This window comes from Oryza glaberrima, chromosome 2, assembly GCF_000147395.1.
Source record: "Oryza glaberrima chromosome 2, OglaRS2, whole genome shotgun sequence".
NCBI lineage: Eukaryota > Viridiplantae > Streptophyta > Magnoliopsida > Poales > Poaceae > Oryza > Oryza glaberrima.
In genome coordinates, this window is record NC_068327.1 from 2,166,201 (window position 1) to 2,307,744 (window position 141,544).

The 141,544-nt window shown below is 42.6% G+C and overlaps 14 protein-coding genes and 1 pseudogene across 15 annotated transcripts in view; 9 read left to right on the forward strand and 6 right to left on the reverse strand.

Moving 5' to 3' along the window:
• Window positions 1–7,624: 7,624 nt before the first annotated feature.
• On the reverse strand, window positions 7,625–16,408 carry LOC127763746 (L-arabinokinase-like). The gene is made up of 28 exons (XM_052288539.1): window positions 15,857–16,408; window positions 15,494–15,670; window positions 15,274–15,357; window positions 15,071–15,147; window positions 14,520–14,586; window positions 14,247–14,304; window positions 14,093–14,160; window positions 13,941–14,003; window positions 13,625–13,678; window positions 13,421–13,523; window positions 13,221–13,330; window positions 12,993–13,112; window positions 12,661–12,717; window positions 12,088–12,251; window positions 11,822–11,981; window positions 11,639–11,722; window positions 11,097–11,219; window positions 10,794–10,924; window positions 10,638–10,719; window positions 10,296–10,383; window positions 10,101–10,144; window positions 9,920–10,015; window positions 9,737–9,813; window positions 9,433–9,648; window positions 9,182–9,347; window positions 8,833–8,904; window positions 8,534–8,737; window positions 7,625–8,380 (listed from the first exon to the last, which is right to left on the reverse strand). Exons 1-28 carry the CDS (start codon window positions 15,992–15,994, stop codon window positions 8,270–8,272), a joined length of 2,994 nt encoding a protein of 997 aa, XP_052144499.1. The 5' UTR covers window positions 15,995–16,408; the 3' UTR covers window positions 7,625–8,269.
• Window positions 16,409–17,841: 1,433 nt separating this feature from the next.
• Window positions 17,842–19,813, reverse strand: LOC127761149 (uncharacterized). The gene has a single exon (XM_052285388.1). The coding sequence runs from the start codon at window positions 19,394–19,396 to the stop codon at window positions 18,104–18,106; it is 1,293 nt and encodes a 430-aa protein (XP_052141348.1). The 5' UTR covers window positions 19,397–19,813; the 3' UTR covers window positions 17,842–18,103.
• A 103-nt stretch (window positions 19,814–19,916) lies between these two features.
• Window positions 19,917–23,190, reverse strand: LOC127761150 (uncharacterized). Its single transcript, XM_052285389.1, has 3 exons — window positions 22,845–23,190; window positions 21,189–21,453; window positions 19,917–20,581 (listed from the first exon to the last, which is right to left on the reverse strand). The coding sequence occupies exons 1-3, from the start codon at window positions 22,944–22,946 to the stop codon at window positions 20,268–20,270; spliced, it is 681 nt and encodes a 226-aa protein (XP_052141349.1). The 5' UTR covers window positions 22,947–23,190; the 3' UTR covers window positions 19,917–20,267.
• A 2,749-nt stretch (window positions 23,191–25,939) lies between these two features.
• On the forward strand, window positions 25,940–39,857 carry LOC127762056 (nuclear pore complex protein NUP160-like). Its single transcript, XM_052286407.1, has 27 exons — window positions 25,940–26,257; window positions 27,109–27,241; window positions 27,327–27,591; window positions 27,676–27,736; window positions 28,161–28,318; window positions 29,284–29,366; window positions 30,640–30,744; window positions 30,935–31,032; window positions 31,433–31,553; window positions 32,002–32,184; window positions 32,291–32,483; window positions 32,581–33,149; window positions 33,554–33,716; window positions 34,385–34,647; window positions 34,761–34,948; window positions 36,079–36,149; window positions 36,225–36,568; window positions 37,197–37,265; window positions 37,344–37,653; window positions 37,736–37,867; window positions 37,964–38,069; window positions 38,164–38,229; window positions 38,390–38,507; window positions 38,671–38,778; window positions 38,859–39,008; window positions 39,095–39,268; window positions 39,364–39,857. Exons 1-27 carry the CDS (start codon window positions 26,046–26,048, stop codon window positions 39,430–39,432), a joined length of 4,512 nt encoding a protein of 1,503 aa, XP_052142367.1. The 5' UTR covers window positions 25,940–26,045; the 3' UTR covers window positions 39,433–39,857.
• A 6,503-nt stretch (window positions 39,858–46,360) lies between these two features.
• Window positions 46,361–48,202, forward strand: LOC127762059 (uncharacterized). Its single transcript, XM_052286409.1, has one exon. It carries the CDS (start codon window positions 46,886–46,888, stop codon window positions 47,927–47,929), a length of 1,044 nt encoding a protein of 347 aa, XP_052142369.1. The 5' UTR covers window positions 46,361–46,885; the 3' UTR covers window positions 47,930–48,202.
• A 4,297-nt stretch (window positions 48,203–52,499) lies between these two features.
• On the forward strand, window positions 52,500–56,673 carry LOC127761534 (uncharacterized). Its single transcript, XM_052285842.1, has 8 exons — window positions 52,500–52,840; window positions 53,942–54,910; window positions 55,006–55,133; window positions 55,229–55,384; window positions 55,475–55,636; window positions 55,754–55,815; window positions 55,944–56,018; window positions 56,189–56,673. Exons 1-8 carry the CDS (start codon window positions 52,500–52,502, stop codon window positions 56,387–56,389), a joined length of 2,094 nt encoding a protein of 697 aa, XP_052141802.1. The 3' UTR covers window positions 56,390–56,673.
• A 5,684-nt stretch (window positions 56,674–62,357) lies between these two features.
• Window positions 62,358–76,574, forward strand: LOC127762057 (nuclear pore complex protein NUP160-like). Its single transcript, XM_052286408.1, is given in 29 exon segments — window positions 62,358–62,675; window positions 63,535–63,667; window positions 63,753–64,017; window positions 64,102–64,162; window positions 64,584–64,741; window positions 65,950–66,032; window positions 67,317–67,333; window positions 67,335–67,419; window positions 67,621–67,712; window positions 68,091–68,211; window positions 68,654–68,836; window positions 68,943–69,135; window positions 69,227–69,258; window positions 69,260–69,796; window positions 70,201–70,363; window positions 71,030–71,292; window positions 71,406–71,593; window positions 72,731–72,801; window positions 72,877–73,220; window positions 73,826–73,894; window positions 73,973–74,282; window positions 74,365–74,496; window positions 74,593–74,698; window positions 74,794–74,859; window positions 75,015–75,132; window positions 75,297–75,404; window positions 75,485–75,634; window positions 75,721–75,894; window positions 75,993–76,574. Coding segments are annotated over 29 exon segments (4,506 nt in total). The 5' UTR covers window positions 62,358–62,463; the 3' UTR covers window positions 76,065–76,574.
• A 731-nt stretch (window positions 76,575–77,305) lies between these two features.
• LOC127763520 (sucrose-phosphatase 2) lies at window positions 77,306–83,250 on the forward strand. Its single transcript, XM_052288251.1, has 9 exons — window positions 77,306–77,437; window positions 79,159–79,227; window positions 79,323–79,622; window positions 79,736–79,837; window positions 79,992–80,186; window positions 80,284–80,571; window positions 80,849–81,035; window positions 82,684–82,730; window positions 82,888–83,250. Exons 2-9 carry the CDS (start codon window positions 79,168–79,170, stop codon window positions 82,978–82,980), a joined length of 1,272 nt encoding a protein of 423 aa, XP_052144211.1. The 5' UTR covers window positions 77,306–77,437; window positions 79,159–79,167; the 3' UTR covers window positions 82,981–83,250.
• A 3,088-nt stretch (window positions 83,251–86,338) lies between these two features.
• LOC127761197 (protein SEMI-ROLLED LEAF 2-like) lies at window positions 86,339–93,957 on the forward strand. Of its 2 annotated transcripts, XM_052285445.1 has the most exons (19): window positions 86,339–86,758; window positions 87,313–87,387; window positions 87,806–87,921; window positions 88,101–88,215; window positions 88,306–88,434; window positions 88,755–88,802; window positions 89,315–89,496; window positions 89,574–89,770; window positions 89,862–90,148; window positions 90,335–90,484; window positions 90,579–91,040; window positions 91,147–91,296; window positions 91,558–91,633; window positions 91,797–91,924; window positions 92,190–92,381; window positions 92,505–92,636; window positions 92,713–92,835; window positions 93,074–93,292; window positions 93,464–93,957. In XM_052285445.1, the coding sequence occupies exons 1-19, from the start codon at window positions 86,594–86,596 to the stop codon at window positions 93,623–93,625; spliced, it is 3,108 nt and encodes a 1,035-aa protein (XP_052141405.1). In that variant the 5' UTR covers window positions 86,339–86,593; the 3' UTR covers window positions 93,626–93,957. The 2 variants fall into 2 exon arrangements, with proteins under 2 accessions (XP_052141405.1, XP_052141406.1); XM_052285446.1 differs by lacking the exons at window positions 86,339–86,758; window positions 87,313–87,387 and having other exon boundaries at window positions 87,804–87,921; window positions 88,096–88,215; window positions 93,464–93,956.
• A 1,444-nt stretch (window positions 93,958–95,401) lies between these two features.
• On the forward strand, window positions 95,402–96,396 carry LOC127764131 (auxin-induced protein 15A-like). The gene has a single exon (XM_052288961.1). The coding sequence runs from the start codon at window positions 95,597–95,599 to the stop codon at window positions 95,963–95,965; it is 369 nt and encodes a 122-aa protein (XP_052144921.1). The 5' UTR covers window positions 95,402–95,596; the 3' UTR covers window positions 95,966–96,396.
• Window positions 96,397–97,029: 633 nt separating this feature from the next.
• On the reverse strand, window positions 97,030–98,788 carry LOC127763864 (auxin-induced protein X15-like). The gene has a single exon (XM_052288660.1). It carries the CDS (start codon window positions 98,262–98,264, stop codon window positions 97,872–97,874), a length of 393 nt encoding a protein of 130 aa, XP_052144620.1. The 5' UTR covers window positions 98,265–98,788; the 3' UTR covers window positions 97,030–97,871.
• Window positions 98,789–100,900: 2,112 nt separating this feature from the next.
• On the reverse strand, window positions 100,901–102,865 carry LOC127764198 (uncharacterized). Its single transcript, XM_052289043.1, has one exon. The coding sequence runs from the start codon at window positions 102,294–102,296 to the stop codon at window positions 101,202–101,204; it is 1,095 nt and encodes a 364-aa protein (XP_052145003.1). The 5' UTR covers window positions 102,297–102,865; the 3' UTR covers window positions 100,901–101,201.
• A 182-nt stretch (window positions 102,866–103,047) lies between these two features.
• Window positions 103,048–108,555, reverse strand: LOC127761540 (uncharacterized; annotated as a pseudogene).
• Window positions 108,556–120,163: 11,608 nt separating this feature from the next.
• LOC127761549 (uncharacterized) lies at window positions 120,164–121,303 on the forward strand. The gene has a single exon (XM_052285858.1). The coding sequence runs from the start codon at window positions 120,173–120,175 to the stop codon at window positions 121,301–121,303; it is 1,131 nt and encodes a 376-aa protein (XP_052141818.1). The 5' UTR covers window positions 120,164–120,172.
• Window positions 121,304–140,778: 19,475 nt separating this feature from the next.
• LOC127761884 (uncharacterized) overlaps window positions 140,779–141,544 on the forward strand; it is a 1,464-nt gene continuing 698 nt past the window's right edge. Inside the window, exon 1 of the mRNA XM_052286220.1 lies at window positions 140,779–141,544. This exon is cut by the window's right edge and continues 698 nt beyond it. Within this exon, the coding sequence (XP_052142180.1) occupies window positions 140,913–141,544 (632 nt within the window). The 5' untranslated portion in view covers window positions 140,779–140,912.

Genomic DNA, 141,544 nt, shown 5'->3' on the forward strand with positions numbered 1-141,544 from the left:
CGCGCCGCCGCGTGCGCCGCTCTTTCATCGGTGCCCGAGCTCAACACACACACACACCCCTGCCCTGCCTTCTCTCATGCGAGACCCCTCCACCGAATGTAGTATCGGCTTGGCTAGCTCCAGCGAAAACCATAGAAAAAAATTCCATTTTGGTTATTTGAGACACAGGATTATAAAAACGTAAAAGTAGAATAAAAAATACATGAATGAATATAAGTAGAAAGTCATGTGTAGAATAGAGTATCGAAAAATGGTCGTTGTTTCAAAATAAATCAACTTTTGCGTGTGTTGATTGAGAGATACGCAAAACAAAGTGAACCATTAGCGTATGATTAATTAAGTATTAACTATTTTTAAATTTCAAAAATGGATTAATATGATTTTTTAAAGCAACTTTCCTATAGAAATTTTTTTAAAAAAACACACCGTTTAATACTTCGGAAAGCGTGCGCGGGTAAAAGAAACAAACTCAAAGAACACAACCTAAGGAGTACAAGGTTATCATATCGTAGGTTGTTTAATTTTGGACTGAAAGAGTATGCATTAGATGGAGCACATGAAAAACATAATGAAGGGCCCCCTTAAAATGTAAGATTGTCAAAAACACGGGAATAGAAAAAACATAGAAATATGATGTTATGTCCGTTGGATTTCTAAGAGATTTGAAAACACAAGAAAGTTTCAAAACTACCGTTTGATAGCCATACATGAAAAACGTAGGAATTCAAGACACGGAAAGAAGAAAATGTGAGGTAAGACCTCAATGATATTTCTTGAATTTTCTCAAAACAATGGTATTTCCTTCATTTTATTCTCTCCATATCAATGAGGGGGTACAGTGATCTTTTAATCACCTACCTAATTTGTTTTTAACTAGCCATAACTATGTCTTGTTCCATAGTAAGATAAATACGACCTCATACCTCATACTCTTTATTTCATTCTATGTGGTCTCCCTAGTTTCATGTGTTTCTTTCTATACAAGTTATCCAAAGGCATAATTTTCTAAATTCTTATGTTTTGGGTTCCTATAAGGTTCTATAGCTTACAACATTTATTCATGTATTTTTCTTGTTCCCGCATTTCAAAGGAGGCCATAGACTCGTGAAGTGAGCGTAACTCAACTGGTTAGGTTCCTTGTGGTGGAACCACCGGGTTTTAAATCCTAAATTTGATACGAGTGCTCACATTTACGGCTAATTATTATTTCAGTGGTAGGCGATGTACCCGTCAATAGCGAGGCGCCAGTAGTGACTTCGTCAATCTCAAGATATACCCGTCCAGTCTTTCGGAGGTGCTCATAGGGGTAGGGTCGACAGCGAAGCTAGTGGTGACTTTGTCAATCTCTAGATATGCCGGTCCAGTCTTTCGGAAGTGCTTATAGGGGTAGGGCTAACAGCGAGACGCTAGTGGTGACTTCGTCAATCTCTAGATATGCCGGTCCAGTCTTCCGGAGGTACTCGTAGAGTGTGCATATGTACGTTTATAGGGGTGAGTGTACGTGTATTGTGAGCGCCTGCGTTTGTGCATGTTTCTAAGAAAAGGGGCCATAGACTCAAAGCCCGAATTAAACTGGCTCCAACTAATTTAGAAAAATCGGTTTCACTTTAGTAAACATGATTAATTATTAGAGTGGTAGATTAACAGTAATTGTACTACCATACACGTCACATGAGTACATGATGGTGCTCCGTACTTGTATATGTAAGCACCCATACTTCTACTTGAAACCTCGACAGCGACAAGTGCCAAGCACTAGCTAGAGAACCGAAGAAAAGACATGGCAAGGTCAAATGGCCACGTAGCAACTCATCACCAAAAAGATAGTACTACTACAAATTATTTTTCTTTTTTTTAAAAAAAAACTCAACAGCAAGAAGCCAAGATACCCGGTACTTGTAGTGGTACAACATGTATAGGCAGGTCAGGTCAGGTCATGTGGTCAACCAGCCAATGGAAAGCAACCGAGAGATGCCTTCCATGGATTAATGTGCATGGTAGTAGCAAATGGTGGCCAGCATATCGTTCGATTTTTCAGACACGGGACAAAAATCGTAGGGACTCAATCTTTTCGCTTTATACTTATCCGTTAAAATTTAAATTTTTAATCTTAATTTAAAGATGATTTTAAATTTTTTTTATTTTTTAGCATTTTACTTTTAGATCTATAGAAACACGTATATAAAAGTTTTATTTACCAATTACTTCTCATTTGTGAATATACGTTTGGCTTATTCCACGAATAAACCAAACAATGAGACCGGTACTCGATTCACCTTTTAAACCTCTCCCTTGTCTTATGAAGTATAATGAACTAAAAGTACAAGTAATTTACTCCTTTCATCTTAAAAGTACAAAATTTGAAAATAAATTTAGACAGTGATAGAAAAGTTAGAAGTTTGAAGAAAAAATTTGAAAGTAAACAAAGGCTAATTCACCTCCAGATGGAGTTACCGTCCGTACGGAAAAACATTCATACGGCAGACATATTGACACAAGATAATTTATTATAGGAGTAGAAAAAGGAAAAAGGAAAGCTGTCCTGAATGGGGAGCACACATCGATGGATTTGCCTTGTCTCCTGGCAGTGAGGCAAAGCTTATTCTCTGGTCTCCTCTTCCATGGGTCACGCCCAAGACAGCTTTGTACGACCTAACATCACCTGGTCAGCTCTAAATTCCATCTCTCTCTCGTCACGGGCCGCACCACCATCAGCAACCACCACCATCAGCAAAGATTCACGATGCTGTTAATTATGTATTAACTGTAACTATGAGGTTATTATAGGATATACTCCCTCCGTCCCAAAATAAACGTAGCTATAAGCTTTCGTACCCAACTTTAATCGTTCGTCTTATTTAATTTTTTTTATAAAAGCTAAAAAAACATAAATTACGCATAAAGTATTATTTATATTTTATAATCTAATAATAATAAAAATACTAATCATTAAAAAATTTAAATAAGACGGATGATCAAAGTTTGGTACGAAAACTCATGGTTGTGTTTATTTTAGGATGGAGGGAGTAATTCACAAAATAGTAAACGGAATTGCTTATGAAGTGATCTTACTTCATCTTAGTTTTATTAGCGTAGATGTTTATAAAAGGTCTACTACTCCTATGTGTTTTAAAAGTTCTTTTTTTATGAAATTAAGGAGAGATGTGGAATTAAATGAGTGATGGTTGTAATTTGATTGAGATGAGAAAATAAGTAGGCAAGTTTGTTTAGGATAAATTTTGAACGTTAGCATACTCTTATACTAATGCGAACCCGCTAGGGTTTGTGCCCGATCTTTCGATGAGAGGTAGGGGATAACTCGATTGGATGAAGACGACGTTCACGGCCCGACTACAACCGTCCAAAGACGCTGCACCTTAGCAACCGATACACCGTCTCCAATGGTCGCCGCGAACTTGTGGTGCGCGTCAACCCGGCCACGAGGGCACTCGTCCTGCAAGCAATCGAAGAACAAGCAAGAACAAGTAGAACAAGCACTGAAATTGCTAGATAAAGATGAAAGTTTCACTATCAAAACACAATATGGTGGGGTTCCGATTACAGGCAGACGAGCGGTTTAGCCAACACGCGCGCTGCGAGCCGGTAGCAAGTAGCTATCTCTATCATCAAAACCCGAGAAACCCTGAAGGGGTACCTAGCTATTTAAGGATGTGGGAGGACGACCAACGGTGCCGTAGGGTCGTTCTCCACCAGGTTGGGGCGCACCCCACATGGGCCCCACTTGGGCCGGGGTCCCAGACGAAGTTACAAGCCCATAAGCCCATTACAGGTGACGCAGCATCTTGTTTCTGCGATTGCCGTCGACTGAGATGGAATCTGGGAACAAGATTGGATCCGTTGAAAAGAGGGCTTGGAGGGCTTTCCATCAAGTACTCATGGACCCAAAACGGAGCTCGTATGAAAATTTGGTGGCCGTTTGAAGTCAGCAATGTAGCAGGTGGCCGAATCGAATTCCAGCTTTTGGAGGACTTGATCTTGACGTCTTCTTGTTGATCCATGATGTGAGCAATGGTTGTATCCATAGTAGCCATGGTCACATCATATACGGAGGGAGTTAATCTACACAGAGTTGCTAAACCAGAAATATAATTATGACAACTTAGGTTGTTTGACTACGACCTTATTGTTAAGCTTTTGTTTATACTTATGTGAATCGCTTATCAACAGTTTTTAAATAACTTATGAGTAGAAATTTTATACTGTATACTACTCCCTCCATTTCAAATTGATCTACATATATTTTTTTAAGGTTATTCCTAAACGATATACATATTTGTGTTCATTCATTAAGTCTATTCGTTATTTGTGCATTGGAGTAAATGGACATTGATGCATGCATCCATGCACACAAGTATTTATAACCCATATGCAATATCTTTATTTGCTATTGGCTAGAAAATAATGGGGATGGTGCATACATTAAGTCTATTCGTTATCTGTGCATTGGAGTAAATAGACATTGATGCATGCATCTATGCACACAAGTATTTATAACCCACATGTAATATATTTATTTGCTATTGGCTAGGAAATAATGGGGATGGTGCATACATGAGTTTGTTGCTAGAGTAAATATAGTATGAGAGAGTTATTATTTTTTCTTAGTCTTGATGTACTTATTAAATATGTAGATCAATTTGGAATGCAGGAAGTATATCTTTAGCGATTCAAAAGTTTTTAAATAAACTACAATGAAAACCTATAAAAGCAATTCCAAAATTAAATTTTACAATTCAAAAGTTAATTTATAAATATAAGCATAAGCTTTGAAGGAACTATCACGCCGGTATGACATGCATGATGCCGACAGTCTCTGCATTTTCAGCTTCACTCACATCTTTGAGTACTCCACTTCATTTTTTCAGCTTCAAGCTACTTCTAGTACTACTTCAGTACAAAACTTTTACTGTCATAGTGTCATGCAAATGTCAATAAGTGCCACCATCACAATACATCAATGTAAAGAAAGACTCATGATTTTTCCCTACTCTTCACTCCTTAATTTCACCTTTTCTTTTTCTCACTTTGAGCTTTCAAAGTATTCAAAATACAGTATCATGAGGGTCTTCAAAAGTCAGGAGAATCCAATATGCATGCAGCCTTTACTGCTAGATTTGGGACACTTGTCACAGTCTCAACGTTACAACAGTAGTAAAAAAAAGTTGCAGTATCAGCTACTAGTAATAATATCTTTTTGCTAAAAAGCGAGGGTGAAGAAAGTTACTGTTTAGAGCAAGTATAATATATGAGAAGACAAAATGCTGAGATGGATGAGAGCGGAGAGGATAGAGATGAGAAGCAGGCTGTAAGTTTAGAACCGGCTTAGGCATAGAAACCAAGAAAATCTGTGAGACAGACATGTGGACTATTATAGTAAAGAGTTAACCACTATATGAGTGAGCTGAGAGATAGGCTATAAATATCTATACAGTAAACAGTTGGCTGCATTATTATCCGTCCTACAGATCGTATGTTTGTCATAAGCCAAATTATTTTAAATTATAATTAAATTTATAAAAAACAATAATATTTACGATATCAATTGTTATCATTTGGTCCACTATGAAATATATGTTTACAGTCTATTTCTTTGATGAGATATATGTTATTTTTTCTAATAAAAATTTAGTCGCGCTTAGAATAGTTTGACTCAGACGAACCTAATATCTTTTTTATATTTTAAGAATAGAGGGAGGAGAAGTAAAAAATTCAGAGGGAATTGTCAAAAGTTTATGATTACAGTTAAGCTAGCTTGTTCAAGCTTAGCTGCCGACACGATCATCCAGCCGGCAGAAAAAAATTGAAAAGGAATTGCAACTTTTGTAGTATCTCTCCTTCACCACTGGACTGGAGTCGTCAGGTCACAGCGCAACAGCTTGTTACAGGCATATGCTGAGCTACATGTTCTGAAATGACCTCTGCAAACGGGTGAACCTCGCAGCTGCACTGCAGTGCACTCAACTGCATCTGAATTCTCTTGCAACCACTCAAATTCAGAGTAAAGAAAATTCTCATCTGCAGTGACTGCTCTGACTTTATATGTGAGATTAGTAATTTTGCAGGCCATGCCGACATGCACATTGGTTGCTTATCTGATACCTGTAGAAGCTAAGCAGAACATGTTCTTGCTGATGAGTTGCAGGTGAAGAGGATCTTATCCTGTCAAATTTGCTGCTGGCTCTTATAGATTTGGATGGCCATGATATCATCAACTAATCTTTATTTTTCTTTAATTAGCTTATACTGTGAAAAATTCTGATAGGTAATGACAGATATATATACTCACATAGCAAGGATATCTCTTTAGCTTGAGTGGTGTCATCTCATGTTTGCCACTGCAAATAAGCCAATAAACCATAGGCTCCAAAAGGTATTATTCTGCTAGGATATGATCTAAGATTCTAAGGCTCTCTTTTATCATCTCCTAACAGATAAAAGGACCATAGGTATTTTTACCTCCAATTCTATCTATCAAGAACAAGGCCTACAAATCATCAATTGCATACTTTTATTATGGTCCCAAACTTTATGGATGCAGCATTACAGCTAAATGACATGGAAGAACATCCAAGATGCATAGAAACGAATTAGCATTGAAGAGGTGTGTGCAAGAATCTCAATGGATGCCAGGCTTTTTGATGGCAATGGCTCTATGGTGCAATGCTCCTGGTCCAAGTGCGTGCATATGATTAGGATTGTGAGGTGACATTGGCACCTAATGTGTTCTCCTTGGAAGATAGTACATTGCTGTTGCAATACCCTACTTATCTGAATATATCCCCAGTTTATGCTATGAAAATTCAGAGTCTGTGTTTGATAAGTTTGGATTGTGTTCTTGACATGGACATTGCAAAGGGAGGTTGGCCAAGATCTAATTAAAAAATTTTGATCAGCTAGTAGAAAAGTGAAGGGGAAAAACATACAGCGCTTGGCTAACTTGTACTGTACTACTCAGAAGCAATGTGGGGGTCACACTGGGCCTGCTCTTTGATGTCTGATGCTAGGCGCTGTTTAGTTCGCGAAATGAAAATTTTTAGGTGTCACATCGGACGTTTGACCGGATGTCGGAAGAGGTTTTCGGACACGAATGAAAAAATAATTTCATAACTCACCTGGAAACCGCGAGACGAAACTTTTAAGCCTAATTAATCCGTCATTAGCACATGTGGGTTACTGTAGCACTTATGGCTAATCATGGACTAATTAGGCTCAAAAGATTCGTCTCGCAATTCCCCCCCTAACTGTGCAATTAGTTTTTGTTTTTATCTATATTTAATGCTTCATGCATGTGTTCAAAAATTCGATGTGATGTTTTTAGGAAAAAAAATTTGGAAACTAACTGAAAGCTATTGGAATCTTCTCTCTCTCTCTCTCTGTGTGTTTATTTTCTTTTTCTTTCTTTTTTTTTTTTTTGCTCAAGAGGGGACCAAAATTGTTGTTGTTGCAAAACCTCATAATCCAAGTAGAAAGTTTCTGATAGAGCAATTCAATCAGAAAGTTGTACTTGCATCTTGTGAGATGGCAGAAGCCAAATAGGCAGTGATACTTCATTTCTGTCAGGCAACAGTATAACTCTGATTCTAGACAACTTTCTGGCATCAACTTCTGCAAACAGTAACAAAACTCTAACAAGAAGCTAGAGCTAAGCTAACTGATCAATTATTCTGCTAAATGATTGTTCCAGATAATACACTAACTAAGCCCTATTCATGATAAGGCTGAATGAAATCATCATCCAGCTGCTTGATACTACCAAAAAAGGAGAAAAGGATGTGTTACTCTCTGAACATTCAGATCTCTCCAGGTTAGCACAACTTGCCATCTGAAAACAGAAGGCCATGCTGCTACTCTACAATGCCCAGTTTGCATCTGCTGTCTGCTTGATCAGAAGCCATGTCTTGTCCCTTGCAAATGCAACTGCTCCTTGATGCATGCATAGCCTCCGATCCAATAGTTGAAGTCGGTAGCCACTGTGTATCCATGCAAATGGATGGTGTTGAGGCTATCAGCTATTGCAGAACATCAATCTAAAGACTTCCATTTTATTATCTGGATACTGCACTTACACAATGGAAGTCTGCACCAGAGGTGCACTAATCACTAGAATTATTGCATGAACTAGAGAGCTTATTACTACCACATAATGAGATGACGTGATATATGTTCCATATGAACAGGTAATATTCAGGTTCCTGACAAATATTTGTGTGGACCTAAAATACAGCCAAATCTTCAGTTAGGCTGATGGTTATGTGGATCGCCGTCGAATCTTCAGGTATCCAAACTTGCCTGCACCTGGAGATGAGCCCTCGAAAACAATTGGTAGGTACCCGGTAGCAGCTTTGTATCTCTTCTGAATCTGAAAACAAATGATATTTTGTTAGCATGAAATACCATGAAAATGCAAACATTATGGTGAATCTCGTACTCTCTTGGAGGGTTTATCTTGGATCTTTGCAGTTATGGTCATCCATTGTGTACAACTGACAATAAAAAACGATGTCGAAAATACCTCAAAAATCTCTTCACTGCTTTTCAAGCAATTTTTCCCAATGACACAAACCGAGCCCCCAGATCCTCCACCAGTTATCTTTGCACCAAATAAACTAGGACCACCATCCTGTGATGTCTTCCTGTGCTGGACTTCTTGTACCATATTAACAAGCCTGTCGGTTCCATCAGAACCAAGCCCACAAGCATTGTAGCTGTAGTGGCACTGCCAGAAAACAAAAGGGTCAATGCAATGCCACTGACTGCTAATTTTGTGAATCAACATGTACAGTGCTGGGCTTTCATTTGTAATACTGATACCTGATACATCAATTCTCCAAGGGCCGAAAGTTGCTCAACTGTTTTGGCTGCTGTTAACAATGCTTTGAAGGCCTACATGTGAGAAGCATAACAAGTGTCAAAAATATCAGTGAAAGGAATAAGCTATTCTTTATGGAGAAAAAAATAAAGCTGGTTCTGAAAACCATGCGCTTTCAAGATAGTTTTCTGACTTGCAGACATCTCAAAGAAATATTTTGAAGTTTAAAATTACAAACAATGAGGATAAAGCAGCAAGTGCAGTAGAACATCAGAGAACAACATGCAGGGATCTCATCAGCAACCATTATGAACGGAGAGGTGTAGATACTCTGGATTTATGATATCAAACCTCAACTCGGAAGTTCTCGTATATAGGATGTCTGGTAGGAGCCTTCACACAGTAAGATCGTTTTGGGTCAACAGTTGTTACTGCATCATTATGATCTCCATACTTCTCCAAAAATGCATCCCCAGTTATGATCTCTGGAATATCTCTCGCGTAAACAGCTTCATATCTGAAATTTTGCCACAAGTCATAAAACCTGACATACACTATGAAGGACCATATAAAATTTGCTGTCAATATCAAGGTAATGAGACCTATGAGGTGGTAGGTTGCATAAATACTCCAGCGAAGCTTCAGATTTCAAAAGATCTACACCATGTTCTTCGTATTCATCAGAATTTGTGTTGCCTGATTGAATAGGAGAACAGGAGGGTAATGATTCTGAAAGAAGATCAGATGCAGCACACTTGATCATCTTGCGTCCCATGTAAGTGCCTACCCTTACAGAGCCATAATCAGTCCCACCAACACTGCATGAACCAAAGAAGATTATGGTTGACTATGCATCCCAACAATAAAACCAATCTTGCAAAAGATATCAATATGGAAAGTATTTACCTATGTCGTATCCCAGAGTCAAGACCCCAAAATCGAATGTGAGTTGGAATGCTAACTAACTCTTTCACTTCTGCAGGCTGCAGCAAAATTTGATCAATTAATTATAGAGGAAATGCAAAGTTGGACTGAGGAATGACTGGGTCTGGTAGCTACTTCCTCCAGGAACTGGGTACCCTTACTAACCTGACAAATCATTGCAAGAAGTTTGTTAGCTTCTCCACAAGCAGATGTCATTTGATCCATTACACCACAAGGTGCTCCAACAATGCGATTCTCAACCTGCATAGTCACCAAAGAATGACTCTCTGTAATAGAAGACCTACCACATTCTGAAGCTATATCCCTTCATTTATTAGTACTTTACCTTTTGGCAGAGTATGGCAAGATCCCGTGGAGGGATATTTAGACCTAAAGCCAAGAAAAGAACATGAATTGATGTCAACTAGCATGCCCAGTTAAGTTAAATGAGCAACAGTGGTGGCTGCTGCAGAACTTGATATCCAACCAAAAGAAAAAAAGTAGTGGCATTACAACATAGATGTTCAAGTCAATCGCTTACCATAGGCAGCAGCAATAGCAGACATACTGGCGACCTCCACTGATGCAGAAGATGAGACACCTTTACCTTCAGGAACTGACGAAGAAACCTGAGGATTCAAATAAAATTATCATGAATGACCAATACAAACATTCGAGTTAGAGCACTTGATTGATTAGAATGTGGAAGGAGAAAGTGTGAAAGATGTTGTTTTCTTTTTGTGACTAATAAACAATATTCCTTTTGAGTTCTGAATATCTCTTTATCTCCCCAATATGAGAAAGGTGACAAACTGGCCAAAGAGGTGGAATTTTACATATATTACTGCATTCTGATTGAAAAACAGAAAGGATCAAAGCTTACCAGAATGCTCATGCTGTCTGTGAAGACCACACCTAGCTCGGTCATCAACACAAGGATTGTTCCAGCAACATATGCAGCCCATCTGAACCAGAACCAAGAATGAATATGCATGATAAGTTATCATTTTTATAGAGTAAAACAAAGGATCTTTCTTACTTTTGGGATGGGTCCTGAGAGAAATATTCTTTGGCCTTATCATAGGATATTGGTTTGTCACCATCCATAAAATCAGATAGGTCCATATCAAAGGTTGGTGCACGATTACTCAATTCAGAACCAAATGATACCTGTACAGACATATTTAGTAAGAAGATCCCAGTCGCCCAAATGATCTGTGAAGCATCCAACTAAATATATGCTACATCTTTGGTTGTCAAATGAATTAAGTTTTAAGAACGCATAATAAGGATAAGAAAAGGAAAGTGAAGATGCTTAGAGAGTTAGTGATAAATAACATACAATTTGTAACAATGGCACTGCTCCGCCATTTGCTAGTTGCCTAGCTTGTGTATGCTTCCATAGCTTCTGCTTCATAGGATTACTTCTCTGAATAGCAACATGACAAGCCTCTCGAATGGGCATCTGGTAATTTGGATCATCTCAATGTCTATCGCATATGTCAAAAGAAACTCTTTCTTTATGTTTTAAATATATCAAATCAATCAATAACTTAGTAACTTACAAGGAGACATAATATTTATTCATCTATCTAAAAATAATTGTAGGAAGGTCTATAGAACATGCATGTGTTCAGAGTTTTCCAGGTATATGTCAATATATCATTCCACAATACATGCAGGAGGAACCCCTACCTTCAATGGTATCAAGAGGAGATGCAAGGAAAGTTACAGAAACAAACTAAAATGATAGTCAAATGCAGAATTGAAGAATCTTTAAATATTGAAAATTTGAAATCATTTGTGTGAAAGTTTTATCACATAGTGGAATTACAGGAAGGCTCATCTATAAGAAATGCCACTTTCTCTTGCATTTGAAACTACCTGTAATACAAGACTTCCTGAATAATCCGCGATGCCACCCATGACATCTAATCGTCCAGGTGCTCTTGCAACATATATTTCCTCCTACAACAGAATAAATCATTCGAAAATGATTTTCCCCTAAGAAATATCAATAGTTTCCCAAAAAAATCAGAGTGTATTATTTTTATGCTTGTATAGTACCTCCCAATCAAAGAAAACAGAAGCAGCAACCCTCTCTCGGGATTGCTTCTCAGGGCTCCTTGGATCATTTCCAACAAGTCCTGATAAACTAGTTAAAAATGCCATTGTATCAGTTAATCCTTGTATGTCCCCATGGAGTATCTCGAAGTCCTCAAAAGATCTGACACCAAAACAAAATTATTTGAATGGATGGGGATATGACAAAGTGTGTTGTTGGATAAAGTACATGTTATTATGAGGGGAAAAGAAAGGATATGGAAACTTACGACTCTGCACTTCCATTAACCTCATGATATGTTGGTGCTGGACGAACACCGATTTCTTTCTCAGACACAGAATACCAGTCAGGAATTCCGACATCTCTCCCTGGAGCCCTTTGTAGTTGATATCCTAGCACTATGGCATCACGCAAACGTCTTGCTCCGCTCAACTGCAATTGTAGAGTAGTGCAAATACTAAGTCCAGAAGTTGTGAAAAAAAAACTCTTGTAACTTTAAAACTTCATAGGTTTTCAAGTTCCAGAGCAGCAGATAAATCCTCTGTTCTGAATTGGGAATTAGCAACTAGGTGGACAGTTCCATAAAAAAAAAATATTCTTGAGCAAAAGAATTAATAAAAACCTCCAGGGGTGAAATGCTTTTAATGAGTAACATGACAAGAAAAGGCAGAAGTGTTTACTTATGTTCAACTTATCACTTTATATGTGTAGTATGAAAGCAACAAAAGTTCCATACGACACCAAATACAGATAACTGAAGATATCAAAGTCTCACTTTTATCTGAAAGTTTCAAGGTACAACTGAACAATAATATATCAACGATTTATGTTAGTAACTCACCTTGCCAGAAATATACTTCTTGCCAACAGCAGTGCCCTGGAGGATATGTGCAGCCACCTGAACGAATAATTATTAGCTTATCTTGTATTATAAATGCAATCAAGAAAGTCTGAATCACATCTGGTTTGAGGAAAACATGATGCAAGTATCCAGTTGACTCTTCATGACTTACGGAAGAATTGATTCAGGATGCACTTCAACCTATGGCTATTATGGTATTTCAGTTTTAAAAATCAGCCATCATAAAAAAAATAAAATTTACAAGATGGTTACTAGCTTGAGTTCCCAAACAACCCTCACAGACCCATATCTGAGAACTGTAAGGACATTACCTCGCCACCATTTATTGGACCATCATAGCATGGATGAAGTGTTATAGCACGTTGCAGATAAGGTTTCCAGTGTCCAGTAAGTAAATCCCTCCGTACCATCTCAACGCCACATTGATAATGCTGTTTATTAGGAAGAAAAGAGGATATAGAACAGGACATCAAGGTTCATGACTGATGCTCTATAAGTATGAATTCTTAAAATGAAACTATACTTCGAGATGTTTCAACCTCAAGCATATTCCTCAAAAACGGCTCTTCATTGAAATAATCTCTACGAACAAATACAAATGGCAGCTTGTAAGCCAAAGCCTCACTCACAGTGCCATATCCAATTTTCCCTATGCAACAACCAACAGAATTGTTACATGTCTAGAAAAGAAATAAGGCAGTAAATAGCCCTAACACAGATAATATAGCACTGTATTTACCAAGCATGCAGTCAGATGCTGCCATCAAATCAGGTGTATAGGCGTCCTTTGCAAGCTTAATGAAATTTGGTGGAAGCTCTTGAGTTTCAGATGCACCACATACCTTTACGAAAATAGAATTTGGCCAGAAATGTTGTCCAGACATTATTAAGAGAGAGATAGAAAGAAGAGAGAAGAAAACACGTAGTTTCAAAGAAAATATACCAAACAGAGCCAACCATCAGGCAGCCATTCTTTCTTCAGTTTCCATCCTGCAGGCTGAAGAGGAAACCATCACAATGGCATTACATCAGCAATACTTGCATAAGATGGTAGCAAATTCAACTGTGGATTGTACTGACTACCAATAACAGCAGAAAGACAGAAACCTTAGCTGGTCTAAACGGACATATTGATTTAACATAAATATATCCCTTTCAAAAAAAATGATTTAACAGAAATATGCAACTAACATCCATTAATTGAACAAAATCGAGCATCTATAAACGAGAAAGAACATTCGGGCTATTTAATGGTTTACCTGTCCTCCAAAGTTGAAAATGACCACCTTAACATCATCTTTAATTCCTAATTCCTTCCTCACCTGATATATGGAGATTTTTTAAGTCATCAAGAACTGAGAACATGGGTTGAGTGTTCAGAGCAAACATTGTCCAGCAGAGTTGTACGCACCTCAGATCTAGATTTATGCAATCTTCTCACCACAAGAGGAACATCAATGACATCACGGAAAGCAGGCACTGCAGAAGATAGAATTAATCACGAGTACTTCAAACCAACATGCAGGATCTTTGGATATATTATTCATTCAGACATATAGACGTACTAGGGCAGTATCCAGGGAGTCGTAGTAAGAATTCACAATGTGAATAATCTTCTGCTATCTGCAGTTGATGCCAACATAAATGCATGGTTATTGAACAGGCTGAATTAGTCTCAACTTGCAACTAAAGAACGATATTACAGAGAACAGTTTTCTCAAAAAAAAAATCAAGAAATTTGAATCCGGTGTCTAGGTGGCTTTAGGAATTTAGTAGTTAGAACTAGCAAACCAATTAGACAATTTTGCACCATTTTTGGGAAATGAAATGACAGGCACCTGCCACACAATTGAGCGATGATGATGTCCAGCTACTACGACATACTCTGCATAAATGAAGTCCCAGCTGCAAATAGAAGGTGAAAATTAAAGACCGTGCTTTGATTAAAAAATAACTACTCAAAAAAAGAAGCAAGAAAAGCTGCAAATAAAATTATCCATGTAAATTTCTTCAATAGCCCGAATTATAAAAATAAATGGAGAGAAAAAAATATGTTTACAACTAGTCAATTTCGGGTAAAGCCATAACTAAAAGTTATTGTTAGCATCACTCAGAGCTGCAGATTTCTTGTGGGTTAGTAGATAACTTTTGTGTGCAGCGTTAGTACTGATTACATCCGGAAATGAATGTTAGCAGGCAAAACATATAAAAGTCAGGTAATTGTAGCAACTATGCACTGATGAAAACATATAACCCCAAGCAAAATGTTAACATAAACTTGGAATAATATGGGAACCCACAAAGGCTGTAACTAATAATTCTAAAGCTCACTCTACATCCTCATTGCTCCTTTTGACCCATAGAATGAAGCAACCACAGAAACACTAACCTGAAATTGGTGACGCACACCGATCGAATGCCGGCATCCGCAGCCGCCCTGCACGCGACCGGGACGACATCTGAAACCTGACCAAAGACCAACAACACCACATTTGCTTCAGATGCTGTAAAGATTCATGGAGACCCCAGATAAAAACAGATATAAAAGAAAATCCATTAAGTAGGAGGTGTTAGCATCCTCAGGAGCATTACCACTAGGTCGGCCTTGATCGTGTTGAGCCATTCCACCTCAGTCCTCAGAATCGATTCGCGTGGCACCACGGCCGTCTGATGATACTGCATTCGGCACCACACAATCAGGCCACAAATCCACAGGCAAAGCACAGCACAGCAAGAGCAAGAGTGGTGGATGTTGTAGCAGTAGCAGGTAGTAGAATAGTAGAGTGGAGATATTGGAGTATGTTTCTGGAACCTTCTCGAGGGAGGCGAGGCGGTCGACGGTGAGGGCGTCGGCCTGGACGGCGCCGCAGTCGAGGAGCACCTTGCGGATGTGGAGGTTGGGCGAGCTGATCTCGGTGGTGAAGACGAACTCCGGCGCTCCGGTGACCACGTGCACGTCGTGCCCCGCCGCGATCAGGTGCCTCACCACCTGCACCCACCACAAACCAAAATTCCATCACCCCAAAAAAAAATTAAAAAAAAAAACTCAAACAGCAGCGAATCAATCCTCCATCCAGCCACGAAACCAAAATTTCATCGCGCGGAGACGAACACGAATCCTCCCCCAAAAAAACGAGCAAAAAAAAAAAAAAAAAAAGAGAGAAGACGACGAGACCTCGAGCGCGCGGGTGGCGTGGCCGAAGCCGTGGCCGGTGATGTAGTACGCGAAGACCAGATGCTGCGGCAGCGCCGACACCACCGCCATCGCCGCCTCCTCCTCCTCATCACCACCGCCGTCTCCACGAATCCTCATCGCCGCCGCCCCCAAATCTCCCGGAATTCTCCCGCAACAACAACAAAAAATCGACACCTATCAACGACTCCACACTCCACACTCCTCCTCTCCTCTCCCTCTTATATAAGTCAGACGATCAGCCATCGATTGATTGGGAGACGAGACGACGTGGACTCGTTGGTTGGTGTTATCCGAATTAACGAACTGCCACGCATGAATTTTGTTGTTTTTTTTTTGGTTTTTTTTGTTGGCGCGATGATTTGTTGCGGTGGTGGTGGCTGCCATTCCCGCGAATCTCTCTCTATCTCTTGGTGTCATTGCCGCGATTCGCATGGTGCCTGCAGAATCAGGCGCAACAAAAGAGCAGATGAAAGAAGCAACAGCAAGTAGTAGCTGGGGGAGTTAGGTTTTTATCTTATCCAATTCCAGTAGCAGCCAGGACGATTCGCGTATATCCTATCCTATTGTTGGATTATGAATTTATATCCGATTCGTTGTCCAACTAGTCCAACCTCCTCTGCAATTGATCAAACAAAATTAACCTGTAAGGGTTAATTGGATAGGATAACCTTTTACTTAATTGGTTAATACTAGTAGATTTTACAGTAGAGGCTAGAATAAATTCTATGAATGGAAAAATTCTTATGCTTTCTACCTTTTGTAGGTTTCTCTATCATTTAGGCAAGGATTTTTTTTATAACTAAGTAAAGTGTTAATAGTGTTAATAAATTAACCCTTTAGTTAATTTGATAACATTCTTTTGATAATAAATTTTATTATAACAAAAAATGCTAATTTTATAGTGCTTCTTAACGGTTTCATGGGAGGTAACACATTTTCTATGCCTCCGGTTACACTAATAATTTTGTATCTTTAGTTACATCCCAAGAACCGTAAAATTTCACCAAAAAGTATCATGCTTAGTTATTTGGTTAATAACTAAACATGATGTAAAATGTGGATAAGGATAATTAACGTTGTAGAGGTATTTAGCATGACATGAACATGCATGTAGATGACTGAAGATTTGAAGATCTTAAGGCTATAACAAAATTGGCATTTTTCAAACCAAACTCAAGGAAGCCATGAACATGTTATGACATCCTTCAATTTGACACCAAGACTCAAAAGAAAGGATCTTGAGACCAAGACGGAACATATAACATCAGTCCAAGTCATCAACTCAACCCATCGAAGGGGTTGCGTCTACGCCATGACCTCCTTGATTAATTTGGCACTTTTGAGTTTTGACTTCGATCAAGGGATTTTTTTTTCTCTCTCTATGAATTCTATTAACCTCCAAGTTTTTAATAAACGACGACATTAACTTTTGGACGCATATTTTAGCATCTGTCATCATACTTTAAACCGGAGGGAGCAATAATCAACTCCGTTACCAACTATACATATCAATATAGATTAAATTTCAGAAAACTATAACTTTAGTTACAAAACTATCAGTTTGCTGTAAAAATAGCATGTGAAATTATCATAAAACTATAACTTTTATGTTATATACTGATACAATACATATATGTGACAATTATAGCAGTATACTCCCTCCATCTATTTTTGATAGTCATATTTCATTTGATAGTCATATTTCATCTTGGCACACAGACCAAGGATAAGTAAGTTTACTTATCATCCATTTAAACATGCTACTAGTCATTACTCATAAACAAACGATTCATTAATATTTATATTTCTCGATGCCCATGTAGCCAATCTTGTGTGGAAGAATGGAGTCACGCATTAAATCCGAGAAAGTCTTCAAGATGATAGGCTGTTGGATTGAAATATGCCTATCAAAAATAATTTTTTCAGATTTAGAAATATAACTATCAAAAGTAGATGGAGGGAGTATAACGTAAAAATTACAGTTTTGTGATAATTTCTCACGTTATTGTTATTGTTGTAGCAAACTGAAACATGTCGCTAATGTTGCATCAAACTAATAGTTTTTGCACTAAAGTTGTACTCGTTTACTCGTGAATATATGATCAGCAATGGTTCAGTTGGTCACAAACTCACAATCGCAAGATCACAGATGCAGCCAAGAGCAAGTCCAAACACACAACAACAACGTTGGCTGCTGCAGCCTGCGAGCCTGCAATGTCGCTCAGCTCAGAACACCCAGTGCAGCGTCTCGTCGTCGTCCTTCTTCGGCCGGCCGCGCCGCCGGCTGCTGCGTCGTCTGGCCTCGCGCGTGACGACCGTCTCGGTGGAGAGCACGTACCGCCTCACGGCGCGCCTCGCCATGCGCAGCGGCGCCTTGCCGCTCGCCGACGCCTCCACCTCCACTCCGGTCACCACCGCGAACCTCTCCCTCACCTCCGTCTCCTCCTCCTCCTCCTCCTCGCCGGCGGCGGCGGCACTGAATCCCCAGCGCCGTGTCGTCGTCTTCGATGCAGCTTTCTTCTTCTTGTTGTTGGTATCGAGTGGTCGTCCTCCCACCTCGACGCGCGTCGTCTCGAACAGCTCGGCGACGCACAGCCTGCCGCCGCCGAGCGGGACGAGGTAGGACGCCACCGGGGCGGGCCGATCCTTGCGCGACGGGCGGTAACTCCATGTGTGGCGCAGCGACGGGGGCGTGGCGGTGAGGTCGGAGGCGCAGAGGTGGCCGTCGCGGTGAGGGGAGAAGCCGAACCAGAGGCTGTGCTCCGGGACGTGCTCGGCGCGGCCGCGGAACAGGAGCGCCCAGTCGCCGGCCTTGGACCACGCGCCGCTCGCCGTGTCGAAGGAGAACGTGCCGTGCCGCTCCGTGGACACCCAGATTTGGGAGTCGCCGACCACCGTGTGGGCGGCGACGCGGGCGGGGCCATCGTCGCCGCCGGGGTCGAGCACGTAGGGCGGCGCCGGGAGGGAGCGCCAGTGCCAGTCCTCGATGGCGGTGGCGCCGCCCCGCGGCGGCGCAGGCGGGAGGCCGTGGACGAGCGCCTCGAAGCGGTGCTCCGCCCCGCGCATCCGCGGCGGCTCCGGCGGCGCCGCCTCCATGACGTAGACGCCGTCGCCGACGGTGAAGGCGATGGGGCTCCGCTTGGGCGCGCGCATGGCGGGGAGGAGGCGGACGGCGTGGGCGCCGCACCTGTACAGGATCAGCAGGAAGCTGCGGCACTCGCCGTCCACACCGACCACCTTGTCCTTGCCGCCGCCGAGGATCGTCGCGCCGCACCTGCCCCAGCCGTGGCCCTGGGGTCTATAGATAGCCTCGCCGGCGCGAGGTAGCTGCGCGTCCACCATCGCCGCCGCCGCCGCCGCCGCCGGGCGCGGGCGATCTGCGGCCGCTGATCCGTCGCCCCCGCCGGTTGGCTTTCTCGGCGGGAAGAAGCGCGACATGTCGATGCGGCGGAGCGCGAACTCCTCGCTGCCCCACGCAGTGGGTTTCTTCACCAGCAGATGCAGAAACCGGCGGCTCATCCTACAACTACCGATCAATTTCTCGACGGCGGCGGCGACGGCAGCGGCTTTCTTCCTTTGGCCGTACCGGCTAAACCCCTAGCTTTTCGCGCGTCCGGTTTTGTACTGATAAGTGATAACCTTAAATACCCCCTGTCCCTAAATATTTAACGTCGTTGATTTTTTAAAATATATTTGACCGTTCGTCTTATTTAAAAACTTTTGTGGATATTATTCAAAAACTTGAGTAGTAGTATATTTAACGATGAATCAAATGATAAAAAAGAATTAATAATTACTTAAATTTTTAGAATAAGACAAACGGTTAAACATGTTTAAAAATGTCAACGGTGTCAAATATTTAGAGAGAAGAGCAAAAGATTTCCCCTGATTTGCACAAAGATATCCTAACAGATAGTTTGAGTAAAATTTCTCAAATTTCTGTTTGAAATCTACAGGACACAAATATGTGCAATACAGAGTACGACATAAGAAAAGGAACATATCTACAAGATCACAAATGCGGAAGAGGCGAAGAGCATTGAGGTGGCAAATCCAAAATGCTAGATAAATTAATTGGATGCCAACATACAGGCTTGTGTTTTTGTAACAACAGTGTACACACTCTACTAGTAAAACATTAATAATGGGCAAGATCAGGACTATTTCTAAGGTGTACACTGAAACACTTGAATGGGCAAGATCGGCTCTATGCTAGGAGGAGCTATTATGCACATAACAATCATTTTAACAATTGATCTAATGATCAGCACTATGCACTACATGGCAGCCATTTGAGGTACTAGTCGTGGATGCTAACTAACTGGAGGATTTCTTCATCCTTCCTGTAAGTAAACAGCAGCAGTCAATTCACAACAATGGCATCTGACCGTCACCTTGACCACATAACAGGTGCTGAAGGGTTTGGTAGCGACGATGGGGTCATGCAGTGTTGTTGCCACTGGTGAAGGCTTTCGCCATCGATTGCTGCGACATTTGCTTCAGGAGATTCCTCGACGTCCATAGAATCGACTTCATCAGACTCCATTGGCACTTCGAAGAATTCTCTCTTTTCTGAATCTGAAGCAGACCAATTAGATACCGTGGCAATTTGTGGTGGTGTCCAAGGAACTAAAGCCAAGAAGTTGCTGCACCCAGGAGATTTGTCCTCCAGCCCGTGAAAGTTCCTTTGCATAAAAGCCTGATCTGAAAGATGAGAAAGAAAATGGTGAGGAGCAATTTCAAGGTATGGATGATAATCCTGTCCTGACATACAGGACATGAGTATAACACTAGAAAATACATACACATAAAGTCCGGTGCGCCATACAAATATGCTAAAGGAGTTCAGCGGGCTTTCTTCCTTAAAGTTAATCATCTAATGCTCATCACTTAAAACAGAACTCACACAAAGAATGTCACCAAGTATAAGTGTGCTAAAAGTACAAGACAAAAGCAAATATAAAATCAAGAGAAACGCGTGCAGCTAAAAAACCTGCATGCTAGCAACATAGCCTAGAATATTTGTTCGACTACTAGCCAGTTGCCACAAAACTAAACGGTGAGATCTTTGCAAGATAAGTTCTGTGTATACTTATTTCAATATCAAGCTTGGATGCATCACAGATGTAGGATGTAAAACACTAAAACGCCTAACACTTAAAGTAGCAATAGCATCTTCTCCTATATATCTATCACATTTGACACACGCACGACATACTGTAAAACTACAAAATAAAGTATTGCAAACATTCAAATATTCAGAAGAGTATAAGAGTAAGTTATAAATAATACAAAATGTTGAGTAACTTACTCTTTAGACTACGTATCAAGTCTGGACTGATTATGATTGAAGGGTTCGAGGTCCCAGGACCAATGCATGCAGTGTTATCTACTGGCTTGTATAAAACAAGTGCCTTGTCCTCACTTGATGGATGAGATTCCATGGCACCTCCCAGCATGTCTTCTATAATGGGCATGCTAACAACACTGTGGATTTCCTCTCCTAGCATCTCATGTCCAAATGGCATGGAAGGACCTGGCGTCTCTTCTTCCATAATAGGTGGAAGCCCAATATCCTACAAACAATAGTCGACATTTATTCAGCAAAATGTGACACCGCAGCAAATTTATTGAATATGTACTTACAGGGAAAGTAAAATATTGAAAACCAAACAAATGCTACAAACGATATGATGCGCATTTATATCCTGAAGCAACTAGCCAACTACAAATGAAACCTAGTTTTCTTCAAGCAGAACACTCCTACTGGTTAGTGGTAATGTTGAATGAGGTATCAGAACCAAGGTGAAATATGGCAATACATTGCTCAGTAGTGAGAATATCTCCCACTAGAACACTGAATTGGGATGGTGATGTCATAACAAAATCATGCATGCCACGCCCACACCAATGATGGACATCTTATTAACAAAGAAAGAAAAAACAATGTCACTACGAAGATGATCCATTGAAGTACCGTGAACCACAAGAAAAGGTTTGCTAGTGGTTCCATACAGATTTTGACGAACAGAAAGGTAGAGTTGTTTCGTTTTGATTAGGAACCCTCTGTGATAACTGTTACTGCTGAGTAAAGTCATATTGGATAATGCTATAATGATAAATTTGGAGAGGCCATTCATGGTGCTGATAAAGCCTATATAATGCTCCCTCCAATCAAAATTATAGAACTAAGTTTAGTTCTCAACGTCGAATATTTTGACTGTAGGGAGTATCTAAATTATAATCCATTGAAAAACTACATGAAAGATAGTTTAGGGAAACAGCTGATGACACAGCTACTGTAGAAATGAATCAAGTACTCAAATACATAGTATTAGCTATGCTTTCACTCAGTTATTTTATTTCGTTGGGAATCTGTTGTTTTCTAAACTCCATCATGCGACATGCAGATGTAACCAAGCAACTCCAAGGTACTGACAAGCAAGAAAAGGAAATCCGGTAAACAAACATACTGCAATAACACGCTAAATTCTTGGATGGGAACAGTTGTCATGGTAAGCCCAAGATGGCACTTTCTCAGTGCATTTACCATCTTTTCTCAGCCTCTCTTAAAAATCTCATTGCAAACACGGCACCCGCGCAAAATCAGGGCACCCATAAGCATCCCGAAATACAACCTAAAAATGCACCAAACTACCTGGTAGATATCGCATAATAATACTCCAACTAACATTAAACCAAGCAAGCTCATAACATGCATCAAACTGCTACCAGTAACCAATAGCACGCCTAATCATAGCTATAAAAGTAAATCTATGATCCCAGGCTCCACGCATGAACTACAATAGAAATATCCAAATTAGAGCCAAGCACAAAGCTATGAAACCTAACACTCGCATCGAAACAGTACTAGAGCATGGGGGAAGACAGCTCGGCTACTCAGCTACACAGACCAAACGAAGCCGTAAGGGGGGGAGGGGAGCAAATGGCGGTGGCGGGAGCTCACCAATCTGCGGCTCTTGGCGGCGGGGCCGGAGAGGGAGAAGTCGGAGAGGCCGTCCACCACCTGGTCCAGCTCCTTCCTCTTCCCCATGAACCCCACCATCATCCGGCTTCCCCCAAAGCAAATCAATCGTGCTGGGATCCCGCGGGTTCCTCGCGAGTCCCAAGCTCGAATCGAGGCGCGGGGATGCTGGGAATCTGGGACTGAGCTGTGGTGGGAGCGCGGCGATTGCCGGCCGGCGGGCGGCGGCGCGGGGAGCGGCGGGTTTCGCGGGATCTTGGCGGAGGAGGTGGGGTTTGGCGTGTCCGCGTGGGGTAATTTTGCTGGAGTTTGGTGGGTGGGTGGTGCCTCGCACCGGATGGATGGTTCCAGAAGACGGGTGGGTGGGCTCGGAATTGGAAATCATCCAATCGGATTGATCTTGTGGGCCTAAATCGGGCCGGGATTGAGGCCTAATATCCGAGTAAGGAAATGTTTCTGTTACAGACTCCATCGTGGCATATTTGCAAACAGAAAATAATTTGAAAATAAAAATTTTATATACGTGTTCTTAATGATATAAAAGTAAATACTGAAAATAAACTACGATGAAAAAATTCTAAAATCAAGTTCAAACTTAAGGTTGAAAATTTAAAATTTAACTTATAAGCATAAACATAAGCCAAAGAGACAATTTCGTTTCTGCCCCTACTTTGATGTCTAATATTGATTTTACCCCTACTTTTTAGGGTTTTCGTTTTTACCCTCACTTTTTTGAACTAAACGCTTGTTTTGCCCCTACTTTGGATGGTGAAGTTAACGGTGTTAAGTAATTGACAAAATGACATTTATACCCTCTTATGTATGTTTATTAATTGTGTTTTTGTCCCCATTTTATGCATGTAGCTTTAGAACTTTATTATTGTGAGTATATTTAAAATTAAATGAAGCACATTGACTAATATCTAAAGGGAACAGATAATTACATTTTACAAAATATTGTCAAAATTTTGTTTAAGTTCTATCAAAATGCTGAAATTTTGTCAAAATTCCATCAAATTCAGAATTTGTCCATATTGTTATATTAGTCAATGTGCGTCATCTAATTTTAAATATACTCCCAAAAATAAAGTTTCAAAGCTACATGTATAAAATGGGGACAAAACATAATTAATGTACATATATGAGAGGGTATAAATATCATTTTATCAATTACTTAACACCGTTAACTTCACCATCCAAAGTAGGGGCAAAACAAGCATTCAGTTCAAAAAAGTGAGGGTAAAAACGAAAACTCTAAAAAGTAGGGGTAAAATCAATATTAGACATCAAAGTAGGGGTAGAAACGAAATTGCCCCTAAGCCAAAAGATGTGGTTGTACCTTTGTCAATTAAACAATGAGTCTGATTTTCTCCCTAAACTGCAAAACTGTATGTATGACACTTCACCCAAATATCAAAATCAGGTCGATTTTAGACAATTTTGGATTGATGCCAAAATATGTCATACCAATTTTTTTGGTAGTAGTAAATGTGATGGGTTAGTTTGATGTTAAATTGTTGGTAATGAACATGTTCAATTTGACATAATCGTATAACTTTCTTCACCATAATATGGATTTAATTTTCCACTAATTGGTATCAATCTACATCGGTAGTGCCAAAATATACTTAGGTTTGGCATTACCAATATTTTGGTAAGGTGCTGAACCAAACTTGTGTAGGTCTTCAACCTGATTTCACCCAACATGACACGTTGACCTAGTCTACGCACGAGTCGGGAGAAAATGTGCATGGATCACATGTTAGTGACTTTCACCTCTTTCTCTTTCTCCCAAGGCGCACGGGGGTTAAGATATTAAAGCCTTCACTGTGCGGTGCGGTGGCATTCTCCCTGCCATTCCACGTCGGCAAAGCAGGATGACGCACTCCACGTTTGCTTCCGGGCCCACCAAAATGAAGTTCTTGTGTCCAAAGAAGGCCACCGGTTCTTGGGCGAAAAAGAGGACGCGTGAAGGTGGGAGACGACGCTGCTTCTGTGGTATGGAGCGAGTGGCATCGTCCTCCTTCTTGTGCCCACTATCGCCCTCCAGTGAGCTGCCTAGCTTGCCGTTGCCGTCCGCAACCAACGAGCTGCCTAGCCCTCATCGTCACCTCCTTGCCGATGAGTCGCCTAGCCCGCCGTCACCGTCCGCAGCCGTCGAGCTCGTTCTCGCCCCCACCGTCGGAGCTCGCCGGCCACATCGCCCCTGATCCGCACTACCTGGAGCTCGCCGACCACTCCGTCGCTCGATACACACCGGTCGGAGGAGGAGAGGAGGGGGGGTTGTCCCGTACTGCCAGACGAAGCTCACCGGCCGTGCCGCCCCTCGATCCGCGGTGGCTGGAAGAGGAGGAAGGGAGGCACTCAAGCCGCCCCGCCGCCCCTCGATTCTCGGTGGCCGGAAGAAGAGGAGGAGGGGAGGCGCTCGAGCCGCCCCACCGACCAGCGCCGTCGAGCTCCCGTCGTCCCTTCTACTACGCTGCCGAGGCCACCGCTATTGCGCTGGCGAGCGCCATGCCCCGCCACTGCTCTTCCCGGCAATGATGCCTCTTGGACCGCTCGGCCAGGCGCCATCTCCGCCCGGCACGCTTGCGGTGGGGAAAGGAAACTGGAAAAAGAGGAGAGTGAGAAAGCGGTATAGGAAAAGGTGATATAGTGTTAAAGTTGGTACTAGTGGAACCCACTATAAGCAACTTGCACTGTGGAACTGTAACTAATATTGTTCTTGGTCTATGTGACATGTGAGGCTCACCAAAATTTCGTGTCGCATTGTGGACGCCCTTATAGGATAGGGCAGTGTGGAAAGGGATGTCTCTGGATTTGTCAGCCCTGTAGCTGCTATGTGAAAGGAGGAGAGCCATGGACGCGCGAATGACGCGCCGGTGCCTGTTAGCAGGGAGGCATTATAGACATCATATTTTTCTTGGTGGCTGACCGGGCTGAAAATGAGAGGCTATCTTTAATAGGCCGGGCCCACTTCGTTCACAAAGGAGCTGGGCCTAAAACGCGTGCAGCCCAAGAAAACGGCCAACTACCCTCACCATCTCCCCCCAACCCTCGACCGATGTGGTGAAGCCCCAAATTTCTCCGAACATTCCCCCACCTCACCGCCCAAAACCCGCGCCCACTCCAAAACCCTCCGCCGCCGCCGTCGCCGCCGTCGCGGCCGCCGGCGAGGCCTCCATGGCCACCACCGCCCCCGCCGCCCGCAAAATAGCCGGCACCGAGGTCCCCATCCCGGGCTCGGACAGGGTGCGGTGGATCGAGCTCACCGTCCCCTCCACCCCGTCCCCCTCGCCGGAGGGCGATTCCGATCCCTTCGTCCTAGTGCCCCCGCGCGCCGCCTCGGGGTTCCACGTCGTCTCCTCCGGCGACTCGCAGTGCTATCTCGCCTGGTACGCCGGTGTCGCCTCCCCCTCACTGACTCGAGCCCCGTTAGCGTTGGGTTTTCTCAGGAATTAATGCTGTGCTAGAGCTACTGGTAGGGCTGAGATAGCTGGAGTACTATGGAGTTTTGTGCAGTGGAGTTGATTTTGGTCTTATTCATCTGGTACTTTGTGGGAATACACTGCACACTCTGTATTGCGGTGGTTAACTGGTTACTGTGATGCTCCGAGGAACCCTAGGTCTGTGATAGCTTCAGCTAAGCAGTCAATAAGTTGATTCGTGTAAATTCAGTCTTGTATTATCCAGCATTGTACCATCACACCGTAGTTGAGGATCAGGTCAAGTGCATTTCATCGAAAATATACATGACACCACAGGGCAGTGACATACTGGCATGGTGACAAATTATAACCGGTACAACCATGTTAAGCAGGAATGTTATTATCTGACAGAAAGTTATGTGCTAATAGTTCAGTAGAGTTCCTTACTGATACAATTGTTAGGGACATTTTGACAAAAGAAAGTCCTATACTGTCATGGTTGATGAGACCTAGACACTAAATTTCAAGGGACATCTGTTAAACTCCTTGCAAGTACATGAGTTCATACATTTCCTACACTTTTGTCTTCTACCGATGAAGCATGTTGAACAAAATACCTTTCGTAGATTTTTTTGAGCTATCGCCATTACTCTGTGTTGATCTCTCTTGTCAGATGGCCTTCTATTAGCTAGCTAATAAGCACCATTTAGATGTATTTGCTTTAAAGCTAGGAACATGCTATGCTAAATTGCTAATATGACACATTTACTGCTGGATGTATTTTTCTTACTAAAGAAAGAAGATGGTTTCTGTTACAGGAGGTTCCATGAGGAACAACAAAATGTTCTAGAGGTTGTTGATCTCTGTGCTTCCAAGGAGTTTCCAAGCTCTGGACTGCGGTTGGTATTCCAGGAGGCGCTATGCCCGTTTTCCTTCTTATGTGCACGTGAGGTTGGCTCATTAATGATTCTTATGTGAATAAAGTATCATAGCATGCTAACTAATTTTCTGGAACATCATTTATGTGGTAATGCAGGATGGCAGACGTGGCACACCTGTATATCTGCTGTATGTGCTTACTGTTTCTGGAGTTGCTCTCTTATGCCACTTGCGAAGCCCATTTTCCTATATCTCTGGTTCAATATTTCCTCAAGACGATAAAGTTGAATTTAATCTCCAAACCCAAGTACAGAGTGCTAAGGTTACAGCTGTAACAGCGACGTCAGGATGCCTAGTGATTGGGCGACAAGATGGGTCAATCTGCTGTTACAGTCTGGGCAAGTTAGCTCTGAATTCACCAGGCAAGCCCATAAATGAGTTCTAGATGGCTGTACCTTCAAATTTCTTCCAATGTGTTCTGAATGTTGCATTGTTTTCTGCTGTAGGTTTCTTGAATGAGCTCCGAGATGATGCTGGGATAGGACGTTTATGGTCTCTTGTGTCAAGGTACTTATTTTCTCCTAACAGTTCACCTGAGAACATCTGTATAGCATAGCTCCACCAGTAACTACATAGCCTAGGAGCATTCAATGCAATTTTCATATATTGTAGATTCTCTTTACATTTTAATTTAGGAAAAATTAATTACATGCCCCTGCAGAGTTTGACACCCTAGGATTTGCCCTCCCCATGTTGCTAACATGTGGTCTGAGGACCCACTTGTCAGTGATACATGGAGGGGGAAATCCTACAGTGCTAGCCTATGCAGGGGGCATATAATTGATTCTCAGACTATTGCAAGTCTGGGCTCAGCATATTTTGTTGCGTATGGAAGCCCAGTATTGTCTAAAACTTGTCTAGTTTTTGTACATATGACAATACATGTTGCTTACCATTTATGTAATATACTCCTCCATTGTTTTTTTTGCAGAACAAAGGCTGTGGGCCCTGTACAAGATATAGTAACAGCTACTGTAAATGAAAGGGTACTGCTATTTGTTCTCCATCTGGATGGAAGTTTGCGCATATGGGATATTTTTAATCACACTAAACTTCTCAGTTACAATGTTCGCTCGAATGATATCGAAGGTAATTTGTGGTGGCTTTATGCACTTCAGGAAAAGTCTTATACTGAATTGCTATTTGCTTATTTATGTTAATGTTCCTTGTAATAAGTGTTGCGTTGACATTGTCAGCACATGTTATGTCATTGTTTATCATGTTAAGCAACAACTTACAATCAAACTGTTACTAGCACACTCTGCTGAAGGCTCATATGATCTGCAAGCAGCTGGCTTGGTATGTTCATAGAATAGGAACTAGGAATGGATGCGTCCTGCAGTTGCACTAAATTATATCCCAGATTCCTAATAATTGGTCAAGTGTGGTAATCGTTGGTGATGGTAGCCTGGTATAACCAGCTAATCGAGTCTATTTCAGTGATTTTCATGAAATTTCTAACAGAACAAAATAAGTATGGCAAGTGAAAAAAACTAGAAGATTCCAAAATAACAGAACAAAATACTCCCAACATTCCAAAATATAACCAACTTCTAGCGTTCAAAATTTGTCCCAGAATGTAACAACTTCTCTACCTACTCTCTTATCTAGACCAATCACAATCATATCTCATTTAATTTCTCACCTACTTCCTCATGTCAAGTTCTCAACAGATCACAACCATCCCTCATTTAATTTCACTTCTCTCCTTAATCCCCATGAAGAACTTCAGAAGTGCCTGTATTTTGGGACTGAGGGAGTAACTAACATGTGGGGTCTATTTGTCAGCAATAGTTCCTTTTAAAGGTTTGATGAATCATACTGAAAATTGTTAGACTGTAACAGCATTTGATGTACGAACACTTTGTTAGTGCATCACTGAATAGCAACTGCTTCTGCAACTATCCCTTTCTTTTGGCTACCCCGGAATAAACTGGATATGTTTTACATACTCTAAAAAAATGATGTATTTATGTTGTTGCTTGCACTAATTGCTGTATCTTTTCTTGTTCTTGAACAGTGCATTTTCCATTAAAGTATTTTTCTGTCTTTAGGTCAACCATCTAGGATATGGGTTGGTGATGCTGATGATGATCAAGAGTTGATTTTTTTGGCTGTTCTGCATCAAGGCACTGTGGTATGTCAAGAAAAATGTCTCACCACTAAATTTACTTGGGTCATCTGGAATGCACAGATTTTTCATGCTATGCCTTTTCACTTGTCAGTTGACTGACTTATAAAGCACGATAACAGAACCTATAAAATTATGTCTGTTAAAAATGGATACATGCTTTTTGAGGGGTAACATGGGGGTGAACCATTTCACTTGTCAGTTGACTGACTTATAAAACACAATGACAGAGCCTATAAAGCTATGTCTGTTAAATATGGATACATGCTTTTTGTGGGGTAACATGGGGGTGAAGTTGGTGCATATTGTATGCCTAATATGGGTCATCTAGAGTCCAAACTAAGGAAAACATTGCTTCATGAGTGATGCGTTACACCTTGTGTGACAAAACATTGGATCTTAAGAGCAAAGGGAAGTTTGATTTATTAATGTCATTGGTAGAGCAAGTGGAGTTGGACAAATAGGCGATGGTGATTGTGGCTTGAATTTGCAGTTTGTCATGGCTCATGGGTGATTTTTGGAACGGAAACAAGAAAATGGGGTGGATGGAATACGGAGCTGTAGAGTTAACGTGTTGAGATCTGCTAACAGATTATTATTTGTGAACTCGGACATTGTATCAATGATGAAACATGGTTTTTCTGTTGATAAGACAGGGATTTCCTGGTCACTGATTATGTCATCACAATATGCTAGGTGCTAATAATAATTTGTTGCTGTCTTTGCAATAAGGTTTATTTCCTGTTTCCTTATTTAAATTTTCCTTTTGGTAATCACACCAATCCATCCCAACAGTTTCCATTTGTAGATAATAGATAGTCCATTCATCTTAGTCTTCTGTTTCTAGATGCAGCCTCATATAGGAAACTGGGGCATTGACCTTAGGCTTAAACCTTAGATGCCAGATTTTTTCCGTTGTTCATGCTCATGTTAACCATTGTGTTAATTCTTTTTGCCTATTGTTGATTACTCCCTCCGTCCCAAAATAGATGCTGCTCTTGGATTCAAAATTTGTCCCAAAAAGCTTGTCACTTTGGAGTACCTTTTGTCACATCAATCACCTCCAATTCAAAATTTTCTCAATCATACCCCCAACTACCTACCATACATTACTTAATTGAGGGACTATAATTTTTCCTAAACCATAATCTTTGCCAAATAACCTAGAACGACAACTATATTGGGACGGAGGTAGTATTTGTTACATGACATGAAGCTGTTATTCTTTCAGCATTGTTTCTGTAAGTAGCTGATTAATTTACCTTTTTACACTGTGCAGACTGGAGATTGTGATTGCGTTTCTGTATATGGTTTTAGTTTTGGTGCTGGTGAAAGGTTCTTGTTTTCTCCTGAACCTTCATTTTTTTCTATACCTTTGGTGGAGGTAAACAAAGTCATCACCGTATTGCATTATGATCCCTTATATTTATATATCCTTTTTTGGGTTTCTGTTCTCAGAAGAGACAATTTTGAGTGCCTGTAGCAACTTATCATGGTCCAGTGACTATGCTACCCGCTCATAGAGGAGCAAATATATTCAACCTACTGATGGAGAGTATTTTGTTTTTTCTCAGGGAAAGCTTATCGACTTGAAAATAAGCATGGACAAGCTTTGGATACTTAAGGAAGTTGGATCAATGCTATATGAAATAGTGCAGTATGATTGTGATACGTAAGTATGCTGCACTGCACTGTTCCTTTATGAATTGTGAAATGCTGCTGACCAAATAGTTTTTTGCTCTGACTTTATGACTTTTTCATCAGTGAACCAGCAAACAGTTTGTAAAACTCAAGGCCTGTATTTTTTTTTTGCACTTATAATGATTCCCATTAAGTCGTAGAAACTAAAAGTTGGGTTTATTATTCTATATTGCCAAAACCTTTGATTTCTTTTCTAGGTCAAACCTGCTTTTGTTTCTTAGCCAATTTTAAGTGCCCACCCTTCTCTCTCTCTCTCTCTCTCTCTCTCTCTCTCTCTCTCTCAATATGTATAAATCCTAAACCCAGAAGCTAAACTGTATTAGGTCACTTTATGAGTGTTCAAATATTTACCTAAATGTAAATAACTGCAGTGAGATAATGCATTCATATGTGCTACAAGAAGTTTCTGTCAGTGACCAGTTGTTTCAAAGCTCCGAGAATACATTGGATGATTTGGTCTGGACAGCTGATTCAATATTCTCATCCAAGAAGGTAACTGTAATTTCCTTGAGGTTCCATTGTTCTAAATTGACATGTCATGTACACCTTGATGTTATTATTCATAGTTCTAAAATGATATGTCAAATATTGTTATGTACAGATAAGGTCATCTATTGATCTCATTTGAGATATATGACTTCTGGTTCAACTTGAATTATAAGGTTATTGCTTCACATTGCTGTTAGGTTTCTTGTCCTCTGAATGGATTAACTCCTGACGTGTGTTTGATTGTTAAAAATGATTACTCATTTAGACTACAATATTCGTAAACCCTATAATTGTCATTGACACGACATTTTAGAGTTAGTTAATTTTTGCTCAATTGCTGCGGGATATATCCTTTAGCTATATAGATCTCATCTAATTATTTTAGTTCTTTGTTGGCTGTGTGAAACTTCTCAATGTTCTTCAGCTATGTAGACTTCTTTTGTATCTGTAGGAGCAGACATTCGGTTTTATTTCATCTATGTTTTTGCGGAGGCTACTTCAACCAGGAGTGAATCACAGTTCTGCTCTACGTGAAACCTTGTTGGAGCACAAGAGATTTCTATCCGATTCTTATTTCCAATCACTTACAACAAATGGACTACGAAAAGAAATATTATCCACCATAGAACAAGAGGTGGTTACCCTTTTCTTTTTACTCATTTCTTTGTTTCTATTAGGCTTCATGATTTCTAGTTCTAGCATGTGGCTTGGCTGAATTTTCATATATCTCATTCTTTTAGGGAAGTTCACAGACTGCAAGTTCGACTGCTTATCATTGGAAAAAGTTTTCTGCACGGTATCTTCACAATTGGTGCTGGAACAATAGGCCATATGGGTTACTTCTTGATACTAACAGAGAAGTTTTTGGTTTAATAAGAAAGGGTTCATTTTCTCTCTTCCGTTGTTTGGAGGGCATGGAGCAGTTTATTTATGGTTTGCTACCTTTTTCTAGTATTTGATAATTATATTAAAATTATTTTCAACTATCATTATGAGCTATTGGGTAACGCCTATGAGCTTTATACATCAGGTTCCTCTGATGACCTGCGCAATCTTGATATCCTTGGGGTGAACCCATTGGATAATATATCTCAGTCTGAAATCCTCATTGAAGTTCTAAGGTGCATGGATCATATAAGCCATCTGCTGGGGAGATCTGCGGCTGCAATATATCATGAATCCCTCATCAGTTCTGTTATATCACCTGATGAAATTGTTTCTCAGATCTTAAAGATTCTGGGCACTGGTTTCAGTCCTCAGTCTCCCTCAGCCCTCATTACATTATTTGGAACAGATGCTTATGCAGAAAGAAGGCAGACCGCTCACAAGAGTCAGAGGAAGTTTTCTGTTGAAATGTTACTATCTTTTCGTAAATTGCAATCAAAGTCGACATCCTGGTCAGCAGTATTTGATGTGATTGAGAACTTCATGAAGTATTTGAACACAAACGTGACCATCCAAGAGTATGAGCTGAAGAGAGTCTGCAATGTGAATACTGTGTTATTGGTTCAAGCTACTTCACAGGTAGCAAGAACAATGTTCGAGTCCACTTTTGATCTATATCTGTTCCTCAGTTATCTGGTCTCCATTGGTGGGCAGGTATGCCATATTTTTGTATTTTGATATTTCTGTCTGATGTGCATGTGTTTACTTAACTCGGCCACTGTGCTACCTCTGATATATACTGCTATATAGTTCAATATTATATTTCTTTTAGGGAAGTTCACAGACTGCAAGTTTGACTGCCATGCTATTACTCAAACTTGCTCCGGTTGGTCAGAACTCGCAAGAACATCTGCAAATACTGATTAAGATGTTAAAGTGTTCTTGACTTGCATCAATTGGAAGATAGTAGACAGATAACCATAAGATCCTTGTCAGACCTTTGTGTTATTTGTGGTGTTAAACTGTAATTCAATGCTTCTTCATAGATACACACTATTCTTGAGTGGTAAACGTCTTTCTTTTATCTGTTACATTAATAAGAACAATGTCCAAATCAGGTCTCCTTGTCGCAAAACGATATTGCCAGAATAAAACTGAAGTTGTTCCCAGTGATTCAAGATATACTGGGACAGTGGATTGTCCTCCACTTTGTAGGAATCTCACCTACTACACCACCAACTATTGAGGATTTCAGCTATCAGCTTTCTTCTCTCCAGCTAGGTCAGAACTTCTTACAGTACATTCTGTTGCTCTCTTACTTTTGTTCTTTGATATGTATTCTCTTGAATGGGGACCCTTCCTCTACAGTATATTTCCCGCTGCATTATGACAAGGCAACGAGTCCATACTGATAAAAACATGCCATGTTGGTATGCTGTATTTAATAAATGGCTTAAATGGAAAGTGGGTGCACATGATACTTGTCTCATTAGAGACTAAAATCACTAGATCAATTCATTATCAATTGCTTAATTGCTAATGTATAATGTTACCCATTTCATGGGAATGGCTTGACTTGACCCCTAAGAAACAATCTCTATCTCTAAGTTAGTTTGTTTCTAATATATGGAATGTATCTACATGGAGGAACTCAACTAAACAATGAAACTAATTATTATTTTTATCTCTTATTGTCAAGTAATAGCATGGCAGGAGGCCCATGGGAACAGTGCACTGCAGCCACAGGGTACTGTTCACACGAAAAATTTCTGCACTTGCCATGGGTCTGGGTGCACCACAAATGTTTCTAAAATCTAAATACAATGCACACCTAGCCTCTTATGATATATGGGATCTTATATTCACACTTGGCTTAATATTTATAATGCCACTTTCTTGTGCTTTTCTTGATAAAGAATGAACACATCCTCATTACTTCATTCTTACAGGAAAAGCTGATGACCTGTCTTTGCACAGAAAGTTTGGCTGCTCTTATTTTACTTTGGCTTGTTTACTTGATTTTCCAAAATCTGCTGACGGGGATGTTCTCTCACCCTGGTTTCCTAATCCAACTGAGTTGGTCAACTTGGTAAGGAGGTTTAGTGGCTCAATTATGAGTGAAAATAGTGCTGCAAATGTTGACTGTTTCTTGAGTTCCACAATTAATCTGGCAGCAGTTCTTGTTCGCCATGGTCAATATGAAGCTGCTCAGGTATCTTTCTTGTTGGTGCCCCTTAAATTCATTAAACGTTTCTTGTTTGATGCGGTTCTACCATTCTATTTACAATAAATATGACAACTATTATCCTTATTTCTGTCTGAAAGAGTCTTCTGGGCATTCTCGACACACACATGAACTATGTGAAAGCATCTCAAGCTGACCAGGTTACAGATCTTGCACGCTCATCATGCCTTCATCTAAATGGATTTTGCCTTCTGGTGCTTGCACGTGATGAAGCAAACATTGTCCTGAAAGAATCCAAGGTTCATGAAGCTATCCGATGCTTCTTCAGGTACCACCTTCCACACTATGCGGAGTTGTGCACTGTGATTTACTGCTTACCAGAGGATATTGAGTCTCATGAAGTGGTCTTAGTGTTATAGATTATATAACATTGATATGTTACAGCAATCTGAATTACTTGTGATGTTTCTAGCTGTATTATTGTATAATGTGCAATGCAGCACTTAGTGAGCTATTTCTCAGTTTTCTGTTAACTAATTATTCAAAATATTTGTTATTCGATAATGCTCACTGCCTTACTGGTTCTCATAGAAAAGCCTAAGTGACCAGGCATTGAACTGATCTCCAGTTTGTTTTGCTGCTTGAATTCAGAAAAAAAAATGTTTGATTTATCTTGCATCAAAGTCAGAAAATGTATATCTGCATCCTTAATCGCAAGGTATAAAAAATGGCTGCTTCACACTTCTACTTTATGTGTTATCCACGGTTGAACAGTGGACATGTGATTATTTGCAGCTATGGAAGTTTCTGAAAATCCTATTTCCCTAATTAATATTCAGTGCGTAAAGGAAAGGCCAGTCTCATTTGGCTGCATAAGTTATCAGCATACAAATGCAATATGTAAGCATTAAATTCGGCATCACAGAACTAGTGTTACCAGTAAATCCAATACATGGTTTGCAACATATGCACTGATGTGAGAAAGAAATGAATGCGGAATTAGGCTGCATATCTGGTCCTTTAGCAAACAATCAACTACTTGTGCTATCAGCTTATCAGCACAGCAGTATCTTTCCACATAAAATTTCAATGATTTCACCTGATTTGCGGTATTGGGGTTCACCGTTCTCCAAGCATTTCAATGGGATGAGTTCACATTTTCTGCATTATAAATTAATCCAAACTTAGGCAACAGCAAAGTTTTGAGCATCACATCAAAGCATATCTGATGGTCAGGAACTCAGGACCACCTTGGATTAAAAAAAAAACATAAGAGTCTTTTCTTTTGGTTGTGCGGGGTGTGGTGGGAAAAGGCTAAAAGCCTTGATAATCACCAAAACAAAATGCTTGGATTTGTGTACTTGCCTAAATTTATTCTCTTCTATCAATCTCTTTTTCTATATTGGTGATTGGCTGGCTCATTAATGGTGTTAATATGCTAATTACTTTGTAAAACAGAGCTGCATCTGGGCAAGAAGCTACAAAGGCTCTGCAGAAGTTCTCTGTGGAAACAGGGTTTCAAATCTCTGGTGACATCATTTTCCTAGTTCTGCTTGTATTATAATTCACCTCTACCATTTCCTAATTCTTTTTTATTTTTCCAGGGGAATGCAGATCTTTTACAGCATGGAGGCTTCGTTACTATGAGTGGGCAATGCAAATTTTTGAGCAGCACTCCATGAGTGAAGGGGCATGCGAGTTTGCTCTTGGTGCTCTTGAACAAATAGATAGCATCGTCGATTTAGATAATGGAAGTGAAGCTGAGGATATCCCTGAAACTACAACTATGATTAAAGGGCGACTATGGGCTAATGTATTCAAGTACAAATTGGATTTGAAAAATTTTCAAGAGGCGTATTGTGCAATAATCTCAAATCCAGATAATGATAGCAAGTATGTCTGTTTAAGACGTTTCATCATAGTTCTTTGTGAGCTTGGCGAGACAAAGGTTTGCTCTGTTTATTTACTGTCTTCACTAAATGCATTGAATAATTTACTAATTTACCAGTTGTTTTACCTGATGTCCATAGACACTCTTAGGCTGTGTTGTTTACTCAAGGTTCCTAACCTCCACTCCCTCGTTTCCCGCGCACACGCTTCCCAAACTACTAATGGTGTGTTTTTTTTGCAAAAGTTTTCTATAAGAAAGTTGCGTAAAAAATCATAGTAATCCATTTTTCAAGTTTTTTCTAACTAATACTTAATTAGTCATGTGCTAATAAGCAACCTTGTTTTCCATGCATGGGGAGAGAGGTTCCCAACCTCTCCTCCCGAATACAGCCTTAGTGGTCATGACACCTGTTTACCTCTTCAATACATCTGTGGGTCGTTGCTTGGTAATTGTCATATCCAACCACAATTGATTCCGTTTGCCTTATGTTTTTACGCTCTTCACAAAAATAGCATACTATGTGTGATGTTGGTCGGCAGGCTTTGCACTAATCATTGTTAGTTAAAAATCATATAAGTATGCTATTTTGTGTATTTTGAGTTACTCAGTTCACTTCTTTTACTGTGTGCGAACCATGTTCACTGGATGATTAGAGTTTAAAGGAGCTTGTTATCTGCTGAATTAGGTTATTTGCAATGGCGAGATACCATTCACTGGCTTGGTGGAAAAAGTGGAGCAAGAGCTCTTCTGGAAGGTTCTCTCTCTCCCCATCTTTTGAATTACAAAAACTTTTATTTGTGCAACCTGTCATGCAATATATTTTATTTAACAGGCTGAGCGCTCGGATCTTTTGTCTAGACCAAATCTTTACAAGGTCCTTTATTCATTTGAGGCTTATAGGAACAACTGGAGGAAGGCTGCTGCACATATGTATAGGTATTTTGTTAGATTGAGTAGAGAGGGTAATGCTGGTGGAACCCGGCAACTTTCTCATGCATTGCAAGAGAGGTTGCATGCTTTGTCTGCTGCTATCAATGCATTGCAGCTTGTTGATCCCTCATTCGCTTGGCTTGATTCTGTTTGTGAAGCGGATGATCAAATCTCACCAAGTAAAAAGCCCTGCAATCTTTTGATGAAGAACTGTATGTTCTGTTACTCAAGCACTGTTTAGCTGGACCTTTGCACATCTCATTTCGTTATTGACTACTTGTTTGCTGTTTACAGCTGCTTTTGGCACAGATTCAGAGCTGTCTAGGTTGAAGTTTTGTGTTGACATTGAAATTCTCGAAAAGGAATATACACTAACAGAAGCACTCTATATGCTCAGCACTGTAAATTCTAGATTCAACTTTTCAGGTATATGTCCCCAAAGTATCGTGCAAATAATTTAATATTACTTGAGACTTGAATATATATCCAAGCTTTGGCAATCAATATCTCGTGGGACTGCAGATAACCAATCTATTGAAGCACTGACGGATATTCTTATAAATGAGAATATGTACGACATGGTGTTCACCATTGTGCTGAAATTTCGGAAGGAGTCAGGAATGAAAAGGTGACCAGTTTCCCTATATTGATAGATTCTTGCTTCTTCGTGTCGGCGCTTCTTTGCATTATCTAACTTATAATGTTTCATTTTTTCATGGTAGGGAGTTGGAACGTGTATTTGCAGCAATTGCGCAGCAATGCTGCCCTAACAGAGTGGGCAACTCAGGGTGTGTTAAACTGTGTTTCTTTGGTCCATTCTGGTTCTCTGGAATTGATTTTAGTCTAATTGACATATACTATTCTATTGTAGCTACTATTATATATTAATAATAACGGTGCCCTGCCAAAAAAATAATAACAATGTTGTATTTTATGACCTTCTTACAGGAAGAATTTACTGCTGCCATCTTCCGATGATGATGCCCGTGATGGCAATGGTAACAGTATTGCCATGGCTCATCAATCCCAGGGGAGTTGCTATTGGGAGACTCTAGAAATATATTTGGTCTGTGCTCTTTGCTTTTTCCTTTATTTAATGTTTCTCTGAAATGAGCTTCTTTGTTACTTAACTTTGTTAGAGAATCTTGAAGTATTGCATGATACTCCGACAGTTCTGAAGGAGCTTCTCTTCAATTTCACAAACTACAATTTTTATCTCTGTTCTGCAGGAGAAATACAAAGATTTGCATCCGAGGTTGCCTGTCATTGTTGCGGAAACACTTCTTTACACAGACCCTGAGATTGAGCTACCACTTTGGCTAGTCCAGATGTTTAAGGTGATCTCCTGATGTATATATTCCAATAGTTACACCAACTTTTATCTGATTGACCACTGACCTTCCATTTGTACCTTTAGACTACCAAGGCTGGTAACAGGATGATTTCATGGGGTATGTCTGGCACAGAGGCAGACCCTGCTACATTATTTAGATTGTACATAAATTATGGACGGCACACAGAAGCGGCCAATTTGCTGGTCGAGTACTTGGAATCATTCGCATCATCGGTAATAGATCAACCAACTCAAATATCCAATTGCAAGATGTTTGTAAGCACATGTTGACAGTTACACCCTTTGAAACCATCCTGCAGAGACCGGTGGACGTTCTCCACCGCAAAAAGATGTCAGCGGCCTGGTTCCCATACACTGCCATCGAGAGGCTGTGGTGTCAGCTAGAAGAGATGCAAAATGCTGGCCACAGCGTGGATCAGTGCGACAGGCTCAAGAAGTTGCTACATGGATCTCTGATGAGTCACCTGCAGCAAGTTAGTACTACATCTAATGGCTTCCCCTTTCAATTTTGGATTTGTTTTCAAGATGTCACATGTTGACCACAATCTGTTTGTTTGTGGGCTTCTAGGTTGTGGTTGATTCAGATGATGTGCTTTCATCGCTTGGAGAGAAAGGAATGGGGAGCCAAAGCAATTGAGTTTTTTTTTCCTTTTGTTCTTGAGGAGTGAGCAACTGAGATCTTGTGAGCCGTGGATTAGTCAGGTTACTGTTGTACTGTCATGTGTATGTAATAGTTGTATGGCTAATGCCTGTGAGCCATGTTCATCACCTGTTTCTGTAGACAAGGACAATTTTCCATTTGCAAGTCCTTTTAACACTTATGTGAAAAATGCCTCGCTCCTTTGAAGAGTACCAGGCTACCAGCAGACACATAAAGTTTCCTCGTGCCCTTTTGGGTTTGTTTGATATCGCCGTTCTTGGAGCTTAGCGTCTGGAGTTATGAGGGATTATTTTGTACGGTAAGTTATTTGATAGGATGTTTTCTGAAAATTTCCGTCACAGCGTTCTTCTCCCTCGTCCAATCCAGACAGCCAAAGGCGGTCGGAGACTCGGTGTCGTCTTCTCCTATCATCCTGGGAATAACTCAATTACTCTCAAAGAATAAAGAATGGTCCTTTTTGCAAATCTGATGTATGAAAAAAATTGTGACCCCCATCGTTTGGGGCATATACTTAAATGAAAAATAATTTATAAATAAAACTTTTATATATGATATATGTGTTTTTAGCGATCTAAAAGTAAAGACTGAAAAATAAACTATAAATAAACTATAGAAAAAAAAACTCTAAAATGAACTCTAAATATAAAGCTAAATTTTCAATTTTAGCTGTATGCGAAAAGATGGGGCTGTGTGTCTTTAGGAAAAATTGCCCAATCTAGACCGCCTATTTACGATCGGACGGTCTTAAGAGATCCAAAGGATCGGCGTTTTTTTCTCCGACCCCCTGGGAGTCAGGTGGGGCCTTTCCGCTAAACCTCCGGCCTTTTGGGCCTTATCAGGTATGGGCCGCTCAAACGGGTATGGGCAAAAGGCGTGGGCCCGAGACCACAGTACAAAAAACCGGGCCAGCCCAGCGGTTGAACCGGAAAAACCGGAACCAGGGGTCTGGACGGCTCAGTTTGCTGTAAAGACCGCCCCTGCATTTGGGGCGAGCCGAGCCGGCCAGTTTGTCATGCCAAGAGAGGATGGGCCTGTAAAGACCTTGTGCACGTGCATGTGTACTATTGAAAATAGCTAGAAAAAGAGATGGAAAGGGGATTCGAACGCTGGTTGGCTGGCTGAGAGCCACATGCATCCACCACCCAGCTAACTTTCGCAAGTGACAAGAAGAGAATATGCATACAATATAACACTTTTGGTTCAACATTCGAACCGTGTGAACCGGCGGTTGAACCGCTGGACCGGTGACCTAAGGTTCGATCGCCGGTTCGGTTTTTTCAACTCTGCCCGAGACACGCGGAGCCCTCTCTCCGCAATGCAACGGCATCTTCTTCTCTCTCCCCTCTCCCGAGTCATCCAACCGCCACCGCACACACTGACACACCTCTCCCTCTCCCTCCTCACCACCCCCCCTCGCGCCCCGCGCCCTCGCCGTCGTCGTCCCGTCCCGTCCCGTCCCGTGCGTCCTCCTCCTCCTCCCTCCGCCGCCGCGCGCGGGCGCGTCGCAGGCGATCTTCCCTTCCGATCCCTTCTCGTGGATGAACTGGTTGGGGAGGATTGCTTGGGAGGACGATGGCGCGCGGCTGATGAGTACGCGCACCACCTCCTCCGCCATCAGCGTCCCGTAGACGAACACACGGTGGGAAGCCGAAGCCGCCGCCGCCATGGGGATGGGGTGAAGGAAGAGCAGCCGACAGGCGGTCAGGTGGCAGGAGGAGGATGAAGACAACTGACGAGCAGGGAGAAGCGAGGACCGACGAGTCTATGACAGGAGGGGACAGAGACCGACGATTCTATGACGGGTGGGTCCAGATTAGCTAGCAATGTAGGTCTCGAAGGCGAGATGGCTAACGGGCGACTGCTAGCGATTGTTTTTTTTTCTTTTCATCTTTTAGTAAGTAAAGTTTACACATCTAAAATTTATCCACCTAAAGTTTATAGAGCGAATGTTTATAAGTCAAAATTTTATATACCCGATTTAAATTCAAATTTGGATTCAAATATTTTATATATAAAATATTTCTATACATAAAGTTTATGTATGCAAAGTTTACGGTACAAAGTATATGCACATGAATGAGAGTATTATATTTTTTTTTCTAATTTTCTTTTACTATTTTTTTAAAAATTTATGATGTAATAGAAAAGTAGAAAAGAGATATGAAAAAGGAGTATTAGGGGGAGGGACGGGTGATCGCTAGGAGAAGAGGATCCCTCTCCCTCAACTCCCGGTCCTGCCTAGCCCACCCACTCCCTCCTCCACGCGCGTCCCCCCCTCCTCCTCTCGGCTCCCTCCCCTCTCCCCAGTCCGCACGGCCCCACCCACTCCCGGTGGGCCTCCTTCCTCTCGATCTCTCTCCCGATCTCTCCCTCCCTTCTTTTTTTTTTCTTCTCCCTCCTTCTCTTATTTTTTCCTCCTATTCTTTTCTTTTTTAGAAAAAATAAAAATAAATTGGTGAATTCAAGACTAGAACCCCACCCACTCCCGGTGGGCCTCCTTCCTCTCGATCTCTCTCCCGATCTCTCCCTCCCTTCTTCTTTTTTCTTCTCCCTCCTTCTCTTATTTTTTCCTCCTATTCTTTTCTTTTTTAGAAAAAATAAAAGTAAATTGGTGAATTCAAGACTAGAACCCATGATCTCATAGTTCATAACAAACTTTCCTAACCAATTCACCTTATGACACTTTGTGATTTGAGATTATTGTTTTCTTTTTCTATATATCTGTTCAAATTTTATGAACATAAACCCGTTATGTTACTGTGGAAAATCATACATTGTTACTATGATTTGGTAGTAACATTATCGCAGAACTGCAGTAACACAATATGTTACTGCGAAAAATATAGGCCGTTACTGCCAAATTTATAGGTTGTTACTGCACTTTTTTAGTAACATCGTGATGAAATTGCAGTAACAGAGAACATATGGTAGTAACACTACTACTACAGTACCACTGCTTGTGCATAGCTAACTTTTTAAATCTCAATCTTGTGCAAAATACAAGTGCTAAAAAAGTGCATGTGCATGGTAACAAGTTAACACAAGTGCTAAAAGTATTTCTCTTTGTCTATACAAAGATACATAGTAGCAAGCTTAGTACAAGTAAACTTTTAGAATTCTAATCTTTAAACAATAATATCTAGTACAAGTAAACTTTTAGAATTCTAATCTTTAAACAATAATATCTCTCACATCACAAATTATTTTTTAGAACCGTTTTCACCATAGTGCTTTAAAACGATGTTACAACGAGACAATAGTCATGTTACTACATGATGATCGAGACAAAAATACTTTTATAACGTTGTTACTACGGAAAGTAGTCGTGTTACCACACATTGATCGTCGCGTTACTACGTCGTTCCAGCGAGACGAGAACTAAAAAGAGGTAAATCTCAATCTTTAGAGAGCAATATCTCTCACATCATATCTTGTTTTTCTAATCCGTTTGCACCATGATATTCATAAAAAAACGCTTAACGAAACTACCAGGTTAATTAAGGTCTCTATAGTCGAAACGAATCTTTCTAATGCAAATAAGACGCTAACATGATATAATTATTTGCTGCTCTAAATCCGCTTACATGGATACTAAAGTTTGAAACAAAAAAAATATTTACTTTTTTGTCATGTATTATTACGAGTCACTTGCAGTACTTTGTTACTTGTTATTTTTTGGTACTCGATATTGATAAGCACTTTTTTTTCATATTGTAAAGAGTAGCCATAATAGAAGAAATATTTTTTTGCTAGCTATCATATCAACCTCACTGCACTCCAATTGCATAATTGCTCACTTAAATAATCAAAAGGAAAGAAAAAAAAGTGGTATATCGCAGAATTACTTTCACTCTAAATAATAGAAGAAATTATACAATGAATAGAAAAAAAAAGTGATGTGATTAGGTGTCCTGTAGCGAATGAGTAACTGATGAGGGAAAAAAGTCCAAATGTAAACACGATTCATTTTGTTGGTGATTACTTGTTTCTTTTAAGAAAAGAAAGACACATGTGATTATTTTTTTATTTTTAAAAAATAATTTATTTTATTGGTGACTACAAGTAATAAAATCGCTTCTTTTTTATCTGATTCGTTGTCGTGAGTCCAAAGTCCAAACTTTATTCCTGTTCGGCTGCTACAGTGTTATGCAGTACTGTGCTGGGCTGGTGGGCTGCTTCTCCTCCGCTCTGTGGGCTCGCTGGTGGGCTTCGGCTGCTATCTGGGCCGGCCTGCTGCTTTGCATGGGCTGCCTCGTCACTAATCTAATCCGGGCTGCTTTGGATGGGCCCGTGCGTTGCACTGGGAAAATGGTTGATGAAAGAGTGAGAGAGCGTCGACGACGTACCAAGAAAAGCAAAAGATAACGAAAACAGAATACGCGGACTACCAAGATAGAAAGCGTATATGTGACGATTGAAAAAATATATGACTTTTTAAGTAGATAATCCCTCCTAATATATGGCGATGTTGACTTTTTATATATATAATAGAAAATTACTCATGCGTTGCAACGAGTAAAAATGTTTTTTCAGTGATACAACTATTAAGAGCTGGACAATAAATTGCATGCCTCTCTTTGGTATAGCCCATAAGTGGAGCCACAGGCCCAGCTCGCATAGACGTTGTCTTCAACCTACGAAACAAAGTTCAGCGCCTATATGTTAGAGCTGATCCTCCCCATCAAATCTAGCTGAATTATTCTCAATATTCCAAAATTGGCTTAGGTTTTTATCCGTTCGATCTCTTTTTTTTCTATTTTTTTTACAAAATCAGAGTAAATCCACGGAACTTGGGATAAAAAGGTCGGGGAAGTTTACCGGTCGGCCATCATCGGCGACTGAGATTAAATCCGGTGAATTAATTGGAGGAGAAAACTGAGACAAAACGAGGACAGCGCTAGGTTCTTAAAAAATACTTCTATGAAAAAAAAGACCTACCAAAAAAAACTGGACGGGCGGAAAAAATACGGCGGTACAAAAACCAACGAAAACAAGCGATGAGAAGAACCGGACGAAGCTGATCGGGAAACCGGCGACAAAAGAGAAACGAGACGGACAAAAAAAAACAGAAGCTTTATGTTAGAAAGAGTATAGAATAACTTTTTGTAAAATCATCTAAAGAATATTATTTCACCGCTCTCACGCATGTGCATGAACTGATAATGGCGTCATGCACAAGCCTTGTGGTGGGCTGGTGGCTAAGGGCAGCAGACCCATTTGGCTCAGGTTGGCGCCGTCTGAGGATCTGTTTTAGACTTGCAGTTAGGGACTGTGTATAGATGGCCCAGCTGGCCCAGAGAGGAAATCAGCAGCGACGCTGGGTGCAGAGGAGACGCACAACACAGGCCCAACTCCGACCGAGTGCGTGCGTGCGTGAACGGGATATTTTCTGCGCGAGGACAACAGATAAGAAAATCACAGACGGACAATTCTTTTTAATCTCGGGCGAAACTTTTTTACGGACGAAAAAGTTACGGAAGCCTTCCGTATTTTTTTATTAGGTATCGATATATATATATATATATATATATAACAAATTAAGACACTTGGAGTTTTTTTTTTTTACGCGTGCTCTAAAACATACTCCCTCCATTTCATCTTATAAGTCGTTTGACTTTTTCCTAGTCAAACTTTATTAAGTTCGACCAAGTTTATAAAAAAAATTAGCAACATATAAAATAGCAAATTAGTTTAATTAAATCTAACATGTAATATTTTTTAATAATATGTTTGTTCTGTGTTGAAAATATTACTATATTTTTCTATAAACTTGGTCAAATTTGAAGAAGTTTGACTAGGAAAAAAGTTAAACGAAAGAGCAGTTTTCTTGTGAAATTTGCTTAAATAGGATTATTAAAATTCATTCGTAGATTTGTAGGAGCTGAATCGCTGGCTTGATCGATCGGCGATGAGTCGGTGATGATTTGTTCACATGGTGTTTGATGAGTTATGAATACAGTCGCGACCGCCACCACTACACGCTGCGCAACATCGTCGACATGTCCCGGGTCTTCCACCCGTGCCCCTCACTAGCGTCGACGGCTATTGGCGGAGCGCATGACGTGATGGAGTATGGTAGCCTGCCACGGCATACCATGAGCTTCTGCCCTGCCTCCCTCTCCGGGTGGTTTGGCGGCATGGAGCGTATGAAGTTCGTGCTCCTCGGCGGCAACCACAGCATGGTGGTCATCGCTGACCAGAGTAGCCGCACCGTCCTCTATGATCCCGACGAGTACGCCATTCGCACCATGTCTGCCTTCGTCTTCCTGACCTATCTCAGGGCTTCGGATTCGCTTGACTCCATCACCGCCAGCATCTCGGCGACGACCTCTACATCCTTCGATACAACCCGGTCGCTGGTGGTTGCTACCATGGACTCATCTACGGCGGCGACGAGGAATGGCGTTGTTGTGGTCTCCCGCCGCCTCACTTTCGACCTGACTCCTACGCTGTGGTCGGTGACACAGACATATTTTTTTCATGAACACTCAAAAGCTTTGCACGTTAATGTATAAGGAAAATAGTAGCATACATTGGTAACACGTCAAGGCGATTACAAAGAGGTAGGAAGGTTGCTGGAGAGCTACCTAAACTCAGTGTGACTCCTAAGAGGAATGTGAGAGAAACGAAGCTAAGCTATGTGACTGACAGCCTCCCAACAGGATTGGCCGTTGCCTCAACCCATAGTCGCCCTTCTTGCACAATCCGCTTCACCATCGTTGGCACCTGTGATAGAACACTGTCAAAGACACGACATTCCTTTCTAACCACAAGTGCCAGGCAACCAGGAGGATAAAAGTGTTGAAAACCTTTTTAATTATATAATTTACTTTTTTTTATATTACATTATGGGACATACGAGTACCATTGTTTTACTTGGAAATATTATCCATGACCAAAATAGCCCCGGCTAAATCACATGCCGTCCCCCTTCCTCCCTTCCCACCCGCCGTGCTCCCCGGACGCCGCCGCACTCGCCCCCTTATCTGCCGCCACACCAGAGCTGGGTTCGTAGGCAGCCAACTCCGCCGCGCCGCACCCCTCTACTCCATCTTCCTCCGCCATCCCCTTCCCGTCGTCTTTCCGCCGCCGGCGACTCTCCGATTCGCTCGCGGAGTAGCGGTTCGGCGGCTCCCCCTCTCTACTAAGGTGATTGCAACGAGAAAGATCGTTTGGCTTCGCTAGGCTCCTGCCTCCGATGGGATTTTTTTTTATTCGCTCCGATGGGAAGTTTTAGTCCAAAACGAACACAAATAAATGCAAGTTTCTTTTTCTCCGGTGGTCTATCTCTAACCCTAACCCAAATATGCGGGAGACACCGATCTAGATAGATCTCCCAACAGTTGTTCGTGGTGGGGGAGAAGAAGAGCTAGGGCAATCCAATCAATCTTTAGTAAGATTCCTTAATTTGGGGGACGATCGATTGACGATGAGTATTCGTCGGTTTGTTTATCTGGTGTTGGAGGAGTTTGCTCCCCGCCGCAGCAACTACACACTGCGCAACATAGACATGGAGCGCTTCTTCCTGCCACGTCCATCCCCGGTGCCATTCGTGGCGTCAGGCACCGACGCGGCGGAGTATGCGAGCCTGCCTTGCCCAGCCATGACCTTCTACCCTCCATTCTCCAAGTTGCCTGGGAAACAGCAGATGGAATTCTTGCTCCTTGGAGGCAATCACAACATGGTGGTCGCCGCCGACCAGACTTGCCGCACTGTCCTCTATGACCCCGGCGAGCACGCCGTCCGCACCTTGCCTGCCCTTCCCTACCAACTGGAATTGCCTACTGCTTCCGTCACTGTTGGGGACGACCTCTATATCCTTGACCATGTTGAGGTCGGAAACGTCCCCTGCTTCCATGGGCTCATTTACGAGGATAGATTAAATGAGGACTGGTGCTGCCGCGCTCTCCCGCCGCCGCCGCCACTGCTGTCCCACAAGTCTGACTTCCAAGTCGACTCCTATGCGGTGGTTGGTGACGCGGACATCTGGATATCCACGCACGATAGTGGCATCTATTGCTTCAACACAGTGAGCCATGTGTGGAGCACAGTGGCCACCGGCTGGACCCTGCCATTTGTTGGTCTCGCCGAGTATTGCCAGGAGCACGGCCTTTGGTTTGGCCTCTCACACACTAGAGACAGGAGGAGCTTGGTCCTCTCCGCTTTGGACCTTGATAGCGGCCATCTGCCAGTGCTTCTCAGCCTTCCTCTGGAGTTCACGCCACCCGATGCCCTCAAGCTTGTCAGCTCATACCTTGTGAACCTAGGCTCTGCCAAGTTCTGCATCGCCAGGTTCTTCCAGACTGATGAGGACCAGCGTGATGGCGAGGAGCTGTTTGCAGTGTTGACCGCCGTCGAGGTGGAACGCTGCGATGACGACGATGCTGGTGCCAATGGTGGAGGGCTCCGCATGCTGAAGCACAGGTCTGAGATGTACAAGCTCACCAGTGAAATGATGTATTGGGTGCTTTAGTCGTGTGGGACTTTAGTTATTGCCAAGGGCCTCAAATTACTGAACCAAAGCAATAATTTGAGGCCCTACTTTACTCTTCCTGAGCTAGATCAGGAAGGATAAAGGTTTTGTCATGTTCAATAGCAGGTCTGCTGTATCGACACAATAATACAATAAAATGGTTTTAAAGGGAATCATATGAATATGTGTCCGATATTTTGAGTTGTGTCGTCGTTGTTATTTGTAATCATTTTGTGATCAGATATGGCAATAAATTTATTTCGTTTCAGTCAATTTTCTGATTGTTAGATTTATCCTGGGATTCCTGCTATTTGAGGGTTCTCAAAGGAGAGGACGGCTCTCAAAGCGGAGTGCTTTATGTAGTTAATACCATGTGTTGCCAGTCAATGGTGAGTATGGGGGTTCTTATAGTGTTTGGTGAGGCTTCCATGTCTTCTCCTACACGTTCAGCTTTCTGCCAGCAGTGAGTGATGAGTCTGACTGCATCTTCTTGCACTTTGACAAGTGTGGTCATGCTGTGTGTGATTTTGGGTTGGTTTGTCCCCTATGGTTATGGGGTAGGGTGTTGATTTTGTAGTCATGCTGGGAGAGTGAAGAAGGAAGGCGGTCTCAGTCTCTCTGGTTGGCGGCAGAAAGAAGTTTTCTCCAAAGCTAGGGAATTAGATAGAGAACGGTGTTAGAGAGACGGAGGGAGTTTTCTTTTTTTTGGTGTGTGTGTGTGTGTGTGTGTGTGTGTGTGTGTTTGTTTGTTTGTTGAGTGTGCACAGATGCTTCCTCTGTCCTCCAAGAGTTTATGATACCGGAAGGCACCAGCAAAGGTGGTTGCAGCAGCTTGCTGTGATGGTTGCCGTAGGGACCCTAGGGGGAGAGAAGAAGCAGGCCTGGTGGCAGTGGGAGGTCACCACTAGAGGGTAGGACCAAGCTGACCATGGCAGCAGCAGCGGTTGTGGCTTCCTATGTCCTGGGAGGCTTGCGGTGAGTATCTCACGGCAGTTCCTCTCCTCTGGCAGCAAAGCTCCTCAGCAAGAAGGGGAATGTAACGCCTGATTGAAGGTATCTAAAATGCGCTTCACTAATCACTCTTCTCATGATTATTGTTATTCCTATTGCAGTATTAATTTGCAGACTCAAAATAATGGATTTTTGCCCAGTTGGTTGGTCATCCCTTTATGACTTGTTGGTGTTTGATCTGTCCAGTTGACTGAAGAGTTGTCTTGATGTGTCTGGAACGTTACAAATGTTTGTTATATTACATGGCTTGCCGATATGTGCTTGAATTCAACAGTTGCTGAATCAATCAAATACAATTGAGCTAAAGTTTGCTCTGCCTGCAGGTACTGTCTGCTTATTAGGTTGTTATATTTTGTGGTTGCTCCAATTCCTATATTGATCTAACTTTTCTTTGGCAGGTACTTGTCGATGCATGGTAGCGAATAATTTTCATATTTTCTTCCATGCTCTCTCGGGGAAAAGGATGTTAACCAATTGGCAGGGACTATGATTAGGTGTGCAGAGAATATGATGTACACTTCTGCTTTATTTGGAATGCACTTATTATCTAGTTATATGCATGGCACCTAGACACATAAAAACTCTGCTGCCTCTTAGCATGTGTCAAAGGTATGTTCATTAGCCCTTTTTTTTTAGGACATTAAACTCATATTATCTGGTTTTCTTGGAACAATCATTAACAAATTGTACTCTGATTTGATATTCAATTAAGGTGTGGTTCATGCAAAAGAAAGCTAGGTAGAGGAATTGAAGTATACAGGTGTATATTTACATGGTTTTTATCATTTTATTTTCTACAGCAAAGAGGCTCTAGAGTGATGCTCTTCACATATTATTAGGCTATCTTAACAAAAAAGCATCTTAACACAACGCTTCCTCAAGTATGTCGATTTGTAGTTCGGTCAGTTCACTCAAATCCACTGACTTCATGCACGGGGACTCGACCATCAATCCTTTCTTGCGACGAGCTGTGACTGGGTGCTCTGGAACCTCCTTAAAAGAAGGGGCAGAGGGGTAAGGTAATCGGAGTAATTACCCGGTATTAAGATATAAGCATAATAAACTGATGCATCCGAAGACACAATCATAAGTATGTTTTTTTCTTACTTTTCAATTTTCCTCGTGCTGTCCTCAATGCTATGTTCTCCTTTTTCCCGAGAGGAGAATGAGCTTATGTTTTAAAGAGTTGAAGATGTATTGATTCACGTTTTATAAGGGAACTATGTTCCTGCCTCCTGATGTTTCAACATATTTCTTGCTAAAACGCATGCAGAACAACTGTCTCACTTGCAGTATCCTTAGAACACCAGGATGCCCACAGATTTCCCTTTTACGATATTATTCAAACTGCTTACTGTATATGCTATCCATAAATTGGGAAGATATCAGATGTCCTGCGTACTGTCATCATTAGTCATGTTCTCACGCACCAATATTCCCATCCTATCAACAGTGTTACTAATTTTATGGTTTTGGCTACATAAAACTTAAAGATTCCAATGGCACCGTGCTTCCTATGGAACATTTAAAGTTATTTTCCCCTTGTTTTAACATTGAAGTTTCAAATACCATCGTGTTTCTGAGAATTTTTTGTTATGCTTCCTTTGCATGATTGCTGAAGGCAGCAGTTGCCTTTATCAGCTCAACAAACAGATATATATGCAGTGGCCTTAAGACTTCCTAACATACGATCTTGGGTATTTGTAAGATATTTGAAGATTTTTCATGTGTGTTATTTGCTTATATGGAGTACAAGTATGATTTTTCATCCATCTCTTCTTGTTTGACGCATTGAAGCATAGTTTGATGCAAAAGAAAAAAAGGTGGTGAATTGGTTCATTGATGAATTTCTGTGCCCTTGATGTTTGCAGGCAATCTCTTCAGATGAATGTGTACAAGGTTGGAAACATCATCTGGCAGTAATTTCCTGCATGGGCATGCATGTTGATGTGCAAGAAGCCAAGAACTAGTACATGGTTACTCCATGTTCGGCCAGCAATAATTTCCATGTACAGCGAGCAGTTTTGTTCTACCTCTTTCACAAATTAGTAATCATAATTGAAATCAATACCCCCACTTGGAAATAGAGGTACCCTATTATCCTAATTTCTCTACATTGCTGTTTTGTTTTCGAGGGTACAGGGGATGAAGTTGTAGTCGCAGACTCGCAGTGTAGTCTCGGTGAACTACTACTGCTCCCAGAAGCAGCGGTGCTCAGTGGCAATGGTTGCAGTACCACCGGATATTGTTTTGTACTTGGTGTCACACATGGAAGAGCAGAATAAGGGAATTTCCCAAAATGAAGCGCATACAGAAGATTTTGGGCCCTGTTTCAGCAGAAATGAGGAATCTGGAAGGGATCGAGAAGAAGATTTTCAGGTTGCTGGGCGCCTGTGCCCCTGTAATGCTTGTTCTGTTCTGTACCTGAATGTTAACGATCAAAAAGAGTATGTTGTGTTTTGGTCTGTTCTTAGAAAGCTGGAATCCCCAGCAAAAACATCATGTACCCTGTTATGATTTCAATGAAGGCTCGGCGTAATGCTTTGATCCAAAAAAAAAGAATACGAGAAACTCAGATATGAGAATTTATAATGTTCAGACAAGTTCAGACATTACAGTATTTCAGTATCCTTCTGACGTAGAAGTATCCCATATGTTGCTAATGTAATCTCTGAAGTTTCGCTCTTTGGTCCCTGATATTTTATATTGTCCAGACAAATCATGAAGGGAGCAACCCATCCTCCTACAGTACTGATCAGCCCCTTGAGTACTGGTACTATGCTGTATCCAACCAAATCATACTTTCATGAGAATCATGAATGTGTGTGTGTGTGTGTGTGTGTGTGTGTGTGTGTGTGTATAGAATAGCATATGCACTTGCACCTAAAATCTGGAATGTTGGTGTGCTTTAAGATGTGTGCTATCTAAATGTTCATTGCTCTGTGCTCTGTACTTGTGAAGGTTTATACTATAGAGGCAAAGAAAGTGGTACATAATGTCACTCTGCCTCTGACCTCACTTTCTAAACTTATACATGCTTTAAGATCTGAACAGGCTTATGAAAGATCTATAGATTACTCTTTTACCATGTAACTACTAGTGAGATAGAACCATGTAACCACTAATGAGACGTCTCCTATTGATTCATCTAAAAGAAGGGCTATGAACAACCACGATTATAGTTATTGAAGACATATCTTCTCATTGATTACATAAAAAGTAATGATGGTAAAAGAGTACATAGTAATATCTCTAGTATAATCGATAGGTCAGTTGGCAAACGGCAGAAGCACTAATTAGACTATATATATATATATATATATTATATAATAAACAAAAAAAAGCGGTACATTGTCTCTATTGTATTTGGAAAGCATAAGACATTAAGACACGAGAATGAAATTAAAATCCATCCCGGGGACTTATACTGCCAAAATAAAAAATAAAAAATAAAAAAGGAGGTTTATTCTTAGCTTCCAACCGCCTTATATTTGGCTGTAATTTTTCTTTTCACACGCAACCATTTCGTCCCCCTCCCGATTTGAAACCAAGAGAAGCAATGCGGGGGGTGGTCAGGCACCACGGCGTCGGCGTGGTGGCGCGGATCACCGGCGGCCGCGGTGTCGCCGCCGCCGCCACTGCCGCGGCCGGAGGCGAGATCACTGACCTCCACCGTCCTCCTCCAGCCGAGAGAAAAGTTGCAGCCGAGGATAATCTGCTGATTGAGTTGGTGCGGGAGTTGTTGGGCACAGCCAGGTACGAGGAGGACTTCCTCCCCGCCGCCGCTGGACTACCTCCTCCCCCCGGTCGCCTCCGCCGCTGCGGCATCTCCTCCTCCGCTCCTCCGAGGACGCCGCGTTTTGGCGACTTGTCTGAGCCGAAGCGCTTGTACCAATGCAGGTGCGAACTCTCGATTAATTGTTTGTTGCCGCCGCGCCATTGCCGCCGCCGTGCCTTCTCCATCTAAGTGTTTGCGATTTAATTTAACGCTTCAGTTTCAGTTATTGCGCAATCGGCGACGACCTAATGCATACTTGCGACGGCGACCTCGTGCGGGGGCGGGGCGACAGCGAGGTCAGACGCGGAGGCGCCAGGGCGCAGCAGTCCATGACTTGTATAGGCCTGCGCGTACTTGTGATGAACGGCGGCGTCTTCCCCGACCTCGGCCAGGACGAGCGTGATGCAGCACGCGGAAGGAGACGCGCTCATCATCAACGAGGCGGCCCTCACCAAGCGGACGCGACGCTGGGTGTCACCGTGTTTGCTGCGCCGCGCTCGCCACGCCTACGCTCTCGACAAGGAGGACATCAGCGCGTGCTGACAAGGCGATTCTCGAGCGCCCCCAACCCCATTGTTCCGCCGCCGCCGCCGCCTCAAAACAGTTGGTAAGCATATACATTCTATTTCAATCCTTTGCATTGTCCAATTCGACTGTGTGTGTGCGCACTGCGCAGTAGAGATGGCAATGGGAACTGTGACTAGAGATGGCAACGGGTAAATACCCATCGGTTCCCTTGCCCCATACCCACACCCGCGATAGCTTATTCTCGCTTAAATACCCACACCCATCGCGAGTACAAAATCGTCCCTATACCCACACCCGTTACCCGCACGGGTGTGGGTATGGGAATGGGGACGATTTTGTACCGCGACGGGGTGGGTATTTAAGTGGGAATATTTAGTCATCGCGGATGTGGGTATGGGGCAAAGAACACGATGGGTATGCACCCGTTGCCATATCTCTCCATCTGTGATTCAAGTGTGATTACTCAATTTAGGATTTACCATTACATAGATACCAAACGTAATTCACATGTAATTATTAACTACTACGAAGAGATTTTACCAATACAGTTTTGGTCTTGATTTTTTTTAAATATAGTTCAAACCTGAATCAAAAGTTATATAGGATGTAGTAATTATATGATGGGTTATGAATCAATATTACCTTTGTATGATGATTAGCAGAGATGCTCATATCGGCGATTTTTTTTCTATTAGGAATATGATTTTTCCAAAAAGCGGTTCACTGCAAGTCAACACAATTGATGGTACTTCTTATGCTGTGAAATTTGATGTCTTGGACTTTGTGAGGGTGAATCCATTGGCTGAAAAATTCCCCATTTTGGGTGAACCTGGGGGGTTGTTTACTAAGCTGAGAGAACCTGTCAAGTTCATGTATAATGATCTTATTCTGAGAGTTGGAGCAATCCATGATTCTGGATGTTGTATAAATGACATATCAGCTGCAGCATTGGTCATCACATCTGATTGGAAATTAGAGTTTCGAGAGGATGCTTTTGTTTTGCTCCCTAAAACTCCTACACTAGTGGATAACAACTATCGATGCATTTCTGAGTTGTTCAAGACATTACTCTTTGAGTCCATGGGTGAAGAGTTCAAAAATCCTCTTGATTTTCAAAGGTTGCTCGACACCATGGAGAAGTCTGGATACCATTATAAGCGTCTGATTGAGAACCATATGTCTCTTATGCCTCTGGATAACACATCGACAGCATACTTGAAGTTTTATCAGCTCATAAAAAAAGTGTTGCCCGTTGAAGAAGAAGCAATACGAATGAGGGATCGGATGAACAAAGTAAAGAAGAGGAAAAGAAGAAAAAGTCTGATAACAAGGATCTATGAACATATCACAGTTAACAAGTTATGGATGGTTACTGCAGTCAACAATGCATTTGTTAGGGAGTTCCTAGAGAGAGGGGGCAAAGTGTACCAGGGAAAAAAGGGGGAACTCCTGGACATGATTAGACATCTCATATCCCACAGAATGGAACTCATCCAGTTAACCTTAATATACACTCCCCAGCAAGTTGATTTGATGATATATGCTCTGTTCTCAACACTATACACAGACATACAGCATGCCATATTTGAGGTAAATCGTCTTGAAGACCTCAACTTGGAAGAACATTTTATGAATAGAAAAGTGAAGATACCATGGGTTTGGAGGTAATGCATCAACTTTATCATCATTGCTTTTGTTTTTTTTTTCTAGAATGGTAATAAATGGACCAATATAATGTTATAAAATTCTTTATTGGCAGAGTTGGTGTCAAGTTCATTGTGGGATATTCAAGTCTCAATGGGAGGGATCCTTACATGGAGGATCGCTTCAACTTAAGGTTAACTACAGTAAATGGGCGTACAATATGCCTATGTGGAGTATTTGACTGTAATGTTTATTCTATTAAGTTGTAATACATTTCCCTATTTTGGCTGTCTGGATGTTTTATACTTTATGTCATGGCTGTCTGTTTTGTGCTTTAGGTCATGGTGGACCTTTTGCTGCTAATTACCTAAAGAAGAACTTGCTTGACAATATTGGTCGTGGAGGACCTTTTGCTGCTGATTTTTTTAAGAAGAACTTACTTGACAATATTGTGAAGCACTCTGAGTTGTTTAAAGACACAAAACTTGCTATAAGTAATATTTTCCTCCCTTTACTTCATCTGTGTATTTTCCAGTACAAAGTGGCACAGGTATCATTTTGTTAACTGATTTTATGAAATGCAGGTCAGGCATTTTTGAAGACCGATGCAGACTTCCTGGATTCACTATCTACTAATCCTTTTAGGGAGGATGTTTCAACAGCTGCTGTTGCTGTTTTGATTGACAACCACTTGTACGTAGCTAATGTTGGTGACTCATGTGCTATAGCTGTAAAATCTGGTGAAGGTAATGTTTGATGTAACCATGAATGGTTGTTATGTTCCTACACCACTTTGAATGTTATCACATGGCAAATATTCTGTAGACTCAAATCTTATTGTTTATCTGTGTGTTTTTTTTTAGCAATTCCGCTGACACCAAACAGAAAAGAGGAGCAAATAAGAATTGAGGATGAAGACATTCAGGTACTGTATCAAACTTTACTTGAAATTTACCATGTTTATGAAATCCATGAGAGAACTCATATAATCCAGCATTTAATTTGTCTGCTCACCTATCAATCTGTTGTGATGTTTTTGCTGTAATCATGCAGGAAATTTTGGTCGATCAAGATGTGGAATTCCTGGTTCTTGCTACTAATGGGCTTTGGGATGTTATGCGAAATGAGGTACTACTCACATAAACACAGCACATAAGCAAAACATTATTGTTTTCATGAATCATAACAACCAAGAATTGCCATCCACTGTGTTCTCTCTCACGCATACACTTAGTGCTCACATATTGATTTGGCACAATACTAACAACTACTAGCATTTTGCATCTTTTGTCAACAAGGATGTTGTCTCTGTTCTGAAAGCACAAAAAGGACCTGAATCGGCAGCCATGAAGTTGACAGAAATTGCCCTTTCTCGTGGCTCCTTGGATAACATCACTTGCATCATCCTGCAATTTCAACCCGTGACCATGAGAAAAAAAAGCAATATGTTACCAAAGTTCGTTGCCTGTACAAAGAATTCAGCAAACGCAAAGCATTAGATTGGTTTTGATATATCTTGAAACGGGTTCCCTTCCTTGACTGTACAAAGAATTAAGTAAACGCAAAGCATTAGAGTCCCTTCTGTGGCTGTACAAAGAATTCAGTAATCGTGAAGCATTAGAGTCCCTTCTGTGGCTGTACAAAGAATTCAGCTAACGCAAAGCATTAGATTGGTTTTTCATTCGTTCTTTTCTTTCTCCTTTTTTGTTTGCATTTTTGGTTATGCAGAAAGCACTTTTACAAGTGACGTGCACTGTATATATCAGCTAACATTGTTTCATTTCGGATTTCCTACTCTTAAAGGGAGTGTAAACTTTCCGATTTTTTTATGTGGCTCATGACTTTTTCCCGTGCAAATCGATCGCAGCATGCATGCAAACACCGATTCATGATCTAGGCCAAACTTTCGGTTCACATTATGATTTGGAACAATAAACTCGTGAGAGAAAAATTGAAAGTGTTTGCACCTTGTTTGAGCGCGTCTTTGACGTGGTTGATGTGGTGGTGACGAGCTCGACGTAACCCCAAATATGGGCTGCTGCGCTTCGCCGCCGGGTCCGGCAGGCTCTTCTTCCCCATCACCATCAGCCGGAGCAGCGCATGCTCCCCAATGTTCACCTCCTGCAAGTCTGCAACAACACCAGCATCGATCAAATTAACCTGAAAAATCTTCAATTCTTTCTGTTACGGGGACGACCTCCTTGCCGTGTCCGCCTTCGCCACCGCCGCCTCCTTGTCCTCGACGGCGCGGTCGCCGGCGGCGGCGGACTCGGGCGGAGGACGATGTACATCCGCTGCACGTCGTCGGGGCCGCGTGCCTCGTCCTTGCCAACCTTGGGCCGGTAGAAGAAGAAGATCTCGCCCTTCTCCTGAACCAACATCACACCACTAATCCATTTCTGCTGGATTAAAACAGTAGTACTCCCAGTTTTTGTTTGCAACATTTGATTACCCATATTATTCAAAAAAAAATTAAAATTATTATTTATTTTATTTGTGAGTTACTTTATTATCTACGGTACTTTAAGCATAACTTTTCATTTTTTATATTTATAAAAATAATTTGAATAAGACGAGTGGTCAAACGTTACGAGAAAAACTTAAAATCCCTTATATCGTGGGACGAGGGGAGTAGTAAAACGCAAAATGCGATTCTCAAATCGGGAGAAATTAAGCAGCAAACCTGGATCTCCGCTTTGTTGTCCGGCCTCGTCTTCACCTCCTTGCCGTGTACCCCGTGATCGATCGATCGACGACCACTTCTGCTTGATTACGTCAGCTCGAGTTACTGCTTTGAAGAGAATGCACAATTGCAAGAACTAGCGACTGGAGTAGCTGAGATAAGTACTCCCAGCTTGGTTACGGTAGTGTTCCGGAAGCGTCTCGGCGGCCGGCGCGTGGCCGACGGACGGCGAGGTCGGCCTGACACGTCGGCCGTCGCTCATGGGCCGTACATTTGGCCCGAGGAGGAAGAAATTTGAAAGACCGTTGTTATCGAGTGATGAGCCGCATGGCAAAAAAGTGGCCCGATTCAATTAATCTCGGTGGCTCAGAGTGGACGGCCCATATTGGGCCTTGGTTCACTGCACGCCCACACTGGACCAACATGAGAATTCGGGCCGTATTATTGTCGACATGGTAATAGTTGGCCCAAATGTCATAATATTACTTTAGGCCCCTTAATTGTCGCCTCGCCGAGTCCGAAAAATTCATCTCTAAACCACACAGTATCGTATAACGCGTCCCTCCACTTTCAATACTAGCGTAAATAAGGTCCTAAATTGGTTTGAGCGGTGTTTTTCGACTGACGTGATGCCTACGTAGCAATGACGTAGCAAGTAAAGAAAAACCGTGGGATCCATGTGTTAGTGGTGTCTGATTAAAAATAAAAAAATTACAGTAAATCCCACCTTCATTTTATTTTCTTTCATTTCTTTTTCTTTTTTCTTTCCTGCTTCTTCTCCTTCCCATCATCTGGTAGTCAACAGCGAGGTGCCATCCTTCTCTGCATCGACGAGCCACGAGGTGGGGAGAGAGGAGGGGACCTCGGTAGGGGTGCAAGTGGATTTATCCGCGAACCTGTTTATAGACAAAAATAATGCGTAACCCGCCGGTTTGACTAGCAGGTTAACTATGAATTTGACTTATAAATGGATTTATAGATCGATCCACTTGTATATTTAGATGCGGCAAACCGGGCCGCGACGCGAAAACCCATAAATTATTATTTATTTAAACTTGCGGGTCAACCCGCTTGCACCCCTAGACCTCGGTCCAACGGGAGCCGTTGCTACCGAGACCTTGGTCGCTAACGCTAGGGACTATCGGGAATAGCTACACCATCCATGGCCATGGCGATGACCATGGTGACAACCTCGCGCGGTCGCGCCCCTCCCACTCCGCCTTCCTTTTCTACCTCACCCTCCTCCATGCCACAACCACCGCGGTGTCAAAGGTTGATACGTATCTCATAACAACAAGTTCAATTCATGCTAAAATTCTATATTGGTTTAGAGATGATGTTAGTTATTGTATTTAGCCTTATTGGAAAGAAATTTTTTTATAAATAGTTTGAAACCATGCTTTCATATTTAACATTAAGGGCTTGTTTAGATCCTATCCTAAAATTTTACATGCTGCCACATCAAATGTTTGAACACATGCATGAAGTATTAAATATAAGCTAAAAAAATAACTAATTGCACAGATTGCGACTAATTTGCGACACAAATCTTTTAAGTCTAATTGCTCCATGATTTGACAACGTGGTGCTACAGTAAATATTTACTAATGACGGATTAATTAAGCTTAATAAATCATCTCGCGGTTTACTGACGGATTCTGTAATTAATTTTTTTTATGGCTGAACACCCCATACGACACTTTATATAATATTCGATGTGACATGCCAAAATTATAATATTCGATGTGACATGTCAAAATTTTACATCTGGGATCTATACACCTCCTAAGAAAGGAATAAGTTCACCGGAGGTCCCTCAATTTAACAGCGAGATTTTTTGAGGTCCCTCAACCACAAAACCAGAAATGTTCGCCCCTAAAATTTCACAAACCGTTCACCAGAGGTCCCTTGGCAGTATAGGTGGGTGGTTTCGCTTACGTGGCATCCTAGTCAGCAAAAAAAATTAAAAAATTTCGTGGGACCCACATGTCAGCTGCAGTTTATTTTTTCTTCTCTTTTCTCTCCTCTTCTCTTTCCTCTCCTCTCTCTTTGCCGGCGGCGGGCGGTGATGGGCAAGCGCGCAGCTGGAGTAGGTGGAGGAGCGGCGGTGTCTCCGGGCGAGCGCGGCTACGGCGGCAACAAGCGGCAGGCGAGCGCGACGGCGGGCAAGCGGCGGCTCGGGCGGTGCGCGGCCGGAGCAGGCGGAAGCGGCGACATCTCCGGGCGCGGGCGAAGTAGAGGGGCGGGGGACGCGGGGGGCGCGGCGGGCGAGCGGCGGTGAGGCGTCGCCTCTTTCCCCCTCTCCCGCCGTCCTCATCTCCCCCCACTCCGTCCGCTCCAGCCGCTGCGGCGCGCCACCTCGCTGGGCTCCTCCGATGAGTGCGACGGCGGCGGCGGCAACCAGCGGCAAGAACGACATGCTCATTCGCTCTGTCTGCTTTGCGCGCCGCTCTCACCGCCGACGACGACGCCCAACGCGCCGGGGACCCCAACGCACCGCGGTTCGTGCTGTGGGAGGGGAAGCTAAGGCCGGTGCCATCCAAGCCCGGCGACCTGCCGTTCTTCAACCTCATGAGCATCCCCGGCAAGCTCAGGGCCGGCCTCGGCGTGCTCGGCATTCGACCGCCACCCCTTCTAATTCCTCCGCCACCGGCGACAACATCTCCGTCGGCCGCAAGGATCCCCTCCCGGAGCAGGAGCCCGTCCCGGAACCCATCCCCACCTCCTGCCGTGGTGGCCCGCGGTCTGCCGCCGCTCTCGCCGGCCGTCGCCCCGCCTGTCTCGGTCGTCGAAGAAGACGAGAGAAGAGAAGAAAGGGGAAAAAAGAAGGGATGTGGGGCCTGCACCGTTTTCTCTCACTTACATGTGGGCCCCATGTACTTTATTTATTTATTTTTGCTGACTAGGATGCCACGTAAGCGAAACCACCCCCTATACTGCCAAGGGACCTCCGGTGAACGGTTTGTGAAATTTTAGGGGCGAACATTTCTGGTTTTGTGGTTGAAGGACCTTAAAAAATCTCGCTGTTAAATTGAGGGACCTTCGGTGAACTTATTCCCCTAAGAAAACTCTGCCGGTACCCGAAAGGAAAAAGTTCACTTTGACTCCCTTAAATGTAGACCGAATCTAATTCGTATCCCTCAATCAGAAAACCGGATAGGATGACTCCCCAAAGTATTGAAATCAGTGCAATTTGACTCCCTTAGTAGTTTTGGAGGATGGTTTTGCTGACATGATGCTGATGTGGCAGTGTTGACCTGGTCTTCCTACCACGTGGCGCTTAGGTGGCATTAGAATTTAAAAAATATCTGTGGGACCCACCATGTCATCCTCTCTCTCTCACGCCCTTCTTCCTCCCTCTCTCCCCCTGATCTCTCTCTTTTCTTTTCCCCTTCCCCTTCGGCTGTGGCGACGGCGGGCGGGACGATGTGTGCTGGAGTGGCAGCGGCGGCGAGCGGGAGAGGGCCGGAGCGGCCGCGGCCTCCAAGTGCGGTAGCGCGGCGTGGCTTAGCCCAAATCGAGCGATCGACAACCGATCGATTCCAGGAGCATCGAGCGATCGCCGTCGCGGCGCCTCGGCAAGGCACCACTGCCGCTGCTCTCGCTCTTTGGCCCCGCGCCTGCCTCCGTCTCCCCGGTCCACGCGCTCCACCGCCGCCGCTCCCCTAGCCCCGCGTGAGGCGTCCTCAGCGGAGGGCACGCTGTGGTGCGCCGTACGCCGCCGCCCGCCTCCAGAAGCTTGGTCACGCCTCGGCAGCGCCGTCGCGCTGCTGGTCCACCACCTCCCCCAACCCAAACCAGCGGGCGTCGCCTCTGTTGTTTAGTCGATGCTCCTCCACTGTGTTGGACGCCTTTGCTTGCATTTCAGTCTAACCAGTTTCTGAATTTTGGTCACATTACCAGTCGACACCTTCAGGTCCATGGATTTGCATATTCTCTAAACTTTGCAACATCTCTTTTGACTACTCCATTTTATGCCTGGTATGCTACTTGAGCTAATGATATGCTACCAAGCTTGCTTAATTAATCTAATCGTGTTACTAGAAAATCATGGACCGTTTCAAATCTTCAGAAAAGTATTTTTCTGACCAGATTTGGCCCGGAATCGCCGCCGGAGGCCCAGCATCTGGGCAGAGTGAAAATGGCAAGGCGAAGGTTTTGGGAGTACATCTCATCGTCAGGAGTGGAAAGCAGAGATGGGGCAAAGGTTTTGGGAGTACGGCTCGGGCAGCATCCAACGGAGGAGAACCAGGTCGCCGTGCGCTCCGGGCTCATCTTCGTACCCACCGTTGTCGGCTTGCTGCTTCCGGGGCTTCGGCTAGGCTGCCAGCGAGGCTCCCTCTCCTCGAAGGAGTGCGCGCCGCCGTGCATGGTGGCAAGAGCCTTGGGCTGCACTGCTGGTGGTAGCAAGTAGGGACAACGCTGGCCGCCGCCACGACGCAGATGGCCAGCCGCCACCGCGCTGCCTTTGGCCATGCATGCTCGGGTCACCGTGGGAAAAAGAATAAAGAAATGGAAGGGAAAGAAAATGTGACACTGACCAGTGGGACCCACATGCTAAGTCAGTGGGTTGGACTAGGTCAACGCGCTACGTCAGCAAAACCGTCCTCCAAAACCGCTTAGGGAGTCAAATTACACCGGTTTTAATAGTTGGGGCTCGAGATATCTTTAGGGATACAAATCAGATTCGGCCATTAGTTAAGGGAGTCAAAGTAGACTTATTCCTACCCGAAATCAGTGAAGCCCAATAAAACGGCCCACTACCCTCACCATCCTCGACCGGTGTAAAGTCTAAAATTTCTCCGAGCATTCCCCACCTCACTGCCGAAAAACCCGCCCACTCCAAAACCCTCCGCCGCCGCCGTCGCCGCGGCCGCCGGCGAGGCCTCCATGGCCACCACCACCCCTGCCGCCCGCAAAATAGCCGGTACCGAGGTCCCCATCCCGGGCTCGGACAGGGTGCGGTGGATCGAGCTCACCGTCCCCTCCACCCCGTCCCCCTCGCCGGAGGGCGATTCCGATCCCTTCGTCCTATTGCCCCCGCGCGCCGCCTCGGGGTTCCACGTCGTCTCCTCCGGCGACTCGCAGTGCAATCTCGCCTGGTACGCCGGTGTCGCCTCCCCCTCACTGACTCGAGCCCCGTTGGCGTTGGGTTTTCTCAGGAATTAATGCTGTGTTAGAGCTAGTGGTAGGGATGAGATAGCTGGAGTACTATGGAGTTTTGCGCAGCGGAGTTGATTTTGGTCTTATTCATCTGGTACTTTGTGGGAATACACTGCACACTCTGTATTGCATTGCGGTGGTTAACTGGTTACTGTGATGCTCAGAGGAACCCTAGGTCTGTGACAGCTTCAGCTAAGCAGTCAATAATTTGATTTGTGTAAATTCAATCTTGCATTATCCAGCATTGTACCATCACACCGTAGTTGAGGATCAGGTCTAGTGCATTTCATCGAAAATATACATGACACCAACAGGGCAGTGACATACTGGCATGGTGACAAATTATAACTGGTACAACCATGTTATGCAGGAATGTTATTATCTGACAGAAAGTTATGTGCTAATAGCTCAGTACAGTTCCTCACTGATAAAATTTTTAGGGACATTTTGACAAAAAAAAAGGTCCTATATTGTCATGGTTGATGAGACCTAGACACTAAATTTCAAGGGACATCTGTTAAACTCCTTGCAAGTACATGAGTTCAAACATTTCCTACACTTTTGTCTTCTATCGATGAACCATGTTGAACAAAATACCTTTCGTAGATTTTTTTTTGAGCTATCGCCATTACTCTGTGTTGATCTCTCGTCAGATGGCCTTCTATTAGCTAGCTAATAAGCACCATTTAGATGTATTTGCTTTAAAGCTAGGAATATGCTATGCTAAATTGCTAATATGACACATTTACTGCTGGATGTATTTTTCTTTCTAAAGAAAGAAGATGGTTTCTGTTACAGGAGGTTCCATGAGGAACAACAAAATGTTCTAGAGGTTATTGATCTCTGTGCTTCCAAGGAGTTTCCAAGCTCTGGACTGCGGTTGGTATTCTAGGAGGCGCTATGCCCGTTTTCCTTCTTATGTGCACGTAAGGTTGGCTCATTAATGATTCTTATGTGAATAAAGTATCATAGCATGCTAACTAATTTTCTGGAACATCATTTATGTGGTAATGCAGGGTGGCAGACGTGGCACACCTGTATATCTGCTGTATGTGCTTACTGTTTCTGGAGTTGCTCTCTTATGCCACTTGCGAAGCCCATTTTCCTATATCTCTGGTTCAATATTTCCTCAAGACGATATAGTTGAATTTAATCTCCAAACCCAAGTACAGAGTGCTAAGGTTACAGCTGTAACAGCGACGTCAGGATGCCTAGTGATTGGGCGACAAGATGGGTCAATCTGCTGTTACAGTCTGGGCAAGTTAGCTCTGAATTCACCAGGCAAGCCCATAAATGAGTTCTAGATGGCTGTACCTTCAAATTTCTTCCAATGTTTTCTGAATGTTGCACTGTTTTCTGCTGTAGGTTTCTTGAATGAGCTCCGAGATGATGCTGGGATAGGACGCTTATGGTCTCTTGTGTCAAGGTACTTATTTTCTCCTAACAGTTCACCTGAGCATCTGTATAGCATAGCTCCACCAGAAACTACATAGCCTAGGAGCATTCAATGCAATTTTCATATATTGTAGATTCTCTTGACATTTTAATTTAGGAAAAATTAATTACATGCCCCTGCAGAGTTTGCCACCCTAGGATTTGCCCTCCCCATGTTGCTAACATGTGGTCTGAGGACCCACTTGTCAGTGATACATGGAGGGGGAAATCCTAGAGTACTAGCCTATGCAGGGGGCATATAATTGATTCCCAGACTATTGCAAGTCTGGGCTCAGCATATTTTGTTGTGTATGGAATCCCAGTATTGTCTAAAGCTTGTCTAGTTTTTGTACATATGACAATACATGTTGCTTACCATTTATGTAATATACTCCTCCATTGTTTTTTTGCAGAACAAAGGCTGTGGGCCCTGTACAAGATATAGTAACAGCTACTGTAAATGAAAGGGGACTGCTATTTGTTCTCCATCTGGATGGAAGTTTGCACATATGGGATATTTTTAATCACACTAAACTTCTCAGTTACAATGTTCGCTCGAATGATATTGAAGGTAATTTGTGGTGGCTTTATGCGCTTCAGGAAAGGTCTTATACTGAATTGCTATTTGCTTATTTATGTTAATGTTCCTTGTAATAAGTGTTGCGTTGACATTGTCAGCACATGTTATGTCATTGTTTATCATGTTAAGCAACAACTTACAATCAAACTGTTACTAGCACACTCTGCTGAAGGCTCATATGATCTGCAAGCAGCTTGCTTGGTATGTTCATAGAATAGGAACAAGGAATGGATGCGTCCTGCAGTTGCACTAAATTATATCCCAGATTCCTAATAATTGGTTGAGTGTGGTAATCGTTGGTGATAGTAGCATGGTATAACCAGCTAATCGAGTCTATTTCAGTGATTTCCATGAAATTTCTAACAGAACAAAATAAGTATGGCAAGTGAAAAAAACTAGAAGATTCCAAAATAACAGAACAAAATACTCCGTCCATTCCAAAATATAACCAACTTCTAGTGTTCAAAATCTGTCCCAGAATGTGACAACTTCTCTACCTACTCTCTTATCTAGACCAATCACAATCATATCTCATTTAATTTCTCACCTACTTTGGGTGCGCTCTTTTCAGCTTATAGGATTAGATTCTCCTCGTTTTCCGTTAGCACGCTTTTCAAACTGCTAAACGGTATATTTCGTGTGAAAACTTTCTATAAAGAAGTTGTTTAAAAAAATCCAACAAATTTATTCATAAAAAAATTATATATTAATACTTAATTAATCATATGCTAATCTCATTTCTTGTTTTACGTGCAGCTAATCAGTCCACCGCACCTGCTGAAACGAGCGCACCCTTTCTCATCTCAAGTTCTCAACAGATCACAACCATCCGTCATTTAATTTCACCTCTCTCCTTAATCCCCATGAAGAACTCCAGAAGTGCCTGTATTTTGGGACTGAGGGAGTAGCTAACATGTGGGGTCTATTTGTCAGCAATAGTTCCTTTTAAAGGTTTGATGAATCATTTTGAAAATTGTTAGATTGTAACAGCATTTGATGTACGAACACTTTGTTAGTGCATCACTGAATAACAACTGCCTCTGCAACTATCCCTTTCTTTTGGCTACCCCGTAATAAACTGGATATGTTTTACATACTCTAAAAAAAGGATGTATTTAAGTTGTTGCTTGCACTAATTGCTGTATCTTTTCTTGTTCTTGAATAGTGCATTTTCCATTAAAGTATTTTTCTGTCTTTAGGTCAACCATCTAGGATATGGGTTGGTGATGCTGATGATGATCAAGAGTTGATTTTTTTGGCTGTTCTGCATCAAGGCACTGTGGTATGTCAAGAAAAATGTCTCACCACTAAATTTACTTGGTCATCTCGAATGCACAGATTTTTCATGCTATGCCTTTTCACTTGTCAGTTGACTGACTTATAAAGCACGATAACAGAACCTATAAAATTATCTGTTAAAAATGGATACATGCTTTTTGTGGGGTAACATGGGGGTGAACCATTTCACTTGTCAGTTGACTGACTTATAAAGCAGAATGACAGAGCGTATAAAACTATATCTGTTAAAAATGGATACATGCTTTTTGTGGGGTAACATGGGGGTGAAGTTGGTGCATATTATATGCCTACTATGGGTCATCTAGAGTCCAAAATAAGGAAAACATTGCTTCATGAGTGATGCGTTACACCTTGTGTGACAAAACATTGGATCTTAAGAGCAAAGGGAAGTTTGAATTATTAATGTCATTAGTAGAGCAAGTGGAGTTGGACAAATAGGCGATGGCGATTGTGGCTTGAATTTTGCAGTTTGTCATGGCTCATGGGTGATTTTTGGAACGGAAACAAGAATATGGGGTGGATGGAATACGGAGTTGTGGAGTTAACGTGTTGAGATCTGCTAACAGATTATTATTTGTGAACTCGGACATTGTATCAATGATGAAACATGGTTTTTCTGTTGATAAGACAGGGATTTCCTGGTCACTGATTATGTCATCACAATATGCTAGGTGCTAATAATAATTTGTTGTTGTCTTTGCAATAAGGTTTATTTCCTGTTTCCTTATTAAAATTTTCCTTTTGGTAATCCCACCAATCCATCCCAACAGTTTCCATTTGTAGATAGTAGATAGCCTGTTCATCTTAGTCTTCTGTTTCTAGATGCAGCCTCATATAGGAAACTGGGGCATTGACCTTAGGCTTAAACCTTAGATGTCATATTTTTTCCGTTGTTCATGCTCATGTGAACCATTGTGTTAATTATTTTTACCTATTGTTGATTACTCCCTCTGTCCCAAAATAGATGCCACTTTTGGATTCAAAATTTGTCCCCAAAAGCTTGTCACTTTGGAGTACCTTTTGCCACATCAATCACCTCCAATTCAAAATTTTCTGCATCATACCCCCAACTACCTACCAGACATTACTTAATAGAGGGCACTATATTAATTTTTCCTAAACCATAATCTTTGCCAAATAACCTAGAATGACAACTATATTGGGACGGAGGTAGTATTTGTTACATGACATGGTATGATTGAAGCTGTTATTCTTTCAGCATTGTTTCTGTAAGTAGCTGATTAATTTACCTTTTTACACTGTGCAGACTGGAGCTTGTGATTGTTTCTGTATATGGTTTTAGTTTTGGTGCTGGTGAAAGGTTCTTGTTTTCTCCTGAACCTTCATTTTTTTCTATACCTTTGGTGGAGGTAAACAAAGTCATCACCGTATTGCATTATGATCCCTTATATTTATATATATGGCCTTTTTTGGGTTTCTGTTCTCAGAAGAGACAATTTTGAGTGCCTGTTAGCAACTTATCATGGTCCAGTGACTATGCTACCCGCTCGTAGAGGAGCAAACATATTCAACCTGCTGATGGAGAGTATTTTGTTTTTTCTCTGGGAAAGCTTATCGACTTGAAAATAAGCATGGACAAGCTTTGGATACTTAAGGAAGTTGGATCAATGCTATATGAAATAGTGCAGTATGATTGTGATACGTAAGTATGCTGCGCTGCAGTGTTCCCTTATGAATTGTGAAATGCCGCTGACCAAATAGTTTTCTGCTCTGACTTTATGACTTTTTCATCAGTGAACCAGCACACAGTTTGTAAAACTCAAGGCCTGTATTTTTTTTGCATTTATGATTCCCATTAAGTCGTAGAAACTAATAGTTAGGTTTATAATTCTATATTGCCAAAACCTTGATTTCTTTTCTAGGTCAAACCTGCTTTTGTTTCTTAGCCAATTTTAAGTGCCCACCTCTCTCTCTCTCTCTCTCTCTCTCTCAATATGTATAAATCCTAAACCCAGAAGCTAAACTGTATTAGGTCACTTTATGAGTGTTCAAATATTTACCTAAATGTAAATAACTGCAGTGAGATAATGCATTCATATGTGCTACAAGAAGTTTCGGTCAGTGACCAATTGTTTCAAAGCTCCGAGAATACATTGGATGATTTGGTCTGGACAGCTGATTCAATATTCTCATCCAAGAAGGTAACTGTAATTTCCTTGAGGTTCCATTGTTCTAAATTGACATGTCATGTACACCTTGATGTTATTATTCATAGTTCTAAAATGATATGTCAAATATTGTTATGTACATCTATTGATCTCATTTGAGATATATGACTTCTGGTTCAACTTGAATTATAAGGTTATTGCTTCACATTGCTGTTAGGTTTCTTGTCCTCTGAATGGATTAAACTCCTGACGTGTGTTTGATTCTTAAAAATGATTACTCATTTAGACTACAATATTCTTAAACCCTATAATTGTCATTGACATGACTTTTTAGAGTTAGTTTATCATTTTTGTTCAATTGCTGCGGGATATACCCTTTAGCTATATAGATCTCATCTAATTAGTTTAGTTCTTTGTTGGCTGTGTTAAGCTTCTCAATGTTCTTCAGCTATGTAGACTTCTTTTGTATCTGTAGGAGCAGATATTCGGTTTTATTTCATCAATGTTTTTGCGGAGGCTACTTCAACCAGGAGTGAATCACAGTTCTGCTCTACGTGAAACCTTGTTGGAGCACAAGAGATTTCTATCCGATTCTTATTTCCAATCACTTACAACAAATGGACTACGAAAAGAAATATTATCCACCATAGAACAAGAGGTGGTTACCCTTTTCTTTTTACTCATTTCTTTGTTTCTATTAGGCTTCATGATTTCTAGTTCTAGCATGTGGCTTGGCTGAATTTTCATATATCTCATTCTTTTAGGGAAGTTCACAGACTGCAAGTTCGACTGCTTATCATTGGAAAAAGTTTTCTGCACGGTATCTTCACAATTGGTGCTGGAACAATAGGCCATATGGGTTACTTCTTGATACTAACAGAGAAGTTTTTGGTTTAATAAGAAAGGGTTCATTTTCTCTCTTCCATTGTTTGGAGGGCATGGAGCAGTTTATTTATGGTTTGTTACCTTTTTCTAGTATTTGATAATTATATTATTTTCAACTATCATTATGAGCTATTGGGTAATGCCTATGAGCTTTATACATCAGGTTCCTCTGATGACCTGCGCAATCTTGATATCCTTGGGGGTCAACCCATCGGATAATATATCTCAGTCTGAAATCCTCATTGAAGTTCTAAGGTGCATGAATCATATAAGCCATCTGCTGGGGAGATCTGCTGCTGCAATATATCATGAATCCCTCATCAGTTCTGTTATATCACCTGATGAAATTGTTTCTCAGATCTTAAAGAATCTGGGCACTGGTTTCAGTCCTCAGTCTCCCTCAGCCCTCATTACATTATTTGGAACAGATGCTTATGCAGAAAGAAGGCAGACCGCTCACAAGAGTCAGAGGAAGTTTTCTGTTGAAATGTTACTATCTTTTCGTAAATTGCAATCAAAGTCGACATCCTGGTCAGCAGTATTTGATGTGATTGAGAACTTCATGAAGTATTTGAACACAAACGTGACCATCCAAGAGTATGAGCTGAAGAGAGTTTGCAATGTGAATACTGCGTTATTGGTTCAAGCTACTTCACAGGTAGCAAGAACGATGTTCGAGTCCACTTTTGATCTATATCTGTTCCTCAGTTATCTGGTCTCCATTGGTGGGCAGGTATGCCATATTTTTGTATTTTGATATTTCTGTCTGATGTGCATGTGTTTACTTAACTCGGCCATTGTGCTACCTCTGATACGTACTACTATATAGTTCAATATTATATTTCTTTTAGGGAAGTTCACAGACTGCAAGTTCGACTGCCATGCTATTACTCAAACTTGCTCCGGTTGGTCAGAACTCGCAAGAACATCTGCAAATACTGATTAAGATGTTAAAGTGTTCTTGACTTGCATCAATTGGAAGATAGTAGACAGATAACCATAAGATCCTTGTCAGACCTTTGTGTTATTTGTGGTGTTAAACTGTAATTCAATGCTTCTTCATAGATACACACTATTCTTGACTGGTAAACATCTTTCTTTTATCTGTTTCATTAATAAGAACAGTGTCCAAATCAGGTCTCCTTGTCGCAAAATGATATTGCCAGAATAAAACTGAAGTTGTTCCCAGTGATTCAAGATATACTGGGACAGTGGATTGTCCTCCACTTTGTAGGAATCTCACCTACTACACCACCAACTATAGAGGATTTCAGCTATCAGCTTTCTTCTCTCCAGCTAGGTCAGAACTTCTTACAGTACATTCTGTTGCTCTCTTACTTTTGTTCTTTGATATGTATTCTCTTGAATGGGGACCCTTCCTCTACAGTATGTTTCCTGCTGTATTATGACAAGGTAACGAGTCCGATAAAAACAGATATGCTATGTTGGTATGCTGTATTCAATAATGGCTTAAATGGAAAGTGGGTGCACATGATACTTGTCTCATTAGAGACTAAAATCACTAGATCAATTCATCTTCAATTGCTTAATTGCTAATGTATAATGTTACCCATTTCATGGGAATGGCTTGATTTGACCCCTAAGAAACAATCTCTATCTCTAAGTTAGTTTGTTTCTAATATATGGAATGTATCTACATGGAGGAACTCAACTAAACAATGAAACTAATTATTATTTTTATCTCTTATTGTCAAGTAATAGCATGACAGGAGGCCCATGGGAACAGTGCACTGCAGCCACAGGGTGCTGTTCACACGAAAATTTTCTGCACTTGCCATGGGTCTGGGTGCACCACAAATGATTCTAAAATCTAAATACAATGCACACCTAGCCTCTTATGATATATGGGATCTTATATTCACACTTGGCTTAATATTTATAATGCCACTTTCTTGTGCTCTTCTTGATAAAGAAAGAACACGTCCTCATTACTTCATTCTCACAGGAAAAGCTGATGACCTGTCTTTGCACAGAAAGTTTGGCTGCTCTTATTTTACATTGGCTTGTTTACTTGATTTTCAAAAATCTGCTGATGGGGATGTTCTCTCACCCTGGTTTCCTAATCCAACTGAGTTGGTCAACTTGGTAAGGAGGTTTAGTGGCTCAATTATGAGTGAAAATAGTGCTGGAAATGTTGACTGTTTCTTGAGTTCCACAATTAATCTGGCAGCAGTTCTTGTTCGCCATGGTCAATATGAAGCTGCTCAGGTATCTTTCTTGTTGGTGCCCCTTAAATTCATTAAACGTTTCTTGTTTGATGTGGTTCTACCATTCTATTTACAATAAATATGACAACTATTATCCTTATTTCTGTCTGAAAGGGTCTTCTGGGCATTCTCGACACACACATGAACTATGTGAAAGCATCTCAAGCTGACAAGGATACAGATCTTGCACGCTCATCATGCCTTCATCTCAATGGATTTTGCCTTCTGGTGCTTGCATGTGATGAAGCAAACATTGTCCTGAAAGAATCCAAGGTTCATGAAGCTATCCGATGCTTCTTCAGGTACCACGTTCCACACTATGCGGAGTTGTGCACTGTGATTTACTGCTTACCAGAGGATATTGAGTCTCATGAAGTGGTCTTAGTGTTATAGATTATATAACATTGATATGTTACAGCAATCTGAATTACTTGTGATGTTTCTAGCTGTATTATTGTATAATGTGCAATGCAGCACTTAGTGAGCCATTTCTCAGTTTTCTGTTAACTAATTACTGAAAATATTTGTTATTCGATAATGCTCACTGCCTTACTGGTTCTCATAGAAAAGCCCAAGTGACCAGGCATTGAACTGTTCTCCAGTTTACTTTTGCTGCTTGAATTCAGAAAAAAAAAGATTGATTTATCTTGCATCAAAGTCAGAAAATGCATATCTGCGTCCTTAATCGCAAAGTATAAAAAAATGGCTGCTTCACACTTCTACTTTATGTATTATCCAAGGTTGAACAGTGGACATGTGATTATTTGCAGTTATGAAAGTTTCTGAAAATCCTATTTCCCTAATTAATATTCAGTGCGCAAAGGAAAGGCCAGTCTCATTTGGCTGCATAAGTTATCAGCATACAAATGCAATATGTAAGCAGTAAATTCGGCATCACAGAACTAGTGTTACCAGTAAATCCAATACATGGTTTGCAACATATGTACTGATGTGAGAAAGAAATGAATGCGAAATTAGGCTGCATATCTGGTCCTTTAGCAAACAATCAACTACTTGTGCTATCAGCTTATCAGCACAGCAGTATCTTTCCACATAAAATTTCAATGATTTCACCGTTCTCCAAGCATTTCAATGGGATGAGTTCACATTTTCTGCATTATAAATTAATCTGAACTTAGGCAACAGCAAAGTTTTGAGCATCACATCAAAGCATATCCGATGGTCAGGAACTCAGGACCACCTTGGATTAAAAAAACAACATAGAGTCTTTTCTTTTGGTTGTGCGGGGTGTGGTGGAAGTACAAAGTTCAAATAGAAAATTATGGGGAAAAGGCTAAAAGCCTTGACAATCCACCAAAACAAAATGCTTGGATTTGTGTGCTTGCCTAAATTTATTCTCTTATATCAATCTCTTTTTCTATATTGGTGATTGGCTGGCTCATTATTGGTGTTAATATGCTAATTACTGTGTAAAACAGAGCTGCATCTGGGCAAGAAGCTCCAAAGGCTCTGCAGAAGTTCTCTGTGGAAACAGGGTTTCAAATCTCCGGTGACATCATTTTCCTAGTTCTGCTTGTATTATAATTCACCTCTACCATTTCCTAATTCTTTTTTATTTTTCCAGGGGAATGCAGATCTTTTACAGCATGGAGGCTTCGTTACTATGAGTGGGCAATGCAAATTTTTGAGCAGCACTCCATGAGTGAAGGGGCATGCGAGTTTGCTCTTGGTGCTCTTGAACAAATAGATAGCATCGTCGATTTAGATAATGGAAGTGAAGCTGAGGATATCCCTGAAACTACAACTATGATTAAAGGGCGACTATGGGCTAATGTATTCAAGTACAAATTGGATTTGAAAAATTTTCAAGAGGCGTATTGTGCAATAATCTCAAATCCAGATAATGATATCAAGTATGTCTGTTTAAGACGTTTCATCATAGTTCTTTGTGAGCTTGGCGAGACAAAGGTTTGCTCTGTTTATTTACTGTCTTCACTAAATGCGTTGAATAATTTACTAATTTACCAGTTGTTTTACCTGATGTCCATAGACACTCTTAGGCCCAACCTCCACTCCCTCGTTTCCCGCGCACACGCTTCCCAAACTACTAATGGTGTGTTTTTTGCAAAAGTTTTCTATAAGAAAGTTGCGTAAAAAATCATAGTAATCCATTTTTCAAGTTTTTTCTAACTAATACTTAATTAATCATGTGCTAATAAACAACCTTGTTTTCCATGCACGGGGGGAGCGGTTCCCAACCTCTCCTCCCGAATACAGCCTTAGTGGTCATGACACCTGTTTACCTCTTCAATACATCGGTGGGTCGTTGCTTGGTATTTGTCATGTTCAACCACAATTGATTCCGTTTGCCTTATGTTTTTACTCTCTTCACAAAAATAGCATACTATGTGTGATGTTGGTCGGCAGGCTTTGCACTAATCATTGTCAGTTAAAAATCATATAAGTATGTTATTTTGTGTATTTTGAGTTACTCAGTTCACTTCTTTTACTGTGTGCGAACCATGTTCACTGGATGATTAGAGTTTAAAGGAGCTTGTTATCTGTTGAATTAGGTTATTTGCAATGGCGAGATACCATTCACTGGCTTGGTGGAAAAAGTGGAGCAAGAGCTCTTCTGGAAGGTTCTTTCTCTTTCCATCTTTTGAATTAAAAAAACTTTTATTTGTGCAACCTGTCATGCAATATATTTTATTTAACAGGCTGAGCGCTCGGATCTTTTGTCTAGACCAAATCTTTACAAGGTCCTTTATTCATTTGAGGCTTATAGGAACAATTGGAGGAAGGCTGCTGCACATATGTATAGGTATTTTGTTAGATTGAGTAGAGAGGGTAATGCTGGTGGAACCTGGCAACTTTCTCATGCATTGCAAGAGAGGTTGCATGCTTTGTCTGCTGCTATCAATGCATTGCAGCTTGTTGATCCCTTATTCGCTTGGCTTGATTCTGTTTGTGAAGCGGATGATCAAATCTCACCAAGTAAAAAGCCCTGTAATCTTTTGATGAAGAACTGTGTGTTCTGTTACTCAAGCACTGTTTAGCTGGACCTTTGTACATCTCATTTCGTTATTGACTACCTGATTGCTGTTTACAGCTGCTTTTGGCACAGATTCAGAGCTGTCTAGGTTGAAGTTTTGTGTTGACATTGAAATTCTCGAAAAGGAATATACACTAACAGAAGCACTCTATATGCTCAGCACTGTAAATTCTAGATTCAACTTTTCAGGTATATGTCCCCAAAGTATCGTGCAAATAATTTAATATTACTCGAGACTTGAATATATATCCAAGCTTTGGCAATCAATATCTCGTGGGACTGCAGATAACCAATCTATTGAAGCACTGGCGGATATTCTTAAAAATGAGAATATGTACGACATGGTGTTCACCATTGTGCTGAAATTTCGGAAGGAGTCAGGAATGAAAAGGTGACCAGTTTCCCTGTATTGAAAGATTCTTGCTTCTTCGTGTCGGCGCTTCTTTGCATTATCTAACTTTTAATGTTTCATTTTTTTCATGGTAGGGAGTTGGAACGTGTATTTGCAACAATTGCGCAGCAATGCTGCCCTAATAGAGTGGGCAACTCAGGGTGTGTTAAACTGTGTTTTTTTGGTCCATTCTGGTTCTCTGGAATTGATTTTAGTCTAATTGACATCTACTATTCTATTGTAGCAACTATTATATATTAATAATAATGGAGCCCTGCCAAAAAAAATAACAATGCTGTATTTTATGACCTTACAGGAAGAATTTACTGCTGCCATCTTCCGACGATGATGCCCGTGATGGCAATGGTAACAGTATTGCCATGGCTCATCAATCCCAGGGGAGTTGCCATTGGGAGACTCTTGAAATATATTTGGTCTGTGCTCTTTTCTTTTTCCTATATTTAATGTTTCTCTGAAATGAGCTTCTTTGTTACTTAACTTTGTTAGAGAATCTTGAAGTATTGCATGATACTCTGACAGTTCTGAAGGAGTTTCTCTGTCAATTTCACAAACTACAATTTTTATCTCTGTTCTGCAGGAGAAATACAAAGATTTGCATCCGAGGTTGCCTGTCATTGTTGCGGAAACACTTCTTTACACAGACCCTGAGATTGAGCTACCACTTTGGCTAGTCCAGATGTTTAAGGTGATCTCCTGATGTATATATTCCAATAGTTACACCAACTATTATCTGATTGACCACTGACCTTCCATTTGTACCTTTAGACTACCAAGGCTGGTAACAGGATGATTTCATGGGGTATGTCTGGCACAGAGGCAGACCCTGCTACATTATTTAGATTGTACATAAATTATGGCTGGCACACAGAAGCGGCCAATTTGCTGGTCGAGTACTTGGAATCATTCGCATCATCGGTAATGGATCAACAAACTCAAATATCCAATTGCAAGATGTTTGTAAGCACATGTTGACAGTTACACCCTTTGAAACCATCCTGCAGAGACCGGTGGACGTTCTCCACCGCAAAAAGATGTCAGCGGCCTGGTTCCCATACACTGCCATCGAGAGGCTGTGGTGTCAGCTAGAAGAGATGCAAAATGCTGGCCACAGCGTGGATCAGTGCGACAGGCTCAAGAAGTTGCTACATGGATCTCTGATTAGTCACCTGCAGCAAGTTAGTACTACATCTAATGGCTTCCCCTTTCAATTCTGGATTTGTTTTCTAGATGTCACATGTTGACCACAATCTGTTTGTTTGTGGGCTTCTTCTAGGTTGTGGTTGATTCAGATGATGTGCTTTCATCGCTTGGAGGAGGGAAAGGAATGGGGAGCCAAAGCAATTGAGTTTTTTTTTTTTCTTTTGTTCTTGAGTGAGCGAGCAACTGAGATCTTGTGAGCCGTGGATTAGTGTCAGGTTACTGTTGTACTGTCATGTGTATGTAATAGGTGTATGGCTAATGCCTGTGAGCCATGTTCACCACCTGTTTCTGTAGACAAGGGCAATTTTCCATTTGTAAATCCTTTTAACACTTATGTGAAGAAAAATGCCTCGCTCCTTCGAAGAGTACCAGGCTACCAGCAGACAAATAAAGTTTCCTCGTGACCTTTTGGGTTGTTTGATATCGCCGTTCTTGGAGCTCGGCTTCTGGAGTTATGAGGGATTATTTTGTACGGTAAGTTATTTAATAGGATGTTTACTGAAAATTTCCGTCACAGCGTTCCTCTCCCTCGCCCAATCCAGACAGCCAAAGGCGTTACTCACGATCTATACAAAATACTACCTCCGTCCCAAAATAATTGTATTTCTAGGATTCAAAATTCATCTCAAAATAATTGTAATTTTAGAGTACTAATTGCCCCATCAATCATCTCTCATTCAAATCTCTCTATTTTACCCTCAACCATCTTCCCACTATCACATAAACACCATTTAATGAGGGGCACCATAGTCTTTCTTTTCAAACCTTAATATATGCTAAACAACATAGAATTGCAATTATTTTGGGACGGAGGTAGTAGGTCGGAGTCATCTACTCCTATCACCCTGCGAATGACTCCATTACACTCAAAAGAATGGTCCTTTTTGCAAATCTCCGCCCATTTGGGACTTAATATACGCAAAAAGATTGTGGCACCATCGTTTAGGGCATATATGTAAATGGAAAATAATTTGTGAATAAAATATTTTATATATGTGTTCTTAGCGATCTCAAAGTGAAGACTGAAAATAAACTTTAATGAAAAACCTAAGGATTCTATCCTCGCATCCGTCCCTTGCCCAATCTAAACCGCCTATTTACGATCGGATGGTCATAAAAGATCCAAAGGGATCAGCGTTTTTTACTCCGGCCCCCTGCAGTCGTGCTCCGAATAGAGCAAGGGAGTCGGAGTTTTCTTCTCCGACACCCTGGGAGTCAGGAGGGGCCTTTTAGCAAAACCTCCGGCCTTTTGGGCCTTATCGCCTAATCGGGTATGGGCCGCTCAAACGGGTACGGGCAAAAGGCGTGGGCCCGAGACACGCGGAGCCCTCCCTCCGCAATGCAACGGCATCTTCTTCTTCTCTCTCCCGTCTCCCCGAGACATCCAATCGCCACCGCACACACCTCTCCCTCTCCTCCCCCGCGCGCCCCGCGGCCTCCGCCACCCGCGCCCTCGCCGTCGCCGCCCCGTCCCGTGCCTCCTGCTCCCTCCGCCGCCGCGCGCGCGGCGCGTCGCAGGTGTGATCTCCCCGCCCCTCCGATCCCTCCTCCTCCTCCGTCTACTCCAGATCGATCGGTCTCTTCTTCGTCCTGCGGGAGGCGGCGGCTTTCTCGCGGTCGATTTCTGATCCGCACGCGGGTTCTGATTTAGCGGGGTGGTGTGCATTTCTTTCGATCGGCGGTGCCGTGCATTTTGTTTGGGATTTGGGAATTGTGTGGCGATTATTGCGTGTGATTTCGTATGAATTACTGTGTTATTCCTACTGTTTCGCCCAAGACAAAAATAACAGGGTTAATTGGATCCATGCCATTATAAATTTTATGATTTTGAAATATGCCACTACTATTTACCTATTTAAAGTCATACCATTACAATTTAGTAGATATTTGAGAAATACCACTGCATACCTCTTAGATGCATAGAAATTTATTTTTGGACCAAATTGCCCGTGCTTTCTTCCTCCATCCCTTTCTCTCTCAACTCCTTTTCCTCCCATTCTCTGCCTGGATTTGATCATCTGAGTTCCCATTACAAGCATGGTGGAGAGACCTAGCGGGCAACGTCGAAGAAGTCAAGTGCAGCTGCTAGCACGGTGCCATCATGCCGCCGCCCGCCGCCGTGTCACGTGAGCCACCCAACACCGCCCATATCAATTTTGAGAAAACACGAAGAAAAAGAGAACAAAAATGCACGGATGAAAGAACATGTCTCTACGTTTGCCTACTAGTACTATGTACAATCAGTAAACGAGCTTCGAGAACACATCAGCGGCCGGCACCGGCGTTGACGCCACCGCCGTATCTCAAATATGTCCAAGGCCGACAGCCGCTGCTGGATTCATGCTGACCGGGTCAGCTCCGATCCAGAGAGAGATGGGAGGAAAGGGAGTAGAGAGAGAAGGGGATGGAGGAAGAAGATAGGGTTAATTTGGTCAAAAACAAATTTCAGTGCATCATAGGGGGTAAGTAATGGCACATCTCAAATATGTATTAAATTGTAATGACATGACTCCAAATACACAAATAGTAGTGGTATATTTCAAAACCGTAAAAATTATAATGACATGAATCCAATTAACCCAAAATAATAATAATGTTGAGAATCATGTGCTCCTCGACACGCGTTGTCCCGTGTTCTTGAAATCACAGACAACATGGGTCGGGTCTACCTAACATCATAGTATTCCTATTTGTAGGCCACGTGTTTTTTTTTTTACCAAATCACTGTGCTTGTTTCACTGTATGTTCTGTAAAAAATCGATGATTGGTAAATACTCCCTCCATCCCAAAATGTTTGACGCCGTTGACTTTTTTAAAAATGTTTGACCGTTCATCTTATTCAAAAAAATTAAGTAATTATTAATTCTTTTTCTATCATTTGATTTATTGTTAAATATACTTTCATGTATACATATAGTTTTACACATTTCATAAAAGTTTTTGAATAAGACGAACGGTCAAACATGTTTAAAAAAGTCAACGGCGTCAAAAATTTAGGGAAGGAGGGAGTAATAGTTGGTATCAAAGCTGACCGGAAATTTGTGGTGTGGCCACAAAATCTGTAATTCCGTCCACCGTGGCATTTTCATTGGCCCTTTTGCTTTCTGACTGAAATGGTTCAAACTCCTTTGAGGCACTGATGCAACATCTGAACTGAACACAGTGTATAGTTTTTAAGTGATTTTAGTGCTTTACCCAAGATTTTAACACCTTTCCCAATTTGGCAACCATCTTTGCAGGCTGGTAAAATGGATAAGCTCAATGGTTCTGCGCGTCTCATGATTGTTTCAGATCTTGACCATACAATGGTGTGTTTCTTTCAACTCATACCTTGGATTTGTCCAGCGCTAATCATGACATTTTGTATATCTCATTAATGCTCAATCTTTTTGAACTTTTGCAGGTTGATCATCATGACGAGGAGAACCTGTCTTTGCTTAGATTTGGTGCCCTGTGGGAGTCTGTTTACTGCCAGGATTCTTTACTTGTATTTTCGACTGGAAGATCACCTACCCTGTATAAGGAATTGAGGAAAGAGAAACCTATGCTAACTCCAGACATCACTATCATGTCTGTGGGCACTGAGATAACATATGGTGAGGAAATGGTTCCTGATGATGGCTGGGTGGAATATCTGAATAATAAGTGGGACAGGAATATTGTTGTTGAGGAGACAGCAAATGTTTCCGAGCTGAAACTTCAGGTATGTTCAATAACTTGCATGGTTGCTTTCTTTTAATTTATAACCATTTTGATAATTTGATGACTAACTAATAAGCAACAACACTTTATTGCTGTACATTTACATGGATATAGGTAGAGTCGGAACAGCGTCCACATAAGGTCAGCTTCTATGTTGACAAAAAGAGTGCTCAGGAAGTGATAAAGTCTCTCTCTGAGAAGTTGGAGAAACGTGGGGTGAGGAAGCATTTGTCTTGATGTGGCTCAGCTTTGAATAATTTTTTCTCTAAGAAACATTCATATTTTGTTTTCAGTGTTGGACCGTTTCTTAAGAAACATCCATCCATGTTTTGATTTCATGTATGATTAACTGGTATTGTTTTGTTCTCAGCTAGATGTTAAAATAATCTATAGCGGTGGCCAGGACCTTGATGTATTACCTCAAGGTGCTGGAAAGGGTCAGGCACTTGCATATTTGCTCAAGAAGTTAAGCTCATGTGGAAAACCACCCAATAATACTCTTGCTTGCGGTGACTCTGGCAACGATGCAGAATTATTCAGCATCCCTGGTGTACATGGTGTCATGGTCAGTATGCAATAAATTTTGCATGAAGTAGCGAACAAAGTTCATAACAGATTGAATGTGTGCTTACTGCAATTACAAAGTTTTTTCAAATGTTTAGGTCAGCAATGCCCAAGAGGAACTACTTCAGTGGTATTCAGAAAATGCAAAGGATAATCCTAAGATAATTCATGCAACTGAGAGGTGTGCTGCTGGAATCATACAAGCCATTGGACACTTCAAACTAGGACCTAATGTTTCTCCCCGAGACGTGGATTTCCCTTATGTCAAGGAGAACCCGGTAAAGCCTACGGATGCTGTTGTAAAGTTTTATGTTCTCTACGAGAAGTGGCGTAGGGCTGAGGTTCCAAAGTCTGATTCGGTTACACAGTATTTCAAAAATATAACTGTAAGTATGCAGCTTCTCACTCTGATTTTGTTCTGTAAAAAATAACTTGGTTTACTTTTGTCAAAAATTTCCTGTCTTACCTGTTTATATGGCATAATGCTTTAGCTTATAAGGCTAAGGAGCAATATACCTCCTTTGGCATGCACATCTATTTCAAAGTTTCTGAGAGCATTCTAATCTTGAGAAAATGTTGTAGTTTCATCTCAAAATGATCATGGTAATGACTTGTTATTATAGTGACTTTACAAACTAATATATTTTATTTATTGTGTGTTAGCATGCAAATGGAGTTATTATTCATCCTGCTGGGCTTGAGTGTTCTCTTCATGCATCAATTGATGCATTGGGGTCATGTTACGGTGACAAACAAGGGAAGAAATACAGAGCATGGGTGGACAGACTGGTTGTCTCACAATGTGGTTCAGAGGGTTGGCTGGTGAGATTTAACTTGTGGGAGTTGGAAGGTGAGTCCTTAGAATTCTGCCAAATAACTGAATTAGCCTGTTATGCTGTTGTATGCACCTTTTTCAAAATAAATTAGTGTTCATTTTCCCAGTTTTAACTTGTTCTATTACTGTCCCCTTAATAGTTTTCTATTAGATCATGGCCCTCCTGGTCTACAGAGTTCTAATTTCAACAGAAAAATGTGCTGCATGATACTGGATATGGTCCCACTGTACTCATTTCAATATAAACTATTGAACTCTCCTATCTTTTCGCTTATCCACTTGGTCCAGACATCCCAGTCGTCTACTATTTCCTGCCACTAATCCTGATGAATTGAAGAGGAATGGAGCGAATAGCCAAGTGATAACCAAGAACCACATTGATGATGTTAGAAGTATATAGGCAGTCGAATTCGTAGCAATATCACCATACAACTGATAAGCAGTAACATCAGCTTTAGTCCTTTCACAAAATGGCTTCTGGAGTACATTCTGTAAGTGTTAGCAAACTTTACATGGCGAACAACAAAATCTCTGCCAGTTGCTCTATATTTTGCACCACCATGGAGAATTGTATGGCCAAAATAATGTGACTTGGTCCCAAGATAGAAAGTGAAGAACACTGAACAGAGCTGAAGCTGCATGATTATGAAATCCCCAAGGGCGCTTCTGAAACCTCTTTCTAGTCCAATCTCCATAATCATTGGCAAGGCCATCAAAAGACCTAGCTGCACAATAGACTGAGATCCCATAGCCACTTAAAGTGCATGATTCCCTCTCATCCATGCTTGCTTCATAATTGCAAACTCAAGTCCACTTAATGCTAAGTCAAGTCTTCCATACAAGAAAACATACACTATCATGACAACCATCCATACAACATTAAGACAAGAACATGAGAAAATATGCATGACGGCTAGCTGTACATTAACAAACAAGGTTCAGATGTTCATTCAATGAAGCGACACATGAGTTACATTAACTTGCCTTGTTCTCTGCACTAGTGTTTAATAGAGAACACAGGGCAGTTGAACAGTGGACATGTGATTATTTGCAGTTATGGAAGTTTCTGAAAATCCTATTTCTCTAATTAATATTCAGTGCGTAAAGGAAAGGCCAGTTTCATTTGGCTGCATAATTATCAGCATACAAATGCAATATGTAAGCAGTAAATTCGGCATCACAGAACTAGTGTTACCAGTAAATCCAATACATGGTTTGCAACATATGTACTGATGTGAGAAAGAAACGAATGCGGAATTAGGCTGCATATCTGGTCCTTTAGTAAACAATCAACTACTTGTGCTATCAGCTTATCAGCACAGCAGTATCTTTCCACATAAAATTTCAATGATTTCACCTGATATGTGGTATTGGGGTTCACCGTTCTCCAAGCATTTCAATGGGATGAGTTCACATTTTCTGCATTATAAATTAATCCGAACTTAGGCAACAGCAAAGTTTTGAGCATCACATCAAAGCATATCCGATGGTCAGGAACTCAGGACAACCTTGGATTAAAAAAAAACATAGTCTTTTCTTTTAGTTGTGCGGGCCGCAATACCTTAACTTTTTTTTTCTTTTGACATGTTCCCATTATGTTATATAATTAGTTTTTGGCATATATGATCCTCAACTAATTGTATAAATAATGCTGTAATGCCAGGTGATGTGTGGTCGTGTTGTCTGACAAGTCTTGCACTGAATGCGAAGGTAAGCATCATCTATGTTCAGTCCGAAACCTATCTATGCCTCCTATACATATGCATACATATCATTAATTCATTTGACATTTGTACCATGTAACGTGTTTACATAAACTGAAAAGGTGGGCTAACTTTGCTTTCTGTTTTTGGTTTCATGATCTCAGCCTGAAACCCCCGAGGGCTTCGTGGTAACACACATCCACAAAACATGGCTCAAAGGGTACTCATCAGCGGATGAGCAATCGTCCAAGCTTTAGAACCTTTTCTGCACCTCCGTGTGCACATGGAAGGAATTTACTCGAGGATAAATAATGAATCTTCTCTTGAGATTACTTCCTTTTCTTGTCTATATTGTCAATTTTGTTCAAAATACTATGCTGGAGGATGCCCAGAGCCCCAAATTAAGTTTGACACATCCTTGTTTGATGTGTAAGATAAATCATAAATGTTACTGTATATCTCATGACTATCATGAGCGCATAAAGCAAAACTACTTCACTTGAATATATGTTACTAGTGTTCTTCCATTCATGATCTACAGTTCTGACCAGTTGCTAATGTGGAGTTAACATGCATTTATCGAGTCTAGACTCTAGAGGCTATACAAGATGGGATAGGTATGCACAAATCTTAAGCGAAATCGTGCTATAACGGTCCATTTGGTTGGAGGGAGGTCCATTTGGTTGGAGGGAGTTTTCAGGAGGGATTGGGAGTTTAGAGGGATGAGGCTATTAAGTGTTTTGTTTGGTTGGGAGACATGAGAATTTTGATGAGATAGGATGGGGAATTGAGGAACTCCCTCATTTTCAATACCTGGGTAGGAGTAGGTAATTGGGAGGGAATTCCTCCTTTCCTTTGTCTAAGCAAATCTCAGCCATCGTTTTTATTAATGACCTAATCTCCAACTAAACTCCCTATCAATTTCCATCACCTCTACCAAACAAGATATTGGGATTAAAAATCAAATTCTCATCTTAATCCCATCATCAATTCCCTTGTAAATAAAATTGCCCTGTCGTTCCGCAATTCTTGTCACTAGTAAAGACAGTGTAACTTAAATTTTGATTATATTTTAACAATTTAACAAATTTCAAAATATATGTAGAAGTAAACTATGCGACTTTCATTCACAATCATTTAACAATTAGAAATTTCTATATTTCATCGAAAATAGAAACCAAAATGATTTATCTATATGTTATACCAACATAATCATACATTAAGATCCATATTTCGTTCAATAAATTAGATCCATAACTGAGTCGATCAAGATCTCCACTAAGGATGAACTATAATAAACATTCCCAAAATGTAACAAATTAGGTATGCATTCTATCTTAAATTCATAATACTAGAATATTATACTAATAAAATATGTTCAATCAAATCTTATGCTATTATATTTTGGGATGAAGGAAGTAGTGGTTAGCAGTAAGAGATATTGTGAAACTATCGGAGGATGATACTATTCAGCACTGTGGTCGTTAATCGTGTTTGAAATTTCGGTTCGAAATTTCTGAATTTTCGGGCCCCACCGGCAAGCACAAATCTCCCCGAAATTTTCAGTTCTTTGTCAAATATTTGTAAATTTGGTCAAAATTTGTTTAAATTCAGTCAAAATCTCTACTATTACAAAAATTGAAGATGTTTTTGCCAGTACTTTGGTACGTCATCCGTGTATAAGTTGGTTTTTTAAGTTCGTTCGCCTTTGGAAATACAAATCCGTATTTAAGTCGGGTTTTAAGTTCATTTGCTTTTGGAAACACAGAAGGAGTCGTATAAGAAATCCATTTAAGAAAACTCACATGCTAACTTGAGATGATCGAACTCCTAATTGTAGCTCATGATTTTCTAGAAAAATATATATCCAAATTCTAAGCTAATTCTCACAGTAAATTTCATCTTAACTAAACTGTATAACAATAATAAAATTAAAATAGCTTTTACTCGTTGCAACGCACAACCATTTTTTCTAAATATTCAAAAAATCAGCAAAAAAAAACCAAAATTTCGGTGATTACCCTTTTTTCGTCTCCACCGGAAAAAACCAGGTTTCGAAATTGCAAACCATGGTCGTTAACAAACAAAGCACTGGAAAAGTAATATATCTATATCTATATCTACTATTATAAAAGTTTAAGATATTTTTACCGGAGTTTTTTCGTAGGTCGTGAAAATTTGTGTTCGATTTCTATTCGGCTTGGGCTTGACTTGTCCGTGTCACGCAGAATCCAGAGGCGCGATGGAGATCGAAGGCAGATTTTGCGTCATGTCTTGACTCCCGATATCTCACGTCTCAGCGTCACCATCTTTTTTTTTTTCGTCCGCTCCGTGTTGTCTCCGCCTCGTGTGTCGCATGGCCCACCGGACCGTGCCTTTCCAGATCATTACTGATCATGTTTGCAGTTTGCATCGTCTTGCATGCGATGGAGAAAAGCATGGCGTCACTGATCATGCCGCATTGCTGCTGACCGCCAAGAATTGATTTGTCAGATGAGAGTTTCATGTATGCGTGCATGCAGCGTGCACTAAAGTTATAGCCATTAGTATGGAACTATAGTTTATGCAAATGAGTTACACATCCCAAATTAAATTAAAGAAGAAATATTTCGGTCATTACTCCCAAATCTATATTTTCCACTTCCCCGGAGCTAAATTTCATGTATCAAATTTGCATTCAGTATCCATCTATCTATACTTAATTAAAAAAAAATCGTAAGACTTCCGATGGAATTTTCGTCCGCTAGACTCTCATCATCTCGTGTCATCACACATTATGCCATCAATTGTTACACTACACCCGATTGAAATATCTACTATTATAAAAATTGAAGATGTTTTTGCTGGTATTTTGATACGTCATTTGTATTTGAGTCGGTTTTTAAGTTACTCCGCTTTTGAAAATACAGATCCGTGTACGAGTCGGATTTTAAGTTCGTTTGCTTTTGAAAATACAAAAGAAGTCATATAAGAAATTTCTTAAAAAAACTTGCATGCTAACTTGATATGGTCAGATTCCTAATTGCAGCTCATGATTTTATAAAAAAAAAAATCCAAGCGAATTCCCATTGTAAATTTTATCCTAGCTAAAACCGTATAACAATAATAAGATTAAAATAACATTCACCCGTTGCAACGCACGGGCATTTTTCTAGTACTATTATAAAAATTGAAGATGCTTTTGCCGGTACTTTTGGTACGTCATCCGTGTTTGAATCGGTTTTTAAGTTCAATCGCTCTTGAAAATACAGAACCGTGTTTGAGTCGGTTTTTAATTTTGTTTGTTTTTAGAAATACAAAAGGAGTCATATAAGAAATCACTTTGAAAAACTTGCATGCTAAATTGAGACAATCAAACCCCTAGTTGCAGCTCATGATTTTGTAAAAAGAATATCCAAGCGAATTTCCACAGTGAATTTCACCCTAGCTAAACCGTACAATACTAATACGATTAAAGTAGCCTTCACCCGTTGCAACTCACGGTCATTTTTCTATTATATATATATATATATTAAAAAAAATCCGCACACAAAATATCCGCGTACACATCTCGCAAAAAAAAAAAAAAAGCGCGTAACAGGAGGTGGGCCAGCCTAGAGGAAGTGGGGAAGCCGGCGACCCCACGTCTCGCCAACACAAAACCAGAATAATCGCCAAATGCGCGCACCTCCCGCGAACCCCGTTGTCCTCCTCCTCGCCACCTTCGCCTCCACCGATTCCATTTCCACCCCCACGTCTCGATCGCCGGCGGACGGCGGAGGCATTTCCGCCCGCCGCCGCCGCTCCCTCTCTCCGTGCGGCAGCTTGAAGCGCGCTTGCGCTTGCTTTGATTTCTGATTTCTGATTTGTGAGGGGGACGAGGAGGAGGAGATGGGCAGCGTGGGGCTGAACGACACGGTGTCAGGGGTGGTGTCGAGGAAGGTGCTCCCGGCGTGCGGTGGCCTCTGCTACTTCTGCCCGGGCCTGCGCGCCCGATCCAGGCAGCCCGTCAAGCGCTACAAGAAGATCATCGCCGACATCTTCCCCGCCACTCAGGTCCTCTCTTGCTCTCTGCCAACCGCTTCCCCCCGCCCCTGTAGATCGTCATGTCCTGGAAGAAATGCTTCGATTTTAAAACGCGAATATTAGGGAAGGACCTAATATCAAATAATTAGAAGAGGTGAGGCTTCAAACTCAGGTCGCTTAGCCCACCATATCGTGGAGCTAGCCTTTCTCGAAATGCTTCGATTTTTGTAATCCCTTGGGAAGATTGGAGCGCGGATTGCGATCCCATTATATTTTGCTATATGCTCGATTATTGTCTTTTGTTTTTTGGTTTGCTCAATTCACAAGGTTGCCCTTCCCCTTAATAGGTTGTAGTCTCCAGTTTTTCGAGAAATATATTTTTAGATAATGAAAGCTTGTATTGAACCCGGTCAATTACATCAAGGTGATACGATTCACGAAATATATAGTGCCATGGCCTACATTGCTCATCTACATGTTCTAGTAGCTAATGCCTAGTGGCCTACATTGACACATTGTTCTACTAGTTTTTAGTTGCATGGCCTACATTGCTCATCTGCACCGCATGACTTCTTGTTCTGCAGGACGAGGAACCGAATGAGAGGAGGATCGGGAAGCTGTGTGAGTATGTTGCTAGAAACCATCATCGCGTGCCAAAGGTGCGGCCATCGACTCCGACTCAGACTTTATCTATTCATCCAATTTCTACTGCGCTTTTTATTACAGAAACTCTGCATAGAGAAAGGCTGTTGTGTTAGAAAAAGAAGTAGTACTATAAGAACAGATCATCTAAAACATGTTGTAAACTACTACAGTGGGTTCTTTTATATCGGATACTCCTCTTTTATTTTGTTGTTTTTAAATGGATATGACTTGGGAGGAACTATGTACATGGTATAACAGGTTACTAGTTATACTTAGTTTTTTCTTCAGACACAACAGTTATTTTCATTGTGCTCTAAGCTAGGGGAACTCTTGTTCATTACTGTCTGATTTGCATGATAATCGTCCTGTACACTCAGAATGATTTGTAGTTGCCATTTGACTTCCATTCTCTTGCATATTGCATCTTTGCAGATTACAGCTTACTTAGAGCAAAGGTGCTACAAGGAGTTGAGAAATGAGCAGTATGGCTTTGTGAAAGTAGTTGTGCTAATATACCGCAAACTACTTGTCTCCTGTAAAAAGCAGATGTGAGCCTTTGTTTTTCACATTCAGATTACATTGCTGTGACCAGTACCAAATATATCTCATTATATACCTGTAAATTACGTTCAAACAGATGTGGATTTCAAACAGAAGATACTTTCCATTACCTGTAAATTATTTTCGAATAGCTACAAAAATCTAAAAACTGATTTCCTCAGTGCAGGCCATTACTGGCAAGTAGCGCATTGAGCATCATATGCACTCTTTTGGATCAAACAAGACGGGATGACATGCGGATTATAGGTTGTGAAACCTTGTTTGATTTTACCGTCTCTCAGGTATTGCATTTGTATAGTCTGTAGCGGATGCCTTTCTTTGCTCAAAGATCTGTTTCAAACAGCATCTTCTGATCTCTGATTTGATTCCAGGTGGACGGCACATATCAATTCAATTTGGAAGAACTTGTTCCAAAACTCTGTGAATTAGCTCAGATAGTAAAGGCAGAGGAGAAGGATAACATGCTCCGTGCATCAGCCTTGCAAGCCCTTTCAGCTATGGTATGTCTCCCTGCAACCTGCATGATATTGTTTAATGTGATGTTATCTTTGCTAAAGCTAAATATTCTGCTAGAGTTAAGGACCCTTCTTAGAAGTATATAATGCCTTGTTGCATCAAAACTATACTTTTACATTGTATTCCACTGAAATCATGAGGTTGTCACTAACATTGTTGACATTCAGACTTGCCTTCTCTTGTAATTTATAGAGTTGTTAATCTAATAATTGCAAACAGAGTTGTTAATCTAAGCATAGCAAACTTCTTTCACCAAATATGATTCTTCCAATATTGACAGTTTTCATTTTCTTGTATTGAACAGATTTGGTTTATGGGCGAGTTTTCTCACATATCCTCCGCGTTTGATAATGTAAGTGGATGGCAAAAATTGTTGAATTAGTGCTGTATAAATATGCAAAGCCTTCTCAAATTGTTATGAAAATAGATGCACAACGGAGACACGAATTTTATGTGGAAAACCCTTGTGGGAAAAAAACATAGGCGCCGGCTGGCAATGATCACTATAGAGGAATTGGATACAGACGCAGGGGATACATTTGGCTGTCGCACCCTCCCCGTGTGACTTACAAGGGATATATATAGGAGAAATCTAGGAGTCCTAATAGGCAAAGACTCGAAGTCCTAATAGGAAACTAATCCTATAATGCGGAGTCCTATTAGAAAACTAATCCGAATATATTGTGGGCCCAAAATTCGGATCACATATTTAACACAAATGTTGTGACACATATCTCTCTATGGAAGCTTGCTCAGAGTACTATTTGGTGCCATACACGTTTGTCTAGAGGGAAAATGTGGGTTTCTTTTGGAAGCATCTTGATATCTCAAACTTATATTATTTATTTTCACTATATCTGCTAGGTTATTCAAGTAGTGCTGGAAAGCTATAACCTTCAAAAGATGCAAAATGACAATATAGACAGTGAAGCTCCAGGCAATCGGTGGGTGGAACAAGTTCTTAAAGCAGAGGGCAACGCCACCATCTCTAGGATACCTTCTTGGAAGAGCATAGTTGATGACAAGGGAGAGCTTCATCTACCTGCGTAATATGACTTTCTTTGGTCTTTTCTTACTTCATCTTGTTTCATGGCCACATGTTTAGCCGACTCCTGTGCTGCAGGGAAGATGCCAAGGATCCTAACTTTTGGTCACGAGTCTGTGTGCACAACATGGCCAAGATGTCCAGGGAGGCAACAACATTCCGTCGTGTTTTGGAGTCCCTATTTCGTCACTTTGATAATAATAATTCATGGTCTTCCCAGAACACACTTGCCTTTTGTGTTCTTTTGGACATGCAAATATTAATGGAAAACCAAGGTTCTCTATTTGCATCCCTTTTTAGGCAACTGGATTTAGATATTTGATGCGCACATGAAAGTGTTTACTCATTTTTCTTTGGTTTCTGCAGGGCAAAACATTGACTTGATGATATCAATACTGGTTAAGCACCTTGAACACAAGTCTGTACTGAAGCAGCCAGAGATGCAACTCAGTGTCGTGGAGGTTATAGCTTCCCTTGCAGAACAATCAAGAGCTGAAGCATCAGCCGCAACCATAGGTGCTATAAGTGATCTTATTAGACATATGAAGAAGACATTGCATGTCGCTCTTGGCAGCAGAGATTTGGAGGTCATAAAGTGGAACGACAAACTCCGGAATGCTGTTGATGAATGCATACTCCAACTGTCAAAGAAGGTCCTTTACTCTTGAACTGAAACTTCTTTTGTGAATTGTGACATTCTGCTTGCTGTACTTTGTCTTCATCCCTTACAGAATTCCAATCAGATGCTTCCTAGTGTGGTAATAGGCTGTATAAATTTCATTGTTATTGGATTATAATGGTAGGAACATACGCCTTACTATGTTGGTATTATTACACAGGTTGGTGATGCTGGACCTGTTCTTGACATGATGTCTGTGATGCTAGAGAACATCTCCCGCACTCCCCTTGTTGCTATAGCAACCACATCTGCCGTTTATCGTACAGCCCAGATAATTACTTCTATCCCGAATTTGTCATATAGGAATAAGGTATGTTGTGGAAACACAAATATTAAATTTGAATTTATATTATCCAGCAACACTTGTATTTGTTTGGAAGCTCACTCTCCATCATATTTTTCAGGTATTTCCAGAAGCACTCTTTCATCAGTTACTCTTAGCAATGGTTCACCCTGATCATGAAACTCGTGTTTCTGCACACCGCATATTTTCTGTTGTCCTTGTCCCGTCTTCTGTTTCTCCCTTCTCTAAATCAACATCTCCAAATCAGCTTGTGAAGCATGATATTAAGAGGACTCTCTCAAGAGCTGTCTCCGTCTTCTCGTCTTCAGCTGCTTTGTTTGATAAATTAAAAAGGGACAAAGAGTCCTTCAGAGAAAAACCACAGGATGGAAGCATGAACAGACTTTCGCATGCTGCTGACAATGATACTTCTACAGTCAAGGACATGCCAAGCTCGCGAAGTCGAAGGCACAGCTTCAAAGTTCCTAATTTTTCTATGAAAAGGGTTGCTTCATTGTCTCTGAAATCTCCCATGTCCCCAAAGGAATGCCAAAATACCACGGCCGAATCATGTAGTGAAACGGTATTCTCGTGTGGAACCTGATCTCAATCTCGTTTTCAATATTTAACAAGCTAGTAACATTTGAGCAAAAGGAACATCTATTTAACTATCTTCTGTGCACTTTCAGGAATCAACTTTGTTGAGACTAAGCAGTCGTCAGGCCACACTTTTGCTGTCATCTATTTGGGCTCAAGCAATTTCTCCTAAAAATACTCCTCAAAATTATGAAGCTATTGCTCATACTTACAGTTTGCTTCTGTTGTTCTCGGGATCAAAGGTACTTCTTGTTATGTTGTATTATCCACCTTACATATATTCTTAAATGTTTCCAGTCAACAAAACTGTAAATTTGATTATATGATCATATATGAGAAATTTATCATGCTGCATGTAACATCCTTCATTCCTGTCCATATTGCTGTTATTCTCTATCCAAGACTCATTTGTAATATTTGTAATGGTCTTTCCACATCTAATACTTAGCTTCATTACCCTGTTTTATCATATTTTTTTATGTTTTATCTTTTTGCTCTTCCAGGCATCAATCTTTGAGGCTCTTGCTCCAAGTTTTCAGGTGGCGTTTTCCTTAATGAGTTATTCACTAGAAGGAACAGGTAAGGTGGTTAATCATACTGACTAGCTTCAGTACTGATACTATATAAGTTCTTAACTACCCACATAGGATGAAACTCTAGTGGATGATATCTTAGCTATTACTAAAGTACGACTGAGTTAGTTCCTTGATAATTACCTAACCATTTTAATCTTGCTTTTTAGATTCATTGCTGCCATCTCGCCGTCGATCCTTGTTTACTCTGTCTACATCTATGATTATGTTCTTTTCAAGGGCTTTCAATGTGGCACCTCTTATCCCGATCTGTAAATCAATGCTCAATGAAAGAACAGTAAGTCTGATAAAAATGTCTCATCTCTTCAGCTCTTCTTTTTGTATAATTTGCCTGGTATAACAGAATACAATTGTTTTTTCAACAATTGACAATTTTGAGGAGGCATTTGGTAATACCTACATGGATTGTACCATTGAGGCATCAACCATACTTAAATCTTTCCATGTTGATTTTCTAACGGTGTTTGTTGCTTTGATATATGCCCTCTTTATTTACCATACAAACTTAATAGCTAAACTTTATGTATTGCTTTTGTTGGCAGATGGATCCATTCCTTCATTTAGTACAAGACACCAAACTTCAGGCTGTGAAGGACTGCTCAGAAGAAACCTATGGATCACCAGAGGATGATAATAATGCACTGAAGTCTCTTTCAGCAGTAGAACTAACTCAGAGTCAATCCAGAGAATCCATGGCCTCTACAATCATGAACAACATAAGAGATTTACCAGATGTAACATTCCATATTTTCTTCCAAAGGATCTCTTATATTGTTTGAATCTTGCTTCAGAATAGAAAATCTGTTTGAAGCAAACCCTATGCAAATTTTACTGACAATTATTTCCAACCTCTGCAGTCAGAATTACAAACTATAAGAAGTCAACTGCTAAGTGACTTCTCCCCTGATGACATGTGTCCAACAAGTGCTCTCTTTTTTAAATTAACTGTCAGAAATCCAGGTTGTGATGAGGATTCTAGCAATCAAGAGGTAATATGAATCCTACGTATTATATCTTTCTTTCGTTCTTCTTCTTTTTCCATCCTGACCACTAGGAAATGAGCAGGATGTGCTGATCAATATGGCAAATGACAATGACACCTTTGGGGAAGTCTACGAAAATACAGAAGCTACTACAGCATCTGTGCCCACAGCAAATCTTCTGGGTATCGATGAGCTTCTAGAATCAGTACGTTCTTCTTGTTTCCATCTGTCACTCCCCTCCTTTTTTGCTCTTATGTACTAGTATATATTTAACTGATTGAACTTTAGCGTGATTTTAGCCAAAAATCGCATAGTCAGACCATGAAGAAGTACTGAATTTTTAGCTTCTCTCTTTCATGTGGCTGAAGTAAAGAACCAAAACCTAAGGCAAAAACTGTCTGACACTGACATGATCAACTTATACCTGTACATGCTTTCTACAGGTTGTCACTGATGCACCATCTCAGACTGCAAGATGCTCGGTGTCAACGGCCCCCAACATCCCATTCAAGGAGATGACTAACCAATGCGAGGTTCTTTCGATGGAGAAACAGCAAAAGATGTCCGTGCTCCTGAGCTTCAAACACAAAAACCAATCAAATGTCCTGCCGATCAATCAAGCTGACAACACGGGAGCAGTCCATATTTCCTCTGACGACCAGGTGCCTAAGTTCAGAACAATTTGCTTGATACTATCATCTTTTCCTCTTTGCCCATTTTACCAATGCATATCAGTCTGGAATCGGGAGAAATGAAACAAAAACTACAAGTATCATGGAATGGGACGCATAGATTAGTTTTACTAATTCTTAAACCATCTTGTATTGCTGCAGAATACGAACCCTTTTCTCCAGCAAAGCCTTGATGGCTACCCCAAATATGTTGCTGATGGTGAGGCACTACAGGTAGCAGCTGATGATGTGTTCCAGCAGCAATTCTTGAAGCTGCCAGCATCAAGCCCTTACGACACCTTCCTCAAGGCCGCTGGCTGTTGACACTCCAGGGGCCATGCTGCTAAGACAAGACATGTACTGATTAATTGTGGACACTAAAAAGTCTGCAATTGTATTGTAACCAGTGTATGAGTGCAGCCTCTTCTTAATTGCAAGATGTAAATCTCCTCCTATTGTCAATTTGTCATGTTCCGATCCAACGGCTGGGAAGGAACATCGCATTCTCCCTGCTTTTGTTTGTGCAACGGTAGAATAATAGTTTGAGAAGTTCAAACTATGGTACGAAACACATAATTTAATCCATACAAATCGATAACCTTATTTTCTTCTTGGTTTGATCGTGCCGTGTCATGTCCACATGTCGGCCAAATTTTGTTTGGCTCAATCTTATAAAGATGTTAATAAAGATAGATGTACATACGTACGTTCATAGGAATAAGTGTGTGTAAGCGTCTACCTTTGTACCGTGGAAAATAAAGTTTCGCGGATTGCTACCCATGCTTTTCTTTTAAAAAAGTTTGCAAAACTTTTATGAACAAAACTCTTATCTATTTGATTTAATTAAACGAGAGTTCAAAATATCTAGATTTACTTATAATTTGCGAAATCATTGTTTTATAAAAATTCTCTAAGAAACTTCACGTATAATACTACAGCCTTTTCCTTCGGATTAAACAAGAAACGGCGAGACGACGACCAAGTACAATAGCCACCTTACCAGATCGTGTTTAGAGAAAGAGAAGAAAAATAATCATTAATTAATCCGGATTAAGAAACAGGAGAGTGGGTGACCACCTAATGCTCCTCTCCTTGTGCCGTCCGTACATCGTGTGACGATTTCGTACCTGGCGTCGTCTTCTATCCAAGGAGAAAAACAACAGAGCACAGAATTAATATTAATATTAATATTATTATTCCTTTCGTACCATTTCGTCCTCTTCCGGCCACTCTGTCATCAACGTCGTCGCCAACTCACAACACGGATAGATTTCATGTTGTTTATATTATCTCACAAATTCTCTCTTGGACTACTACTACTATATATTTGATCTTCTTCCGTGTGGGGTCCCTTCTTGCTCTATGCTAATTAATGGTAAATTAACTCTGGCACGATTTTTTTTATTGCAGTTTTCGTCGGATTACACAAGTGAATGGGAAGTGATAAATCCGTTCATACATGCACTAGGAACTAGTTAGTCTTAATCCATGTGCTAATTGTGAAAGTTCAGGTTGAGTTTGGTTGTCTTGTTTTTAGCCTAGTTAATTGCTTACATCACAGGCTCACAGCACATAACCTTGCACATCATATCTAAGGTTAGTTTCACCTGTGTACTTGCATAGAACTATAAAGGCCGGTGCTAATCTTAGGCCTTTAAAAAAAAAAATCTTAGCAGGTGAATTTTAAACAGAGCAATTACTTATGGACTCTTTAAGGCAAGCATGGTCCATGCTTTTTCAGAAAAAGCGGGTTACTCAACCAGCAAATCTGCTGGAACAACACCTAGCTTAGCTAGTACTACAGCTAATTTGACACTCATTCATTCCTCAACAAAATAAAAAACTAAATAAACAAACAGACCCAAATCATTACAGTCCACATAGCTCCATATCTCCAGCTTAAATTAGCCAAGATCACCTAATTAATTAAACCCAAGCACACACACCACCCCTTCCTCATCGGCCACTGACAAGTGGGCCCCACCAGCCATCTCGACGGAGCCGGGCCCACATGTCAGTGGGACACCCCCTAACATGAAGGAATGGTCAAAAAAATGCAGACGTGTATCCAATTAAAAACAGCCACTATGCTACAAAGGCTACAGCTTTGCAATTCTGAACAAACCAAACCAAACCAAAACAAAACAAAATCTGCCGCCCTCGAATTCTCGATCGCCGTACTAGTATAAGAATCCCCCCATCCTCGATCGATCGATCCATCACCACGAAGATTACGGAAGATCATTCTTTTCTTGCGAGAAAAATCTGTTCTTGGGAGAGAAGATTTGATCTTTGATGATGATGGGGTACTTCCGGGCGCCGAGGAGGAAGGCGGCGGCGGCGGCGGAGGGGGAGAGCGTGCGGGCGGCGCTGCTCGTCGGCGGCGGCGGCGAGGAGGCGGCGGTGCCGAAGGGGTACTTCGCGGTGTACGTGGGCGCGGAGGCGAGGCGGTTCGTGGTGCCGACGAGCTACCTCCGGCAGCCGGCGTTCCGGGGCCTCATGGAGCTCGCCGCCGACGAGTTCGGCTTCGCCCAGGAGGGCGGCCTCCGCCTCCCCTGCCGCGAGGAGGACTTCCAGGCCACCGTCGCCGCGCTCGACGCGCGCCGCCGCCCGGCGAGCGGCGGCGCGATCATGAGCACCATGGTCAAGGCCAGGTCGTTGTAGCCACTAGCTCACCATAGGAGAGAAAATTTCCAGAGGAAGAATTCTTTGGTTGATTCGATGTGGCTCGATGTACACAACACAAGCATGGTGATCTGATCTGATCTGATCGATCGAAATCGCCATTGTTCATGTACTTTGATGATGCGTGTGATGGAGCGGTAGATAGAGTGGTAGAAACTAGAAACGATGAAAAATTACTGTTGATTCTGCAAAAGACTCTGCAACTGACATGAAAGGTGGAAAAAAAAAAGAGTTGCATCCTGATCTTATATATATCCTCTCTCTGGTTAATCAGAAGCTTTAATTTGATCATAAACCTCTCATTCTTGATTATGAATGGACTGGAGGATTGATGTTCTGCTTCATCAATGAAGGTTTTGTGCTGAGCTTGCCTGCAGGCTTGCAGCATATCTCAGTTCGATGCATATGAGCAATTATTTTATTTGAGTTAATAATTATTATGTGTGGATCATCTGAAATGATGATCCTAGAATGAAGTATGCATGTGACTGGATGATCACACTTCAAGGCAAGTAGTAATTGTTTTCATTTAAAAATCTCCCCTCTTTTTTTCTCCGGTTACTGATAGAAGAACAGCCTCTCCACAAATGGCACTTCCAGAATGCTAATGTTCAGGTTAGGTTCTGCAAGATATAGAAGCTGTCTAGCTCTTTCCAGATGGCACCTCAATCTGTTCTGAATGATGTCCACGTTTGTTCAGAAAACAGAATGCAGGAGGCCTACCATTTCCTTCTTTTTTCTGTTTGCAACAAGATTTGTATTTGCAGCTGGCACAACTGAAACAGGTGGCGCAATATACCATACCAGTGGTTAACTTCAATACTTTCTTTTGCGTGGGTGATTAACTTTAACAATGTGATCGTTCTTCAAATACAATGTCATTCTCAAAGATTGCATCTGACAAGAGGGCATTACAAGGTAGGAGTAGATCTTTGCATGAGACTAGCATGATTTTGTGGCTTCTGGTTCCAGGCATTTCAATGTTGCATCTGTCAGAGCACATGTGCAAAAAGATTTTATGCTATGTATTATTGTTCCTAATCTAGTGCCCCTGCCATGTGTAACTGTACGGCATCTTTCTTCTCTGGAACTCTCATTTAACTCTGAATAATAATATAGTCTAGGACTAAAGGACATGTCATGGCATTCCTTAATGGAGAGGAATGAGGATTAGTCGAAGGTACTAGTAGACATAGTACATGTGTGAAGCATCCAACAAGAGAGACAATACTAAGTTACATTAAAACTCCAGAGAATATAGAGATTAGTGAGTTCAGAAAGAGCATGTGTCAAGAAGAAACAATTTAGCAAGAGAGGCACTAAAATTCAGAGGGTTGACTTCCCCATGATTCTTGCAGATCTATTGAATGATTGTGTTGTTAATCAGGAATTCAGGATTGAACCAGTGAGAGCTTCCTACATCTGAACACATACTTGAGGATTCAGAGATGAGTTGTCATCTTGTCATTGAAAGCTAATTTTAAACAAAAAGCATCAAGGTGCAATGACATATATATTGAGAGAGAGAAAAAAAAATACAACTATTAATATTACTTCCTTGAGACACAAGTTCAAATAGCACAAATGAACACTGTTCAACTTCAGAACATACAAAATGAAAGTGAATAACATCGAACAAGCGGGTAAAGAATTATCAACAAAGAATAAGTTTACCTAAGATACTTTTTTTAGATAATGTGAATCCTTGATTTTTTTCCTCTAAAAAGAATGTGAATTCATAACCTCATCCTCTTGAACAAAGTACCAAAGCTCAGCAACTCCAAACTCTTCCTCCTCTTCTCTTCAGAAGACCAAGAACCAAGAAAACAACAGCAACAAAGTGCAATAACAATTGAGTGCAAAGGGGAGAAACTAAGAAATACCATCATCTGCACAAGATCTCATGCTCTGAAGAAGAGTAGCACATTGCTGCCTTCTCATCCTTCCTGCCAACCAGCCTCAAGATACCCTCAAACACCTCAACATCACATGGAATCCTCAGAGCTCCCTCATGCTGGAACCCAAACTCCTCCTCTGCCTTCCTGAGTAGCTGCTCAAATGCCCAGTGGCCAAGATACTCTGTGGGGATGACAAACCTCCTCATCTCCTCCCCGACGCACACCGCGAAGAACCCTTTCGGGACCGATGCACCGCCGCCATTGTTGTTCTTGCCGGCCTTTGGTGCAAGTGCAGCCCTCTTCCACCTCTTGAGAAGCTGGTGCAGCCTCACAATGTCCCTGATCTTGTTGCTGCTTGCGCTGCCTCCTTGCTCTCCCATTGTTAGTGCTTTTGTGTTTATCAGATTGCTTGGTGCAGAGAACAATGTGGGGGGGAGACTGACAATATATAGGTGTTTAGATTAGTGTTTAGTTGCAGCTAAGTTTGTTCCTTGAGTTAGTTTGAATGTACTAATCAATGGTTTGATATGATCCCTTTTCTTAATGTTTGAGGCCTCTGTTCTTAATGTTGATGTTCTTAGCATAATAAACTAAAGCAATTAAGGGAAACGGACACCACTAGTTTCTGAGGGTTCTTTCATTGTAACACATAACCTATATTGCATTTTTCCCCCCACGAACGCACAAAAGGATTACACGTTATTTCATTAGAAGAAAGCAGTATACATAACCTATAGTGCACATTGAAATTGGAATCATTTCTTTCTTTCTGCAGTTAAATCAGCTTGAATTTACTTCCTTCAACTTCATTAGATTGACAAAATTATATTCCAAAAACTAGATTGACATAATAAACTATATCTGGTTCAAGGAAAAGAAAGAATAATGCTAAAGTGTGAAATTGGTGAAAGATTCCTGACGTTTCGTACACGGCCGTTGGATTTCTTTTCTGAATAAGTTGTTCTTTCAATATCATGTGAAAAAGCTGACTGCCTCCTGGAGAATGCATAGTGTGATCCAACTGATGAAAGATTCCATCACCCTGCCTAATGATGAGCAAAGGGCCAAGAGATGCAATCAACACCTACTCTAGTCAGTTTATCAGAGCAACTACCATGCATGATTTGCCTCAATCTCATCATTGCTGAGAGCCAAATTAGACAGTTCATGGATTGGAAAAGGACTCCTCTAGTCCTAGCTTTAGGTAGCATCACAAACTACTCTTGAAAGTTTCAGTGCCTGACTCTGAAACAAAAGGTGTGTTTAGTGGTTTAGAATGTCTCTTTCAGTTTTCTTTATGCTGCTGAAGTACTTCTACTAATCATTGGCAATTATGCACTTTTCTGCTTATGTTTGTTTATTAATCCTCTGTATCTTCAAACTAATTTGGGGGTTATTGGGTCAATATCAGTTATCACACAGTCAAACTTGATAATGTTTCATATTTCTCATGCTTAGTTAGGCTCTTGAGAATCCACTTCTAGAAAACTGTCCAATAACCAAGGCAGATTACTCTTAAACCTCTGATTTCTCATATCTTCGAACTAGTCATGCTTCTAGAAAAAAAAAAACAATTACGTGTCATGTTTCCAGCAGTAAACTGTCCAATGACCAAGGCAGATTACTCTTAAACCTCTGATTACATACTTTTCTGACACCTTAATTTAACTTAGATTTGTATTTTGGTTTGCATAGATTCACGCACCAGGGTTTAATTTGGGTTCCAGGTACAAGAAAGGACACCAACTGCTAATTAACCTGCCATGCATGCATCTGAACTGAAGCAATGTCTGGTTCACTAATAAACACGTCTTAAATAAAATAGAGATACTCTCAGGATAAAGGACTCCAACTTAAACAAAACAAAACCTGTGGCCAAAAAAAGTCATTTTTTTTTGCATCAAATGCATTACTGAAGAACAGAAAATAAAGCATCCGAGCAGAGCGAAGCAGATATGAAGTACCATAGGGTCAGCACGCTATTCAACATTGGCATGGAATGTAAATGAATGTCATTTTCACCTCCATACTCACAAACATATGACTGGTAGACCACGATGAACACTGGTAAATACGTTTACTCAATTTCTGTAACATATAACTTTTGGGGGGAATACACAAAAAGCTTGTGTAGGTTTGTATTAAGATGAGTAACAGATGATAAGTATCACTTTCATAATCATTTTCCAAAATAGTAGGTACAGATTTAACTTTTACTGAAATAATGCCCACTAATATGACAATATACAATGACAATAATGCCATTCTAGTGTTTGTTATTTGACACAAACAGAAATGTGTCGATAAAATTCGAAACAACAATGTTTGGGTTGCTCAGCTGTCAGATTCATGAAAAGTTATCAACTTCCAATTATATGAAGGGGGTGTTCTGTCTGCTTGCATCAACTACGATCACTTTCTGCAGTGAGACCTACCAAATCTATGCAACCACCAATCAGGATTCAGGAACTTCAGATTAGAAACTTTAAGGTCAAAAAGAAGCAAACACGCAATGATCAGCATGATCAAGACATCATAGTGTCCTTCAGATACCGGTGACCCAAAACTTCAGACTAAAGGCTTGTTTGGATCAGTGCCCTACCAATTTTTTGGAAGTTTTGGCACTACCAATTATTTGGTAGAATAAATTTGTATTCATCTTATTTGGTTTGCTACCAAAATGTAGCCAAATTGTGATATCATAGTGAAGAAAGTTCTAGATTGCTACCAAATTTAGGATGGGCATTACCAAAATGTTGGCATCAATCCAAACAAATGGCGGGTACTATTTAGGCTACCAAAATATTGGTAGGGCAAATTTTGGTAGCAATCCAAAACTGCCCAAAAACCTTTCGAGTATCTTTACGATACTCTCTACTAGTAGTATTTCACTACCGTGGTAGAACTAGAAGTGATCTTTTTCGTTCATTTATGAGTACTACTATTAATATAAAAAACATTCTACTCTGCAGTTGATGCGGTAGTATAAATAGATATGACCCATTAATTTAAAAAACTAAACTGTCTAGATTGGTTCACCTACCATTAAAGAAAAACACCTCAAATCTTTAAGGTTGAGATGAATGGTGCAGCTAGAAGAATGTGAAGGATTAACCAAATCAAAGTTTAATAAAACACTAATAAGTAGGATTATAATCTACTACTTCCTCCGTTTCACAATGTAAGACTTTTTATCATTGCCCACATTTATATAGATATTAATGAATCTAGACATTATTATATACATAGATTCATTAGCATCTATATGAATATGGGCAATGCTAGAAAGTCTTACATTGTGAAACGGAGCGGTAGTTTTAGAGTATATGAGTGGGGTGGTATTGACCGAATCTATAACGGCACGACTTGTGCTTGACGATGCGGGGCTTCCCGCCATGGCCGCCGCCGGGCACCACCTCGACGCCGGTGAGCATGGCGAATTTCACCTTGTCGTGCTCGCCGACGCAGCAAGGGTAGCTGCACGTCCCGCGGCGAACGACCCAGAACACCTTGGCGACGCACAGCTTGCCGCCGCCGAGGTGCACGACGTGCGACGCGACCTCCCGCGGCGCCGCCAAGCCCTTCCACTCGCCGGGGCTCGCCACCGAGAACCCCTTCGACTGCACGCTCGCCGCCGGCGCCCGCGGCTGTGGGGACGCGGACACGTCCCACGCGGCGAGGACGGTGTCGTCCATCTCCAGGAAGCCGACGCAGAGGCCGTGCTCGGGGACATGCTCGGCGCGGCCGCGGAACGGCAGCCTCCAGTCGCCGGCCTTGCTCCACGCCGCGCTCGCCGTGTCGAACGAGTAGGTGGCGCGGTCGGTGGACACCAGGATGTGCGAGTCGCCGATCGCCGCGTACCCGTGGATCTCGCCGGCGGCGGCGTCGTGCACGAACGGAGGCGGCGGCATGGGGCGCCAGTGGCGCGCCTCCTCGTCCGCATTCGTCATCCACCCGGAACGGCGTTCACGGTGGACGAGCGCCTCGAACGAATACTCCGGCCGCCGTCCCTCGCCGCCGCCGACCTTGTCAGGATGAGGTGGCGTCACCATGACGTACAGGTCGCCGGCGACGGCGAGCGACACGGTCAAGAACTTGGGCGATGCCATGGGGGGCAACGAGCGGACGGTGTGCGCGGCGGGGTCGTAGAGGATGGCGCGGCGGCCGGTGTCGTCGACGGTGACGATCTTGTCGTCGCTCGTGCGCATGAAGTTCATCGACGCGCTGAAGCCCATGGCGGCTGGAGGCAGGCGAGCGTCCTCCACCGCCGCCGCCGCCGCCGACGACGACGGCGACGCTCGGGGCAGTTGATCCTTGGGGTAGAAGAGACGTGACGTGTCGATGCGGCGTAGCCTCTGGGTGAGCGAGTTGTCGCCGCAGAGGTCGACCATGTAGAGGAACCGCCGGATCATCGTCGTCGTCGTCGCAAAGCCGGCCGGGTTGCCGTCGGTGGAGCTCGTCCGGAGGCAGGCGGCGGCGGCGGCGGCGGCGGCGGTGGGGCAGGACAGGGCGAAAACCGAGAGAGACGCGGAGGGAAGGAAGACGAGTCCGTCCGTGCTCAGTACGTGAACGTTGACCCCGTTTGCTCCTGTTGTGGGTCCCACTTGGGGTACAAGTTTTTCCTTTGGGGAAGTTTTTAAAAAGAATTGAAATTTTAGAGGGATAAGACTGCTTCGTTTGATTGGAAGATATGAGAGTTGTGGTGGAATAGGGATGGAGAATTGTTGGAAAAACTCCTTTCTAATAGGAGGGGTGGTAACTGAGAGGAAATTCCTCCTTTATTTTGTCTAAACAAAATCTCAACCATTTATTTTTTATTTAAGATTTAATCTCCAACTAAATCCCTATTAGTTCCAACCATCTCTACCAAACAAGAGTTTGGGACTAAAAATAAAATTCTCATATTAATTTCATCATCAATTCACTCATCTAACTCCCTATCATTTTTCCTCAAGTTGTTAAACAAGCTGCTATAGCAATTTCTTTTTTTAATACTTATATAAATTAGTATATTATAGTTATAGAATAGTTACAACAAAATTATATAATAACTACTCTCTCCGTATTTTAATATACGACGCCGTTGACTTTTCGATCAACGTTTGACAATTCATTTTATTCAAAATTTTTGTGCAAATATGAAAATATTTATGTCATGCTTAAAGAACATTTAATGACGAATCAAGTCATAATAAAATAAATGATAATTACGTAAATTTTTTAAATAAGACGAATGGTAAAACGTTGGACAAAAAATCAATGGCGTCATACGTTAAAATATGTAGGTAGTATATTATAATTAGATCTGAAAGTTTTCTACTAAAAGAACTTACCACAGTTTTACAGAGTTTTCCACTAAAAGAACTTACCAAGTTTTACAGATAGTCCCTAGTATTTATTTAGTGTTGTTTTTACATTAAGAATTGTGTTTCTTAATTAGCTAGCCCAACACATTAAGAATTGTGTTTCTTAATAAGCTAGCCCAAAAGTACGAGAGAGGGCCAAATCAACAAGCATACTCCTCTTTGTGTATAATATTTGCAATCAAATTTGTTGTATTTATTTGTATTTATATAGGTAAAATGTAAATTTACGTGTTTGTCTTTATATTGATCTATCTCGTAAAAGAAATTGTAATTTTTAATGACTTTTAGACAACATACGAACGTCATCTCCTCGAGTGGCAGAAAATCACATGCTGCTTATCTGGAATGGTGACTGCCATTTGTTTCCACCAGTATACGTTTTTGGCACATTGAACGTTCTCTTCTGATGAGTATTTCAGGTTATAAATGTTTTTATCTTTCAGGTGCTTCACAAAAGAATTGCATCCTTCAAATCATTCATGTCTGTCAAAGGAGTTTACAGACCTTTGCAATACAGAGTTCTTAGAGCTAACCGATAAATTAAACTGTGTCGTATAAAAACAGCAGGATTAGACACTCTTGTCTTCCAGAACTATTAAACAATGTGTGTTTTACAAAAAATTTTTATAGAAAAGTTGCTTTAAAAGATCATATTAATTCATTTTCAAAATCTAAAATAGTTTATTCTCAATTAATTATGTGTTAATATCTCACTCATTTTGCGTATCTTTTTTTTTTCATCTCCTCTAAAACACACCCTACCCTAAGTAGGATTACCTGCTAGTATTAGAGTACATAACAGGGGATGTGGTGTTCACCGAAGCTGTAACGGCACGACTTGTGCTTGACGATGCTGAGCTCCCCGCCACGGCCGCCGCGCGCCACCTCGACGCCGGTGAGCATGGCAAATTTCATCATGTCCTCCTCGCCGACGCAGCAAGGACAGCTGCAGGTCCCCGGGCGCGCGACCATGTACAGCTTGGCGACGCACAGCTTGCCGCCGCCGAGGTGCACGACGTTCGTGCCGTACGGCGCCTCCGGCTCCGGCACCTCGAAGACCCCGCACCCGGGGTGCGCCGCCGGCGGCGGCTGCGGCTGTGCGACGGTGGAGGCGGACAGGTCCCACGCGCCGAGCCCGCGGAGAGGCCGAACCAGAGGCCGTGCTCGGGGACGTACTCGGCGCGGCCGCGGAAGGGCAGCGACCAGTCGCCGGCCTTGCTCCACGCGGCGCTCGCCGTGTCGAACGAGTAGGCGCCGTGGCTGTGGGTGGACACCAAGATGCGGGACTCGCCGACCACCGCGTACCCGCAGATCTGGCTGTGGGTGATCTTTGCTGGTGTCGGAGCGAAGCGAAGGCCTGTAGATACCAGAGGCTAGACCGAAGCCCCACGGTACAGATATCTTTTTAGGGTTTCACTTCATATGTAAGCCGCTGTTTAGCATTGGAATCTCACCCTGATATGATGAAGATATTTTACTGTCAGACATTTATGGTTTTTTTTTTCGAGAAAATTTAGAGAACACTATTCCGTGGGAACGGGATGACTTAAGTAAATGTTATTTCGATCAGAAAGACGATGCGTGCATGATTTTCACGCGTGCCGGCACTACGCATGTGTTTTTCCTTTCCTGCACAAGGATCTTTGACAAACAGGTTTCCGGCCCATGTGGACCATTTGGGCATGTGATTCTTTTGGCCTAACTACAATTCATCTATATCTGGACCGTTCATGTGACCCTTTTCTAAAATTTTTTGTTTTCCCTTTTTTCTTGCTTTGTTTTTAATTTATTTTTTTGGTTGTGATGCTTTTAAGATTTGATATGGAACAGAAAAATTGCATTAGCATAATTATAATAATAGTGTAATACACACTATTTTTTCTTTTTATTCAATACCTATAAATATCAGATTCGATACGTGAGTATCAGACCCAATATCTAAATATTAGATCCGATACATATAGATATTAGGCCTGGTACCTATATGTACCCAGATCCAGTACCTGAGTATCAGACCCGATATGTAAATATTAGACCCGATACATATAGATAGGGGATACTATATAACGGAAACCCGTTTTCGAACGGGATGATCCTAAGTAGGTATCAGATGTGATACCTATCAGGTATCAGACGATTCTACACACGTTTCAGATGATACTTGTAAAGTATCATGTGATACTTATCAGGTATCATGCAATTTCTACCATATATCGCGTGATACTCGCGAGGTTTCATGTGATACCTGTCAGGTATCAGACGATTTCTACCACGTATCGCGTCATACTCGCGAGGTATCATGTCAGGTATCAGACGATCTCTACTATGTATCGCGCGATACTTACGAGGTATCGGATGATACCTACCAGGTATCAGGTGATTCCTAGTAGATATAATTGTGCATCCCGTTAGGGGAGGAGCATCCCGACGCGCGGTCGACCACCTACAGCCGTCCCCTGTAGACGAGGACGGCGACGGCGGCGGCAGGGGACAAGCGCGGCGGCGGCGGCGAGGGACGGCGACGGCGGCGGTGGGTGCGGACGCGGCGGCGGCGGCAGGGGACGGGTGCGGCGGCGGGGGGGGGGGGGGGGGGACGAGCGCGGTGGCAGTGGGGGACAGGGACAGCGGCGGCGGGGGACGGGCGCGCGTTGATGGCTACGGCTGCGTCGCATGGGTGAGAATCGCGTTTGTGGAGGAGGATCATCCCGTTGGGGAACAATATCCCGTCCCCTAGCATTCCCGTATAGATATCAGGTCCGATACCTATATGTACCAGATCCAGTACCTGAGTATCAGATCCGGTATCTAAGTATCAGACCCAATACAAATAGATATCAAACCCGATACCTAAGTATTAGACCCGATACCTATATGTGTCAAGTCTGATACCTGAGTATCAGATCCGGTATTTATGTATCAGACCTGATACATAAAGATATCAAACCCGATACCTATATGTGTCAAATCCGATACCTGAGTATCAGGCCCAGTATCTAAATATCAGACCTGATACATATAGATACCAGACCAGTTACCTGAGTACCAAATCCGATAGATATCACACCTGGTACTCATATGTACCATGCCTAGAATTTAGGTACCATGTATGTCTAATACCTAAGTATCGTGTACAGTACATAGATAAATCATATATGGTACCTAATACTTGCGAGGCATATATGCATCACACATCGTAGAAGGCTAGAAGCCCTGTACGAGTATATTATTTAATGATATGGTTGGAAATGGGAGATTGGAATGACGAAGAGCTAGAAGCAGGGGAGGTGATGTCAACGTTATAAATTGATCTCCCATTGAAACGGAATCCCGTGGTGTAGTAGTTCTCTTTTTTTTTTCTCTCCATCGGGAGGGTTTTTCATATTAAATATCTACCTGTCTTTTGTAATTGATATATTGTTATTTATCATTTGTTTGCTATAATTTTCTAGAAATTCCAAGATACCGACAGCGACGGCAGTGGCGGCGGTGAGCGAAAGAGCGGCGATTGGATCAGTCTCTGCCGTAGTCGGTTAACTCCCAATGGACGAAGCTTTACAGCCGCAAATGGGCCGGCAAGGTCACGGCGAGAGAAGGAATAAGTTCACTGGAGGTCCCTCAATTTAACAGCGAGATTTTTTGAGGTCCCTAAACTACAAAACCAGAAATATTCGTCCCAAAACTCACTCAAACCGTTCAAAGAAGGTCCCATGGCAGTATTTGTGGCTGGTTTTGCTGATGTGGCATCCTAGTCAGCAAAAACTTAAAAAATAAATATGTGGGGACCACATGTAAGTGAGAGCAAATGGTGTAGGCCCCACATCTCTCTCCCTTCTCCATCTCTCCCCTTCCAGGTTCGTCGCAGGCGACGCGCGGCCGTCGGAGCTTGGCTCCCAATTCGCCGTGGCAGCCTGCCAAGCTCCCCTTCGCCGTCGCCCCTCTGCGGAGACCCCACCGCCGCAGCTGGTGGCACCGGCGGCGGAGACGGCACACCCGCGGCGGCCCCACCGAGGCGGCCAAGGCGGCTGTACGTTTGGCCCAGATGAACCGGCCGGCGGGATTTGACCCAGGGAGTGTCCGCTGCTTCGCCTCCTCGCATGCACGCCGCCGGCGAGAAGGCTGGTTGTGCTTGACTGCTCGCGGCGAGGACGAGAAGGGACACCGGAGTGGTGACGACGAAGCTGTGGCCATTGACGGGGGAGAGGGGGAGAGAGACGGCCGGCACGATGGCGAGCTCGGCGGAGGAGAGTAGCAGCGCGCGGCGCGGCGGCGGGGGAGAGGAGCGGCAGGAGAGGAGGCGCCGGCAGCTGAGGAACCCGTGGTCGAAGCCGGCGCCCGGACCGGAGCCGTAGTGGCCAAGCGGGCGCGTGGCAGGGTGGTGGTGGAAGTGGTCGGGCGTGAGGAAGGGGACCGGCCCTGTGGAGATTATGGATACCCCATATCAACATGACAGTTATAATTTAGTCGGATATACGGTACTAAATATAGATAGAATATCTTTATGAAGACTCGGGTTAGTTTCTAACTTGTATGTCAAGGAAATACCCGAGATCTTAGTCGGTTACGATTGTATTTTATTTGTAATCACATATTCCGTTAGGGATATGGACTGTATTTTGTAAGACGGATCCCTTCCCCTATATAAGGAGGGGTCCGGGTTCCTCTCGGGATGATTCTTTTCTCCCAAATCATACGATCAATAACATACTCGGCGGAATCATCCCCGGACAGGAGTAGGGTATTACTTCTTGAATAAGAAGGCCTGAACCTGTATAAAATTCCTTGTCTCCAAACCCATCCACTTTCCTAGCTTGATAGCCACCCCCTTTTATTATTGCCGAAATCTTGTTTCGACAGTTGGCGTGCCAGGTAGGGGTAGCGTCAAGTTCTTCGCCGATTAGTGTGATGGGTTCCCTCTCCGGCATCGACGACCTCGTCTTCCCCTCGGGCAGGAGTTTCGGTTCGGCAGCCTCGACTTCATCACCAACGACTTCGGCAAGATCTCTCTCCTCGACTTGGATCCAAACCAGTCGGGAGAGAACCAGGTTTCAGCCCCGTTCGGTATTCCGAACTCGGCCAAGATCTGCTCCAAGCTTATCTCGATCGAGTCGGCTTCAAACCACTCGGATGAGATCCAATCTACTTCAACATCACCAGATCAAGATGATGGGGCCTACCCGCCAATCCTGATGAAACTCCCCGACGATTTGGCTGCCGTCTTCACTACAAGGGCGTCGTCTCCCCGTAGGCCTAGGCGGAAGTCGGCCTCAACACCGATCCCGCCTAGCTCCAGGGAAGTCGGCGTCATACTCCAGCCACTCGGCACGATTTCGACGGATCAACTCGAAGGCTACCTCAGCTCCCCCGGCGTCGACTCATGACCAACAGAGATCGTGGAATACGACGAATTCGGCTACCGCTACGACAACTGCGACCTCGATGACTTCGACGAGAGCTTTGAAGACAATTACACCCCTCTCTACTTCGGCGTTTTCATGGCCGACAACGAGACGGAAGAACAACGCCAAGCCCGAGAAGCAGAAGCACGACGTGTACAACAAGAAGCCGAGCGACGCCGACTGGAAGAGGAACGCCAAGCGCAAGAACAAGAACGGCTGCGGCGAGAGCAACAAGAACGCGAACGGGCTGCAAAGGAGGCCGAAGACCGACGACAACGAGCCTTGGACGCAGGGCGACGAGCGTGAGATCTTATCGGGCAACAAGACGTTGAGGGGACAGCGGTCTTCCGCACCCCCCAACAGAACGCTGTCGCCGCGATCAACCTTCTCGACACCCTCCTCAAGGAAGACGCACTCAATCAAGCCAATCACGTTGTCAATATCTTGAACCAGACCAAGACCATGATCGCCGCTTCAGTTCCGGTTAACTCCGGCAGCGTTCGCACGCCGACTGGTAGCCGGGTTCCCCATCTCCGATCTCATGATTATCATCAGCCAAGCCTCAGCATCATCGGCACAGGATCCAGTCACAGGAGCAGGGGCCACGACGAACGATCTGTTCACTCGCCTCCCGAACGTCACAGGGAACGCCGAGTCGAACGGCCTCACTCTCCACCTCGCCAGCGTCCCGTCGATCTTCGCGACACGATCAACCAGCGCCGTGCAGCATGAGGTCACCGCCATTCACCAGATCGCTATGACGACGACGTGGATGGAGTAGCTGCCTTCACTAATGACCTGCGTCGAGTAGATTGGCCAGCCAGCTTCAAGCCGACTGGAATCGAGAAGTATGACGGCACCACTAATCCGGAGTCTTGGCTCACCGTCTACGGACTCGCAATCCGCGCAACAGGAGGAGACAGCAAGGCCATGGCAAACTATCTACCTGTGGCCCTAGCGGATTCCGCCCGATCCTGGCTCCATGGACTACCTCGTGGCACGATCGGATCATGGGCAGAACTTCGTGATCACTTCATCGCCAACTTCCAGGGCACCTTTGAACGCCCCGGCACACAGTTTGATCTTTACAACGTCATTCAGAAGTCTGGAGAATCCCTTCGAGATTACATCCGACGCTTCTCCGAACAACGCAACAAGATCTCCGACATCACCGACGACGTCATCATCGATGCCTTTACTAAAGGCATTCGCCACGAGGACCTAGTCGGCAAGTTCGGACGCAAACCTCCCAAGACGGTTAAGCAGATGTTTGAAAAAGCCAACGAATATGCCAAAGCCGAAGATGCTATTATCGCGTCCAACAGTCGGGCACCACTTGGAAACCGAAGAAAGACACGCCGGCCGCAGGAGAGAGGGGAAGTAACAATCACAAGGATCGCAAGCGTAAGCCCGAAGAACTTGTGGCGACAACTACTCCATCTTCCCGACAACGTTCCCGCGTCAACACCTTCGACAAGATAATGAACTCCCAATGTCCGCATCATCCCAACTCCAACCATGTGGCCAAAGATTGCTTCGTCTACAAGCAATTTGCGGAACAATATTCCAAGAACGCACGTAAGCCTTCAGACGGAGATCAAGGCACATCAAAGAAGAAAGATGACTAAGACGATGCCCTGACTGGTTTTCAGGACTCTCGTAAGGAGTTTAATCACATCTTCGGCGGATCCCTGGCTTACGAATCTAAAAGAAAGCAGAAGCTAACCGAACGGGAGATCATTGCAGTTCAGCCCGACACACCCCAATACCTTCGGTGCTCAGAGGTAGCAATTAAGTTCGACCGCTCGAATCATCCCGACCGAGTGGTCTACCCGGGGCGGTACCCCCTGGTACTAGACCTAGTGGTTCGTAACGTCAAGCTCCGAAGAACCCTCATCGATGGTGGCAGTGCACTCAACATCCTTTTCGCCAAGACCCTGGACGATATGCAGATCCCTCGCACAGAATTAAAGCCGAGTAATGCACCCTTCCACGGAGTCATCCCAGGGCTATCAGCAACGCCACTCGGCCAGATCACTCTTCCAGTAACATTTGGTACTCGGGAGAACTTCCGCACAGAGAACATCTGCTTTGAAGTTGCCGATTTTGAGACAGCATATCACGCCATACTCGGGTGCCCGACGTTAGCCAAGTTCATGGCCGTTCCACACTACACCTACATGATGATGAAGATGCCTGGTCCTCAAGGAGTCATATCCCTACGGAGCGACATCAAGCAAGCTGTCACATGTGATAAAGAAAGTTGCGAGATGGCCCAGACCCGCGAGATCACACTCGCCCGAGAAGAGATCCGACTGGCTGCGACCATGGCAAGCGAAGGAGAAGTGCCCGCAACCAAGATGCCCAAAAGCGGAGAAAGCGATGCCAATACCAAAAAGATTCCTTTAGATCCCTCTGATCCTAATAAGACTGCTGTAATAGGCGCTGAGTTAGATTGTAAATAGGAAAGCGCGCTCATCACCTTTCTTCAAAATAATAAAGATATCTTTGCATGGAAACCATCCGATATGCCTGGTATTCCTAGAGAGGTGATTGAGCACTCTTTACATGTTAAGGAAGACGCCAAACCCATCAAGCAACGACTCCGCCGTTTTGCACAGGACAGGAAGGATGCGATCAAGGAGGAATTAACCAAGCTGTTAGCAGCGGGCTTCATTAAAGAAGTCCTTCATCCCGACTGGCTGGCTAACCCAGTCCTGGTTCGGAAAAAGACGGGGCAATGACGCATGTGTGTCGATTATACCGACCTCAACAAGTCTTGTCCCAAAGATCCTTTTGGGTTACCTCGCATTGACCAGGTAGTTGACTCAACGGCCGGCTGCGAGCTACTCAGTTTTTTGGATTGCTACTCGGGATATTATCAGATCTGACTAAAAGAATCCGACTACTTGAAGACCTCATTTATTACGCCTTTTGGGGCCTATTGCTACATCACCATGCCCTTTGGATTGAAGAATGCAGGAGCAACCTACCAACGCATGATTCAGAGGTGTTTTTCAACTCAGATCGGCCACAATGTTGAAGCTTATGTTGATGATGTAGTCGTCAAGACCAAGTAGAAGGATGATTTGATTACGGATCTCGAAGAAACTTTCGCAAGCATCCGCGCTTTCAGGATGAAACTAAACCCTGAAAAATGCGTCTTCGGAGTACCGTCAGGGAAGCTGCTTGGATTTATGGTGTCTCACAGAGACATACAAGCCAACCCGGAGAAAGTTAATGCCATCCTCAACATGAAACCACCAAGCTCTCAGAAAAATGTCCAAAAGCTGACTGGTTGCATGGCGGCGCTCAGCCGGTTTGTCTCACGACTCGGTGAGCGGGGGATGCCCTTCTTTAAACTGTTAAAGAAAACAGACAATTTCCAGTGGGGACCCGAAGCACAAAAAGCCTTTGAAGATTTCAAGAAACTTCTCACTAATCCACCAGTTTTGGCCTCGCCACACCCACAGGAACCGTTGCTACTATACGTCTCGGCCACCCCTCAGGTCGTGAGTGCGGTCCTGGTTGTCGAGCGAGAAGAAGAAGGCCATGTTCAGAAAGTCCAGCGACCGATCTACTTCGTTAGTGAAGTTTTGGCTGACTCCAAGACAAGATATCCTCAAGTCCAGAAGCTGCTGTACGGTGTCTTGATCACCGTCAGGAAATTATCTCACTACTTCCAAGGTCACTCGGTCACGGTGGTTACGTCGTTTCCACTCGGGGATATACTTCATAACCGCGAAGCAAACGGACGGATTGCGAAGTGGGCCTTAGAATTGATGTCTTTGGACATATCTTTCAAGCCACGAACTTCGATCAAGTCACAAGCTCTAGCTAATTTCCTCGCCGAGTGGATCGAGTGCCAAGAAGACATGCTAGAGGAAAAGATGGAATATTGGACTATGCATTTTGATGGGTCGAAGAGGCTTACAGGCACTGGAGCTGGGGTTGTTTTAATTTCCCCGACTGGAGAAAGATTGAGCTACGTATTGTGGATACATTTTTCTGCGTCCCATAACGTGGCGGAATACGAGGCGCTGCTCCATGGATTAAGGATTGCCATCTTTCTAGGCATTCGCCGATTAATCGTCCGTGGAGACTCTCAATTGGTTGTTAACCAAGTCATGAAAGAGTGGTTTTGCCTTGACGATAACATGACTGCTTATCGACAGGAAGTACGCAAGTTGGAAGACAAATTCGATGGATTTGAACTCACCCATGTTCTTCGACACAACAACGAGACAGCCGACAGATTGGCTAATTTCGGTTCAAAGCGAGAAGCAGCTCCTTCCGACGTATTCGTCGAACATATTTATGAGCCGACTGTACCAAGGAAAGAAATAATCAAGGCTACGGACACCCAAGATGTGAGCATGATAGAAGCCGACTGGAGAGAACCCCTCATAAGATTTTTAACCAAACAAGAACTCCCTCCAGATAAAGATGAAGCCGAGCGGATTTCTAGGCGCAGCAGACTTTACATTATTCATGAGACTGAGCTGTACAAGAAAAGTCCATCAGGAATACTGCAGCGCTGTGTGTCCTTGGAGGAAGGGAGACAATTGTTGAAGGATATACATTCTGGTATTTGTGGTAATCATGCTGCTGCACAGACCATTGTCGGCAAAGCTTACCGACAAGGTTTTTTCTGGCCTACAGCTGTGTCTGATGCTGACAAGATTGTGCGGACGTGCGAAGGTTGTCAATTTTTTGCCAGACAAATTCATCTGCCAGCCCAAGAGTTGCAAACCATCCCGTTGTCCTGGCCGTTTGCGGTCTGGGGGCTTGACATGGTCGGCCCGTTTAAAAGGGCAGTCGGCGGTTACACGCATCTCTTTGTGGCTATCGATAAATTCTCCAAGTGGATCGAAGCTAAACCGGTCATCACGATCACAGCAGATAAAGCTAGAGATTTTTTCATCAACATTGTGCATCGGTTTGGGGTACCTAATCGGATCATCACTGATAATGGCACTCAATTCACCGGAGGAGTGTTTAAAGATTTTTGTGAAGATTTTGGCATCAAAATTTGCTATGCCTCCGTAGCGCACCCTATGAGTAATGGACAGGTTGAACGAGCCAATGGCATGCTACTCCAAGGGATAAAGGCACGAGTTTTTGACCGATTGAATCCCTATGCCGGCAAATGGGTGGAACAACTGCCATCTGTACTTTAGTCCTTGCGCACCACTCCCAGTCGGGCTACAGGCCAGTCGCCGTTCTTCCTGGTTTATGGAGCAGAGGCAATGTTGCCTAGCGAGATAGAATTTGAATCTTTGCGTTTCCGCAACTTTCGTGAGGAGCGCTATGGAGAAGACCGAGTAGATGATCTACATCGACTGGAAGAGGCCCGTGAAGCAGCCCTAATTCAGTCGGCCCGATATTTGCAAGGGTTGCGTCGTTATCATAACCGTAATGTCTGATCACGAGCTTTCTTAGTCGGAGACCTAGTTTTGAGGAAAATTCAAACTACACGGGATCGGCACAAGTTATCTCCTTTATGGGAAGGGCCATTTATAATCTCTGAAGTCACCCGGCCAGGTTCTTATCGACTAAAGTGTGAAGACGGTACACCTATCGATAATTCTTGGAATATAGAACATCTTCGTCGTTTTTATGCTTAGGCATTACTTCTGTATTTTCCTCTTTGACTGCTAACATCAAGCCTTTTCTTGAGTTATCAGTCGGGGGCTACTATAATAATGGAGTGTGATCTTTATCAATTCAATTCGCTTACTTGATCTATCATTGCTCTGTTTAATTTTTTTGGCTTAGTCAATGAGGACTGAAAGTTTTTAAACAACTTTTGCAAGTTTTAGGCTCAACAAGGTTTGAAAAAAACTTTTAAGAAATCAGGAGCTAAGTTTGAAATATCATGCACAGCATAAATTCATCAGTATTGTACGAATTGTACCTCCATCATCATCATCATCATCATCAGAATCACTATTACAATATAACATCAATCAGTATCAGTTTTTTCATCATCAGAATTGTTAGATCCAGCCGTCCGGAGGTCGTTGTCCTGGAATCTCTCAACTATGTCACCAGCTATCTTGTCGTCGTCTTTCTGCGCGTCATTGATGAGGTCGAGAGCAGCTTCTTCACTTGTCCCGTCTGCAAAACCGTCAACGGTGTCAATATCAATCTTCGGGTACAAGGACTTGGTCATCGCCGACGCCAGGCTTGCTCCCATGCTTCCAGCCTCTTTGATATTCTTAAAATAAGTATCCGGAGCAATTCTTAGCTTGTCGAAGATTTCAGCAGCATCGAATGAACTCGGACTACTGTTATTATAGAACATGGCTTGGACGAGTGGTGCAGCGGCGTTGGCAACCTCATCTCTAGCTCCCTCAAGCCTCTTGATTTTGTTAACCAGGACATCAAATTGGGCTTGGGACTTGATTTTGCGGTCTGCACAGACGAATTCACATCAACAAGTGGTCACAAAGATAGGAGGTATTAGTTATCAGTACCTTCAACATCTTTCAGAGCCGAGTCTCTCTGCTTTGCCAATTCGGCTTTGTCTTTCTCCAGAGTCTAGACCCGCTTCTCTAATTCAGAAATCCTGGCAGCTTGCATTGTATTGTTTTCTGATTAATCGATATGACGAGAATGGCAGCACAAGTAAGTCAGGCAGAGATTGTGTTTACCTTTCGATGAACCGAGTAGTTCGAAGTTGGATTCTTGGAGCTCAGCAACTCGATCTCTCAGATCATGCTCAGTTTTCCTGGCGAGCTCCTTAACTTCGTGCAGCTGGTTTCTGGTGGCCTCGAGAGTTCCAAGATGAGGAACTAACTTTTCAAGAGTTGCGGTCTTCGCCTCGTTCCTAAGATGGATTCTCTGCAATACACATTTATGAGCATTTAAGTAAAATGAAAAACAGGATAGTTGGAGCTGGGCATAGGGAAACTTACGTTTACAATGCGAGTGGCTTAGCTGAGTGCCTTTTTCAACAGGCACACTTCCTCGTCTTCCTTTTGCCTGTTTATTATGATTCCCTGAGGTTGCTTATCATCGTCCCACCACTTGATTAAAGTGGGTGGGTGTGAATCCTCAGATGACTGGATCCTCAGGATTTCTTCTTCATCGCCGATCATCAGGCCTTAGGCATTTATAAATAAAGATGAAGCAATTGAAGAAAAGTCTGTCGGATCAAATTAAGTTTGGAGGACGTACTTACCTGTGATTATTTCCGGTCAGGGATGAGTGGGCCCATGTACTTTAGACGGAGAGCTGGACCCTGGGTCAGTGTTGGCATCTTTTTTAGGAGGGTTGTCAGCTCGAGTTTCTACTTCAGGGATGTCCTTGTTCTGCTCCGTATTCGACTGGTTTCCAGTCGGGGGCTCCTGATTAGCACCAACCCCAGCTTCGGCCGACTGGCTCTCAGTCAGGGGCTCGTTGCTGGGTTCTATATTGTCGGTCACCGGCTGTTTGTCACTCGGGTGATCCCCTGCAGTCGGCCCGGTCTCTTTTGGAGAACTTGTCTCCATGCCAGTCGGCTTGGGGTCTTTTCCAGAAGGATCTATGTCAAATGGCTTCCTACAAGTTTGAATTATATTGTCAGCATGATTTTAATGAATAAGCATCGATGCAAGGAAGACCGTCAAATGATATGTACCTGGAAGATTTTCTGATTTTCGGCATGGGACGACTGGATGTTTTCTTCTTTGGATTCGCCTGTCGTGGTTGTTTTCCGGTTGTTTCCTCACCACCAGTTTTTTTAGCGTCATCGCCTTCATCATCACTCAAGGCTAGTTTCCTCTTGCGGAAGTCCGACTGACTGGTAGGTTTTGAAGTGTCTGATTGATCAGCAGACCGAATTTTCGGTCCTCCGCCGACTTGGCTAGCTTTCCCACGAGGTGAGCGGTGTTGAGCAATCGGGGGGTCAGATCTCATCAAAGCGAATTCCTATATTTCAAGTTTTCTGTCAGTTTGGCAGAAGATAAAGGCATGCTTTATAGAAGGGTTGAGATGATCGATACTTACCGGTGGAGGAGGGTTGAAGGCGTTATGTGGCACCACTGGCAGCAAGTGCGAATAGCTGACTACAATTGCATTTGAGAAAATTTTATACATTCTCTCCTTCATGACCTTGAAATCAAGAGATTCAGGATCTTCACGGTTGGGGTCATGCTTGCCGTCGAATTCAAAGGCTGTGCGAGATCTTTCTTTGATTGGGGCCAGCCGGCTCTTGATGAAATGTCGGGTGATTTGTTCTCCTTGCAGACCTTGTTCTTTTAGCTTTATCATGCGGTCCATCAGTTCTACTGCCTGAGCGGCTTCATTCCCCATAGGCAGTGAGTTCCAGGTGTCTTGACAAACTGGAGGGAGGCAGCAGTACTCGGGAAGTGCGGGCTCAGGATTCTGAACATAAAACCAGTTTGCATGCCAGCCTTTGTTTGAGGTTTTGAAGGGCATGGAGAAGTATTTTTGGCTTAATGTCCCCCTGAGTTGGAAACCAGCGCCCCCAACAACGCATGGTTTGCTCTTGTTTGGCTGGGGCTTGAGGAAGAAGATGCGGCGGAACAAGGCGAAATGAGGCCTAATGCCCAGAAAAGCTTCGCGGGTATGAATAAAATTGGCGATATACACTATGGAGTTTGGATTCAAATGATGCAAGCTAATCCCGTAGAAGTTCAGAATTCCCCGGAAGAATCTTGAGGTTGGAAGAGAAAATCTGCCATAGAAGAAGTGAGAGAATACCACGATCTCGTGTGTATCGGGGGTCGGGAATGCCTCGCCGAACGCTGGTCGCCACCCGATGATTTCCTTCGCCGGAAGAACGCCGTGCGCCACCATTTCTTTTAGATCCTCTTCCGTTACATCGGAGGGAGCCCACTGACTCTCGAAACTTTCTCTCTCTTCCGCCATGGATGCAAGTTGAATGGATTGATTTGGTCCAAGATATAGCTGGAGGGGAATGAGGAATCGGTGCGGTGGACATGCGGAGAGGTTTCGTGGGATTTTTTTAGAATGGATTGGGGCGGATTGATGTACCCTAGCTCCGTCGGCGCGGTTCTGTACTGTAGCAAGGAGTGGGGAAATGGCGAAAGTCTCGGCAGGGAAGACGAAGCGATGCTTGGACTTCGGTGTTTTTGGGGTATCGGGAGTACTAATAGGCCTGGGCCTGTACAGTACTTCAGCCCAATATTATAATCAGCGTGGCCCGTTGTGATCCCTAGGGACTTAGGCGCTTTTTGCTTTGGCAATTTGTGCTCACAATGATGTGGCCCGATGCTGCTAAAATCCTTTTTAACGTGGTTCAATAATTCTTTGGAATTATTATGATGCAAATAAAAAGGTGCCCTACAGAAAGGTGTTATACCATTTTTGTAAGCTTTGTTAGGCTGCACAAGCTGTTTGGGCTGATTTGAGATGACTGGTCTATTAATAGTCATTCTCTTAGCATGTTATATGCTTATTTTGCTTATGGTAAGGGTTATAGCTTAGGCTATTAAACTTCTTAATTACCATGATCTTTATCATATTTGGTGGATCATTTTAAGAGTTTCCTACTCGGATTCCTATCAAATATGTCTATTTTTGGACCTTTTGAGTGTTTATCACTCGGCCCTTTTCGTATTCTTTATCCTTGATATGTTCAAGTTGAGAAGCAGTCGGCTGGGTATTTTATTGAGTACCATACATGCTTCGTTATAAAATCACTCGGTTCTTGACTACATGTTTAGTTTTTCAACTAATCACATAGTCGGGGGCTACACCTAATTAGGTGCATCTACTCGATGCACCATGTTTTATTTTAGGTGCATCTACTCGATGCACCATGTTTTATTTTCGCCCTTCACAGTCTTTTAGCACTCGGCAAGCTGGAGCAAGTTGAATTGAAGCACTCGGATTATTGTTTTTTGTTTCGAGGAGGCTATTTTGTCAACTGCGAATGTCTCAGGGGCTACTGTGGAGATTATGGATACCCCATATCAACATGACAGTTATAATTTAGTCGGATATACGGTACTAAATATAGATAGAATATCTTTATGAAGACTCGGGTTAGTTTCTAACTTATATGTCAAGGAAATACCCGAGATCTTAGTTGGTTACGATTGTATTTTATTTGTAATCACATATTCCGTTAGGGATATGGACTGTATTTTGTAATATGGATCCCTTCCCCTATATAAGGAGGGGTCCGGGTTCCTCTCGGGACGATTCTTTTCTCCCAAATCATACGATCAATAACATACTTGGTGGAATCATCCCCGGACAGGAGTAGGATATTACTTCTTGAATAAGAAGACCTAAACCTGTATAAAATTCCTTGTCTCCAAACCCATCCACTTTCCTAGCTTCATAGCCACCCCCTTTTATTATTGCCGAAATCTTGTTTCGACAGGCCCTCCTCCCGCCGCTCCTCTCCCCCACCGCCGCGCCTTGCGCCGCTACTCTCCGCCCCCGAGCTCGCCATCGTGCCGACCGTCTCTCTCCCCCTCTCCGGCCGCCGGGCGCTCGCCCGCCATGGAGTCCACCATCTCAGCCCAGCGCCGCCCATCACCGCTCCGCCCGCAGCCCGGCGCCGCTCAGCCCGCCGTGCTTGCCCGCCACCGATCCGCCCGTCGCCGCTCCGCTGCCGCGCGGGCCCGGCGTCGTGCTCGCCCGCCTCCGCTTCGCCGCAGCTCGGCGCCGCTTCGCCCGACGCCGCTCCACTCGCCGTGCTCGCCCGCCGCAGATCCACCCGTCACCGCTCCGCTGCCGCGCGGGCCCGGCGCCGCACTCGCCCGCCTCCGCTTCGCCAGCAGCTCAGCGCCGCTCCGCCCGCTCCTCCCGCCGGCCTCAGTCGCAGAAGAGGAAAGAAGAGAGAGGAGAGAAAAGAGAAAAGGAGGAGAATAAAAGGATGAGAGAGTGGCTGACATGTGGGTCCCACGTATTTTTTTAATTTTTTTTTTGATGACTAGGATGCCACGTCAGCGAAAACACCCATATAAACTGCCCTAGGACCTTAAGTGCACGGTTTGTGTAAGTTTAGGGACGAACATTTCTGGTTTTGTGGTTTAGGGACCTAAAATAATCTCGCTGTTAAGTTAAGGGACCTCCGGTGAACTTATTCTGCGAGAGAAGGGCACAAGTGATAAGTGGGCCGACGACGTTACGGCCCATTATTCAGAATTGCTCAGAATAGCAGGCTTCCTATGGGCCAAAATCATCACGGCCTGGTAGGACAGCGCCAGGTCCGCAAGTTAGCGTCGTGGGCCCTGATCGGAATGTCCACGAAGATTCGGCCCATCAATATCGCCTGGTCGACGGCGGCGGCTAGACATCCCCTTGCGCTTCTCTTCCAAATCCCCTAGCTCATCTTTCTTTCTCCTCCATAGATCCATCCACAACATGTATCGCCTAGGTGGCAGTAGCAGCTGCCGTCGCGCCGCCGCGCTCGCCGACCGCATCTACTCCTCGTTCGCAAATGCAAACCCCATTAGCAGATTGGGAACAATTCCGAATAATCGCTCAAGCATCTTGGAAAAAAGGAAAGTGAAGAAGACGAAAAACCGGCGATTCCTCTACATGGTTGATTTCCGGGCTGTAGACCCCTCCTTCCAGAGGCTACGCCGAATCGACCCATCAAGTCTCTTCTACGCAGACCCGGCTGCGGCGGCGGCGGCGGCGGCCGTGGAGGACGTCCGCCTGTCTCCAGCCGACATGAACTTCTTTCCCCCCGGTAGCGATTCGGAGACGGACAACCTCACGTGGATGAAGATCATGCGCAGGAACGACGACAAGATCATCGCCGTCGACCATGCTGGCCGCACGATCGTCTACGACCCCGCCAAGCACAGCATCGGCGCGTTGCCCGCCATGGTCACGCCCAAGCTCTGGACGCTGTCGCTCGCCGTCGGCAAGGATCTGTACGTCATGGCGGTGTCGCCTCGCCCCGACGGCGTCGCCGAGCGTTCTTTCGAGGCGCTCGTCCGTTGCGAGAAGCTCGAGTGGGAGGTAGTGGACGATTGCCTCTGGTGCCCCATGCCGCCGCCACCGTACGTGCACGCCGCCGGCTACGAGAACGCCGTCGGCGACACCTGCGCGTACGCGGCGGTCGGCGACTCGCGCATCCTGCTGTCGTCGAGGAGGCACGGCACCTACTCCTTCGACACGGCGCGCGCCACCTGGAGCAAGGCCGGCGACTGGACGCTGCCCTTCAGCGACCGCGCCGAGTACGTCCCCGAGCATGGCCTCTGCTTCGGCTTCTCCGCCGCGGACGACGACGTCCTCGGCGCGTGGGACCTGTCCTCCTCCTCCACCGTCCAGCAGCCGGAGCCGCCACCGCCGGCACACCCCGGGTGCAGGGACTTCGCCGTGCCGGGGCCGCCGCGTCGCAGGGCGCGCCCGTCGCACGCCGTCGACCTCGGCGAATACACCGAGGTGTACTCGTCGCACGTCGTGCACATCGGCGACAGCAAGCTGTCCGTGGCCAAGCTGTACACAGTCTCTCGCCGGGGGACCTGCACCGAATACTGCTGCGATTTCGAGTCGGATGAAAGGAATTTCGCCGTGCTCACCGGCGTCGAGGTGGTGCGCGGCCACGACGACGAGCTTTGCATCATCACGCATAAGTCGCAACGTTATAGTTTTGGTGAACGCTACATACCCACATCTGTACTCCGACTAGCAGAGTACTCCTCTGCTGAGCAAGTTTAATAGCATAGCCAACTACCAGTTCTAAATCATCTATAACCAATGTAATAGCCAATTCATATAATAATTGTTTACTATACTATTAGTATATGGTCCCATCTGTCATACACACATTATGTCTTGGAGTCCGTGTTGCAGCTGGCTACAAATTTGTAGCCCGCTGCTATTCTCTCTTATCTTTTATCTCATTAAAATATCATTAAAATATGCTTGTAGCTGGCTAATAGTCTGCTATTATCGGTTAGCTTAAAAGCTCTGCATTCGAAAGCTCTGTAAACTCTTTCTTTCATGATGATGCAATTCTCTCTGAACGACAGTTTAGTCACTACGGGAAAAAATGTATCAATTTGAATCACTGGATAATGTGATATTAAATAATAATTGAATATAAATCTGCTATAACGAAAACCTCAATATAGCACAACCGATAATCACATCACATCTTTGTAATCTTCACATCATTACAATGCAATAGACCAGGTGAAAGCAGTAGAGTAGTAAACAAATATTATGACGGAATGCAAATCTTTCTATGCTCATCTTCTGTCGTAACTAAGAAAAACCAAATTCAAGCTTAGATAACTGCTAACATTTTTTTCATATATCAAACTAAATTCAAGCTCCAAATGCCTTTGTATGTTTTCTAATGGAAACTTGCATATTTTAGTGTAGCAACTTCCCTGACCAAAGCTGTAAGGCATCGCTGTCTGCAAGTACACATCTTGATGCATATTTTAAGTTCAATTAAGAACGAGAAGGCAAGTGCTCACCTCAAGTACATCTCTTGGAAGATGATATCAGAGTTTAACTTTCTAAACATAAATCAAAATGATGGTGGCAAAATAGTGGATTTTTTGCTAACATAAGTTCAGAATACGCACTGGCAACCTTTTCAACATGTGGCATGTACAGCAAGAGTGGTTAATTGTTCAGATAAACTGTGATCCAAGAAATTGTATTTACCTCAACTGTGCTTTGCTCTGGATACCCTGATATAATTAACGAAGATTTCAAGAAACAACGGTGGTCCATGGCATGTATCTGATAGCATCATCACCACCAAGTGCAGCGAGATGATTCAACTCATCTTGGCAGACAGTAGCAACAGCCGCATAGGATGCATAGGAGTGGGCAGTGATGGTGGAGACCTGAATAATTTGGTAAAACCTAAATCTAATTACTAAAAATCAGCCCCAAAAATCCAAAATTGGCAAATCAATACTTACCACCAGAAATCCCTGCTGGCAGCCGCTCTAGTTTTTACAATCATATATCTTATATAACTGCTAAAATTTTTCACATATAATGCTAAGTTGCTAATTAAACTCAAGCTAATTTTTCACATATCTAATTAAATTTTTCGGAGGCAGCGGGACGTCCTCCACCGCCGCCGCCGACGATGATTGGGGCACGGGCGCCTGCGCGTTAGGCTTGATTAAAGTTTTGATTAAAGTTGGCAAACTGCAGCACATTAGAGAAGACGAACTCAGGGAAGGGAATAAATCTGTGTAGTTAGGCTTGTGCAGTTAAGATAGATAAGGATAACATTCACGTGAACTCTAGAGTAGAGGCAGAGCGTCTAATACGAATACGTAGTATTGGGTGTTCGGCGAAATGCAATTTCTAAAAGAATTTTCACTATTGCCCTTTCGGCATGTCCTTAGGCGTTAAAGTGAGCTTGTAGAATTAAATTCAGTCTTAAAAAATATGTTTGTTGAATTAAAATTGTTTTTATTCAATGTAACACACGGGCAGCCTACTTAAAATACGTAAGGTTTATGCAGAAATTTTCACATGTTGTTCATGTATGCTTGCTCCATATCCGATTTTTGTTCCCCGTCGCCATTCGATCACTCGCTGCTGTACCCGCCCGTCCGTCCTCACCACGTCAATCGCGTCGTTGCTAAAGCAGAATTCTGATGTACAATCAGAATGTTTTCTTTTGACTCTCTAATAACCAAGGTAGACTCGTGTTAAACCTCTGCTCATATGTATCTCATGCCTCAATTTAACTGAGATTCTATGCTTTTTGGCCTTCATAGATTCAGTCAACATGGTTAATCTGCTCCCCGCCAAAAAAAAAAAAGGTTAATCTGCCATACATGCACCTGAACTAAAGCAATGTTCACTAAGCAACGCATCTAAAAAAAAAGAAATACTGGTTTCATGCCTATATGTTATGGTATCTTCCGTTTGTTGTCCCTAGTCTTAATTTTTGGCACTTTTACCGCTGTCTGATCAGATTATGAGGATTTCAGGTTACAAATGTTTTATATCTTTCAGGTACAAAAACAGTGGAATTGCATCCTTGAAATCCTTGAAATCTTTCAGGTACTAACGGAGTTTACATAGCTATGCGATGCAGAGTTTTTAAAGCTAACCGATGAATCAGCATCCTGCAAAAACGGCAGGAGTATCCCAAATAAATTAGGCTATTACTTCCTCCGTTTAATATTATAAGACTTTCTAGCATTTTTCATATTTATATATATATTAATGAATCTAGATATATATGTGTACCTATATTCATTAACATCTTAATGGAAATCGAGGGCTCTCACCTTTTGCTAAAAAAATATTTATTAACATCTATATGAATGTGGGCAATGCTAGAAAGTCTTATAACCTGAAACAGAGGGAGTACAATTCTATAACAAGTACTCTGCTGGTTACAGTACAGAAACGGGTGTGTAGTGCTCAATTATAACGGCACAACTCTGCTTGTGTTGATGAGAAACACGGCGGTACGAGAGATCTGTTTAACTCCAGTGCAAGTCCAAAATATTGATGAGATACGGACATGCCAGTCAGTTTGATTATGTAACTAACAAGATAGATAAACATGTTGATCACCAAAGAGCCGATCGGCTGACAAGCCGATGGAGTAATTCCAGCTGACGCCGATACTAGCCGATGTCGATAGAGTTTAAGCAATCAGCTATATGTCCAATGTAGATAATGATATAAAGTCAATCGACTGATGATAATGTAATAAAACAATAATATAATTCACTAGAAACCAATCGGCTAACAATGATATGATAGAATAAATGATCCGATAGTTAAAGCATACATTGGCTGGAGGTCCGATGTCATTCAATCCAAATGATTAGATCAACAATGAAATCATTGTGGCGATTGGCTAAATCCAACTTATATGTTATCCTTATAAGCCGATACAATGTCCAGATAACTCACGCCTGAAACCTCGATGAAACTCTTATTGGCAATCAAAGGCAGGTTAGTTTTTATGGTTCTAAACACGACTAAGATTGATACAACTCGAAGTATGCAAAGAAACATAAAGTCTAAACAATCAAGCATTTGATTGATTTTAAGAGTGGTGGATATATGAGCTAATCTAATCTGGCAAAGCAATTTAGCCGATACCGACAAAAACCCTAAAGCAGATCCTAGCCGATACAAGTAAATCGAGCTACCAAACTAGATTAACTAAGATGTATGATAAAGAGGTAGACAAATATATCAACCGAATCATAGCGATCCAAGAGATCGAAGTGATGCAGCCTTGAACAACACCAACGTAGCAGGTACAATTGGTAGGGCTGGCGAAACATAGGACTTATCCCTTCGCCGGAAATCGAAAGCCGATTCAGCCCCGTATCAGATGCCAAGTTCCGCCGTGATAAGTAAAAACCTCATGAAAGAGGGTGGCGATGCGCCGAGAGTAGTTTTATTGATCGAGAGATAGTTTACAATGATCCCGGATGCACATTTTTATACCCATGGATAGATACTAGTATTTACTGGACAAGAAAGAAACTTTCCTAAAGATAAAAGGAAAACAAAAAAAATCCTTATGGGACACTAAACACACTTTCCTAAAGATAAAAGTAAACTAAAAGACTCTTCCTAATTAATAGAGAAACTGTCATGCCGCATCCTTCTTGGATTTGATCTTTTCTGGATAAGCTTCTTTTAATTGATTAATTTCCTTAACCAGATCTACAAATAATCCGACTATTAGCGACTTGATAATTCCTATCGGCGATTCCAGGACTCTGAAGCCGATACTGACCCTAGGCCGATGATGACTTCGGGGCTTACCAAATTTTGGCGTTAACGGCTTGATGATGTGAAACTTGCCACCGCGGCCACGTGCCACTACGACGCCAATGAGCATGGCGAATTTCCTCTCATCCCATACGAAGTATTCAAAATTTTATAAATGACAATCTTCATCTATGTAGTTTTTTTTTTTCTGTTGTTGTGCCTTAATACAATAGTTTCAGGTACATAACATTGTTTGTATCCTGGTCTAACATTACAAAGGTGTAACCTTATTCCTGAAAATGTTTTATGTTTCTTTACCACAAACTTAGGTAGATCTGAAGAAGTGGAATCCTTATCGACTTGGATCGAGCACAATGTAACATGTAAGAAGCATGTAGAGGCACTCGTTGAACTAACGCGTGTAATATGCTCACTGAGAAATGTAAAAATAGGATGTGTAATTAGGCATGCAAGTTACAATGGAGCAGAAGAGAGCAAACCTCACCTAATCATGCGTTGATTATTGTAAAAATCATTATGTGTTTGTCAAACTTATTTTGTATGATCTATCAAATCCATGCAACCAACCAATCATTAAACTTTGGATTATAAAATTAACAATGTCGAGCTGTGCATTTAACCAAGTGGATGGACATGTGGTGTTTATCTAAAAGGTGGAGTTTGCATCGAAATCAAAGGAACAAATGGCTCGTATCAAATAGAGTAGTGCCCATGGAATTATAAGGGCTATCTCAGTAGTAAATCATCCGAACTATAAATGGTAATGCATACCGAAGGGATTTGGTGCACCTTTGAGTAGTGAAATCCAGTTTTTAGTTGCTATACATGCAGTTGAGCAAAAGACTATTAGTAGGTAACTACGTGCTTAATCAACTAGTTTTAATGGAGGTTAGAAAAAATGAATAAACCTCGTAAATTAACAAAGTAACATAGCTATATATATATATAACTGCCTACTATTCAACATCAACAATATAAAATTATCATTTCATCAATATGTAAAGAAATACCCGATTTTGCAATTTTCTCATCCTAAAGATATGAATCCAAAGTTTGGTAGGTTAATTTATTAAGAGTGGTTCAAGCCTTTCGAGTTCGTGGAAATTGATCTAAATAACGTGGTGATAGTCTTCAATATTAACTCAAATGAGTTTTGTCTAAATTCAGAATTGATGGATCGCTTACTTCTGAAGAATAAAAGAACGATTACAGTCAAATGCATGGAAGAGTTAATTAAAACTTCAGCAGGGGCTAGCAGGGGCGGACCTCATATAGTTTATGGGTATTCTGCTGAATACCCAAAATTTTCAAACAAAAAATTCATATACATATATGCATATTATACATGTATATAGTCAGTTGGGCCTAATCTTCTCAACCCATATATCTTTTCTGGCCTAATAGGCTCTAGCCATCACTAAAAAGCCTAAAATTCAGAGGTCCATTGTCCTATTCCACCCGAGTGTCTAACCCTAACCCTAGCTGCTGGACATCTCCATCCTCCAATTCCCCTTCCCCTTCCTACTTCTCCCCAACCTTGCTTCCTCTCCCAGTCCGTCCGTTGCGCCGCCGCCCTACACCCACGGCTCGTCACGACGTCGCCCTTCGCCGACTCGTCGTGCCAGCGTGCCGCGCCGACGCACCGTCACCGCCACTCGTCTCCGTCACCGCCGCCCACCGCCGGCCGGCAGCCGTGCTGCTACAACACAGCAGGAGCCAGCAGTACAACCCGTAGCCCTGCACTGTTGCTGGCTTGCTGCACGTCTAAGGTGAGTGAATGAATAAATGAAGTTACAAGTTAGTGATATGATATTGTGATGAACTAATGATTTTGTTCAACAGCTATTGAGTGAATGAGTGTTGAGTGCCTTTTTTTCTAGTTGGTGATGTAGAAAAATGAAGACGAAGAAGCGTGTAGATTTGAAATCTCTATAGTGCTGGGAAGGAGTGCCACTGGCGGACGCAAGATTTATAGGCTGGGTATTCGAAGTTACAAATATTGTCTAACACAACACACACAAAAACAGAATATTGTACATTCAATTGTAACAATGACACAAAAGTATAAAACAAGTATGAACAGTTTATATTAGATAAATTTAAGAATGCTAGCAAATTACAAAAAATACTAAAAAAAATTACAACTTGACTTTCCGTTTTTTCATGCGTTGGAAGTGAGAAATGATGTCATTATCTTTTAACTTCCAAAAAAAGTCCCCCTCAATAAACGCAACCAAGCAATTTAAGTATTGATCTCCCATTCTGTTTCTCAGCTTATTTTTCACATAATTCATTGAAGAAAAAACTCTCTCAACACTAGTTGTTGCTACTGAAAGAATTAGAACCAACTTGAGAAGCTGATAAACAAGTGCATAATGGACATTCTTCTTTGTTTCAACAAGCTTGATTGAAAGTTCAGCAAGAGTTTTCATTTTTGCAAACCTCTTGTCTGCATGCATAAGATTAAAGTGTGTAAGTTGAGAAGAGAGGCGCACTAATTCTGACTCCGTGAAATCCCTAGGATAAAATTTTGCATGCTTCATCAAATTGTTCTTGTCATAAGTTGTAAATGATCAACTGGGTTGAATGATGTCATGCAAAGAAGCAAATCAGTGTTCACTTCATCAAACCTGTCATTTAGCTCTCAAAGTTGCCTATCAATGAGAGAAATAAACATGTCAAACTTGACATGGGGAAAATTCTTCACATTTTTTAAGAATCTTTTAGATCTTCCAATTGGCAAATAAGGACCATCCATGTCAGGAACTTTGATGCAGTGCTTGGCACAAAAACTAGTAACCTCTTTAAGAAAAGACTCCCATCCATCATCCTCCCACAATAATTGCAGTTGCATCTTCGTCAAATAAATGAGTTCGAATATCTTGATATCTCTTTTGCAAAGCAGTTTAAGTCATCTGTGTACCCAAAGATGGTTAGCAACAAGTGTGCCATGAAAACATATTCGAATGACTCAAATGATCATATCATAGTTTGAGCTTGACAAGCCTCTGTGCCTTGAGAGGGGTCTTTTCCAACCTTCATAAGAACTTTCTTGATTGAAGGATACAAAGAAATGACAGAGATAACAACCTTATAGTGAGATCCCCAACGAGTATCACCTGGCCTACTCAAGCTCATCTCTTGATTTAAACCCAAGCCAGTTTCTAAGACTCGTTGTGCTTGAGCTTCTCGAAGCATTTGTGTCTTTTTACAAGATTTCTCAATAACAGTCAATAAATATCTAAGTTGCTCAAAGAACCAAACACAATCAACATTTTCTTTAGCGATTGCCACAAAAGTTAACTGAAGTTGATGGGCAAAGCAGTGAACATAATAAGCAGAAAGACACTCATCCATAATCAATTTCTTTAGACCATTTACATGACCCTCATGTTACTAGCTCCATCATATCCCTGCCCACAAATTCTAGACAAGCTCAATGAATGGTCCATAAGCAAGGACTCAATTGCAGCCTTAAGTGTCAAAGATGTAGTGTTTTCAACTTAAACAATACCAAGAAATCTCTCAACTACCCTTCCTTTTTTGTCAACATAACGCAAACAAAGAGCTAACTATTCTTGATTGTACACTTCACTAGATTCGTCAGCAAGTACTGCAAAGCAATCACCACCAAGATCATTCATGATAAGCTTAGTAGTTTCTTTGGCACAATAGTTGATGAGATCTTTCTGTATCCTAGGGGAAGTCATGTGACAATTCTTTGGAGCATTATCTAAAACCACCTTGTTAACATCCTCAAACATTTCTGCCAGCCATCTCAAAAGTTCAAGAAAATTTCCCCTATTCCGTGACACGTTGCTCTCATCATGTCCACGACAAGCTAGCCCTTGACGCAAAATGAACCTCAAGCACTTGAGTGAATATGTCAACCGGGACATGTACAGCTCATTATATAACTCGGTGTTGGAAGCAATGGACTCTCTAATTGATGTCTTGGAAGTAGTAAAAAAAATGTATTTCTCCTCAGCTTGATTGTGAGCACTAGTAATAGCACCAACATGTTTGTCAATTCTACTTTTAAAATTTCAATTTCTAAATCCTGAGTTGACAAAACTATCTCCACCAGCATGGCAAGTTTTATCCTTGAACAAATAGCACACAAAGCAAAAAGCAGCATCTCGTTCCACACTATACTCAAGCCAATTGTACTGGTCAAACCAAGCAGCTGAGAAGTGGCGCATACCTCCAATATCTCTTGCTGGATAATCATGTGGGCGTGGTTGGCATGGCCCTAATGCAATGTAGCCCCTTCTGACTGTATCTTGTTCATTAACATCATAGGCTGAAATGGGAATTTTCTTTCCAAGATCATGAGGGAGCAAATCAACATCATAAATTGCTTCATCATCTGAAACTTCATATTCTGTACTTGAGGTTGGGGACAATGGTGGGGAAGGTTCTTCATCATCTTCCGTGGTGGGTGATAATGGGGAAGTTTCTATGTTTCCACCTATGTCAGCTTCAGTTGCTGTGCTTGGACTTCCTCTTATCTCTGGCTCCAGATCCATGCTTGTAGCTGTGGTTGTGGCTGTGTTTGCAATCCCATGTTCCCAACCCCTCTCCCTCGTTTTCCGCACGCACGTTTTTCAAACTACTAAACGGTGTATTTTTTCCAAAAAGTTTCTATACGAAAGTTGCTTAAAAAAATCATATTGATCTATTTTTGAAAAAAAATTAGCAAATAATTAATTAATCATGTGCTAATAGATCGCTCCGTTTTCCGTGATCACTGTGCTGATTGGGAACGGCTGCTCCCGAACACAGCCATTAATATTGTCTGTTTGCAATTGCACTTGTGGGGTCCTGCTGGTTGGGAACGGCTGCTCCCGAATACAGCCATTAATATTGTCTGCTCTGCAGAGTGCTTCCCTTTCTATTCAAGAAATTGCAAGCACTTGTGGGGTCCGCCTCTGCAGAGTGCTTCCCTATCTATTCAAGCGAGGAAGCAAGGTTGGGGAGAAGTGGGAAGGGGAATTGGAGAATGGAGATGTCTCCAGTGAATTTTGGGCTTTTTAGGCCATGTCGGCATGTTATTTGATGGCTAGAGCCCATTAGCCCAATTGACTATATATATAATATGCATAGGTATATGAATTTTATGTTTAAAAAATTTTGGGTATTCAACAGACTACCCATGAATGTGGGTTCCGCCCCTGCTGAAGTTTTAATTAACTCTTCCATGCATTTGACTGTAATTGTTCTTTTATTCTTCAGAAGTACCTTTCCTAAGCGATCCATCAATTCTGAATTTAGACAAAACTCATTTGAGTTAATATTGAAGACTATCACCATGTTATTTAGATCAATTTCACAAACTCTAGAGGGCTTGAACCACTCTTAATAAACCAACCTATCAAACTTTGTATTCATATATTTAGGATGAGAAAATTGCAAAATCGGGCTTACATATTCCATGGCACTATAGCAGATATCAAATGAATTGTCATCCCTAAAGCTGCAAAACAAATAAGTTAGGGTCAGAAAATACACACAATACATATTGGATTTAGTAGGTGTCAGTTGGTATCATTTGGACGGTAGAAATTCAAATAAAAAAATAATTGAATAGTCAAATAACTAAGTTATGGTGTGCAAACACACAGAAGACATATTGAATTTAGTATGTTGTCATTTGGTGCCATTTGAAGAGTAGAAATTCAAATGAAAAAGACACAAAAGTTGAATATAGTCAAAAAAAAAAGTTAGAGTTAGCAAAGACCTATAGAAAGTTTGAAATATTGAAATAGTGATAATGTGAAAATATAACTAAATTCGTTAGTGAACACTGAAATAGTGGCAATGTGCAAATATAATTGAATTCGTTCTTGAACATTGGATTGGTGGCAGTGCAAATATAACTTAATTATTTCTCACACATTAAATAAGTGATAATTTGCAAATATACTTAAATTCTTTATTAAAATTGATTGAATTAGAGGTACTATGCAAATAGACTGGCAGACAATGGGTTGGATGTACTTCTCAAATGCTTCTCAAAAATAATAATTCAGAGAGAGCAGCTAAGAATGTCAATGTGTACATGATTCTAAAAAAAAAATGAGAGTATGTTCTAAAGACCACACGTTAACCTGTCGATGTGAGTGATGAGAAGACATCATCGGTGGCGTGATCTTTGCTGACACGAGTATGGGCTTAGTCCCGGCTCCGGAGGGGGCGATGAGTTTGTCGAGTAGCCGCGTGATAGAGATGTTGACGAAGCATTGCGACACACCTCCTTAGCCCTAGGCACACCAGCCAACGGAAGAGGTGGGAGAGCACGAGCCGGAGACGGGAATGCTGGTGTAGTCAATGACGCGCTGGTATGCAGGGGAGGAAGTGCCGCGGCAAAGACCATCGCCTTGGTTAGCTGACTCCACCATAGAGTTGGTGGGGGCACACCGCACACGACCCCCCACTGCTGATGAAGCTTGGTTCAGGAACGGTGTGATTGACGATGAACCGAGGGCCGCGTCAGCGCGCATACCCAACAATGTCACGTCGCCAACGCGTGGTTTGTTCCTTTTGCATTTCCGGTGGTGTCCTCCACGACAGCTGAGGAGAAGGACAGACCTCGCGGTGGGTCACACCGTCTTCGGTAGTATGGACGGAGGGCGAAGACAGTGGCGAGGTTGAGCATTTCAGGTGCCACAAGTGTCTTCGGCGTCACCGACTTGGGAGACAGATCGCCTCGGAGAAGAGGAACAAGCTTGGTGGTGGCGGACGCTGTCTTGGGCAACAGAATTGGCGTGCCGATCCAGCCGCGCCGGCGGCGAGCACCTTGCATATTACTCCCTCCGCGGCCTCTCTGATAGGTGTCGTCACTATAAGATAATTGAGCTATCGCCACCAATTTATTACAACGAAAATAATCCGTGGCAATATATTGTACTATCGCAATGATATTTTTTCTGTGGCAAATAACTATACTTTGTTGCAATGATTTACAATCGTTGTTTTATTTAGTATTTTTGTTGCAATAGGAAATGAGCTATCGCCACAAAAAAAACATTACTATTCAAAAAAACATGTTCTATCGCCACACATTTAATTTTTCCGGCAATTTGCATAGTACATGGTATTTTTCACTATTTTCTATTGCCATGATCAACAAATTCATTGCAATAAAAAATTATCATCTCATAATTTAACTTATTCTTTTCATATGGATATGGATTATGACAAATTTTATAAAAAAAGATGAAATTTATAGCTCTCGATGAGATCTACAACTTAAATTTTTCATTTGAAATCTTTTAAATACTCAAATTCATGATTCAAATCTCAGTTAGGCAGTCCCAAATAGAATTGTATGCATTTTTAAACAAAATTGATGCGTAGGTGAGTTGGTCATGGAGAGCGCGCGTGAGGGAGAGATCTTGGGTTCGAATCCTGGCTATGACAAGATATCAAAAGAAAATAGTTAGGATGATAAATTAATATTGAAACATTTAATTTGGTACGTAGAACTAATGCCACACATGGAGTGGTGGCAATAGTTATTTATTGCAATGATGTGAAGTGTTGCAATATATATTTTTTGCCACATCCATTTTATGGCAATATTAAAATTTATTACAACTAAATAAAAATCGTTGCAATACCTATTACCACACTATTTATTACCACGGCTAGCAACGATTTTATGATTGTGGCAACATGTATCTATTGCCACAATTTTAGCATTGATGCTACGATTTTTTTTCGTGGCGATAAATTAATTTTCTATTAGTGCGTTTTGGTGATGCGGGTTTTGGTGTGTTTGTGCGGTGGTTTCTGTGCCTCCTTCAGATTTAATAATAGATCTTAATCTTGTATTCATCTTAATATTTCTTTTCTAGTACTCCCTCCGTTTCAAAATGTTTGACACCGTTGACTTTTTATCACATGTTTGACCGTTCGTCCTATTCAAAAAATTTAAGTAATTATTTATTCTTTTCATATCATTTGATTCATTGTTAAATATATTTTCATGTTCTTTTCATATCATTTGATTCATTGTTAAATATATTTTCATGTACACATACAGTTTTATATATTTCATAAAATTTTTTGAATAAGACGAACGGTCAAACATGTGCTAAAAAGTCAACGGTGTCAAACATTTTGATACGAAGGGAGTACATCAAATTAACCGAGTTAGTATTATGTTGCGTTCCTACTTCGTGCTGGTTTACTTTCCACTACCAGAAAACTCGTTTATGTAACATGGACATGAGACTCCCATATATATCCTCTGAGTGTGCCAGATGACGCCTCAACGTGACAACGTGCCACGAAGTTTTACTTGGAACCACAACTCAACTTGCCATCGAGGCGTCGTCACCGTCCGCCGCCGACGCCGCGTCAGGCTAGCACTAGGGGGTGGGAGTACCGGCTGCCGTCGCTGTCCACCGCTGCCCCCGTCCACTAGCGCGTGGGAGTACCGGCTGCCATCGCTGTCCACCGCTACCACCGCGCCGGCCTAGCGCGGGAGTATCGACCACCCTCGTCGTCCACCGCCATCTCTAGTGGTGGAAGCGGTGCGTCGAGGCGTCAATGCCGACAAGGGCAAGGGTGGGGCCGTGGGGGGCAGGGGTGACGGTGGAGCCAGCCGTGGCCACCAGCGAGTTATTTAGGCAATGGAGGAAGGAGGAAGAAGAGCCATGAGTATTTTTGTCCGAGATGGTATTTTGATGAAGTTACTCTGATTGAAAATGATATTCTAAGTAAAACCCATCTAAGTAAGGCCTCTCACGGTGCGAGTACGTGGCGCGTGGATTCGTCAACATGGAGGAAAAGTAGGTGGGGCCCATAGCTACGTTTGGTTCTTCACATCTCATCGGAGGAATGAGCGCCTCGCTGCAAAAGTCTGGCGCAGGGCCCACTCGGTGAGGAGATGCGAGCGTGGCCTCCTCCCAGCGAAGGAGCTCATCCGTCATGTCAACGTTGCCGAGGACCGCCACAACCAGATCGGCCTTCACCGGAGAAAATCTGGCGCTGATGCGGCCGTCACGAGCAGATCGGACGCCACCACCATCACCATTCGGAACCCGGCCCTCCGCTCGGCTCTTGCTAGAGAAGCCCTAGATGCCGCGACGACCATGCCGCTGCTCCGCTGGGGTCTGCCTGGTGCTGCCGGGGAAGCCTGAGGACGCCGTCATCGATCCACGTCGCGACGACCCCGCCGCTGCTCCACCGGGGGAGCTCCTTGACCGCCTCCCTTCTAGCTTCTCCGCGCCGAGACGGTGTTGCCGAAGAGCTCGTTGGCTGCACCTTGGAGGAGCGCAACTTTTCGATTCGTGCCGCCCAGAGCTGTCGGCCGCACCGCCCTTCGATCTGCGCCGCCCGTAGCTCGCCGGCCGCACCACCCCTTGATCCGCACCTGCCGGTGCTCAGCGGCCACGCCGTCCCACGAGGTGAGAAGGGAGAGGCGATGGTGGCTTCTCACGCCAGCCGAGCTCGTCATCGTCTTCGTCCTCTACTCGTGTGTCTGCTGAGCGCATCAGTTGGGGTAGGAGGAGAGGACGCCGGCCGTGAGTGGAGGAGAGAGCCGGCGCCAGTGGAGGGAGGAGGGAGCATAAAGGGATCGGGTGTGATGAGGAGAGGATTTTGTGAGGGATTTGATGAAAGAGAATGGGATGCAATAAGATATATGTGGGTCCCACTATAAGGTAAGTGGAGAAAAAGTCTTTGAAGAGCTTCATCCTACGTGTCACCCTGTGGTCCTTACTAGTTGGGGCTTGTATTGTGAACACTTCAGCGAACCATAATCTTATGTACGATTGATGTATAAGGCTCTCATCTTTTGGCCCAATCAACATATGCCAATGTCAAAGTTTAAATTTTTTAACTTAATTTTAAAGTTGTTTTTGAGTTTTTTTTCATCATAGTTTCTCTTACAAAATTATTATTTAAATCGCTAAGAACATAAATGTAAAAGTTTTAATCATAAATTATATGTTTCTAAAACTCTAGCTAATACGCTATTTGGCGTATTTTCCGCATATGCCCTTCCGATGTAGCTGCAATTTTTTTCCATGTACTCCGAACGTGTCAGATGACGCATCAATGTGACAACGTGTCACGAGATTTTATCTGGAACCACAATTCAAGCCGTGTGTCGCTAAGCTGTACAAAGCCTCTCGCCGAGGGACCTGCAACGAATATTGCTGCGATTTCGAGTGGGATGAAAGGAAATTCGCCGTGCTCACCGGCCTCGAGGTGGTGTGCAGCCACGACGACAAGCTTTGCATCATCAGGCATAAGTCGCAACGTTATAGCTTTGGTGAACACTACCTACCCATTTGTGTACTCTAATTAGTTTCCTAGTAAAGTACTCACTAAATTCTTTTTTTAGTTTTTAATACTACATCCGTCCCAAAATACTTATCACTTTAAATTTTTTTATTACTTTTGACATTTCGTCTTATTTAAAAAATTATAGAATTATTATTTATTTTGTTTGTGGCTTGCTTTATTATTAGAAGCACTTTAAGTATGACTTATCTTTTTTATATTTGCACCAATTTTTTAAATAAGATGAATGATCAAATATTGCAAGAAAAAAAGACAAAGTGACCACTATTTTAAAAAAGAGGTAGTAGAGTACTAGCTAAATACCCGTGCAATACAACGGGTTATGTAAAGTATAAAATTTAGGAGTTCTTTGATATAGTTGGTTGATTATGCTATAGTTATAAAACACTGAACTATTTAAGTCGGAAAAATATGTAGTGCAAATAATCTGGCACTGATTCAGTCAGCATTAATCTGCCATACATGCATCTGAACGAAAGCAATGTTCACTAACCAACGCTTCTCTAATATATTAGTGTGCACTACTTTTACGCGTTTGCGAAAAAAATAACCAACACTTCTCAAAAAAAAATATTGATTTAATTCATTCTTATATGTTATGGTAACTTCTATTTGTTGTCCCTAGTCTTAATTTTTGGCACTTTTACCGCTGATCAGATTATGAGTATTTCAGGTTACAGATGTTTTATCTTTCAGGTCCAAAAACAGTAGAATTGTATCCTTGAAATCATTCATGTTCAGGTTACAAATGTTTTACCTTTCATGTCCAAAAACAGTAGAATTGTATCCTTGAAATCATTCATGCCTACTAACAGAGTTTGACAGAGCTATGGAATGCAGAGTTTTTAAAGCTAACAGATGAATCTGCATCCTGCAAAAAAGGTAGGATTAGCCACATAAATTAGGTTTACTATAATTCTTTAGAAGTATACTCTGCTAGTTAGAGTAGAGAAGCGGGGGTGTAGTGTAGTGTTTACCGAAGTACGGCAGCGCGCCACCTCACGCCGGTGAGCATGGCGAATTTCCCTCTCATCCCACACGAAGTCGCAGCAAGACTGGCTGCAGGTCCCCGGCGAGATACTTCTTCGTATACAGCTTAACGACACACAGCTTTGCTGTAGCCGAGGTGGTGGATGACATCCGACGAATGCACCGTGCACGAGTCGCCGACCGCCGAGTACCCGTAGATCTCGTCCCAAAATATTTATTACTAAAACACGTATTAATCTTTTCATCCTAAAATATAAAAGCCAGAGAGAAAAAGTAAGGACATGTATAAGGATAGAGTCATATATGAGCTCTATATTATCTAGAGACTAATATCCTACAACAGTTAGAGACAATATGGTCTCTAATCATTAATGTATTAAAATATTTTTTTCTTACTTTTCTTTCCTTTTTTTTACCACCATGCAACAAATTTTGCTCTAATAAATATTAAGAGTCGACTCTGAGCCGTTGTCATGCATAACAACTATACTCTTTTCTCTTTCTTCCATGTCATCAAATTTACTTACATGGCAATAGATAGAGACCACTAATAAACACTGTTGTACATGCCCTAAGAGGTTGTTTGGTTGGTGCCCTGAGCATCTAGCCTGAGAAATTTGCATCACTGAGAGGCATGGGAGTAGTTGATAAAATTGCCTTGTCGGGCAGCCTGGCATTTTTCTTGTTTGGTTGTGCACAGCTGCCTGAGAAGGAAGAAACATTATTAGAAAGTTCATGAACAAACTAATTGCATACATCAAAGGAGGGGGAAAAAGAGCAGAGAACACACAAGAAAAAAAAATCCCAAAATCCATCTACTATCTGTCTTTCCTTTGACAAATTAATCACATAATTAGATAAGATAGATCAATAGCATAAGTAAAGAAAGGGGGCAAGAGAAGAGAACGCAAGGACAGAAGTTACCAGATCCAAGCATTCATCAAAACGCTTGGGCACATCGGCGAAGGCTGCTGCTTCATGCGGAAGATGGACCTGACGACCACGCGGTAGTTTCGTGTGATGCTGCGCCGGATCTGACGACGACGGCGGCGGTAGAGACGGGGTTTTGAGCGAAGATGGCGGCGACGGCGAGGTTTCCGCGTGTTGGAGCATCTAGTCTACTATTGTCAATTTTGATAATTAATGACATAAACTAATTGTGGACTAACCGTTATCTTTGAGCTATATGTATTTTGAGTTAGGCTCGCATTATGTGTGTGCGCATAGATGACTATCGATGGATTAAAATTTGATGGCGTGAAGCGAAGAAAAGAAGATGGTAAAACTAGTGCTTTAGTTCTAAATTGATCGAGGTGTAGGGGGATCAAAATTGTGCTAGTTTATTTATAGCTTTGCCGTACTATTAAGAGGGGTAATGACCTAGCAAAGAGATGAGTTTAATTGCCACATTAGGTCATTATGCATTTAGGCTTGTGCTCTCTTTATCACAACACACACTTGCTACATTCTTCACTGTGATCAGCCTGACCAGGGTGACCGACGTGCCCTGGCCGGTCTGACCGGTGCCAAGCTGACGGTCTGACCGGTACACAAGGCCGGTCAGACCGATGGCACTTGGGCGGTCTGACCGGCTCCCCTGGAGGCCAGGATGGTGTGCTCTGGATGGCCGATACAGAGCCACCGGAGCCGAAGTCGGTCAGACCAAGCCGGCCACCCCATGTCGGTCTGACCGGCCAGGGCTATGGGGCCCAATGACAGCCCTATAACGGCTAGAAAACTAGCTGTTGTAGAGTAGCACGGTCTGACCGGCCACACACCTCCGGTCAGACTGGCAAAGCACAGAGTTGGGGGATTTCGCCCCCAACGGCTAATTTTGGTTGGTGGGAGTATAAATACTGCCCCTCCAGCAGCAAGGGGACTCTCTTAGCACCCACTTCAATTGCATACACCCCTTGCACCTCTCTCACACACATTTGAGCTTTGTGTTCATCCATCTAGTGTTGAGGGTTGTTTTAGCCAAGAGTCAAGTGCATTGCTTTTATTGTAGAGCTAGTGTGGCACATGATCATCTCCGAGCCGGGTCATCGCTTGTTACTCTTGGAGGTTGCCGCCTCCTAGACGGCTTGTGAAGGTGTTGCCCGGTGACCTCTCCGAGAAGATTGTGGAGGAGGCCCAGCGCCGGTTGTGAGTGGTTTGGAGTTCACCACCTTCAGAGTGAAGGAAGAACTACCCCGAGTGATCGAGGCTTGGGTAGTCCTCTCCTTGGGCCGGCTTCCGCCTTGCTCACCCCTTGACGAAGGAGGCGTGCGGTGGCTTTGTGGTTGAGCGGTGGAGTTGGGCTCGCCTCAACAAGGAGTAGGAAACCGGCGAGTTTCCGAACCTCGGTGAAAAATCTCTTGTCTCCTTGTCTCATTTGATTGTCGCATTTACATTTGTGCAATTTACATTCCTAGAGACATAGTTGAGATCATATCACCCTAAGATTGCTAAACATTGACATAAGAGTGTGAATTACTTTTGTTGAGATATAATTGAGCCACTATCAATCTAGGTTTGCAAAACAAAACTTAGTTGCTTAGTTAGACTTGACCCTCACCGAGCCTAGCAACTTAGGTTAGTTTTGATTAGGTGTCATTTAGTTTTTTATATCGCCTATTCACCTCCCCTCCCTCTAGTCGACATCTCGATCCTACAAGTGGTATCAGAGCTTGGTCTCTTTTGATTGGGCTTCACCACTCGTCTTATTTAAAAAATTTGTGCAAATATAAAAAATGAAAAGTTGTGTATAAAGTACTTTGGATAATAAAGTAAGTCACAAATAAAATAAATAATAATTTTAATTTTTTTGAATAAGATGAATTGTCAAACAATGCAAGCAAAAAAGTAAAAATCCCTTATATTATACGAGAATGATTATATCCGGTCGCCCGGCGTGGGGGTAGCCAAATCGGACGCTCCCCCCGCGCGCCCCTCCCCCACGTGCGTGCATGCAGGCCCTAGGCCCCACCGCATTCTCTGCTCCCACCTGCCATTGCAAAAAAAAACCCACATATTTTGAAAACCCCTATTAAGGGAATTCGTTTTATTTTTTCTTCCACAAAAAATGTTTCACCTAGTGTAATTATAATGTTTCACTATGTATGGATCAAATGTTACAGTGAACCGAAACAATCTTTTGTTAGTTGCTGAAACATTGTTTTTATATAAGGTGAAACAACACCCAATTTAAACGAGTGAAACATTTTCGATCTACTTAGTGAAACAATTCCGATATACCTGGTAGAACATCGTGCAATATTTAAAAATAATTCAATAACAAGCTAAAAAAAATTTCGTCGGAATATATCCATGTGTGATCTTGTTTTGAAGATTTAATTGCAACGAATTTAATGGTGCAATCGGATCATGATTTGGTTAAGCAATTTAAGAGAAAAATTAGTTTAAAGTAGTTTTTGCACGTAAATCGGACGCTGACGTCATGCTGACATCAGCGCTCGATTTTTCTCCAAATCGATTGGCCACCCGAGCCGTATAGTCATCCTATATTATGGGACGGAGGGAGTATTATGTTCTCATGGAAAACCATCCCCGGTACTATTAGACTTGCTCGAGTATCACCAAAGCTATGATGGCACGACTTGCTTGATGGTGTGAAGTTTGTCGCTGTTGCTGCGCATCACCTCCACACCGGCGAGAATGGTGAAAAACCTTCTATCCCTGTCAAAGTTACAGCAAGATTCGATGCAGGTCTCCTGGCCAGGTTCCCCTTATCGTTTTTGGCGAGGTTTCGGCACCCCCGCGGTAAGGCGGTTATCGCGGTAACCGCGAGATTTACCGTGGTTTTAAAAACAAAAAAGGTTACCGCGCGTGGTAACCGTGTAGTAACCGCGCGGTTTTGTAAACCCTGCTCCTGGCGCGCGACCTTGAACAGCTTAGCTTATCGAATTTATATTTGTCTGCTCAAAATTGTAAATGAAGTATTTCTCATATATAGCTAATAATTACCTTGGCGTTTTCTCCAAACATCTGGCACGTAAGAGAAAATTGGGCTCTATGCTACCATAGGACCTAAATTGCACAGTTTTTTATACTTTACAGCCTTGTATTTGGGATTAGGGTTGTATTTATACTCGTAAAGTAAAGAGATGAATAGTAGACTTGGCCATACAGCCCAATGGCCACCGCAGTCCACAAATCATGCCCTCAAAAACCTAGGCAGCCACCCGTCCGCACCGCAGATTGAGATCCCATCGCCGGTCTTTTGCTTCCCCCGCCGCCGCCGCCGCCGCATTAGCAAATTGGGACGACGATGATCCGTCGCTTCCTCTACATGGTCGACATCTTCGACAAAGCTGGCTACGGCCCTCAACCCTACAGGCTACGCCGCATCAACCCATCACATCTCTTCTTCCCCAAGGACGCGCTGCCCGTGGCCCAGTCGTCGTCGGCGGCGACGGTGGTGGAGGACCTCCCCCTGCCTCCGACGGAGATGACCTTCCGCGGCTCGACGGAGTTCATGCGCAGGAGCGACGACAAGATCGTCGGCGTCGACCACTCCAGCCGCCGCGCCGTCCTCTACGACCCCGCCGAGCACTCCGTCCGCGTCTTGCCCTCCATGCTCGCGCCCAAATTCTACACCCAGGCGCTCGCCATCCGCGACGACCTCTACCTCATGGGCATGAGACCTTGGCCTGACGAGGGTGACGACCGCGAGGGTCGACGGTCGGGGCATTCTTTCGAGGCGCTCATCCACCGTGATCGGGGCAGGCTGGAGGACGAGTGCTACTGGCGGCCCCTGCCGCCGCCTCCGTGCGTGCACGCCGCCGGCTACAGAGGCAGCAGCGGAGAGATCCGTGGGTACGCGGTGGTCGGCGACGCCCACATCTTGGTCTCCACCCAGAGCTATGGCACCTACTCCTTCGACACGGCCAACACCGCGTG

Coding starts and splice junctions, on each gene's coding strand:
- LOC127764198 (XM_052289043.1), bottom strand. CDS start 102,296: ATGATCCGGCGGTTCCTCTACATGGTCGACCTCTGCGGCGACAACTCG.
- LOC127761534 (XM_052285842.1), top strand. CDS start 52,500: ATGCGGGGGGTGGTCAGGCACCACGGCGTCGGCGTGGTGGCGCGGATC. Junction 52,841..53,941: donor AAGCGCTTGTACCAATGCAG/GTGCGAACTCTC, acceptor TTTTTCTATTAG/GAATATGATTTTTCCAAAAA. Junction 54,911..55,005: donor AAGATACCATGGGTTTGGAG/GTAATGCATCAA, acceptor CTTTATTGGCAG/AGTTGGTGTCAAGTTCATTG.
- LOC127761149 (XM_052285388.1), bottom strand. CDS start 19,396: ATGAGCCGCCGGTTTCTGCATCTGCTGGTGAAGAAACCCACTGCGTGG.
- LOC127761549 (XM_052285858.1), top strand. CDS start 120,173: ATGGTTGATTTCCGGGCTGTAGACCCCTCCTTCCAGAGGCTACGCCGA.
- LOC127764131 (XM_052288961.1), top strand. CDS start 95,597: ATGATGATGGGGTACTTCCGGGCGCCGAGGAGGAAGGCGGCGGCGGCG.
- LOC127763864 (XM_052288660.1), bottom strand. CDS start 98,264: ATGGGAGAGCAAGGAGGCAGCGCAAGCAGCAACAAGATCAGGGACATT.
- LOC127762056 (XM_052286407.1), top strand. CDS start 26,046: ATGGCCACCACCGCCCCCGCCGCCCGCAAAATAGCCGGCACCGAGGTC. Junction 30,745..30,934: donor TTTCTATACCTTTGGTGGAG/GTAAACAAAGTC, acceptor GTTTTTTCTCAG/GGAAAGCTTATCGACTTGAA. Junction 37,868..37,963: donor TTCTAGATTCAACTTTTCAG/GTATATGTCCCC, acceptor GTGGGACTGCAG/ATAACCAATCTATTGAAGCA.
- LOC127761197 (XM_052285445.1), top strand. CDS start 86,594: ATGGGCAGCGTGGGGCTGAACGACACGGTGTCAGGGGTGGTGTCGAGG. Junction 86,759..87,312: donor ACATCTTCCCCGCCACTCAG/GTCCTCTCTTGC, acceptor CTTGTTCTGCAG/GACGAGGAACCGAATGAGAG. Junction 88,435..88,754: donor TGCAAGCCCTTTCAGCTATG/GTATGTCTCCCT, acceptor TGTATTGAACAG/ATTTGGTTTATGGGCGAGTT.
- LOC127762059 (XM_052286409.1), top strand. CDS start 46,886: ATGAGTATTCGTCGGTTTGTTTATCTGGTGTTGGAGGAGTTTGCTCCC.
- LOC127763520 (XM_052288251.1), top strand. CDS start 79,168: ATGGATAAGCTCAATGGTTCTGCGCGTCTCATGATTGTTTCAGATCTT. Junction 79,228..79,322: donor CAGATCTTGACCATACAATG/GTGTGTTTCTTT, acceptor GAACTTTTGCAG/GTTGATCATCATGACGAGGA. Junction 81,036..82,683: donor TAACTTGTGGGAGTTGGAAG/GTGAGTCCTTAG, acceptor CTGTAATGCCAG/GTGATGTGTGGTCGTGTTGT.
- LOC127763746 (XM_052288539.1), bottom strand. CDS start 15,994: ATGAGGATTCGTGGAGACGGCGGTGGTGATGAGGAGGAGGAGGCGGCG. Junction 15,148..15,273: donor CGATCAAGGCCGACCTAGTG/GTAATGCTCCTG, acceptor GTCTTTGGTCAG/GTTTCAGATGTCGTCCCGGT. Junction 11,982..12,087: donor GTTAATGGAAGTGCAGAGTC/GTAAGTTTCCAT, acceptor TTTTGGTGTCAG/ATCTTTTGAGGACTTCGAGA.
- LOC127761150 (XM_052285389.1), bottom strand. CDS start 22,946: ATGATGGTGGGGTTCATGGGGAAGAGGAAGGAGCTGGACCAGGTGGTG. Junction 21,454..22,844: donor CCGCCAAGAGCCGCAGATTG/GTGAGCTCCCGC, acceptor TATTGTTTGTAG/GATATTGGGCTTCCACCTAT. Junction 20,582..21,188: donor CTTGATACGTAGTCTAAAGA/GTAAGTTACTCA, acceptor CTCATCTTTCAG/ATCAGGCTTTTATGCAAAGG.